This window comes from Myiozetetes cayanensis, unplaced genomic scaffold, assembly GCF_022539395.1.
Source record: "Myiozetetes cayanensis isolate MyiCay16 unplaced genomic scaffold, myiCay2020 scf4, whole genome shotgun sequence".
Taxonomy (NCBI): Eukaryota; Metazoa; Chordata; class Aves; order Passeriformes; family Tyrannidae; genus Myiozetetes; species Myiozetetes cayanensis.
Genome location: NW_026087631.1, coordinates 48712645 through 48841779, shown reverse-complemented (window position 1 = coordinate 48841779; position 129135 = coordinate 48712645). Strand labels below are relative to the sequence as shown.

Below are 129135 nucleotides of genomic sequence, written 5' to 3'. Positions count from 1 at the left end.
AAAGGGTTTAATACTTCAGACAGTTTGCAAGACTTTCCATACCCCAAACCTGAACTGAGAAGGGACTGAAGTGTTTTTGGGGTTATCGGGTCTGAAAACATTCTGCAAATTTATGATACTTCCCTGAGCAAGTAGGTCAGTTGTTACAGAATGTCCACAGATAAGTCTGGGTAGTGTTTCTTTTATTCAGAGATTTATGTTAAAATGCCTGTGAATATATTTAAGGTAGGACTTATTTCAAAATTATAACTGGTGCACTCATATTCTTCAATTAAATCCATGATCAAACAGTAAAAGATTTAAAATCTAAGTTAAATCCTTTCAGCCGTTCTGGTAGTGTAATAAGTAGTAGTAGTTAAATTTACTCATCAAATTAGTAGCTTACTCATTAAACTGTAGTGCATGTTATATTCTTATATATATATGTCATTATAATCACTGTTCTGTTACGGGTAAGAAACTGTAAGTTGTAGAATGGTTCATTATCAGCATTGTAAGCTGAAAAAGCATGAAGTTTGCAGTTCTAAAGCTAGAAAGACAAACCATTGTGCCTTGTTAAGTAAATATTTTTGTATTTTATTTTTCTAAAAAGCTTATTGTCTTACAACACGCCTAAAGTAACGAAAGAAAGGACAAGGATTGAAGAGTCAGGAACTGAAACGATACAGAATATCCAAGATGGACATCTGGAGATGCCTGCACGCTAGGCCTCAAGGTCTAGGGACTGATTGGAACTATGGGAGGAGAAAGCATCTGGCAACCGAAGCGAGAATGCAGAGAGGCCAACCAGAATCAGACCTGCAAAGCTCTCAGATCCAAAAGAAAAACAACAAGTGACAATGGGAGGGAAACCAATAAGGGAATGAAAGTTACTGTTTTTGTTCATTGCGCTTGCGTGCCGTGAGTGGAGCAGGAGACTCCCCGGCCGCCCAGCATGCTGTTTTGCTTATTTGCATTTTCCATAAATTTTCAATAGATTTTTATTACTATATTTCAACTCAGTTTCATTTTACTTATAACAGGTAGCTTTTAATTAGCCCAAATTGAGAGAAGCTTAACTGGAGAATTCCAGATCTTTTGTTATATATTGTGCAAAATCAGACTCTGGTATGATTATTCTGTGTCGTTTTCTTATGTTTTCACTAACCCATCTCTTTCAAAGATGGTTAGCAGAGGTAGAGAAGCAATTACTGCTTTGAACATTCTTAAGCTTTCTCTTTGCATCTCTCAGTGAAGGGTACCAAAATAATTAGCTCTAAAATTCACAAAGAAAAGATCTGTGATGTCCGAACTGTCTGAGATACCATTCTTCAGGTCAAGCCCTTAATACTACATAGGACATTCTGAGCTCCTGGTCTGCTTTTTGAAAGCAAAACAAGCAAAATGCTGTTTAAATTTTGTACTTGTCAGTCCCCAAATGTAAAATGGTGAAGTCTTAAAATAAGAGCAACTACTAATCTTCTAAAATTGTATTTCATGATCTTCCCACCAGGATTAAAAAGCATTTACTAGGAAATGTTAATTGCAAGTACCAGTTGAATACTGGCAATTCAGAAGGAAGTTGGAGTAAAATCTGTTTTAGATGATCACGAGGAAAGTCTTTTTCCTTATAAGTCACCTTTAGAGCAGACAGTGGGCGGTCTGATAGAGGTAGACACCTGTGTGGAACTTGCTGCACTTCCGGGGGAAGAGAATGGAAATCATATGAGGTAAAATAAAGATGTAAGCATTAGAAAGCTTTCTTTAAATGGAACCTTAAAGACTTTAAAAAAAGCTAACAATTTTTTGATAAAAATAAAATAGTTCTAAGTAATTTATGAGAAGTAAAGTTTAACTAATCCTGGAGTATTGGTAAAATTTGCCTGTGGAAATCCAAAGTCCTTGAGGCTACTGAGAAAGTCTGGAGCAAGGAAGAGGTCCCCATGGTCAAGGAGAATCAGGTTAAAGGAACTGTTCACAAGGAAAACCACTAGACCTGATGGGATGTTCTGTGAGTGTTGAGGAATCCAGTGAACATTACTGTGAGAGCACCCCTAATTAACTTTGAAAGGTCATAGTTTTTGAGGAGGTGAATGTCACGTCTAGATTCTAGACAGGCAAGAAGGAGCACTGGTAAAACTACAGGCCAGGCACTTCAATCCTTGGAAAAGTGATGGAGCAAATCATCCAGCCAGCCATTTTCAAACATGTTAAGGACAAGGAGGAGACTGGGAGTTGTGAGCATGGATTTATGTAGAGAAAATTGTGCTACTAGCTGGTAGCCTTCTGCAGTGAAATGACTGGCTCCACAAATTAGGGTAGAGCAGCTAATACTGTTTATCTTGACTTTAGCAAGGCTTTTGTGACTCTGTCCCATGCCATGACATCCCATAAAGCATTTTTCTTTGCTCTTTCAGAAGCAGTACTAGAATGCCACTAAAAGCCAATATATTTGTATAGCCTGTGTAAGTTTACTTCCATACACAGTAACTTTACACCACCTGCCCTAACATACAACCGAAATTCCCAGTATTTTGCATAGATGAGTGATGCAGAACACAGGAAACAAGTATCTCTTTTACAACATGAATGTTCTTTCTCTTGTGAATTAGTCAAGAAATCTTCAAATGCCAGTCTCCTCCTACTACTCACAATAGACTGACTGTTTAAATTGACTGCTGATTATTTTCTTCAGTTTTGCCCAGAAATGTGTTCCAGGTTGGGATACTCTTCTACCTCTTGACTCATAGTCAAGAACTTTACTCCATGTGTAAATTCATGCACAGATGCTTGCTAAGTTCTGCTCAAGGCCAAATCGTCAGTTCTGATAGTATGAACTGATTGTTAGTAGCCAGAGCAGACAGTTAACGTGAAATGTGAAATCAAGAGCATGTGTTTTACCTATAGTTATTTCAACACATTTTATTCTGCAATAAAACTGCATGTGAAAGTAGGATTTTTGAAATATCTAATGCAAGTCAGATTCACACCTCAGTTTAAATTTGCTCTCACTTTCAAATACAGACAAATTGGAAAATGTTAACTTCGTAGCATTTCACAGACAATAGCTTTTACTCTAAACTCCAGCAGATCTACAGTGCTTCCCAAATGCTAGAAGTTGCTTTCACCCCCTTTCCATTGTTATACCATTCAGGTTTATCAGGTAGCTGCTTTCTTTTTTGTATACACCTTAGTATAATTTGTGGGTTTTCTTCAAGAAGACTGCTGTGTACAACTGAGAAAACATCTTACAGAAAACAAACTCTTAATTCTGCAAAGTAATCTCCAATCCACCATAGCTCAAAAACTATATAAAATGCATTTAAAAAGAACTATTTTTCACAAAATATAAGACCAAATTTATACACCTTCAGAGAAAAAAAATATAAAAATATTTTTTCCCAGATAATTTTTCCTCAGGGAGTAGTTGTTTACCCCAGATGACAGTTGATCTAGAAATCTTAAAATCCTACCTATATTGAGATTAACAGATGAACTATACATAGTCAGTGTAAGCAGGTGAAACCCTTGCAAACCTCCTGCCTCTGGATGACAGTCGGCAGTACAAACTGGCATTGGTAAACTGAGATTTCTACATCTGCTTTTTATCTGGTTTACAGCAAACACATGTAAAAAAATTAGTATTATATTTAGCACAGCAGTATCTGTTAGAAGAGTTGCATTAGCAGGTATATGAGTGTGTTTTACAATGAAATTCTTCTTCCCATAAAATTGCTTAATTAAAAAATGGAGTAGCTTTTCTCATCTTACAATTATTTTTAAACTTACTTCAAAGTAAAATGAGGGACTTAGCTCACAACCTGAGATAGTATTGTTATCTCTGAATCTCCAAGGACACATTAATAGAGGAAGAGCATCGCCACTATGTGGAGACTGGGAAAATGCACTGAAGTGGGTAAAATTTGAGAATCTTAACCTGAGAACAGATTCTGCATCTAATTACTGTTTCAGGGCAGCATTTCTTCAGTCATTTATAAAATCTAGTATTTGTTTTCCAGATAACACTACTTGGATTATAGAAGCATTTCATTTTTCAGAAAACCCTGTTTTAAGCTGTATCTAAGCCTATGTATCAGTAGATGAACTATAAGTTTTATGATACACTTTTAAAATCAGAATCTGTGAATACGTATGTGTAGGGAAAGGAAAAGATGATGGAAAAATTCAGCTTTTAATTTATTTATTTTTTCAATTAAGTTGAGTGTCTGCTGAGAAATTTGGTACTTGCTGTTTTTCTGGCAGGACATGCTATTGCAACTGTTTGGATAGGTGCCCACTCCTTCTGGAGGAAAAAAAGCATCTTTTTCTTTGCTGTAGGAGATGCAGCATGTATTCTATGTAAGGGGAAGATTGCTTTAAACCTCAGAAATCCCTGTCTGAACAAGATTATTCAAAGGAGTTGGATAAAAAATTCTGGAATTAACTGGGAAGAACTTCCTCTCCTTCCCAGACAGTGTACGAGCAGGACAAAAAGTTTTCTTTGTGGCATAAAAATATAGTAGAACCTTTATAATTGTGAAAATTAAAAACATACCTGAGTATAACTCTGTGAAGATAAACACTAATGCTTTATTTACAATTTCTATTTGAAAGTGGCATAAAATAGGCATGATTCAAGTTCAGTAAGTACTACAGATGAAGAAAATTTTTGGTGTCTTAAGATAACTTAAAATATAAGCACATCATGATTAATTCTATAATAGATTAATTACAATCTACAGTTAAAAGAACACCACACGTTGCTTACTGCAGAGCCAGAAAATCACTCAGTGTATTTTCATTGCTTTGAAAATTAAAATGCAGCAGAAAAAAAAAGTTGTTCTGAAGTTTTATCTGTTGGAGGCTTTTCAGCATGGTTTCTAACCCTTGCATGCATCAACTCCAACCTCATCAGTCATTTCTCATTACAGTTAGCAAATGAGACAATTTTACATAATTACTGCATTTTTCCCAGGACTTAGCTAACCAGCTGTTACAATCTATTTCAGTATTTATTAGTAAAGCTCAGTTTCTCTGTGGCAAAGCCATGGCTTTCAATTGAAGTAGTTTTTAGCAGCAACATTCTCAGCAAAAGTACCTTTTCCATATTCAAAACCAGTTTTTGATTATTCTACTGTGAGTGGAAGTTCTTGCAGACAAAAATTAAATGAGAAATTCTCTGCAGAGCATCTGCTTTGTCTGCTACTGTTTCTCTATTAAGACAGTCCTTGAAAAGTTTGTTCAAAGAGGTATTTTCATATCTGGCAAACAAGAGTGAATATTCTGCCACAGGTTTTTTCATTAATTTGGACAAGCCTGAAGCATAAACAGTTCAGCCATTTGCAGGTCCAGCCATGCCTCACGAGATGGATGCAGTGCAGAGCCATATTGCCCTCTGTATTATGCAGCTGCAAAAATAGATGTTACAGGCTACTGATCACAAATTCAATTCCCAGTGCTCTGAGGTTCAGGCCACGCAGAAAAGCTTTGTCATTTCAGCAACATGACCTTTTAAGGAGAATTGTTCTCGGCCATCTCAGGAACCTTGCTAGCACAGCCACATGTTCTCTTGCATGCTCTTACTGCCTCTCTAAAACTTTTAATCAGGTACTTATATAAATATGAGGGGCTGAAAAAAAATCCCATGCAGAGTATTTCTGACGTAGTCTAAAATATTGGTTGTAGTGCTTATTTTATGTTTTCCTTGAGGCCAAACAGCTGCTACTTTTTCCATGCTTAATGCTTTATCCTTAATACAAAACAGTAGTTCAAACTGCAGTATGGAAATACAGTCACATTCTCACAGACAGTATCAGGAAAAGCCAATACAAGAAATCAAAGAGCTGAAAATCAGGGAGTGCAACAGTGAAGAAGGTCTGAAGTACCAGGAGGGGTGATGCTGCCTGTACTTGAAATGAGTTCCTTAGAAAGCGGTAGAAGAGGGGCTGGAAACCCTCCAAGAAACTTCAGGGTACCTGCTGCAGCCAGAGCTGTGGGCCTGGGACAGTTCTGTCAGCTTCTAGTGGGTGTGGTCAGCAGCCCTTGACACAGGGTACCTGGAGCCTTTGCTGCAGCTGCCCCTGGCTTGGGGGAGAGGGTGATGCTGCCAGCCTTTAGCTGGTGCTACGGAGGCCTATGTCAGAGCTTGCTGGATCAGAGGAAGTACCTGTGGCCTCTCCTGGACCTTTCCTGCAGGAACTGTGTTGCTAAGCAGAGGAGTTATGGAACTCAGCAACTTGGGCAGCTCAGGGAGAGACAGGATCTCCTCAGACCCTAGAGCTTCAAGAGGCCTGGACCCCCATCACGATGCAGACCAGGGCAGTCTGTCACTAGCAGAACCATGAGTCCAATACCAGTGGAAGGCAACAGCTGGAAACTGGTGGCTTCCAGCACCACATGTATGGCTCCTGCTTAATAGTGCACTGGTAACATTTGGTGTAGCAGAGCCCGTTTCAAGGTAGTCTCATAGATGCTGCAATAGAATCTTCTGCACACATTCCATAACTGAATTTAATCTGACGCAACAGAAATACAACAATAAAAATACACTTTGTCTTTGAAAAAGTGCCTTCAGTCATATAAAAGTTGGATCCAGCATTCTCAGGTGCTTGATGAAAAAATAAACTGTTGAGTTATGAGATAACGTCCAAGTAATGAGTAGATGTAGAAAACCTACATAAGGAGGGGCCTAATACTCCAGGGTCAGCAGGGCTATAACCTGTTATAGTTAAAATCAGTTTTCTGCATAGAGAAGTAGGAAGTCAAGTATGATAGTGGTATGCCAGATCCACATATACACAGAAAAAAGACTAAACAATTTGTGTTACTACATTGTTGTGTGGTTTCCAAGAAGACTGGGATGTAAAGCTGAATTTAGCTCTCCTGTGAAATTTCGCCTAGCTCTTCAATTTCTTTACCCCATAACCCTTGTACACCTCTTCAGGACACTCCTAATTTTAACCCTACTCACTAACCTAAGCACTGCTCTCTGCTGTCAAAACTATTTAGCTTGCGACTGAAGTCCTCGCTCTGCCCTATCTGACAGAAGCCACTCTCTGCCCTATCTGATTTCATTGCAAGACTGGGGTGTATTAGCTCTGGATGATCTGGAGTTCATTTCCCCACAGCAGGCCTCATAGTGCTGTGCTTTGCATTGCTAGCTAAAAAGGTGTTGATAACACACCAGTATTTTGGCTACTGCTGAGCAGTGCTGGCACAGCATCAGCACTGTCTCTCCAACATTCCCCCATCAGTAGACTGGGGGTGGGCAAGATCCTGGGAGGAGGGCAGCTGACCCAAAATGACCTAGGAGTATTCCAGACCATATCATGTCAGCTCAAATATAAGGCCTAAGAAAAGGAGGAGGAAGGGGGGACACTTAATATTTGCAGTATTTGCCTTCCAGAGAAAACACTACGTGTGCTGAAGCCTTGCTTCCCAGAAGTGTTCAGACATCACTTGTTGATGGGAAGTACAGAATAAAATTATTATTTTCTCTTCGTCTGTATGTCCACAAACTTTTACTTCTGTTTTAATAAAACTGCCTTAATCTCAACCTATGAGTCACTTTCCATCTTCTTTTCTCTCCTGTGCACCTGGGGAAGGGGGAGTGATAGAACAGCTTGGCAGGAACCTGGTGTCCAGCCACGGTCAATTCCACCAAATGATATTATTCAGAAAGTCTTTCTTTGTTGTGAATAACCCAGTCTTGCAATGAAACCACTTAGAACAGAGGTGTGGGCACTGAGATGCACAGAGCCAGGAACGCAAGTAAGACTTTACTAATGTATATTGATAGAGTATATCTACAGACACTGTAGAAGAATAAAACAGTGTTATGGAGAATTTCCTAGAACTTAAATAAGTCAATTTCACACAGCTTTAAAGAGCATTAGTTTATTATCTATTCTCCATGTGTTACCTCAGAAACAGTCTAATTATATACAAAAATTTGGAATGTTGAATAAATGCTGATCAATAGAAACATTACATAGCTGTTGACAAGGGAATAGTTCTAAACAAAACCAAAATAATCATAAATGTTTGATTCTGTGTGTTGCTTATTGCTATGTTTGTGTTCATAGAATGCTTTCAAGTATATACACACTTTTTTAACTCCAGTCGAAAAAAGAAACTAAAAAATATTTACATAATAAATACGTGGGAGAGAGACTTCATTTTTTCATTACATCAGTTGAACTGATTCTTTAACGAACTATTAGGAATAGAAAGAATTAACTGAGTTTGCATGAACTTGTTGCCTTGCTGAGTAACTTAGGCTGCTGATGGATTTTATTCTATCCAAAATTTAGTTTATGATGCATTCAAAATGAAAAGTTTTGATACTGTCTCTCCTCCTGCTGAATCCTGGCTGGACTAGTTCAGGAGACATTTTTGTCCCACTTTCTGTAAAATCACTTAGTTTGACATGTTTACCTTCACACATTGACATTGACAAAAACACATTTCAATCCAGTGAAAACTCAAACATTTACTGAGTAAAATCAGCAAAATTCATGTTTTATTAGACGGTTATTTGCTAACTGATGGAAGACAAGCTTTGGCCAAGTATTTTCACAGGAAGTACTAAACCTCTTGATATAAATCTCTACTTACATAGTTCTACCACAGTGAAACAGCTTTTGGTAGAATTTTCCTGTGATACATAAACCTGAAAATTAAGTGACACAACAACATTTAAAACTTCTGTTACCATTAAAGCAAAATACAATACTGTATAATTTCTCAGTGGTATATTTAAATGTACTGCAAAATGTATACAAAGTCAGTCCAAGATCAGTAAAGAATCAGTTCTGCTTTTTGGACTTTTCCCTTCTCAAAGATACAGGTTTTGTAGAAGACCAAAGTAATTTAGGACTTGTCCGTATGTATCCCCATTAAAAGGCAGTGTGTGATAAAATAACATGATTAAAAATAATGAACATGTGATGCAAACATTTTGCATTTTCAATAAAAAAATAGAAACTAAACAACAACTAAACACATCTTAGAAGCAGAACACTGAAACATGCCATTATATAGCTATGTTTCTCATTCTTTTCTTTGAAGATTACCAGCACACAGAAAATAAGTGAATTTTATCAAAATACAGCACATTTCTACTAATATATCCAAAAATCATTTTCTATGTAAATATTACTGAAAATCAAATAAAAAGAATTAAAATATACAAAGAGTTGTTAAAGGGTTTCAATTAAAATTATTAGAACTATACACAGTACAATAAGCAATAGTTAACATCTTTGAAAGAAGTGCAATAATATTGAACTTATTAAAAAAGTACTGCCTGTTTATTACCACTAGCTATGTATACTTTCTCTCTTCCAGCTCATTGTTCCAAAAGTAAAGGAAGCTGGTGTTTTTGCTAGCTTTATTAAAAGCATTTACTTTTTGGGTTGAAAAAAGCGATTATACCTGTCTCAAACTAACAACTTTTATGTAATTAAAAAGGAACTGCAATAACTTAATATTGCTCTAATGATGGCTAATCATTAGCCCTGGTTAAAAACAGTTATCGGTCTTCTATGGCACTTTTCCCTGGTCCATAACAACCGTATGAATTATCACTGCAGGTTATGCAGTCTCTATTCAATTACAAAGGAGAAAGATAATGTTTCTAGTAAACAAAATTAATAGAAGCATAATTGAAGATTTTATACAGTAATAAGGAACAAAGGCAGCCTGTGGTAAATCACTATTACATTAATGTAGTTAGAAACCCTTTAATGACTCTGAAGTGTCTAGTTCACATTTAATGTTACCTGTAGGAACAGCCCTTTAAGAAACCTCATTACCAGCTGGTGGGTTTTAAGTACACCCTCCCTTTGCTTTCCATTTCACCACAGCAATTCACCACCACTGCTCAAAGTTTCACAAACTTGCTTTGGTTGCCTAGCTCCATGCGTATGGTTTCCTTTTCGATTAACAAAGCAATGCAAAGGCCAAACAAAATCAAGATGTCTTTCATAATCCTTCCTGCACCATTTGCTTTTGTGTTTGTTTAAATATATATTACAAGCAACAACCTTAAAAACTGGCCATTTCAGTTTCATTTTTAAAATCTGTACGCTTAAAATGGAGTCCTGTTTATAAAGATAAAAGTATCACCATTTCCACAAAATTCAGGATTTCTATGGCAGAGAAAAATCTCTGGGCACATTTCCACAGTACTGTTGAAAAAATTATGTATGCAAGAAAACCCAACTAAACATAAATCACATGTGGCAAATGAGTATTTTATGACTACATTAAGAACAAATCCTGTATAATATCACAAATTTGTAGTTATAGTCTTCCTAAAAAAAACACCATAAGCTCTTATTGCATTTTCTATTGGTAGATGTACACTCCAGAACTAAACACTTTTTCTTCTTTCCTGATTCCAGATTTAGATAGCAGATAATTATTCCACCTGACCTTTATTCTGTCCAATCAGCACCACCTTCCATCTACCCATTCATCTATACAATGTGCACATAGCAAAGCCTACACTTCATATCCCCATTCATATCTACAGAAGTGGTTCAGCGTAACACATTAATATCTGGTGAATAAAAATAAACAGCTACAGGACAGACAGCCCTGCCATCTGTTCATTGGCTACAACTGAGGCTTCGCAAGGCCTTGCACAAAGTTTACTAATGTGTATGAATTATCCAAAAATAAACCTACCATCTGTACAAAAAAACAACACAGGTTTGTTCTTGGAGGAGTGATCCTTAGATTGCTATAATGCTTAAAAACAAGTTTATTCACCGTACGCATTTCTAAAATTATTTCTTTTACGTTCTATACAGTGGTTTTTCCCTCTTTAACCACGAGCTCAGTATTCCTGTACAAATTTTGATCATAATTAGAGTTCTTTTAATGTATAAAAATAGGCAAAATATTGTTTCTCATAAGTCCTTCAATGAATCCTGTTGGCTTATCCCCACAATCAAACGTACTTATGAAGAAACTTCTCGTACAATGATGAGTTCCACTGCATTCTGAAAAGTCTTTAGCAAAGATACAGCTTGTCCATGATCAATATTGATGAAGCTGTAGCCATTAGCCTAAAAAGAAATATTTAAAACTCAAAATGACAGTCTCATATGCCATGTTAGTGAAACAAAACTCATACTTTGTGTTAGTTTATTTAAGCTTTAAGGTTTAAAATAACCAAATTCTATAGAAATGCAGAGAATAAAACATTGCAAATTTGCAGATTAGTTGAATATGTACCTGTATGCTACAAAAAACCTGAACTACTGTGTCAGCCTTGGAAGAATTTTGCAAATTACCAAAGGAAAACAAAGCTTTGAACCATTAACATCACAGATCTAATTTATCAGTCTTACCACAGCCACACCAAAAAACCCCTAAACCTAGTACAAATGACACATCCCATTTTAAATATCAGAATATTAGAAATGGCATTTATGATAAATTAAAACTATTGAAGCCCATAACAAAAAACATCAATAGCACTGGGAGCCATTTTAGGGTGTGAGACCCTTGGAGGTCATCGCCAACTTGAATGTGCCTATGACCCTCTAAACAACATTGTTATTGTTGGACAAGTTTGTCTTGGCAAACACAGGCAGGCCTAAGTGGCCTTAAAAAAAGATGGAAAACACAGCTATGGCTCAACTTCTCAGAGTACTACTACAAGTTCATGTTCAGATTGGGCAGCAAAATCTGACAGAAGGACACATTTATCCAGTTTAAATTGTTATTGCTTCCAGCTGTGCATCCCACCTTTTTCCCTGCGCTGCTTATGTGGTGACAGAGTGAACTTGCAATGTCCTATGTGCCTTAAGCTGTGCCACTTTGAAAGCTGCAGTTCCTTATCCCATCACTGAACACTTGCTGTTGTTACCAGCTGAATCCTTGGTTATAAAACCAGTGGTTTACAAATCTTTAGGATTGCAGAGGAAGATTTAGATAGACTGTTCAGAAAGCAAAAGCGGCAACAACTGTTCCAAATCCTCATCTGTACAGAATGTCCTAGCCCTAGTCTTAAGTCTTACCTGCCAATTATGTAGTCACTAGTCATATAGAATATTTTTATTAGAAATGGATTAGACATGCATTGTAATATGCATGCCCATTGGATCAGAATCAGGGGGAAGGCTGACATCCTAATGGGAGTCTGTTATAGACCACCCAACCAGGATGATGAAAGCGATGAATTATTCTACAAGCAGCTGGCAGATATCTCAAAATCGCCAGCCCTTGTTCTTGTGGGTGACTTCAACCTGCTGGATATCTGCTGGGAGCTCAATATGGCAGAGAAGAGGCAGTCTAAGAGATTCCCGGAGCGTATAGAGGATAATTTCCTGCTCCAGCTGATAAATGAACCTACCAGAGGTGGGGCCCCACTAGACCTGTTGTTTACAAACAGAGAGGGGTTGGTGGGAGATGTAGTGGTTGGAGGCCGCCTGGGGCACAGTGACCATGAAATAATAGAGTTTGCAATACTCAGGGATACAAGGAAGGCCAGCAATAAAACCTCCACACTGGACTTCCAGAGGGCAGATTTTGGCCTGTTCAGAAGACTGGTCCAGAGCATACCCTGGGAAAAAACCCTTGAAAACAAGGGGGTGCAGGAGGGATGGACGTGCTTCAAGAAGGAAGACTTGAGTGCACAGGAACAGGCTGTGCCAGTGTACCAAAAGGCAAGCCAGCGAGGTAGATGACCAGCTTTGTTGAACAGGGAGATTCTGAAGGAAATCAGGGATAAAAAGAGAGCTTACAGACTATGGAAAATAGGGCTGGCTACCCAGGATGAGTTTAGGAGTGTAAGTAGGTCGTGCAGAAAGAAAATTAGAGAGACAAAAGCACAATTTTAAGTCAATTTGGCTACTTCTGTTAAGGATAACAAAAAGCGCTTCTATAAATACATTAATAACAAAAGGAGAGGCAAGGAAAACCTCCATTCCTTGTTGGACTTGGGGGGGAAGCATAGTTAACAGGGATGAGGAGAAGGCTGAGGTACTTAACACCTACTTTGCTTCAGTATTCACCAGTAGGACAGGTGGCCCTTGGGACAACTGTCCTCTGGAGCTGGTAGACAGGGACAGGAAACAGCCTCCCTGTATTCCAGGAGGAAACAGTCAGTGACTTACTGAGCCACATGGATCCACACAAGTCCATGGGACCAGATGGGATCCATCCTAGGGTGATGAGGGAGCTGGCAGAAGAGCTTGCCAAGCTGCTCTCCATGATTTACCAACAGTCCCGGCTCTCTAGGGAGGTCCCAGACGATTGGAAGTTGGCAAATGTCATGCCGATCTATAAAAAGGGCTGCAAGGAGGACCCGGGAAACTCCAGGCCTGTCAGCCTGACCTCAGTGCCTGGCAAGGTTATGGAGCAGATCATCCTGAGTGCAATCACACAGCACCTATAGGATGGACAAGGGATCAGACCCAGCCGGCACGGGTTTAGGAGGGGCAGGTCCTGTTTGACCAACCCGATCTCCTTTTATGATCAGGTGACCCGCCTGGTGGATGAGGGGAAGGCTGTGGATGTGTCTGTCTGGACTTCAGCAAAGCCTTTTACACTGTCTCCCATAATATACTCCTGGAAAAGCTGCAGCCCATGGCTTGGACAGGTGCACTCTGTGCTGGGTTAGGAACTGGCTGGAGGGCCGGGCCCAGAGAGTGCTGGTGAACGGGGCTGCATCCAACTGGCAGCCGGTCACTAGTGGTGATCCTCAGGGATCAGTGCTGGGCCCAGTCCTGTTTAACATCTTTATCGATGATTTAGATGAGGGGATTGAGTCCATCATTAGCAAATTTGCAGACGACACCAAGTTGGGAGGGAGTGTCGACCTGCTGAAAGGCAGGAGGGCTCTGCAGAGGGATCTGGATAGGCTGGAGAGTTGGGCTGATTCCAATGGGATGAAGTTCAACAAGGCCAAGTGCCGGATCCTGCACTTTGGCCACAACAACCCCCTGCAGTGCTACAGGCTGGGCACAGAGTGGCTGGAGAGCAGCCAGGTGGAAAGGGATCTGGGAGTTTGGATTGACAGGAAGCTGAACATGAGCCAGCAGTGTGCCCAGGTGGCCAAGAAGGCCAATGGCATCCTGGCCTGCATCAAGAACAGTGTGGCCAGCAGGAGCAGGGAAGTGATCCTTCCCCTGTACTCAGAGCTGGTGAGGCCACACCTTGAGTATTGTGTTCAGCTCTGGGCCCCTCAGTTCAAGAAAGACATTGAGGTGCTGGAGCACGTCCAGAGAAGAGTAACCAGGCTGGTGAAGGGACTTGAGCACAAGTCCTGTGAGGAGAGGCTGAGGGAGCTGGGGTTGTTTAGTCTGGAGAAGAGGAGGCTCAGGGGTGACCTCATCACTCTCTACAACTCCCTGAGAGGAGGTTGTAGCCAGGTGGGGGTCGGTCTCTTCTCCCAGGCAATCAGCAATAGGACAAGAGGGCATGGGCTTAAGCTCTGTCAGGGGAGGTTTAGGTTGGATATTAGAAAGAAGTTCTTTACAGAGAGAGTGATCAGGCATTGGAATGGCCTGCCCAGAGAGGTGGTGGATTCACCATCCCTGGAGGCTTTTAAGACGAGGCTGGATGTGGCACTGAGTGCCATGATCTAGTAATCACAGTGGGGTTGGAGCAAGGGTTGGACTTTGATGATCTCAGAGGTCTCTTCCAACCCAGTTAATTCTATGATTCTATGATTCCATGTTTTACAGAGAACATTGCCAAATCAAGCATAGCAAAGGCATTTTGGAAGAAATTATACTCAGCAAAGAACCCCACAAATTGTCTGAGTGGTAACAAGACAGAGTGGAGCTGTCATTATATCATCGCAGGTATAAAGAACATGCTGTTACACAAAAAAATACTCTTAGTTATGAGAAAGGAAGCAGCCTCTAATTGTCTAAGCATGAAAATGCAACTTCATCTTTAGTTCTTCTTTAAACTATGAATTCCTCATTAAACAAAAATCTGAAGAATTAGACTAAGTTCTCAATTTGGCTTTGCTTTAGAAAACTGTTCACAGGATGTTGTAGTTTCATCAAGATACTAGTGGTGTTTGGTTTGGGGTTTTTTGTTCGCTCTGTTTTTAGAAAACTGAAATGCATCAGGGTTGACTCCACCAACATTCTCAAATCACTAATGTGGTGAATAATTATTTTGAACAAGCTTTGCAACTTTAAGGGTCGCTACAACAATGTTTAAATGTCCCCTTAGCCCATTTCCTTAAGAAACTGTTCATTTCTCTGATCCCTCCCTGAATAGCTTAATGAGTTCACTAGACAAATTCAAACAAATCTAATACAGGAGAGGTCTGAAAGGTAGAGACACAGACTAAAGAACAACACAGCTTGCAGCCCAGAAGCCATGACTCCTGAATGGCCAACCTGCTTTGCTGGCAGCAGACGGGCAGCCAGGAGATCCCTGCTGGGACCAGCCAGCTGAGAGGCAGCTCCAGCATGTCCAGACTGCCAGCTGGGGAGAGGCAGCAAGGTCTGGCAGGAACTGCAGGATGGAGAGGGATTAACAGCAAGGTGCAGCTCTGGAGAGGGGCTGTGAGGGACAACTGCTGGTGTTCAGACAACACATTATTCAGAACACTGCATGTGAATGACCACAAAATGAATAACTGAATGACAGTAAAGCTTAATGAAGTGCTCATGTTCCACCTCAAATGACGTTTTGTCTTTTTTTTGTTGTTGTTTTGTTTTTAGAAGTATAAAAAATGATAAACTAAAAATTAAACATTCTGCTCTTAGCTGCAAATTAAGAATAAACTGGTGTATTACATAGGCTAGTTAATTAGGTGATTACAGTACCTGAATTATTTTATCCCCAGGCTGCAGGAACTTAGATGCCGGTCCATCTGGCTGCACTCTCGTTACAAATATTCCCTTGAAAAACAGAGGTGGAAAACATTTTGACAATTTATTTATGAATAGCAGGACAGTGTCAAACAGATGTAATTCAAAACATTTTTTCAATTTTTCACCCTAAACAGGAGAGAATGCAATTTTATTCTACAGGTCTTTTGATATTCTACTGTCTTTTGATACTGCCTTCCTTTTCTGATTTTAAATCCAGAAGAATTATCTTTAAAGGAGTTCTGACTTGCCTTGGCTTAATTTGGCAGATGTATATGTCAAAATGTATACGGTAGATGTATATTTCAAAATTAATTATCAACCACCAGAAATACAGCTGTAGGCTGTGGTCTCTTAATAGGATTCATAATTGTACCCTCCATAATTCCCTATCACAAATTTGTTGAGTGATTACTAGAACTGTGCAAGAACCACTCTGCTAGAATAATCCTCTGTGCTGTCATGTGACCACTGTAGTAACCTTACAACCTTGAATTTCCATATCATTTGTCCTCAGTTTTCTCCCTTCCAATCCAGGAGGTTAGTGGTTTGAGAAATACATATACTTTCTTTTCTCCCTTTGCTAAACATAAGAAACACTATAAATCAGAATGCTCTTAAAAAGCATTAGTATAAAATACTTACATCATCTTCTGGTCTGAATGGATTCCCTCTACCACCAACTCCTCCTGATATACTAAATCCAAGTTCTGGATCCTTGTCAATTCTCACTCGAATCTAAGTAGTTATAACTACAGTCAGATAAACTGGTTTAAAATACGCATTTGAAGCTACTATCATGAAATTATTACGAAGGAATTCAGGTGAACAAAAGCTTTACCAAGGAAAAAACCAAACCAAACCAACAAATAAACAAAAAAAGAACCCACCACTTCAAGAGAGTATTATATCTCGTTATTTTACTGCAGAATGAGATTACAATACAACAGCATCATGTGCCTAAGTTTTACTCCAATATCGCTATTATAATAATCATAATTCACTTGGGCTTTAAATTCAAATATATTTTGATATTATGTAAATTATTTTAATGCCCCTAGCAAATATATATGCTCCTATGAAAGAACCTATTCCTCCTATTTTTTTGCTACCTTAGCTGAATTTTAAAAATCAAATATCATTCCTACTTTCACTCTAAGTTCTAAGTAACCAACACTGTCTTCTTTCTCTTGCTAAAAGAGTTGACTAGAAAACTTAGTTTACACAGTAAGTGGACATTCTCATTCTAGCAAAGAATTTAAATGTAGTTCTCAGTGTTTTCTCAGAAAACCCACACAATACAGAAAGAAGGTTGCCACAATAAAAGAGCTGTTAAATGGTATAAGAATTTATTATATGTACTACCTCTGTCTATTATAAATAAAACTGATAATTATCAGACACTCATAAGATTGCTCACACTTTTTTTTTTAGGGACTTCTATTTGTGAATGTACAGTCCTACATTTACAGGATTTTGAACCATTCCAGATGCAAAGTGCTCCAAGTTGTACAGCTTTGTATTTTTTTCAGTTACTAGCTAAATAATGAATTAGGGAACAATAAATATAGTTGAGAAATAAATTTCTAGCTCAGTAAAATGATGTAAGTTTAAGTTTCTGGTATATTCTGTTAAAAATCTACCACATTTCTCTCAAAATGGGAAGGAACATGTGATTTGAGTAGAATTGCACTAAGATAACATTGTCTTCTGCTGGAGATAAATCCCTGTGTGATTTCTGTCACCATTTACAGAGAAAGTGTAATAAATGAAAACAATGTAACTATTCACTGCCATTTACTGACAGATGTCATATCATATTAGATTTTATTCTTACCTCTTGCTTTGCCAACTCATGGCTTTGTCTGGGAGAACACTGGGACTGGGTAAAGGGAGGTTGATGGGCAACTTTCAACATCAGATAATCAATTAATTGCTCTCTAGATGGATGTCTCATTACTGATGATTGAGGAGGGAGATGATGGACTTGGCTGTAGTTTGCCTGAAGTCTCTGAGGCTGGCACATTTGTCCATTTGTCAAAGGCATCTGAATAAAATATGAATACTCAGTGTCATACATTTTGTAAGCAGCAATCCTCAATTCCTCTTTTATTATTTCAATACTTCTCACACTTGACTGTTCTTAGTTTTTAGTAAAATTCTTCTGGATAACATACAATTATACTCCATCTTCTTCAAAGTTATCAGCTCTGACATACTGAGAACAAATATGAAAAACAAAAACTTTCTTTGAGTGCTAATCTACCAGAACAGACTAGACAGCCTTTGCTTTTAGCACTTGTTTCACTGAGTTTTCCCAAACATTATTTTCTAGCAGTGCAACTAACAATATTGACACTTGGTTGGTATCATTATAGTTTACAATTTCCTTGCATAAAATTCAGAGATTTTGTAATGATTTCCAGTAGATCATACAAAAATAAAAATCCTTCCTAGCTACCAGACAGAAACTATGTGCTCTCCAAGCATCCTAAGGTGACCACTTCACAAGAAAACCTTCTGAGCAAGTTTGTATCCAAGCTCAGGATTTTACTATCAAAATTGCAGTATTTCCAACAGATCTTATTCCTGTGTTAACATATGTCACTGATTTGATAACGCATCACCAAGCAGCAGTAAGGTACACAACTGTCAAGACATACAGTGCATTCAAACTATGTCACTAGGAATGATGTTGGAAGTGACAATGAAGTCTCAGAGTTACTGCTCAGCTCTGCAGCTCCTTACCCATATGCCTCAAGCTCTTAGTCTAATTAGTCACTCATTTGTCTGTATGAGTGCAAATATTAAAAAGTTTAATCAGATTCAGATTGCTTTTCTGAAATCATCTGCCATATTCCAATTTCCACTTGCAAGTACTTGTTTGGCTGCAGATTTCTTCTTTCAAAGCACCTACTGAAGAAAACTAAGAACTGTCTCCCTTGATATAGTTAACTAAGTTTTTTCTTCAAAAAAAGGATGCTATTTCATTTATACCAGCTTTGAACCTTAGGTATTACATTTTAAAGAAGCCCTAGTTCCAACTGCTATCCCAACATAAATTTCTGCTATTAATAAAAAATACATCCATACAAAGAATAGCAAATAATATCCTATCCATGGGGACATGCACATAATTACCTGAACAGCTATTTTCTTCATGCTGTCTGAAGGACCATCTTTGAGACTAAGCGTAGCAGATGAGTAATTCTGCTGTCCTGAAACAAATACTTCATCCTGGCATTGGTCTCCTGGAGTAGATGCCTGGGGATGCTTTAAGCAGAATGGAGCAGTAAAGACAGCTGTCTTCATATGATTCAAATTAAAAAATTCTGATAAAATATATTAAGGGCTTTATCATTCTTCATCTTCTTTGATTAACTAGTACATTGTTTATGTAGAAAATCTCACTAGCCAAGCCTCCATAAACCCATAAAAAACATTGATGAACATTTACAAAAACTCTCAACTGCAGAGATGTCTTTAATCACCAGTAAGCTGATGAAAAAAGTCAACAAATTCTAGGGACTAACTTATTCAAGGATTAAACTTCTTCTGACTTTATCCTTTTCACTATGGATACCATAACATCACTCATGATGCTAAGAGTTAAAAACTAATTTCCTCCCATTTTCTTGGGATTTCTTACTATTAATTTTCTTGAATGCCCGCAGTATCTTAATGTACAGTTCATATAATCAGAATTTCATTTGAGGGAGGAAAAAGCATTGTAAGATTTTGTTCAAACCTTTATCAACCTAGATTAAATTCAGGATGGTAATCTCTTGTTCACAAAGGTACAAGAAAACCAGACAATTTTACATGTGTTCAGCCATCTACAAAAGCCAGTTAAAAAACTCAACTTCATGACATTAAATTGAAAAGCCTTGCAGTAAGTTTAAGGCATATAAAGTGAAGGCAAAGTATTTAATGCCTAAAAAAAAATTCCAGCATATAAATTATATCTTTTTTTTTCAGCATTGGGCATATGTGAAAGGATAACTCTATGAACTTAAGGACCCCCTCAATGTTTATTCTTTCCCCCTCTACATATTGCAATAACCTCCTATAGGTACTCACTCGAACAATGTGCACACCAGAACCTCTTCCGTCTGCAACACTCAAGGCAACACTACCCTGGCTGCCATGCAGATCCCTAGAGCTGCCATAGTGAAAGCTGCTAACTGCAGCATAATTGGAATTAAAGGACCGAGACAGCATGCTCTGAATAAAGAGGGGACAGATTTAACACAGAGATTAGTGCAGCATGCATAAACCACAAAGACATGTTATACATGTAATACAAACATATTCCATTGTCATGCAAGATAAAACCCATGCAAGAACAGTACACCTGTGATGTATAAAACACAACTCAGTGACCCTATTTACCTTTATTTACTGTAAATCAGCACGCAATCAGCAATTAACATGCAGAATTACATGTAAATAAAGTAATTCAAATATTCATGTGTCTGAAAAAAACAACAAAGGTGCTTATCAAAATTTTCAGGTTTTCCATAAATTTCAACATATGCAATATGTTGTAGGAAGGGAAGTTGGCAGTCAAGAAAAACACCTATAGAAAACTGTCTAATTACCAGTCATTATATTGTCTCATCTCCCCACATACACTACTGGTAAGTACAAATAAAAATTTACATAGAGATCTGACTGGATTTTCTTGCTATAGCCACCCTGTCAACATCAGCAATTCCAGTAATACTTCATTCAAGAATGTGAACAAGCCTCATTTAAAGGAGAAGAGGCTTGAAGGAAACTGAGACCACCCCTGTGCTTCTGTGGGCAGTCAAACAGGTAACATGACCTCAAGGACAGAAGTGATAGTGGTTTGGTTTTGAGCTTCATTATCCTGCAAACTGACCCTTGCAATATTGTCAAGGCAAGCTAAAAAAGCAGGAGACATTACCATCTTGCCACTGTGGACTTTTGTAACTGTAAGAACAAAACAGACTATGCAAGGGAAGAAATAAAAATTCCTCCATATTCCACCTGATAAATGAAACAAACCTATCTTGAAAATGTGACAAACCCATGAAAAAATATGATCCTAGGAAAAGATACACCACAAAGCATCAAACCTCAACAAATTCGAAGTTGTCTAATTTTTCCAAGTTAAAGAAAGAAATATTCAGAATAGGTATAATTTGACTAAGATACAGCAAACATTTATTACATGAATAAATATATTTTGGCATTTGCCTATGTATAGTAATGTGATTTTGAAAATAGTCACTAGTCCTCAGGCAGACACCTGCTCTTTCATACGAGCTTCATCTTGTGAAAAAACTGGTTTAATAATCAAAGTCATATGCCTCTACATACTCACATTCCCCAGATGCTCTGGTACCAGAGTCTTTGGAAACTCCCTTGGAAAACAGTATTTACTGACAATACTTGTTTTTTATTGGCCAAGGCTCTTGAATAATTTCAATGGCATAGTCAGCATTCTTTTGGGAACATTTTGGGAATTGAAGTGCCGTAATATATTTACTTAGGTAAATTTAGACAATAAATAGTGGAATTTATTTAGGAGAATTTCTATTAGATAATATTGTTATAATTTTAAGACTCACTGGAATCTGTCATGACAATCCATGAAATTTTGCTGCTGAAGAGAAACTAATAAAATTGAAGTATCTGCAGGAACAAGACTCTACATTCTACTTATCTTGGAATAGCCTTAACTGGTAACTTACCTGCTAAGCTTAAGTATTAGTCCTTTTAATTATCTGTTTACTTACTCATTTAACAATACTTATCACCAACTGCAGGCTAAAGGTGGGCATAAATTACCCTTTGAGATGATATTAAATGTTTAGAAATCTCTTCAGTTTTCATTCCAAATGACCATCTAAGACTTGTCAGAAAAAGTTTGCATAAGGTATTCTCGAAATGCCTAAAATTACTGGTCTAAGCCTTTTGGAGTAAAAGCCCACAAGCAGGGGAAAAAAAACATCTGACAGAATTTTAGCAAGATACCAGTTAATCTCAAAGAAAAGGTTAAACATTAGAAAACTGTTCCTCAGTCACAAGAGGAAAAAAGGCATGAATTTAGGTCTCTTCCATAAATAACAGCACTTCAGTCTACTGAAGAGTGGAAAATTACATGTAATTTAAATTCTACTGTCATAAAACATTTGCAGGGTCTGAACTTTCAGTGTTTACATACGAAATGCACAAGAATTTTAATCCTTTTAAAGTGTGATGGCTTGACTTCTGAATTCCACAAAATGTCACTCTAACACATTGATGGTTCAGTAGTTCATTCAAAATAAAGAATATACAAGTAAAATTGAAGTCAAAATTTAAAACTAACAACTACTGAATGGATAACATTCCTCTAATTTTAACAGTGTCAAAATATTCTTCAGGTTACGATCTTACAAACACTTAGGCACTTAATTTTATGTATTCACAGACCCACTGAAGTTACTGTCCTTGACACACTGAAGTAAGATTAATTTGGAGAAAATCTGAGACTGTATCAATTAAAATATTTTTGCATGAGAGGGATTCAGTGTAAAAAAATGTGTTCAAGAAAAACTTTGATTAAAACTGCGATTCTGTATCAAAACTAAAACATGTAGATGTTTTTCTGTACACTGACAACTCTGAGGAAAAAAACAGCTATTCTGATTTCCGAATTTGAAAGAAGGAATTTAACTTTATGATCTCTCCTCTGAAAGCTCTGCATTTTAAATAGTACATAAAGTAGACAAAAAACAGAGGATTTCATTGAAGATGAAAGATGAAGATGAAAGACAGGCAGGTTCACTAACTATTTTTGTACACTTAGCATGGAAATGTAATAGATATTTACAGATAACTGTTGCAGATTTTTTTTATTGCAGGTTATGGATAAGATATTCCTCCTCCACATCCTAGTGTGACACTAGTGCTTCTATACAGGCACTATTTTAGTTTAAAATCCTAAATAAAAACCAACAAGATGATTATAGGAGACTACTACAACATACCAGGTGGTAAAATTAGCATGTCACACTCAAAAAAAAAAATATGCTGAAAGATACTACTGTTTCTAAAACTCACGTGTGCACTACATTTATGAGGTTGGGGGTGGGGCAGAATTGCCTGCCTGCTTTCAAACAGCTTATAGATATAACCACTAGAGAGCAGCTTGACATGTAAGTAAGCTCTTTTCTCCCACAACAAAATAAGCTTTGCATCAGGTAAGCCAGCTGTTTCTTCTAATATATGCATGATTTCTATTTACAAATGGTCTCATGAACCATTTTCACCTTCATTCAACTAGATGGATAATTTCAGTTAGTCTCTGTGTTTCACAGAATCACAGAATATTCTGAGTTAGAAGGTACCCACAAGTATCATTGAGTCCAGCTCCTAAGTGAATGACCCATACTGGGATCACTGATCAGTGTATGCCCCTTAGAGCTTGTTAAAGGTATTACAAATGCTGGTTACTTGGTGGAAACCCACTGTCAATCATTTTTGGTAGACTCAAAACTACAGCAAAAATTACTGATTTTTTTTTTCAGACTTCAAAACTTTCAGAAGTCTTTTTATAGATCGAGAACCTCCACCACTCAGCTAATTTTTAATAACACACAGAAATACTGAAACCATTATTTTAAAAGAACAAAGAAATATCTAGCAAATTCCTAGAATTTTTACATTATCATATTTGCCAGTTGCCATTTAGGATCATATCTACATTTTTCATAGTTCAGATTCTTCTTTTTAAGTCAATTATATCCTGGAGAATATAACGCTGACAATTATATAGGCATTCACTTTTAAACCCATAAATATGTTTCAGATTGTTAGCAAAAGCTACTTTGAAACAATTCAAGGCCAGAACAAAAGAAACACACACATACAAAACAGACTTAAAAGATCTGTTAAATTAGATCCACAGCTAAGATCTTAATAGCACCTATTCCATTATCAGTTTAGTAGGAAAAATTAAAGTTTATATGTAAAGCATAATAGAAAGTATGGACAGATAAAAAGGGAATCAAGTCAGGCGATCAATGTCATTTCAGTAAAGGTGATTGCTCTTCTACAGACCTGAACAGATATCACTTCTGTATTAAACACTGTTCTTAGCATACAGATGAACAAGCAATAAACAAACTGCATAGCAGTGCACTGAGGTTTTGTTTCCATCTGTATTCAGCGAGTGCTGGGATCTTTGCTTCTCTTGTCATTTCATGTAAGATTTGATATAACTATCCAGAAGTATTGAAAATGAGGGAATGCACATTTTATTAGAGTTGGAACATGATGAGGCCTGTGACCCTCTTGTGGGGACAAAGGGTCGCCCACACTACAGTAGAGTTCTGTGAAAGCATTTTCTGTTGTAGGTGACAATCTGGACCAGAACAGGTGCAGCTGTTTTGCAGGCTTCTTTAAAAAACAAAACCTATCCCTTTCTGTCACCAGAAGTTATGCAACTTAAAAAAAAAGAAAAAAAAAATCCAAACCTAAAAAACAAAAGCAAACCTATGCCCCCAAATACTGGGATTTCTAAACAAAAATTATAGTTAAAAGTAATTTTTCCTACCATCTCCAATTAAATTTCTCTAGCTATCACAGATATTCAAGTATTTAGCATAATAATAAAACAAAGTATGTTCTTAGAAAAGAAACTAAAAAACAAAATCCATGTAGCTGGCATAATCAAAACGTATTTTGGCCGCTTTACTTACTTCCCTTCCAAACAAACAGGGTCAGGCTAATGACATTCTATCCATTTTTTAGTGATGATTTTTTTCAACTGGGCTAACTGGACAGCACAGATTACACTCTTCCAGGGTCTACTCAAATTCTTAATATATATAATTGTTCAGCTCTACATATCAGCTCAAATTCTTGATGGCATTTACAGTACATAAAGAATCCTCATCCTCATTTCTAGTTCTATCAAAACCTACTGTGATTTTCTGAAACGAGCAAGATTTTTAAGTGTTCTCATCTCACAGCAATAAATGTTCATTCAACAATCTGTCAGATACCCAACTTCAAAAGATAACTGGCTTGAAGGCAAATAACATGATAATTATGGCTATTGAATTCTTCAGCAACTAAAGTTGTAGACTATACTTCCAAATAGATTTCACTGATTTACTTTTCCTTGTTCTTAAAGAGAAGAAATAAGGGGAAAAAAGACAGAAAAGAAAGATCAAGAAGTGTAAGGGAATATTTTAGTACGTGAATACGATGCTATAATAATTACTTGGCTTTCAAGAGCTGGTCTTGCAGTCCAGCAGGTCAGTGTGACATATTTAATGTATTCAACAATAATTTGGCTAAACTGGTAAGTATGATGTAAAAACAACAGCACCTTTTTTAATTTGGGAGAAAAGTTCATTTACAGTCTACCATCTGAGTGTTTCTCAGATATTCATCACAAGCACGTTTATCCTTTTTACAGCAGGGTCAAAAGTAGATTTTCACTAGTAACTAAAAGAAGTTCAAAACACAGTATTTATCTTATTCCACACCCAGGTAACAGAGAAGTAGGAGAAAAAAATTATTATTTTTACCTTTTCTAGCTTCTTAGCCTCAATATGTCGCAGCACCTGTTCCCTCCAGTCATGAGGGACTTTACTTTTCCCTGCAGGGTCTAACAGTGAGTGCTCGGAGTTAACCCTTGGGTTTGACCTCTTCGAAGGGCTAGTCCGTGAGTAATTGAAGTCACTGACCGACATAGTTCTTTCTGGTATTTCGTTTACCGAGGGCCGAGCACTCTGTGGCCGGGTTACATTTGGGCCATCAATGCTGTATGTTCGGGCAGAAAGAGGTCTCTGCTGCCCTGACATTACTGGTGGACCTCTTCCCATTGAATGTAAATCTCTGTATGTTAAATAGTCCCCTTCAGTAACTTGGGCCTGCCTGGAAGGTCCACTATCCCCAGCATTTATGGAAGCTGTAGAAGATATACTGCTCTGCCTTTGGAGAGTGTGTCTGGTTGTTCCTGGGAGCAGTCTGTCATTAGCTGGGACAGCCCACATATCTGTATGTCTCCCAGCCATCCGCTGGTGAGTGTTGTACACAGCACTGGCTCGGACATTGTTATGATTGGAGAAATTCATGTTGGCAGAATGCTTTACGTAGCTGGGAGTTTCTGTACTGTCAGACTTAAGCGGACGTGAAGGAGGTAAGTTGCTTTGTTCTACTTGGGAGTTTTGTTTCTGGGGCCACAGGGCATCTTTTGCTGCTGCACTGCTGCTATACTGAATATTATACTGAGGAGGAGTGCAGAGCATCTGTGCACCACCTGTCGCTGATCCTCTCACTACATTAGCACCTTCAGGATTGTGATTTGAGTCAAACTTGAACACAGTTTTTGTAGAAGATACTAAATCAGATGATGACGATGACGCAGGAAAAACCTGCAAAGGCTGATCGTACAGAAGAGTAGCAGATTTACTTCGGACTATGTTTTTTCCATCTGCAGTATCAGATGGTGATCTTACCACTGAGTTTGACTGTTGAGATCCATTCTCATTTAAAATATCATAGATTTTCAGACTACCACTGTCCATACTGGTGATGCTGTGAGATTTCATCACAGGACCGCTTCTCTGTGGGGACAAATCTTCAGTGCTTCTTGAAACAGACAGCTCAGCAGCATCACCATCAACTGTAGTGCTTTTCACTAGCTTGTCTTTACTGGGAAACTCTGTTTCCTCAGGATGTCCGTTTACTTTATTTATAGGATATTTATTTCCATTTTCCAAGTGCTCACTTTCTTCTTTTGTGTTGTTATTCAAAAAGCCCATCACTGAAACCGTTTTCTGTGATTCTAACCTTTCTACAGGAACTGGAACTACCTCTTCACTAGCCAGTTTATTGATATTCATGTTTATTTGGTCTAATTTGCGAGACTCCTCCATAGGAGTGCTTAGATCAACAGCTTTTCCTATCAGGCCTAATCTTTCTCCAATGCTTAATTCATTTAGTTTTTCTTTTACTGTAATGCTCAATTCTCCTCCATTTTGCAAAAGATTCAAATTTTCATCTTCTTGTCTGAAAGAAAAAAAAAGAAGGCTCTTGAAAGAAATTCCAAACAGAACCAAGATATTTCTCTGAGAACTGTTTTAGAAAAAACTATCATTAACATGCAACACAGCCACACTGTGGATACAAAACAGGACCAAAAACTAGATTTACCATTTGCTATCTTACCATTGCAGAAATATGTTATATAGAGGACTCATTTCAGAAACGTTTGTGTCATCTGATTTCAGAAGTTCATTTAAATTCAACAGGAATTATTAAAAACAGCTTAGAAGTGTCAAGAAGTACAAAGTGACAAGAAGTCAGATTTTTTTATCAATTTCTTTTAATTTCCATGACAATACTGGACAATTTGCAATCTTTTAAGAATGGCATTTTCTGACCAAAACCTCTAGAAGAGTGACAACCTGCAATTACAGTCTTTAATAGTTACATTAGCAATCAAATTGATCTACAGAATTAAGCAGGTAAAATCAGAGAGCTTTTAAATGGTATATTGAAGTATTTTGCAGGGATAAAAAATTAAAAAGATAAGATTATTACACCCTATTATTAAAAAGATGGGAACCATTATTAAAAAGATGGGAACCATGTATTGTATACTAAGGTTAGTCTCTGAATTATTTTTTTAGGAGACCCTTAAAAACCTTACCATTATCAACCTTATTTTAAAACATTAAAATGTAAATTCCTTCATGAGTGATAAATGAATGAATTAAAGGAATGTACACATGATATGAAATATGAAACATTGAGTAACGATTTTCTATTGTATTTGGTTAGTGGTGTACAGTATCTTACAAACCTGATCTTGGATAAAACAGCAGCATGTGTTTCTTTGTCAGGAGAACAGAGAGAAATATCTTGGCTACTGTCAGTATTTAAGGAAACAGAATCTGACATTCGAGAAGGAGAGGAACAGTTGCTGTTATTCTGATTGCTATTGTGGGTAGCTTCATCTGATAAGGAATCAGTATCTTTTGAATCATCTGAAATAAAAATTTGCCAATTTAGTTAGACACATACATCTTATTAATAGCCATTTCATATGTGTATGTACGGTATTTAGAAATTGTCTCTTGTTCAGTAAGTCTTACTACCAGAAACTAAAATCTAAGCTATCACCTTTGCAAAGTTAATCTCAACTGTTGGCAATTGTTCCTATTTTTAAAATATTTGTCTCAATGTAAACAGCCCTTACCTGTTAATTAAATGTAAGTTGCTGCTTTATTCCCAGTTTCCTTGGCATAAGGTGGTGCTACATTATTGAATACTTCCTCAAAATATATATCAAATCACATTTCTGTTTTTACAATGATTTCAAAGTTCTGAATTACATAAGCCCCTAAGAAAATTAAATACACTGCCGAATTTTGAAAGTGTACACAGTTCCTGATTTTGAACATTGTATCATTGTCAAATTGCTATTTATTAGATCAAGTACTCTGGAACTCTTAGATCATCAGATAAGCTCTAAATTTCTTTAATTAATGTTAAAAACCAGGAATGGAAAATGTTCTTCTGCTGATTTGGAATCCAGTGCATCCCCAAGCTTTGCAGATCACTTAGGACAACATTTTCTGACTAATTTAACCCTGTTAACACTGATTCTTGCATAGGGTACGCATACTTACATATTACATCCATATAAAAATAATTCCTTTGGGGGAATTCAAGCCAGCCGTGATTCTGACACAAGTGCAGAAACAAGTAAGTTTAAATTTTTGCTTCAAGACACAGTTATAGGTGCCAAATGCATGAATTTTGCAGAACTAATGTCTATCTTCAGAGACAAGAAAGAAGTTTTGACCTCCTTCTGTAGTCAGACATAAAAACTCAAAGACAGCATTGATAAACATCAACCTTTTCATCATGTGTGATCCTCAGCAGAAAAGTCCTGCTATTTCCATGTGGTTTTTCTCACTAAATCTCACCTTTTTACATCTAATGGGCAGAAAACCTTTTCTCCTGGAAAGTACTGGATATCATACAAAGTAAAGTACTATTTGCTATACAATTTTTAAATCATGTTTTCTCTGAATCCTAGGCCATTCTTTAGTCTTAAACAAATGGCTACTCAGACCAAAATTATATTTCAGAGAATATAAAACTTAGTTAACGAAAGAAAATATTCTGAAGTTTCACATTAGAGGAACAAATTAAAATAAAAGAGTAAAATAACTCTGGAGAAAGAGTTGCCAAAAGAGAAGTTAAGAATAAACCTTAGGAAGAGAGCACAGTTTTTCTAAGAAATTTAAACAAGTACTGCTGCCTATAGCAGCAATTATAGCAGCTGTCTATAACAGCAACAATTCACAAAATCTGGGAGGAGCGGGAAATATAGAATATTTCCAATATAAATACCACTTTCTGCAATCTTTTCTTAAGCACTTCCAGATTGTGTTCAAGCTCATAGTCTCCCAAAACACATACATCTCCTCTTCCCCTCTGCTTTTAAACTGGTAACAAGAATCAAGAAAATCCGGATGTCAACACAGTTTTCTCTGTCGTGCACTTGAGCATAAGACATTGCAGATTTTTTTCCTGTTTTCACTGTTTAAATAGAGAATTAATCATCTTTCTTTTAAAATATATAAATTAAGCCTACATTTACATGATTTCATTGAAAAATAAGCCACTTTGAGTCAAGAAACTATCAGAAGCACACACCACTTACAGTGCTTTTTACAGTATTTTACCTTTTTTGTTATTGCTAAGAGCTACCACTTTTGGTTGGTTTATGGAGGTTTCTATCAGTGGTGGTCGCATTTCTGCCATTTTCATCTCTTCATCAGAGGAGAGTTCTTCTGACTCCTGATAAAGGAAAAAGAGCTTTATGCTATGCATTTTAAAGAGCAGCTCAAAGGTGAAGTAAATGGTATCTAAACTTATCTCCCAATGAACAATAAAGGGGAAAAAGATAAACATGCCACACAGCATAGGCATAACATAGGTTTGTAGTGCATCTGTAGTGCAAGTCAACTGAATTATCTTGAAGAGGTAGCACACGGAAACTTGCATTGTCACTGCTAAACTCCATGGGATGACAAACAGGTAACTTAAGCAGCAAAAACTACTTCGAGCAAGCAGATGCAGCCTTCATTCCACCACTAGAGAGAACTTCCAGTTGAGTCCAAGTCACAAAGTGATCACTGAACCAGCAAATAATGCAGACTGACTAGCTGGGTGTTGGTCTTGCAAAAAAGATCTCAAACTGAAACAGCTATAGAGTAGCGTGACCGAGACAATTTTAGGAATGAAGAGCTATGCTGTCAGAAAAGACAATGAGCTTGACTTGCCTAGTCTCGCAAAAAAAAGAGCCAGGGTAGCTTGCTAGGGGTAAATTCCAAAAGGAAAAAAGTTATTTAACTTCAAGAACAACAGCAGAGGAATAAAGCAATGCTGAGTACATGTAAGCTAGAAATCACTAGTTCTTAACCATAAGATGGAGTTCAGTGCACTTATGAAAGAGATTAACAGACAAAGCTGCCATAAAAGCAGTTGTGCAACTGGTTCAGTACCCTACTGCCAGCCCTGTATTTGATCACCCTCAAAAACCAACTGTTTCCAGTAACATTTTGAAGAAAAGCCCCAACAAACTTTCTTTCCCTAAAAGTGGAAATTTCTTTTTAGTAAACATGCTTCCTACTACAAACACTACAAAATCCATGCTACAAATTCCAGTCTGCCAATATTCACTTTTTCTTACTGTTTTATAACATTTAATGCATGGAACCCATTGGAGCACCACCTTCCTATGATACTAATTACCTGGCCAGTTCTTGGGACTTCAGGGAGGGCAAACCTGACTGAGATGTAGCAAATAAGCTATTGTAGTCTTCATTACTAAAAATCCATCTGCTTTTATCTGCAATCAGAACAATCAATCCTTCACTGCATCTACCACACTGCCCTTCCTCTTGGATGTAACATACAACAAGTGTAATCAATATTGAAATGGAAAACTTACACACATGCAAAGTTTAGATAACTGGATTCTGCAACAGAGTTACCAGCAGGTTAGTACAGGGAAATAAGGAATTCACTATCCCTGCCTCATTTACTTACTGGCATACAGTCATCTATAAAGAACTGCTGTCACTATCATTAGACAAACAACCTAATCTTCTGACATTATGTTTTTAAATTAAAGGAAAATGTCAAACCCAGTATTTTCAGAAAGTAAGTAGAAGCAGGAACATGCTAGTGCTGAAGCAGGCAGTAACAGCCACAACTGCCTGTCACCAAGTCTCTTCAGCAAAAGTATGACACATGCGTGTTCCACTGCTTACACAACACAGGCAAAAAAATAATCTGCTTATGAAACTATGAAAAGGTATTTTGCAGGCTGGGAACTGATTAAATGACAAGTTCCAAAATTTGTCATCAATCTCAAACTTTCTAAATAAATGAATACACGATGTTTGTGAGAGAGATGTACAGAATTTTTTAGGTTTAAATTTAAAATCTCTCACAATAAGAAGTAAATATATTCCAAGTAATATTCTTGTCAGCTCACTAATAAACACAGAGGAATAAGTACTTTTAAACCTACATTCCACTTGAAATGCATGTGCCTTGTCATTTGGATATAAAAGTTTTTTTATTGCTCCCCCTAATCAGGTATTTTCTCTTTTCAGGGACAATTAAAACTGATTATTTAATGAAGTACTGACAATCAAGCAATAACTGAAGAATTCTATCAAAGTATGAGTCTTTTCACAGTTTAGGTCAACCTTTAATTGAGTTTGCTTTCTTTTTCCTTTAAATTCATGTATCTTTCATTATGAACTTTTTTGAATGCTGTAATGCTCATTGCAATGCCATACCTCAAGCATGTCTTCATGGTTGACAACTGTTTTCGTGTTCTGCAAGGTTTTAACAAGTGCAGTTATCTGTGAATTTGCAGTGCTGTGATCAGTTTCTGGTTCACTAGGCTTCTGCACAGAGCTTCCTGCTGAATATTGTTTTCTCTCATCTACTTTGTTCTTTATTGAACCGATTTCTGAAGTCTACAGAATTAAGAACATTAGCAGAAGAAACATCCTGAAAGGTTTTCAGTAACATATACTTAGAATCAACATTACATGTTTTGGGAAAATATGAAAAAAACTGAGCTCTGAAATTATAAAGTATGGAATGCACCAGGTATGAAATGCTGAGAAATCTCCACTACCAAGGCAGTCTCCACAGACTACCCTACCCTTTGTCAATCAGTTTGAACTCTTCTCCTTACTTCTGTCCATTTGTACCATTAAATTTCCAGTTAAACAAGAAAATCCCAAAAGGCCAATATCTACAATTTTATGTCAGTACCAAACCGTAGTCCTATCACCTATCACACTGCATCAGCCTGTTACAGACACCTTTGCCACCTTACTGTTACTGCCTTCCTAACTTATTGTATAAAACCTTCAGTCATGAGAGCAGCAGAAAGATCCTTGGAGATTATCCCAAATTTCACTGTGAAGTCCAGTAGATGAAAGAGGATCAGAGAATGACAAAGATGCCATTCCTCCAGAAACTGATGAAGTCAACTCCTTATCATATCCATAGTTTGTATTTGCCTGAGAATCGAGTTGCTTTCCTTGTTCTTAGTGCAGGAGGAAAATTGCTACTGCAAACCAGACGTTTATTACAGACGTCCTTAGGTGGGGAAGAGGTAAATTGTGTTCTGTAATCTGACATTTTTTCTCGCTAAAGCATTAGAGGGGAGGGAGAAGAGGATTAAAAGGAATAAATAATATCTTTGGAAGTTCTTGCGAAACCAGAGAATAGTATTGTCTCTAACCTTTACTCCCACATCTTTTACAGAAACTGTGTGGACTTCTCGTTTTGACTCCTTGGCAATATCTTCAGTAGATTCTTCATCCTTTAGTCTGTGTACAATTGTCTGGACTGTTTTGACCATATTCTTCAGTTCATCAGGATATGGAGTTGGGTATCTCTTCAGATTGCCCTCCTGTGTAGCAAAAAGCAATAATGTTCCACATTTAATTAAATGCCATAACAAAGACATAAACTTATGACAAATAATTACCTAGGATGAACCACTGAAAAATCCAGGATCTCCACTTTGCTATTCGAGTCTACCTGCATTAGGCTTATAAAACCCAGCAAGATTATGAATTACTTTCACTCCCCCCCCCCTCAGTGTGTCCACTGCTTGCAAGCAAGGATTATAACAACTGTAATTCACTTTAAAAAAAATCAGGATTAATCACTGTCTCCCCATTGTGGTTCTCCACCGCACTCCTAATCAGGTAGCCTCCCAGTTAGGTCATACATTGCAGATATCAGGTGAGAGCTCTTCCCTTGTGCCCTGCTTAAAATGATCTGTCCAAAAAACACCCAAACTGAAAGCAAACAAAAAAAGCCCCAGAGTATGATGTTTCATCCTGCTAGGTACTCTTAACTTATAACTAATGATTTGACTGATTCAGCAGAGTGAAACCCACAGCCAAAGTAAGGAAAAGGGTGAGATTAAGGGGTGGAAATAAGAGGGAGGGAAGCAACAAGTACTCAAAAATAAATTTAATACTAACCCGGGGTGGTGCCTCTCTCTCGTCTTTGTCTTCATCACACTCAAATGCCACCTGAGCACGCTGTTTCCGCTGTTCCTCCCACAGAGATGGATTGAAACTTTCATTATCAGATATGAACATAACTAAAAAAAAAACCCAGAGAAGCTCTTATAAGAATAGGATATACTCTGCAAAATAAAGTTGCCTTTTCTTTCTCTTGGATGGATTGGTGTGTTTTTGCATGTATTCTTTAAAGACTAACTGCACTGCCACTGCTTTATGAACTGGGCTGCACTTTTACAGCAGTAAAATCCCTATCTGAAAAAAAAATCATATACCCAGCTGCATACCAGTCTTAACACTCACACTTTCAGAACTCTGCTGAAAAGTATTTTTATTCTATATAAAAATATGAAATTATGTGAGTGTATAGATCTAAAAATGTAAATTATACTTGTATAGATTTATATAGCCTACCTTCAGTGAACTGGTCTCATTAAGCACATGTAAGAACACTCACTTAATTTCATTTAATGAAAATTTTAAAATGAAGAGTAGGAACGACTCAGTGACAAAAACCTGCATTATTACTAATCCTGAAAAAAAAAAAAATCTAAGCATCTACGACTTAAGCTAAAGGCATGATTTTGCAGAAGTTATACAACAGCCAAGGTCTTTACAAAAAAGTATTTCTTGCTTAATTTTACAAGAGATTTAAAAAATTTTTTAGGTACCCACTGCCTCTTATTCTGGCGTGTCTCTGTGTTACATCAGTCACGTTCCACTATGGCATGCAAAAAGTCTAATAAATCTGCCACTACCACCCCAGCACATGTATATCCTTCAATAGCAATACCAAGACTGTTCATATTAATGATTTTATATCTTAAATAGAAAAATATTTAATTTTAGGGCTCAGTAAGTGCAATGGAATATTTGCTGTGCTGCATTTATTGGGCAAAGCTGCAATTTTAACACATCTGAAAATATTCTAATAGACTTCATTATCACTAAAGCTTCCTGATCAAAACAAAAGAAACTTTTGTAAAGAATTTTACAAAAACTGTATTTTTAAATTTTGAAAAACTGTCTAGTGAACTTTTAAACCTTCCATTTGGAACAACAACCTCAGAGGCAGATATTCTGTCAGCTTAAGCAAACAAGCAGCCCTTGTCTACAGAGAGAAACACTGGCACCTGAGGAAAAAAGGTTAAAATGGAGTGAATGCTTCCAAGAAAGATCTGAACTTCACTGAATCTCCAAATTTATAATTCTCACATTCTATCACAGATGCTGCACAAGCATTAGAAGGCACTAAGAAGGTATTTCTGAAATCCTTACCATCCTCAGTCCTTGGTTGCTGAGGGAACATGTAATTAGTAAGCACTGTTTTCTGTGTGTCAGGGTCAGCTTCTTTTTGAAGAGGGATAAGTGGTTTAGACTAGAAAGTAAAGGAAAGAAGGATATATTACCAGAATATATACAAAAGTAAATATGATCTACATATCACAGAGCATTCCTGTCTCGTGACTTTGAAGACTACTCTGCCTTCTATTAAACCATTTCTCCTCTTGAATAATTTTCACCAAACAAAGCTATTAACATGTCTGTCTTTCACTGATGACTGGCTTTGACTGAGGACTGAAACTCAGAAACAGCTTTAGAGAAAAGTAAACACTGGATATTCAAAACTAACCTAGTTTCTTGTTGGGACTTATTACTATCCCAAAGCCGGCAGAATGCACAGATATATTTGGCCATTTAAACCTGCAGACAATCATATAAAAAGAAAAATTTTGTACTTGTTTTTTCCTACTAATACTAGATGGAACATCTAGTTCCATCTCCCTTACAGAAAGGGGCAGAGGATTCCTGAAATTACCATATTTGTAAAAGTGTAGATCTGAGGTTGCAGATTTCTGACAGCCTTGTACACCTTGGCACCATTCAGAAAATCAGCATAGCACGGAGGGCTTTAATGCAAAGGAAGAATACAAGCAACAAGTGCATGCTCAGCAGCTTGAAACCTGGACAGCCACAGTGTTCAAAGGTGTGGCAAGAAACTTAACTCAATAAAGGCATGCTGAATTTACCCACTAGCATAGCTGTGAAAGCAACAGCACGTACACATTCAAGGATGAGCTTATAATCACTAACACTTCTGTGTAAACAAGCCTGAATTAAGAAAAACAAAAATGAACAAACTCTCCACACCTCTCCCCATCTGTTAAATTGCATTTCCTCACAGCACAGAACTTTGCCATGAGTCTCCAGAGATAGGTAGGCTCAGTGTTGTTTACTGCAGGAGAACCGACACAGCAATGCCAAGAAATTATTGATCCATATACACAGTACTAAGTCTCGTTATTTAACAGATGGCTCTGTACTTGTCAATTCCATTAGGAATGAAGTCAACAATCATCTATTTTTAATTTAAAAAAAATTTACCTGGTTGTCTGATAGCCACATAGCAGTGAGCTGCTGCAGTTTTGTAAAGGTAAATGGTAAATTCTTCAGTCTGTAAATTACAACCAGAATTTATGTAAGTACATTTAGCCATACTGTTAAGACTGTTAAACAATCCTGCATCAGTTTGCAAAATGTTTTAAAAAGACATTTACATATAAAGTTAAATTATTAACTATTGGGAGTTGAAAGGCTACAGCATGTAGTTTAGATTCAAAGCTATAACTGAAATTAAAAAAATTGCAAGCAAATGAGAAAAACTTATTTCTTCCCAGTTTAGAAAAAATAGGAAGCTTTTTTTTTAGCTTAAAAAAAAGCAACATGGTAACCTGAATTTAACTCAGCTAAGTGTCTTGAATACAACTTTGAAGACATTTAATGTGAATTAATAAATCTGAATCCTCAGCATTTTATCTGTCAGTATTCATGCATGCCAATGAAGGAAAGAAGTACTACAGCTGAAAATAAGTTTTTCTCCAAGGCACATGTGTTGGGAAGGGGCTGCCCTGCATAATGGAAGCTCTGGCATTAATGGACAATCAAGCTCCATATGGAGTACAGAGAAGCTGGGTTGCCAGAGCAGGTGCGAGAGCTCCCTGAGATTTCTCTCTCCCATATAAACTAGGAATTCCCTGAAGCTAAACATTTTGTCCATTTTTAATGATCAGCTCTAATAAAACACAACTCTTTTCCCCCTTCCCCAAAATAACAAAGTGTCTTGCGCTGTACTGTGATAGTGTTGTGTGTTCCATTTGCAATAGAGGAAGCTATTGAATTTTAAGAATCAAAAGCTTTACAAAAATAACCAAATTAATTCCCCAGAAAAACACATGCTAACAATCAGGAATGTATTGAACCTGCACTTCAATGCATATGCCAAGTCAATAAATAAAGACAGCTTAATACCCTGGAACTGCAAGATCCAGAACAGAACAATAATACATTAAATATCTAAACTGTGTGTGAGTTAAGGAAAGATAGCACAATGTATTTGTAACAATCCCTCTACATTACTACTGCATTTTAGATAAATTCCACTTGAATAAAAGCATTCGCAAACCTATTATCACTCAAATTAATGACTTTTAATTTCTGCATATCACCCATTTCTTCAGGGAGAAATTCAAGCTTATTAGAATGCAGAAACAACACTGTTACATGCTTCCAGTTTCCAATCTGAAAAAAAAAAAAAGAAGAATTAATTCCTCTTCACAGTATAAATTTTTACTGTTTTGAAACAATTAGTTTTAAAGGTATTTGGCCTGTAAGGTATAATTAATTTATTCTTACATATTAAACCTTTTCATTTAAATATACAAGCAAATAATTTCTGCTTGTTTAAGAAACAGAATCAGAATTTCATTATTTGAAAACTTGCACATTTGTATACATCCTCTTTTGAAAACATGCACAAAGAAAATCCACTCAAGAACTACTTTAACTTGTTTTCCACAAATTGTACAGACTATATAGTTTAAAATACATTAAAATAGTAATTTTACAGTTCTGTAATTACATACATACCTCTGATGGCAGCTGTGTTAAAAAGTTATGATCTGCAGCAAACGTTCTTATATTAGAGAGCTGCCCAACAGATGAAGGCAATGTTTCAATCTCATTGAAACTACAGTCCAGTTCTTCTACTGATATTAACCTAAAAAAAAATATTACTCTATACAGATTAATTAAACCAACATTAATTGAATTGAATGCTTAAAATTTACAGGAAGTTAACATCACTATTAATTATTAATCTCAAACGTAGTTAAAATAAACCCAAGGGAGTTAAAAATCTAAGAAAAATCCTTTACTGATTGACTAAAGTGTGTTTTAGGGTAGGTTTTTTTGTTTGTTGGTTGATTGTGGGTTTTTTGATTTCATTTTGGGCTTGACAAAATATTTTTTTTTTTAATCTCCTTTACACTGTCCTCAAAAGAGACCATTCAATGAAAACAGGAAGGTCAACAACATCAAATGTTTGTGTGCTACATGACAATGTACTGGTATAAGGCACCGAAACATTCAGAATAGGACAGACCATAGTCAGACTGGAGCTCAGTGCAGTTTCTGAACAAGTAAAGAATTTCAAGAATTAGAGACAGTGAACCTAATAATCTGGCAGTGATGCAATATTTTGTAAACTCTGGCAACAAAACCTACATTAATTATAATAGATGAAGAGGAATTGGAACAAATTGTACATTTGTACAGCACTTAATTCTGAACCAATTATTTCTGTCATTATTTGCAAGTTTTAAATTTCTGAACACTAAAATATATATTAAAAAAACTGCTGTTGACTGACAAGTGAAAATTCTCCTATGTGTTCAGACTTAACCTTTTACGAGATTTTTGACAGTGGTTTAATCATTTGCAGTATCTACTACAACCATGTTACTGTCAGCGAACAGTTTCAGGTAGCTGACTGCCTCTTTAGGTATCTTGTATTCCTTCACATTCAATTTTTCTTTTATAGATTGGTGGTTGCATTACATGAGGACCATATATCTTTTGGTATTAAATAATAAAAACATACATGCTTGAAAGTAGAACTAAGAAATGAAAAAACACTTGCCTTCAGTATTGTTAAGACATAATAGGTAGAAGATTTTAAAGCAAGTAGTCATAGAAAAAGAGGCGCCACTGTTACAGAAAAGTCTTAAGAAAGGCAATTCAACTTTTTATTTTGGTGAAATACCTACCCTCCTATGGAGTCTGGCAAATAAATCAACTGGTTTTCATCAATTTTAAGTGTTGTCACCTTCTTCAGGGAACCTGTTGTAATAGGAACAAATAAATTAAAAAGGACATTTGAGTTCATTAAACTGAGTTTTAATTATTACTTAATGAGGGAAAAAAAAGAACTATGGCCAAGTAACCACATCTTCTCTATTCCCTGGCATGCCTATAGTGTTGTACCTAAGGGAACAAGTGGATGAGCTTAGAGAACTAGTTTGCCACTTTACAGTGTGTTGGCCATTGGGCTGTGTGGGGAAGGAGGGGTGAGGGCTGGCAAGGGGAATAAGTATTGGTTTTCTTCTGATACAGACAGTAGTTTCTCATCCATTTACAAGCTACTGTATAAAGTCAAGAACACTCCAAAACAATTACAAGCTATTATTCAGCCACACATTACAGCTTTATCAAAAACTGGCACTTTTCATCATTTGAAACAGATCTAAAATGTCATTTTTCTAGTCTGAAATGTTCGTTCTGAACTATTAGCTTTTAAGAAGATGAATTAACCAAAAATACAAACCAATAGACTCTGGCAGTTGCTGAAGTGAATTACTGGATAACAGTAGGTCTTGCAGGCTTTCACAACCTGAAATACCTTCTTCAACTACTTCAATGTTGTTTTTAGAAACATCCAAGTAGGTCAATTGTTTCAAAGTGCCTATGAACTAAAACAAGAGAAAATAATGCATTCTACAAAGCGCACATTCAAAACAAAAAATCCATCAGATCTGACAAACTGTCTCTCCTGCCAGAGGAAAAAACTTATTTATAGTACTGAAATACAGTTTTATGCAAATATCCAAGATTTATAATGAAATACTTTATGCAGATAAGCACAGCTGTTTTTGCACACACACCACAGTAACACTGCTTGTCTGTAACATGAATCAACAGACTTCACAGACAGATAAGGTAAAGACATCATTATGCTCCAGTACAGACTCTTAATGTTTGTTTGTCTTTTGTGTAAAACTGCATCCTACTTAACCTCAAAACCAAAAATGATGAATCCCTAAGTGTACTAAATTGACAGAAACAAGCCAAAATATCAGCTTGTTTGAGATTCCATATGAACTGCGCATAAGCATAAAAGATCTGGGTACGCTACTCTACTAAAATATTCACGGGGAAGATGAAATCACTTTCAGAAATAGGGTTTTATTTTACCATAGAATACAAATGTTCACTTTGTGTTCTACAATCAAACAACTCAACTCTTCAAGAATGAGTTCGCTAAAGTAAGGAAATGCAATAGAGAAGACTACTGATCAGGCAACAAGGCTGCACATCTCAACACTGCTGGTGATCTCTGGGCTGAAAATAAGTCTCTTTCAAATACTCATTTACCAGTAGACTACACATAAGCAAAGGTTCTCAGTGGTACTGTAATGACAGGTCAGCCTGAACCACGTGTAATCCTCAGACACATCAGAAACCCAAAAAAAGTCAACAGAACATTTTCTCAGGAACTGGCAATGCTTCCTGTTTGCAGCACCAAAATTGGTGCTGCCTGCTTTAAACTCATGACCATTAAAAATTCACTCAACATATTTATCATGTAAATTCCTGATTGCTAACATCAAATATTCCTTTTTGGAAAGACCAGTTAACCCTAAATTTGATCTAAGATTTTTACCCTTTTCCTTAATTGGAACATAATTTTTAGATGGGAAGTATGTAACTTTCAATGAATTAAAAAAAAAAAAAAGCCAGGAAACCAGCCCCCATAATCAGTTATAATTTCTAAGTAGACTAAGTTAAGCATTTAAGTGTTATTTTGCCTTTTGGCTTTACATAACATTAAAATTGCACAGCATCTTCAACATATATGATAACTGGCAAAGCAAATATCACTGTAATTGGAAATAGTAAATATTTAATATAATAAAAGAACATACCCCTGGAATAAGTGTTAGTCTATTACCGTCCATCCAAAATTCCTTTAACCCACTCAGTTGTTCAAGTACTTCAGGCTGTAAAGGGAAGTAATTTTTTAAAAAAACTTACCAAAAAAATTGTGAACAGCAAAACCAACTCCAATAATTCATCTCTTGCAAGTTTAATAATGTCTTACTATAGCTATTATAAACACTCTTTTCAATGGGTCAAAGAAAACCCAGATAATGCACTTTTGAAATGCAAATACATACCAGATATACAAAAAACTCTGAAGAACTTAATCATAGTACTAAACAATCTTTACAGCAAGGGGTGATGTTGTGGGGGTTGTCTCCTTTTTTTTTTTTTGGCAGAAAGTATTATTTTTCAATAGAGACAATAATAAGTACATATTACATGTATCATTTTTTCCTTCGTGGAGGAGGTCTAAAACCCCTTAAGTTCCGTTATCTCAGAAAATTTGGGTTCAAAAATCCAGCAATTTTTTCGTTTTGGGAAAAATGGAAACAACTTTCATTTTTGTATCAAAAAAGGGTATATCTCCATGATACAAGCAAACCACTCCATTCATACAATTAAGTGCAGGATTGTGTTTCCATTACAACTGCGCCTTAGGAACTACAGTCAAGTTCAGCTAAATGCTAACTACATTTTGTTGTATGTTAAGTATACAAGATTCCTGCGTAAGTTGAGTCCTGACTCCTAATAATTCATTTTCCAAGAGAAATGCCTAACTAAAGACTACCATTCAGAGAGATGTTTATCCAAAACAACCCTAATGATTAGTTAAAACAGAAAAGGCCACTATTGAATCATAGTAACCAACAACCTTTCTGTGCTTTTACTTTAAGACCTTAGTGAAGTTAAGTTACCAGTAGTTGGCTCTTATAGCTAAAAGACTAGCAGATACAAAGCAAACATCCAAAAATATAGCCAAACAGGTAACTTTACAGCCTATGCTTAGTTCCTGGCTGTTATGGTTTAATGTGGGCCTTGTATGCATTAGTTTAAGTCTCCCACACAAATACCCACTCTGTGATGAGAATATGGCAGCAATGGTAACGGCTGGGAGTATAACAATACTAATGAACAAATCCTTAAACACACTCCCCTATCTGCCAGACCATACCACTAGGCAAGCGTTCAGCTTTGCATATTCTACTAGTGGCCCACAAAGACTTGACTTTATTGTATTGCAGATCAGCACGTTTCACAATACTTCTCTTTCAATTTCTTCACCCAGGGAAGTTGAAGCAGATGTTAAGTAACTCTAAACACAAGGTACATTTGTCTGTGAGATCAAGAATAGGAAACAAGTCAATCCATGCTGAAAGAAAAATCTAAGCACCTCAACTGTAAATCCTGCTTTGAACAATATTCAAACTTGAAATTAATACAGTGTCCCTTGGGCCTAAATAGTCTGTGCACAATAATAAAAGCAAGTTATGCACAGAACTTGTAACACTGAGTACATGATAACCAGTAAGTGTTTAGAACTCATTGTAAGGCAAACAATTATGTTTATACTTCAAACACATTAATTATTTATCAATACAGTAACCACACTATATGACAGACTCATTTTAAAATGGAAATGTGTATTCATATTTATAATTTTATCTAACAGGCTACATAAAGTAGCATAAGGTATACATAATATTTGCTCAGTAGCAGAACTCTTAAGTTGGTGTTTACATTTTCATATTTATTAAAAACAGATCAAAGGATAAAGAGATTTATAAAAGATGCAAAGCTCTGTTACTAATGAAAAACTCACCACTTCTGTGAATTCATTACTTCCTAAGTCCAGTCTCTCCAACTGAGTCAGTCTGGACATGGTTCTGCACAGGAAGGGATTAAAAAAGAATTAGATCTAACAAAATATCAGTTACATCAAGTCTTCCAGTATTCACAAAAATGTATTATTTTAATCAGTATTACATAGTGATGTTATTTTTTAACTGGAATGATACCTGAATAAGGTCTATTTTTCACACACTATTGAACCAGACACATACTAGTGACTGTGAAAACTTGATCGTCACATGAAGTGTTCACTGCAACTCACCTACAGATCAGTTCACAACAACTAAAGACAAACAGAGTAATCTTTATGACAGAGTAACACAGTGAAGCATCTCTTTTGAGTGGTCCAGCTTTTCGCCTACAGTCTCAATACGTCCTTTCAGCAGCCAAAGGCCGGTTAATGGTATGTTTCATCTCAAAGAAAGACTACTGCCTAATGATTAGTTAAAACATAAAAGGCCACTATTGAATCACAGTAACCAACAACACCCTTCTCCCTCTCCAAGCTGCTGACAGATTGCTTCCACATGGTCTAGAACCCTACTTATTTCTCTTGTCATACATTAAATCAAATTATGAAACTGAATTTTGTGACACATCAATACTCTTTAAGCTAACTGACAGGAGAGGTTAAATCAATGACTGAAATAAAAGTAAAATCCATTATTTCAGGCTGTGTTTTTGAAACATTTTTCCTCCATTTAAGCTTATTTTGGGGACCCCCAGAGATTATTGATCACTGCACATGGTGGACTACACAGCATACTTCACAGTCAACAGCAGTTCTACCTAAAAGTATTTTCAAAGGGGCTATGAATGCCTCATATGACATTATGTTCCATATTTATTTAATAACAGATTTCCATAGATTAGTATCTAAAACTTTTACATATAAACTGCAGTTGGGTAAATGCTATAAAATTCTGCCAAAATTAAACGAAAGAGCTTCTAAATGGTCTTTTATATTATCAGCATATAGCTACCAACACTAGTATCTATAAGAAACAACTGCATGAGCATAAGATGCTCTGTGCAGCTAGGTAGAGCTCCAGTTCTTCAAATACAGTAAGTTCTACAGCTGCTCTGAGTATATAATTCAAAAATATTATATTGAAAAATGCCTTATTTATTGAAATGAAGGTAATGTAATTATTAATACTACTTCTGAAATAACGTCCAAGAAGGAGACTCAACATTAGCCTATTAATTTGATTTTCATTACAATATAATAATTACACTGGGAACAAACTAGGAATTTAGCATAAGTAGGTAAACACATGACCAAGAGAAAAGCAGAAGCCATTTTTTATACATTTTTTGCATAGTACACACAGGCTTTAAAGGAAAGCCTTTAACTCACATTCCTACTGTCACAGAGAAGGAAAGAAAGAAAACATGAAAAGGCTCCTTCCAGAACAATCTGGGAAACAATTTTCCCATTTCTTGAAGCTAATGAATAGGATGAATGCTGTTAGCCAACTGCTAACACTCTTTTTCCAAATCTAACAAAAATTATATAAGCCCTCCGAAATACTGCATAAGCTGAATCTCTCAAAGCTTTATGAGCCCATGCCAATATCAATTTTACTACCATGTTCCTAACAAATTTGAGTCTTACAGAAGCACTGCTGAAGACTCCTTTAAAGTATTAAACACAACATTCTGCAGCTTTCAAAACTTTACAGACCACACCATGCAAAACGATGCTATGTAACACTGACAGGATAACAAATTATTGATTTAGGGTCCTTTTTTTCCTTGCCATAATGTCTGTAATCTGGTAAACACATCCCCTCATCTATAAAACATACAGAAATGTGTTTGCAGGGTGAAGGTCTCAGTAATATTCCTTCCTTTCCCCACTGCCTGCAGAATTTACAGCACTTTCAGCTATTCTTTGACTAGTATCTCCTTGCTTTTCTGTATTGTTTATAGACCAACTATGACTTCAGACAAAAGGCAAGCAAGGTTCCAAATAATGTTAAGGTAGCAGGAAAATTCCATATCAAAGGAAGTGGAAACAAACATCTACTACATCACTGAGTTATGACCATTTCTTTCTTTGACACAGCACCATGTAATCTCTCCCATAAACTGAAAGTCTTTCATAATTCATATTATTGAACTTGCTGTGAAAACAACCCAACATTAATGAATCTTGTACTCTAAATTATGCCCCAAATTTTGATGATGCATACAAACAGTTTCACTACGGTTAACACTATAGTTTACTTCAAGAGGCATACAATCCCAGAGGTATGTGTGATAGCAAGATTGGGCCCTGAATCATTGTAATTACACTCCCAAATAATTTCCTTCTTTCTAAAAAGCTTGCTCTTTTTATTCACAATTAGGCCACAGAAGCTTAAAAAAATGAAAGATAAACTTACTGTATTTCCATTGGACCATTTTTCCAATTTACCTACCAGAGAAATGCCTCTAAAATAGTCTTTGTGTGGTTTTGCTCTCCTTTCAGTAGAAATATTTTCATCTATCTGGTTAGCATTATAATGCTGCCAGTTTTGTAGTCTCTGGCTGTAGATCAGCTCCAAGTAAAATGATGCATTTGGCATAAAGCAAGGTTGATTTAGTATGTTGGCATTAATTACCCATTTTGATTAACATTTTTTCAAGTGCTTCATGCTTTAGTGCCAAAAATTATGTGCATGTTTTACTCAGCAAGATGACTACTCCGATTTTGTAGAAATTTATCCAAATACATTTCTCATTACAAATAAGAAAGAATTTTGCTGCAAGAATGAAAATATTAAAAAGTCATAGTAAAGTCATAGGAAAATATGAAAAGACAGTGGTATTCTGTAGCAAAAATATTAGCATGTATTGCTACATCTTATTAGACCAAAAAAATTCCTTTGGATTTTCTACACTGTATAAGGCTATATAGCATGTGCCACTAGAGTACCAGAACAGAATAATAAAGGTGACAGCTCGGCATGTACTGTAGATCATTATGGAGGTGAAGAAGAAGACATCTTCATGATAGCTGCTGGTTAGTTTTCCAGCAAGGATGGAACTTCGAAAACACTGAAGTCAACAAAAAAAAAAATCCCAGCAGCTTGAAAAGAAAGTGTGTTTGGCTTTTACAAGAGTAAACTACACTTTTTACATACTGTGTGTAATTCATGCTGTTAGTGTTAATTATGCCAGTTAATGTGATCATAGTGATCTTATAAACAAATCTGTATTAGCTGTAAGCTTTAATTGTAGCTACTGTTTCTCAACTGGGAGTAACTTCTTTTACAGAGCTACCACCCCAAATTACACATCCTCTAATTTTTTTCAACTGAAAATTAGTGATAGTAGAAAGAGCCAAAGAGGATTGAGAGTATGAATGAGCAGAATGCTTCATTCTTCAAAGACGTAAATTCACACTTTCTGATGCTGTACTGTACTGTACTATCTGATGTCATTTCAGATACAAGTTTTGGCATCTTTATATAGCAGACTCCACTCTATAGTATCTAGGCACACAAAAAGGGAATTCCAAGAGAACATACTCCTTGGTGACGTTTACACATATAATTAGCGTAAAAAAACTAGCTGTTACAGTTGAAGGGCTGGCAGTTCATAGTTCAGCCTACTGTATTCAAGTCTCTCCTAGCATATGAGTAGGAGAGAGTGTATATTCAATTGTTAGGTCCTCCTCTTCTCCACCAAAACTTATTACACCTACCAAAACCAACACCTCTCTACCAATTTCTGTTGCCAGAGGAAGACCCTTCTTCCAGTACACCACAACAAATTCATGATTCTACAGCTGCTTATTCACATCCTATCTTTGGGATCTGTTTCTCTTTTCATTGACCTTTTATATCTTTGTTAAACTGCACAAAGCTGCACAGTCACAGTTCAAAAATTCAGAGCATTGCTCTTTCTCACAGAAACAGCAGGAACGGCATCATCATCAGCCTGGGGTTGTTTGATGAAATAAGTGAGAACTGCAAGGCACAGATTAGAAAGATAACAGATTTTAAGAGAGAGGTACAGTTGGATTTAAAGTTAAAGCAAATGCTGTAAGATTTTCTAGAACAATACTATACTTACTTTGGCAATATTTTTAACTGGTTTTCTCTAAGTTCCAATATCTGGAGTTTAGTTAATCTGTAACAGAAAGACATAATGAATTATCATGATAATCTGTACTTTATGACAAAAGCAATCTCTGAACTTATTCATATTACTGAATTTAAAAAACCCTTGAATTTAAAAAAAAGTTTGATTTCTTTTTCTCTAACATTACACACACATATTGTGCAAAAATTTGCATGTTATTTGAAATTCACTTATTTGCTGGGGTTTGGTTTGGGTAAACAACAAACAAACTAGATCTTGCCTGCTTTTATGAACATATTTGAACACATTTGTTTTCCTTCATCCCAAAGATTTTGAAGCACCTCACTGGATTAATTATAGGTATATGTTATCGTATATAGAAGTACACAGGAAGCATGAGGAAGGTAGGATCACTCTGCACAATTTAGGTTTTCAATTTCTAATACTGGAAACATATCAAACACTTTAATATAAAAGACCTCATCAGAAGAATACCTGTGGTCTTCCACATGAATAAAAACAATCTTTACATTTATTTTGGATTTCCTTCCATATTCTCTTTCTGGTCAGCTTCTTAATCCATTTTGATACTTCTGTTAAAGATGGTTTGACCTTTCCTTCAGTAAATCCTTGACTGCAAGATAAATAATCTCTAAATCCCAAACTCAACTGCTTGGTCAAAGTAAGTTCAAAGCAGTCTTGACATACAAGCAATGTACAACTCCCAGTGAAATTTTTTGTATCAGGACAGCAGTGACAAGACTATACTTCTTAAACAAAACACAGAAACTGAGTTTGGTTTAAATACAGATAGCACTGTAATGACAACTGTAATGAGTTCCATGTGTGATCCAATGACAGCCCTCATACAAAACAAAATAGGGCATTAAGCTCCCTGACTCAGAAAGGAGCTTAGTGAACAGACCAGTCTTTCCTTAACTAGTGCATTGAAAGGACGGAGAAAAAACCCTTAATTTTTACTAAGTGGTAAGAACTATACCTAAAGTAGAAATAAAAAGCTAAGAACAGTATCTATTTTTCCTCATTCATTCATTTTTCTATTAGTTTGAAAGTAGCCATGCCCACAAATAACCTAAGATGTAAGAATCACCTTGGAACGGAGCAGAGGTCAGAGTATCCAAGCACTGCAAGCAGTACTTGGCATCTGGTAGAAACTGCTGGAGGGCAACTGCCTCCTTCCAACTTCTACAAAGAGCCCCCAACAACCATCCTAACAGTGTTGAAAGAATACCCTAATAAAAATCCCATTCATGGTAATATCATCACTGTTCATCTAGGATGTAAGTGGGATGGACTTCCTCGCCCTCTTACCTTACCTGCACCCTAAGATATCAATCTGGTACAAAACAGAAGAATCCCCAGATGTGAACGGTCATTTTTGGATCTGATTTCTGAACTAAACACTGCATTAGGCTGCAGATGGTGTTTTACTTGGATTACAGTGAAAACAGCTACAGAATTTATATTTTTTCTTCGCAACATTTGTATGCAGTCAAATTTCTCTTGAACGCCTTGGAAGCAAACCTCCATTCATATGTAAACTACAAATATTCACACCCACACTTTGCTGACTTTAACCAAAACTGACAGAATAGCAGAACTGACTGTACTACACTTGTAATAAGCTAATTCTGTGAAGTGAAAGACTGCCTTTGGTGATAAAAAAGTTCATAGCTTTGTCACCTTGTTTCATGTGCTAATCCTTCTTCAGCTAACCCTAAGAAACTGAAGATATAAATTGTGAATTTCTTACCTGTAGAACTACACAGAAGTTACTAGGGGAACATTCTCAATCTTTCCTGGCTCGGAGATACAGGCTGTGTCTAAACTAGTAATTTTCTTGCAGTAACTGATGAGAAATACTGGACTGAAGCAGTTTTCACTTCTTCCATTATGACTGGAAGGGCTAATTCAAGTTTAAAATAATAATGCACATCAAATACTCAGTCTACCCAGCCTTTATATTGCTGGTGCTAAGCATTCAACATCAATCCACGCTAAACACCTAAACTACGATAACAGACTTGAAAAATTGCAGATTAATTTGGAAAAGAAATACAGAGAACCAGTTCACCTTACTAAAGGAAAAATTGAAGTCATAATAGCAGAATATATACTATATGTGCCATTCTGTCACAAAGATTTATCATACTTCTACAGAAATATTTAACTTCTGAACTTGGAAAACTCATCACCACAGAAATATTTGCACCTAAGCACAAAGCTGCAACAGGTATTACTTTTAGTAACTAAAAATATACCTTCAGTAATGGTCTAAAGATTATTTTTTCAGTATTGTTCTTTAATTGTAACCAACTGTAACTCACAAATTGCAGCTCAAGTTTTCAAAAAAATTAAATCTCTATGTGAACAGGTTGCCAGAAGACCAATATTCTCTCTAAATCTGATCTCTTAGAACTATACTACCTGTAAAACATATAAAAGAAACATATAGCAGATAAACTCAGAAACTTGCTGTTCAACAAGCAGTCATTCCTTGGAAAGCTAAAAATATTTCATAGAGAGATATTCCTTATTTTTCATCTCCTTTGCAGTTCTCCTAAAGCGGAATATTTTTATTTTAAATTGTAAATAAAATATAAAGGCAAGAGGACTGAAACATAGTGATCCTGTAGCAGGTTGCATGTCCAAAACTTTCAGCAAAAGATCTACTTACATATATGTAACTAAATTAAGTCCCTAATTTGATTATCACTGTACATTTATGATTTATGTAAAAAATATCTCAAAGTAGATACTACTAAAAACATCTACTACTGCAAGCAAATACTACTAGCAAGTTGTTGAGAAAGAAGATTTAAAGAAAATTAATTGCAACATCACAGTCAAAAGTCTCTGGAAGCAATATCCCATTATAGACAACATTCTCAGAGTTTTTAGAATGACACTGAAGATAAAATCCTTCCTTATCTTAAACACTCGGCAGTAAATAATGTTTCCCTTTTAAAAGCCTGTCTCAAAAATGAGAATGCAGTGAGTTTCAAGTTTATAATGCTCTGCTTATTTATTTGTGTATTTAAATGTAAATATACATGATGTATTTTGAGACAACAGGTTTGGTTTTCTTAGGTAAGCATAATCATTCTCACATTTCTGTGCACTGGTAAAAAGGTGGATGTGATCTGTGCCAATACCAATGCATTCTAATAAGAATTTGGGAGTGGAAGAAAAAAACCCACTTTATTACCTGAGAAATCCAAAGGAATAGGCACATTTAATCAAAAGTCTGATGATTTTTAGTAACTCTAAGAGGCTGGACCAGTACAACATCACTGAAGGACAGCAAGTATGCAATACTCATAGAAAGGGGGAAAAAAAATTGGATAATATTGACTTTAAAAGTATGCAAAGCTTTAGCACCACTTTTGAAGGTGAGAATAAAACGTAAAGATAAATGTAATAAAATGTAATAACATGTTGCACAGATACATAGTTTGCATTATAAAGTTTTCTTTCCCAAGCATCAGGCTGAATGTTACCAATAGAGGTGTTCAATACTTGTAATAGCAATCTTATAGGATTGGAAAAATGTTTGAGTTGCCTGATGTCACAGATTATACAAGTGATATAACAGGACACTGTAGGGAAAAAAAACCATACAACCTTAAGTACTAAACCAAAATAGAAAAAGGACAAAATGACATAGCACCAAGTCAAGTATTTAGGATTTCCTTGTAGGCATCAGCCATTTCTAGCTGAACTGCCCAATACATCAGTCAATCATGTGGGAAATGATATTAGGTAGCTGCAAAAAAGGATAATTGGAACACTAGAGCATAACCACAGACATTTCCATGAGAAACAAGAAGATAATCATGACACCATACAAGCCATGAAGAGATCTCAATTTGAATTCTAAATATAGCTATATAGGTCATCATTCTATGTCAAAAATAAGAAGAATTAAAACTGAAACTTATTCCAAGATTTATCAGACACACAGGAAAACCTACCACACCAGAGGCTAACAGGATTCTGTTTAGTCTAACAAACTGAAGGATATGAGAACACTAGAATAAAAAGCAGGTGAGAGAATGGGGGACGTATGAGAAATAACAACAAACTGTCAAATCAATGAACAGTCAGAGAGAAAGCAACATGGAAACCAGGTTTCTAACCTGAAACAGAGCATAAAAACTTTGTTAGTTGTATTGTGTGTATGTATTGGCTTAGTTTTTCAGAGACATTATTACTGCCAATAGTTGTCAGCAAGAGTGGGCAACATAACTCAGTTACTTCACATTCCCAAATAATGCAAAGTAATAGCTATAAGGCCATATATAAAAAAATTAATGCACCAAACCAGAAGCTGAAGGTTTGTCCATTATGGGAATAAATATCCCAAAAACTTCTACCAGAGTGTTGTTTTTTTTTATTTGTTTTTAAAGGAAGTATTCCCATATTTTAAAGTACAAGTTAAAAGACAGCACTAGAAAGTGTTTATACCTAGTTGTAAAGCTGTGGGGTGGCTGAGCAGCCTCATCACTTACAGAAGACAAGTACTCAATGTCAAAGGGATCTGAACTTCACTTTGAAATGGTATTTTACTGATTCATTGTTTTGTAATTTATTGAATCTAAACATTTATTTTCTTATAGAATAGTATGTATTCTGTACAATACCATTATTAGCAGGTAAACTTACATACATCCATAGTCTGAATTCCTTTAAAACAGATTATGAGAGAAGTCTTAATTTTAGATTCATTCTCCTAGTTACAAGCTAGGATGCTACAAGTCACTGGATTTTAATAAACAAGGTAGAATTCTTCATAACTCTGAAGAGAAACACTATATTGGAGAATTGGCTTTCAAATTGTCTTCAGTAACCAATTTATTCTTAAACTGTTACTACTTAACTTCACCATTTCACTAACCATTAAGCATTACAGAAGCTGACAGTCGTGAAGAAAAAATTATAATGATTTTTTTTCAGTTTATGTAAGATTAACTACTTAAAGGATCAACTGTGTCAACCTGAAGTCTCAAATTTCATCTTAGTTCCTGTTTTTTACTAAGAAAATATTGCAATTTGGATAACTATTAAAAACACAACAGAAAGAAGTAGAGGCAACCACGTTTATGTACATTCAAGATATTTGTTCTTCAATCTTAATGAGGACTTTTGAAATGCAAACTTTGTGTACTAGAAACAAGCACAATAATTAATCCTGCATAATAAACCAGTTTGTTAGCTCAGTGTGTAACAGATCTAGTGTTTTTAATCATTTATGAGGGAATGACTAATAACTGGATAGAGAAGAGCAGGCCAACAGCTCTGATTACAGATGACTAATAAACTAATAATGGTCACTAGTGGAGAGCCCCTCTGCTCATCCTCCATAGTACATCTCTGACAAATTGCAGCACTGTGTCTTGCGGCTTTGCCAGTCTTTTGTAAATTGTGCTGACCCAAATATAACAGCCTAAGGTAAATGTTTTCACTCAGCACTATGACTGCTTAACTAACAGATGCTTGCTGGACATGGAGAGGGGCAGGAGATGACAATCTAGGAAAAGAGAGCAAAAAATAAGAGCAAAGAGGGGGAAACAGCAGAAATTGCTAAAAAGCATGAGAAGAACATGAACTATGCTCATCTAGGAGTTTTCCTTTAAAGAGCATTATGCTTTCACTTTTGCTTCCAAGATTTAATCTGTTTTCAGAGGTAGGCGTTTAGTATTTATCTTTTTATTCAAGCTGTACATACAATAGTTTTGCACAGTCAGCACACCATAAATATGCCAAGTTTTTCAGAAATGTTCCTTACAATAAGGGACTTGAAAATTATAGTGGCGCATGAGATAATTTGTGCACCCAGTACAGGACAAGTAGAATAACAGTTGTCATTACTTGCTTTGCTCCAATTATTACATGATAAACAACCCAAATTTCAAAAATACTAAGTTTCTCATGCTTATCAGACTTGTGTTGTAAAAGAAGCAAATATGTGAATGAGTTTTATTTCTTGACTCTTCATAAGCATTCTGTCTGTCCTTCAGAAGGCAAATTAAAAACTGCTAATACAGATTCAGAGGATTTTTTTTCTGTAACTATTATGTGGCATAAATGGATTCAAAATGTACACGTTTTGCTTCAGAAACAGTAGAAACTGCTCTGCAAAAATTTAAAACTAAATGCAGATATTAAGTTTCATATTCCACCCACCTGCCAAAATTGGCTGGCAAAAACTCAAGGAAAGCATCATTCAGGTACAGCTGTGTTAGGTTTAACAGTTGAGAAAATCCATCTGGAAGCCTATATAGAAGTAAAAAAATGTAGTACCTTAGTTTCAATTACAATCAAGGCATTAAGTCATATTTTCTTAAGCAACGGTAAAGTACTGAAGTCCTACATATTGATAACACTAAAATTAAGGGGGTGAATTTCTACGAAATCATGCTAGACACCTGTTCTCTGTAAGTGTAGTTTCATAATTATTTAAGTATTGAGAACAACGTCAACAGGCAATAAAAACTAGAAATAAATGTAGTCTTGCTATGTATTTGTGACATCCTCACACTTCATGTGGAGAAGTCATTCATTAGAGACAACAGGATAGATTAAAACATACACAAACACATTTTCTCCCCAGAACAGTTACACTGGGCAAGGTTTGTATCTCTGGCAGTGCTACTTCTGGACAATTAATTTTGTCACTATATAAAGAGACAAGGAAACTTACTCATACAAGCGAAGTTCTAAAAACAGTGGTACAAGCTTTAAGGCAAAATTAATTTTTGCTACTAGGAAAGAAAACTCTTCAGATATTTCTCTACATTCACAGAGAAGTGACTGATTTTAACCACCTGAGAAAGCTACATGGTACAATGCAGCATTGTCCACATAGCCAATTAACTTGGGCAAAATACTTTAATGAGGTAGTCATAATGGATCACAGTGCAAGATATTAATGAAGGTGCTTCTCAGATAACTCTGTCCCTTGCCTCCAAGGGCTGGGATAAGTTTGAGACTCAGCAGTATTTGCACAAAATATAAAATATCAAAAAAATTTACAAACTTACTTTGAAATGGGATTTACACTTGCCTCAACAACCGTCAAGACTTTACAGTTTTTTATATTTTCTGGAAACTCCTGTATGCCTGCAAGATACAGAAAGAGGTAGAAAAACAGTCTGAAATTATTAGACTCCATTACACGCATAAAAATTATATACATAAAACCACTAGCCATAAAAACTTTGATTCGTTTAGCAACCGGTGGACTGGTTCTCTGATATTTCATTTTACATACAGTTTTCATTAAAGAAATACTCTTGTGCAATATCAATTCTTTTATTATTCTATTCCTAAAGCTTTTCATGTTGCAGTTTAGCAGGCCAGAGACACACAGGACACTAATAATTCTCGCTGCTCACCGAAACGTACTTAAGATCCAAACCTCAGTCCCACTATTATTTATTAAAGAAAAGGCATTTATACACATGGTAGAATGAAGTTTCCAAGACGATGTGTTTATCAAGTGCATGGCTTGTTTCCCATGAAATGGTAAGGCTTCAAATCTTCAAGTATATTTACAGTTTCATGGTTCTGAACAGATATCCCAAAACATGACACGTTTACTGTCAGCCTCTAGACTACTTGAAGGGAAAGACAAAAAAACGCTGCAGATGCACTTATGTCTGAAAATTGAAATAATAAGGAACCTCCTCTTTTTCCAAGGTTATCTCCAGAAATGCCAGAGTGGAATTGTAATCCCCAGATCTGCCTAATTTATATTTATCAGAAAGTGATAAAGTAGGCTTTGAATACAGAAGACAGGTATCCACCATGTCAGAAGGAAATCAGTATTAAATCATTCTACTATTCCAGACTTTCACCTCCATCTTACTACACCACAAAAAAAAAAACAAACAAAAAAACACAACAAACAAAAAAAAAAACCAACAAATGAAACCACTGTTGCCACAACTGCAGTTCCTTTTCCAATGTACAACTGCATTGCTCTTATATGCTGGGACAGGTGTTTTTGTTTGAAATAAATTTGTCATAAGTGCAATAACCATTCATAATGACATCCTTCCACTGGGATTAAGAATACACTGTTGTTTCCAAGAAAAACCCATATGTTAAAGTTTAAAACAACTTTTTTTTCAGGTAACAAATCTTAGGTCTTCATCTTTCCGTTAATACGTGTGATTGTGTTTATGAGTGCTTTATCAGGTATGTGGGAAGGGCAACCCGAACCCAGAGAACAAGACCACCGAGAAGGAACTATACTCTGTGGATGTTTGCGTTTGGACTAATGAGAGGATGAAATTTCATGCTGCTTTAAGTGATAAATGCAGTCCAGCTGCAGAGAGAAAGACAAGGGCAGTGTCACGTCTCACTCAGATTGGGAGGTGGGAGTTGGTTATGACTCTCCATGTATCTGTTTTGAGAATGTGGTGAAGCATCAACTGCTAAGTAATATTTTCACTTACATAAAAAACTACAAGATTATCTGATGCTAGCTTAGAGTTTGGTTCTTTCTGTTTGTGCAGAAACAAGATTGACCTGGTGTATTAGGACTTAAGAGATGGCAATACCCCCACCAAGAAAAACAGTGACAAAACACATACTTTAACCAAATAAATCAATTGGTGATGCTGAGTGGCAAAGTCACCATGCTGACTCTTCCATAAATTCTACCAAAGCAGTAATACCATTTCTTTTAAAGTAGACTTTTGGGTCTCTCTTGACAGGAACTTGTTCATCATACCAACTAATTGAAACTACTATTTTTGACTCATAGCAGTATTGCACTCTGTCACTGAGAGGTGAAAGGCATGAAAAGTACACTAAGTTAATCCAGGTATTTAAGCACATCTAAGTATCATGGATCTTTTTGAGAAATAGCTTTCTTGACTCAATAACAATAAAATACAGAAGCAGAGGAAACCAGGAAGAACTGAGCTATCAATGGTAATATAGGCAATTCCTGACAATTCTGGTTTATAACCACACATCTTCATGCATATGCACATATGTGTAAATACAAATCTAGCTTTATGTGTGTTTGCATACACACACACACATGAGTTCAGTGATGTGAAGTTTACTGGGGCTGCAAGCGGAGTCAAAGCAGAAGATGGCAACAGTGGATACTGATTCAATTCACTTCATTACTCAATACAAAACCAAAACCAAAATGCAATATTCATAATGTAATAAAAGTTTCATTTCTGGAAAGAAGTAATGATATTTTAAAGTCCAAAAAAGATTAGGAAACTACCACAGAAAGGCCACAACTGTATCTTACCTATTGCTGTCATATAGTCTTTGTACTAAGAGAAACACAATTTCAAGAAAATTAACTCAATTCCGCTTGCAGCAAGAAACCTCTTCCAGTAACAGATGGAAAACATTTAACATGATACAATATCTTGAGTCTGCAGAGATGAAGTTATGGATGATTTGTATGAAGGGGCCTTCTAGTGTCTAAGAATTACATCAGGACCTCTTTATTGCTGATGATGCCACTTCACCTTCTTAAAATAAGAATCTACGTTAATCAGAGTAAACCACTGCTAAGGTCTTCCTTGGAGGCAGACTTGTGTCTCAGACTCACTCTGAGCCTTTAGTTTTGCTATTTGAATCATGGTGAGAGATTCTCTAAGTTTAGTTTTTCTGAAAGATTGTCACACTACTGGCCTTGGCTTGGTTCTTGGATGAAAGACACCTCTAGTTCAACACGTTAAACCTTATGTTTTTAATATTAATACTAGTTTCCACTGCCTGTGTCAAGAACTCATAGAAGCACACAAGGCTTAAATTTGTGAAAACTACCTAGAAAACAAAACACAGCACATCTGGTAGAGAGGAGAACGTCAATGTAAACATATTCTCAAAAGAACAGCCAAATAAAATATTAGCTATCCAAATACAGACATGTTAAATCAGCAAGCTTTTCTACACCGTTGGTGGACTCTGCAGTAGTCTCATGTTTGACTATGCCTTGGGCAAGAGGCAGCAACAGTTTTAACAACAAATTAACAACAGAAATTCAACTGACATAAGAAACCTAACAATGAAGGAGACTGGAAATTTAATTTTGCTTCCTCTTCGAGCCAGGATTATTAAGGTACACATGATCTTAACCAGCCTCACTCAATAGTTTGGTATGGATACATGGCCATCATTCAGAGGAGCAGTCTAATGACAATGACAGCATGAAATATGCCTAATATTTGTAATACACACTCAGAAGACAGGGGGGGAAAAAAATCAGTAGACTGCTACTCTCTACAATGTGATAAGAACTTGCATTTACTAACCAGCTATATGACAGCCTTCTGACAACTTGTCCTCAGCTATACTCCTGCATGCTAGAAACATGCAGTTACTGTTGGATCAGTATTCTTTTGTTTCTCCCACAAAGAAAGTAAACTGAAAAAAACAAGTGAGAAAGAAGAGCAAGTAAGAAGGCAAAGAGACACTAGAAAAATATATGAGGGAAGAAAAAAGGGTTGTAGAAAACCCCTTATAAGAGGATCTGTTCCTCATTACTCTTGCTTTCCATCTATCCTCAGTGTTCTGAATATTGTTCCCCCCTAAGAAAGGTGAGCAGATCTCAAGGAACTCTGTGACCACAGCTTTCTGCAATCCTTTTGTAATGCTGTGCTAATTTATCTATTTGACAGCCACCTCAATCCTTCCATGAGCATCTGATTAAATGAGTATTCTTTTTTAAATCCCATTTTTCTTCTGTTTTCTTACTGCTTTCTTTATACACTGATACTCACAGATTTTAGAAGACAATGCAAAAGATCAACTAGTCCGTTGAATCGTTATCCCACTTTCATCAAAAGCAGCATATGGACAGGTTCTTCATCCTATTATTTCCTACTTTACATGATAACCACTGCCCCCAACGCATTTCAGTGCTCCAACTGATTTACAGATCATGCTTACTGTTTTCCAAAAAGAGTACACTTGTGGACTATGACTATTTGCAGAGCACAATAGCAGAAAACACAAAATTTGCTCATTATCTTTAACCACCAAATCCAAACTGAATGGGCAGCAAAGTACTTTTTGTAGCATGGTTTCCCCATAGAAGTTAGATTTCTGTAATAGCTTTAAATATTTACTTGTTTGTTCCTTTCTCCCTCTCTTTGCAAATTTCAGGCACTTTTAAACTCACTGGCCAGTTTCGACCAAAACCAACACTTTAAAAAAATTAAAAAAAAAAAAAAAATTAAAACAAAAATTAAAAAAAAAAAAGGAGGGAGGCAAGAACTGGAAGATAGTTAAAGAAAATCTGGTAGTAAGGTAAGGGAGAATAATTTAAAACTCTTGTCTGGACAAAGCCAAAAGCAGAAAGCACTCATCATTCAGAACTCCATTTGGCAAACACTCGCCAGCTAACCAGCCTAACCTAGGAAATAGTATTCAATCATGATCCAAGACCAGCTATGGCACATGCCCAAAGGACATACCAAAAAGGTCACAAAAGGATTTCAGGTCGATGGCCACAAATTTGGAAGTAATCAGCCTCAGTTCTGGATCACGTAACATGGCTGAAATATGGAATTTCACCTGATTCCTAACTCCCTGCAGAACAATGATTGTTTTAGAAGAGCCTGTCAGAGCAAGTGTGCACAAATGTCGTTCTGCCTGGATTAACGCAGTTCTAAGCATAATTGGGGTCCCCCCACCATCTGGAGTTATACACATCTCCTCCCCTACATGGCACAATCCTATCACGAGGGTCAGTGTAACTTGCAGAGTAGAAGAGAAAATGGGGACAATTTTTTCTCTCCATCAGATAAGATTTTTCCACTCAATTCTGTATTTATAGAAAATTGTGCAAGTCACATCCCCTGTTGGGAGAATCCTTTACTGCAATGGATCCCAGAGCTGACAGCCCCGTATACTACTGTTTCAGCCCTACTGCAAATGGGGGCTTACTCTGGTGCTCATACTATACTTATGTAGTCATATTTTTCTTCAGAAACAAATGCTAAAACTAGTATGCCCAGACTTCAGTTATAGAAACTACTACTGCTATAAAGAAGTAGCAGTGCCTACGAATCAAGTTACACCTCTTTTCACAGAGAAATGCTTTAAACAGGCTTGAAAAAGAAAATAATATTCGTTCAATTCCTAGAAAAGCACAAAGAAAATCACTAATACATGAGATACCTGTGGAAGCCATATGGCTGATATCCCCAAAGGATCAGCAGCTTGATCTCAGTTTGTGGGCAATGTGAGGAAAAAAAAAATTCTCTTCAAATAACAGCACACTAAAAAGGTTCTCTCTGGCAAAATAAATGAAACTACAGTGTGCTGCACATCCATTCCGCTTTGTAAGTGGAAATATACTTACACGTATAGAGGACACAGAGTCAGACATATAGGCTCATTTTGCGTGAATAAAAATGTAAACTCAATTACCTACTTCCTTCTCTCAGCTAGTGTCTATTCATCCTGGTTCCAACTTCTGGACAATCAGCTCCACCACAAAAAGAGGAGCTTTTGTTTTTCTTCTCCTCAGGCCCCTGCTACAACTGTCCTTCCAGACAATATGGATCAAAACAGCATTCAAAACATTTTCAAGAATACATGCCACAACTCTCCCAAAGATTATGAAAAATCTGTGTGCAAGACCTGAAATTTTAAAGCGAAAACTTAAAGTACCATTCACGGTCTATATTCTTCTATATTTACGTAATTTACTTTAATTTGGAATTTCTGCTTAACTTCTAAACTGAAACCAGCACTTTTCATTATTCAAAGTAAGCAGTGTATTAGAGCCCAAACAATTCAATGCACATCTTTCCTTTTGAACATTCACTCCTCTTCCCAAAATTCTTAAGAGGATTCCATGAAGTAGCTGGTTTCAGATCAATCAGCATCTCAGGTCCACAAGATACAAGGCTCACCTGTGGGACAGCACTAATACCTTTCTGCTTAGACTTTCTGGTTTTGGGCTTCTTATTGCTTTTATATACGTATACTGGCACAGCTAAGATAGTGCAGCAAACCCACAAGAGTCTTCCAAGCATTTGTCCTCGAACCTTTCGGAAGCTTTGGTTTTTAGACTAAGGTATCTCTAGGTCTGTTCTAGCCTTTATACAGTGTAAAGGCAAAGGAGTGTGAGCAGCAAGACAGGTTCCTGAATGCCTTTTCTGTGGAAAAAAAAAAGAATTGCCAATAATTCTGCTTCTTGAAGGCATGCCTAACACACCAATTTACATAAAAATAACATGCCAGGGTAGGGTAGAATTGCAAAATGTGGAACACTAGAAGGGTTGTGGGCAGCAGTTGTGTTCATAACGCTGTCTTGGACAATTACCAAGGTTCATGTGGATTTCACTATGCCGAATTCACGGATGGAGCACTGTTGAGTACCCAGAGTAGCACAAAACTGAAGTGTAACATAAATATTTAAAGCTGCTTTGCACATCTCTGGCCCTTACCCTGGGCTGCAAATTCAGTACTGTCTGTCCAGTCACTTTTAGTTGCTAGATGAGGACTGTCACTTAGTTTTTGTAACAGGCTGTGCTTTAAGATACAAGCTTCTCCTTTGTTCAGCTGGTAGGTAAGGTGACTGGCGACAGCAGTGACAGCACCAGTTGCTATGCTAAGTTCAGGGTGGGCTAAGCACTCGTTTGAGGTGGGCAGGGGGGTCCTGGAATCAGGGGGAGAATGAGTAACAGCTGACTTGTCAGGAACCAGACAGGTCCCAGCAGCTCTTGCAAGTGAAGTTGACAGGGAGAGAGGCATAGGCAGGGGCAGAGGAGATTTAAATGGCTCCAGCGAGTGCGAGTGACTAGGAGCCTGACACCAGGGTGCAGCAGAAGGATATGGCATGCCGTTCACAAGGAAGGGCATGGAGCAGCACCCTTGTTTTGGCATCAAAATAGGTTTTACAACTACGGGGTTGGGGGTGAAACCCAGACAGAGAGACCACAGCCTCCCCAGGTAGATGCCTACACCCCAACAGACCTCCCAAAAGCTCAGAGAGCTACCCAGACCCTGAGCTGCAGGGAACTCCAGAATCTCCAAGTCCTCCTGGAGCCCGCAGGCAGAAATGAGTGCTACAGGTCCAAGTGTGCCCAGACAGACAACCTTTCCAGGAGGTTCCACATTGCATGAAGAGCTCACCAGGCAACATACTATCTGGGAATCTGAGCAGGAGATTGATGCCTCATGTTATGCTCTCACAGAGGCACGGTGATAGCCCTGCTTTAAGTCCTGGAAAGCTGAAGGTCAGTTAGCATCCAACCCTGAGCCAGTAGGCTCAGCTAATTCACAAGAGAAGGTAGACTGGACTCTCAGCTCAGCTCAGAGCAGGAGAGTGTTCCCTGGGCTACTAATGTGCTCCTAAAAAGGAGATACAATGCTCTGGAGCTGGAAGAAGAATCTGTGATAGGTAGTCAAGATCAAGAAGAAAATTCAAAGTTTGTACAATCAGCTTCGGGGTGACCTAAGACTGCAGTACCTGAAGGAGCCTACAAGAAAGGTGAAGAGGGACATTTTACAAGAAAGTGTAGTGACAGGATGATGGGGAATGGCTTCAAATAGAGAGTAAATTTAGATAAGATGTTAGGAAGAAATTCTTTACTCTGAGGGTGGTGAAATAGTGGCTGCCCAAGGAAGTTGTGGATGCCCCATCCCTGAGAGCATTCAAGGTCAGGCTGGACAGGGCTATGAGCAACCTGGTCCACTGGAAGGTGTCCCTGTCCACAGTGGCGACTTGAAACTAGAAGATCTTCATGGTCCCTTCCAACACAAATCAGTCTATTCTATGATCCTATTCTACACTGTCATTACAAGTAAATCCACACCCAAAAAGCCCCTAATTACTTCTACAATATCTTTTCTGTGTTACAAAAATTTCTTTTGAATGCAGGAAGAGATTTTTTATTAAACTTTTTTCAGAGTTTCAGATATGTACACTCAAATTTCATATTTAAAACCTTAACTGCACTGAAATTCCATTTTATTAGCATCCTGTTTTACACAGAGATCTTTTTATTCTGAACAGACAGATCCTTTTCAGTACTTCAAGACAATATGTTTAAGAAAAAATACTAAAAACACTTGAATAAAAAACTTCAAATAGAATGGCTGCCTACATTTGGGATAAAATTTATAACCTCTATATAATGATACACTATAGTAGAGCTACAGGCTCAGAAGTTTGCAGGAAACCAATTATCTTTTATTTCACTTTCATGGTTGATATAAACCCCCTGTTTCTGTTTGTCCCTTTCACCTTCCAACAACATAAGCAGAGAAACAGCAAATTTACAGGAAGCTATTTCTGTATTCAGGATCTTCCCCTCTTATTTGCTTACAGAAAGTAAAACTTGGATCTGTATCCCTCTAGTAACTATGAATAATTCTCAATTCCTTAAAAAAACATATTCCTAAGTATACCGACATAACACTAGATAGTTTCCTGAATTCTCATTCTCCAGTTTCTCAACTTCTGGCACTCAGTGTGCTAAAGATAGTTTGCCAAATCAACAGATTATTTTAGAACAGTGAAGAAAACATATTTGATCTACATTTGCATCTGTTAACAAAATTCTTTAAAATTACTGCCTGAAGGTAGGGGGGTGAGGGGAGGGGAGTGTTTTCTTGGGTTTAGTTTGTGTATTTTTCCATGAAGAGTCCTTGCAATACAGATTGACAAACTGACATGTTTACATTTGCTGTAACATCAATATGAAAGAAAACACACCTTAGTATCTAAGAGACTTTTGAAGGTACCATTATTTCCAAAGCCCCATGTTACTTTTGGTCTTGCTAATTATTTTCTGATTGTGCTGTTTAATCCTCCAAAGACCTGAATAATGTGGAACTTAAAAATTCAATCTTCTTCTTTCACCACCAGCATGTATGTAGGGAAAAGCAGATCATCTCACTGTTTCCCACTAGACTAACTCCACAGTCACAAGCAATTTCAAGTGCATTTCCCAGGCTTCCAGGAAAGCCTGCTTTTCCTGGCAGTCACCTCATCCTAGTTTCAGTCCCTCAAATCACTTGATTCTCAGAAGTTAACTGTTCTGTACATTTACATACACCATCATACACTGTATATAAATGCTTTCCCCTTCTGCACAGATAGTCAGAACTATTTCCTCAGCAGTCTTCCAACAGTCCTCCAGTCTTCTAAGGCTGGCATTCCAGAGTCACAAGGAAAGGATGGTCCCCTGAAGGCTAACAAACCCTGAAAGAGACTGATTTATGGATAAAGAGTGGGTTGCAGGGTTTTTTTCATGGGTGGTGGGTTTTTCTCCTGTACAGATGTCAATATATAAATAAGTTGGCTATCATGGCTAGGCTTCACGAACAAAGATTTGAGAGGGGCTCTACCCACGCTTGCTACAAGCGCGCTGATGGCTAAAAAGGCCAATGCGAGATAGACAAGTCCGGTTGCAGAAGGCACAGCAGAAAGACTCCCCAGGTGATATCGACAAGATGTGATTGTTTCTGTGTTGTCTTTTCTCCTCGAGAGTGATCCTGCGTGTGTTCTCAAAAGCAGCAGCAGCGTTATAGATGGTGTGTCTCCAGGCCTCTCAATTGGAGGCCAGGGTAGACCAATGGTGGTGATCAATATGGCCAAGGCTGAGGGATTGTTCCAGGCAGTCCTTGTATCTCCTCTTCAGGGCTCCTCTCTTGCGGCAGCCAGTGGCAAGTTCCCCATATAGCACGATCTTAGGGAGGCAGCAGTCCTGCATCCTGGAGACGTGCCCTGCCCAACGCAGCTGTGTTCTCAGCAGCATGGCCTCAATGCTCGTGACTGCTGCCTGTTCAAGGACAGATGTGTTGGTCACATAGTCAGACCAATGAACGTTTAGGATTGTACGGAGGCAGCGCTGATGGAAGTGTTCTAAGAGACGCAAGTGGTGGCGGTAAATGGCCCATGAAAGTTGGCTATGCAGAATTAGAAATATTTTGATTTTACTTTAGCTTCATAAATAAAACACTCATTTTTTTTTTTATGCTGGTCTTATATTCTATGCTGCAACTTCTCTTTAGGATGTAAGACATCAGGTTCCAGTACTGGCAGAAAAGGGCATCTCTTGATGCTTTCTACAAGGATGGATGTAATTTCTGGTATAGGAACATATGTTACTACTTATTGTACCATTTGTTCAAGTACCATTTCATCTTCATGACTATAACAGCATTAAGCTTTAGCTAAAAATTTCAACGCTGAAGTATACCTGGAAAGAAGCAGTGGCATACCTTTGATATTAAGAGTTCACAATAGCCTTGGGAATTAGGTTAAAATGCCATAAAAAGACAGCAGAAACACTCACTACCAAAACCTACAGCATTTATTGACTAATACCAATAAATTACAAAGGCAGAGTTAAAACTAACTCTAGTCTATGCTTGCTGCACATATAGCAGCAATTTGGTATTTTTAGGCTACACTTGTGCCATGACCGCTTCAGAAGCCATGAAAAATACATTCCAAACCACACTCTTGTACAAAGATTTCTGTGTGCTCCACAACACACAACCATTAGAGACTTGTACTCCATAACTTGGCATGTCTTGAAACATACATCACTAAACTGGCAGAGTAGTCAAATGAAGACTACTAAATAAAAACCCCATCTGTCTGGCCAAATAAGAGAAGGTGCAGGGCACTGGGAGCATACAGGGAAACATGCATGTCTCCTGGCTTCCTGTATTTTACTAAATTTTCCCTAGGCCTCTGCGTTTGGTCACTGTTGGAGTCAGGACACTAGACTAGATGAATCTTTGGTCTCATTAAATATTATTAGATATTCTTAAGTATCCACATGTGCATATCTGCTATGTCTCTGTTACAAAGTTTTATATATTGTGTGTACAAAACCAGGTAAATTTAAATCAGAAATTAAAAGGGCAAGATTTTTCATGAGCTATTAAAGCACATAAGGATTGCTTTCATGGACTAATACCTTTTATGTAACAAATGTGGTACCTTGAAAAATCTCTGCAATTCTGATCTTTCATCTAAACATCAAATATTATGCACACACACATATATATGCATGTAGTTCTACCTAGAAAACTGGATACTCTCCTGTGCAACAGGTATCACTCCGAGCCAGACTGCAATTCATGAGGTAATCTGAAACCATTTTAAAACTGAAGCTTAGTTTTTCATTTTTCAATCAGCTCCTTAAAAATATAAATACTTTGGTCAACACATTTGATTAGGCCTATGCCACAAATGGTTCAAATATCTTACATGAAAATCCTATTATATTTCATGTATGCTAGTATTTGAAAACCAAAGCCTAAATAACTACCCTTCTAAAACTATAACCTTTAAAACTAAATGCATTTTTGATCTAAAGGCATCTGCACTTAAATTTAGCTCCATCCATATTAGAAGAAAATACTTAATGGTATATCAATACTGCAAGAACAATAGAGGAACCTTTCACTTGCCACAACCGCAGGAATCTGAAAAACATAATGAATTATTTTTGAATTTGGCATCTCTCATCACCCTGCATTACTGAAGACTAATCTCCATTAAATGGGTTTTTTTATAAATTACAGGAAAGCAGTCCCTGTGCTTCCCACAAAGGCTACACTCTATATTCTTTTGATATGCAACAAATAAAAAGGAAGAAGTGGAGACTTTGATAAATTTTGTTACTCTCAGAAAACTAGTAAAACCCCTTCTATTAGGCTCTACTACAGACATATATCAGAACAATCATGGACATTGGGAACTTGAGTAGTAAATTCTTACAAAGAGAAAAGGAGACATAAAGGAGGAGAATAAGCTTGCAGTTGTCAAGAGAAAAATATTCTGTGGTTGCAACAGTGGAGAGGAATAGAGAAAGGGAAAGGCATTGGAGCCAACAAACTGAAGTCTCAAATAATACCAAATTTATTACAATAAACAGCACTATTTCTTAGTTCACCCAACAGGAACAAACAGGGACCCTGATTTGGTTGGTTTGAGTTTTACAGAGGTTTCAGGACTACTGGGAGACAACATGTCTCCCAGTAAACAAGCCGGTGACCTCAGGACTATTTTCTATGTGCAAGACTGGTCAGAGAAGCTATCCAAAGTGTGGTAAGACTTAAAACAGGCACATGATAATAGTTTAAATAAGCTTGTACCCTGTCATTTCTCTAAAGGGTGTTAAAAAAATTCCAAACCTCTAGTTAACAGAGCTTCACAGTTTACTGGGATACTGTGTCACACGCCTCAGAGAACAAGTGCTCTTTCAGCAACTCTCTGAAGGTTTAGCTAAAGGCCATTCCATTTTGGACAGATAAGTAGCTCCCTAGCTCCAGCTGCTTATTTAAGTACATGAGCTGTGGAATTTGCCAGCACTAGTACTCAAATCCCCCTTTGCTGCTTTTAGGTCTTCTGCACTGAGAACTTGTGTTGCCAACAGTTAATACTTTCAACGTTTAGTCTAGGACAAAAAGATGATTCTTTCTCTGTTGTGTGTTACTATGACAATTTAAGGCCAGTGTTCTTTAAGAAAGACTATCTATCGATCAATTTATCACACTAAATGCTGTGTTCACTAGGTAGAAATAATAAAGTAACAGTTTAAGTACAGATTGGGCTACAACAGACAACCAAGGAGAATGCCAACTCTTCAACAACTGGAATGTTTTCTTAATAAAGCAGAATTTATTTCACTTTGTGGAGTCATTATTAGCTAGCAGCCCAAACAAAACAATGAATTGAATACGAGAAAACCTTTGGAATATTTATGTAATTATTTTCAAATGTTATTTCAGTGAGAGGTCCTCTTCTTTCACATTGAATTAGTAAGAGACTACTATCTCATCCTCTTCAATTAGCATGGCAACTTTTCTCTCAAATAAGTCTCACCTAAGTCTGATGACAATATAAACTACTTCAATTTCCTCATAGTTGCATACATCTGCCAGCTAGCCAAAGCAGCACAATCCGTAAAACTCCACGTATAATGTTGGCTGATGACATTTAATTTATAAAAGGCCGACTCACACAGAATGATAGATTTTTAACAGACAGATAAGTGTACCAACTCATGTCCGTGGACACAAATACTTTTCCTCGCACAACAACGATTACCATCCCCAGAGCACAACAGCAAAGCAGCCAAGCCCTACTACAGTTTTTTGACAGCTTTTAAAAAGAAAAAAAAAATCAATTTCTATATGAAAAAAATACAGTAGAATTCAGCAAAATTTTACAAACTCTTGTGCAACTGCTCTTCAACATAGCGACAAATAGCAAAAGTTACTAACAGCAATATTTGAGCTTATGCACTTTGAGAGAAAAACTACTTGACAGTATTGTTTTTCAGTAATGAATCTCAAAGTACAAACCAACCAGTTTGAGAGATACAATTAAGTATCACAATCAGATCACAAAAAGCATCATTTATTGTAAGCAGGGATTTAGAGCAGTAATTTAAAAATTACTAGCTGTGTAGCTTAGAGAAATTATACTTTCACTGGTGTCTTTGTACAGTTAATGGTGATTTGCCTTTTAGTTACCCCAATATAATAAGCAAAGTGACTTACCATTCTTGCTGACATCCAGTTCCCTGAGATTAATGAGATTTGCAATGGATGCTGGCAATGTGGTTAGATCATTGTCTGGCAAACTCAGCTTGTGTAGAGACTGACAGTTAAAAAGTTGCTATTGAAACAAAGAAAAAAGTGCATGTGACTTTCTCTCAGTTTTCTCTACATAGCTTTTTTTTTTTAATCCCTTTAAACTTCTGACCTCACGGCCTGAAGGTCAGATTATTTAGGGTTTTTTACTACAAAAATTTTACTTAACTAGTTTCATTGAAAATTGACTAAGTTCACAATGCTTAGGAGAGCAAAAAACTGCAAATGGTCACAAGCCTGCAGCTACGCTTAACCCTTCCTACAAACTCCTTCCAGTATCAGAAATTGTGACCTGTAGTTACACACAGACCTGCAAATATTGCAAAATATTTTCCATAATAGACATGCAATGTAAGACTCCAGAGGTAAACAGAGTTTACTGAAAGAAGAAATTTAAAAAATTGATAGACACATCTTTTAAAGTCAAATAGTTCTGAAACACAGAATTTCAGTAGGTATTGATCTCCTCTAAAAGTTCAAATTTCATTATATCTTACAATATTTTCTCCCTTCATGCTTCCTACTTCACGTACAAAAAATTCCAACAAAATTATCATGAAAACTAGTGAAAGTTTGAGATACGGATATAGAAAACTATTTAATCTCTTCTATATACATGCATTACCACCTTTATCAAATACTTGCTCAGAGCCAGATCTCTTCTTATATGCAAGGTACCTAGAGATTCTTACCCAAAAGCTTTAGAAACTGACAAAATAGGGCAAGTAAGATTAATGTAATGGAAGAAAAATCTTCAAATAATATGTAGGAAACTTACAGATAGTACAAAACAAATAACTCTAAGGAAGCTGTTGAAAAGATTCATCTAAACAATTTATGAATATTCCTTTCCTGACAATTTTTGAATAAGGTTATTAATAAATACCCTGACTTAGTATTCTTCTCTTCTGGAATTCTGAGAAAAGATCATAAAAAACCAGGAAGTGTTCAGTGACTAAAAATTTATCCCAATCACCATCACAGCAATAGGCTTAGTTGGACCAAAGTTTTTTCTCTCTCTCTCAGCTACGAGGCCATTATTTCAACAAGAAACTGTTGAACAAGCTCCATTCATGTAACATTGGCATATACCACCTCAGAACAAAAGCAAACATAAATTAGCAAGATGGACAGTTAAAGGAATGAGCTTTAACTTCTCTACTGCTGTTTCCAATTCCTCATAAATGCATCTCTGTTAGAACTAGTTAATATCATTAAGGTTTTGAAGAGTTACAAGTTACTTAGGATATATATGGGAAGGACAACTTTGATGAGCTCGTATTTCAGAGTCACTCCTTTATTTCAGGAATATATTAAAGCCCTTTTCTGAAAACAATAATCCAGACTCTTGGAATCATTAGAACTTTCCCTGATTAATCAGGTCAAAGCACATGCAGCACAAGGAATTGCAAGATCCCTAAAGGAAAATGAGAGGGAAGGGAGCTTTGAATGGTGTTGACTTCGTAGTTGTTACTTTTGTTGTTGTTCTTTTTTAGTGTTTACATATCCATAATGACTGCTAGTAAACCATGGAAGTCATATAATTAAAGACTATTTTACTGCAGAATTTCAATTTCTTCCAAACAGCAGAGTGAGGGAAAAGTAAAACTGTTACAGTTTCACCTTTTTAGCTCAAATGCACACTACAGCACTTGGCATAAACAGGGTACCTTTTCAGACATTTCAGATGCCCAGTCAGTTTTGGAACTGAGACTGTGCACCACCCTTTCGTGTGAAGTCAACTCCTCCTCTCTCCACTGCAGTTTGCTCATGCTGTGCCCTCAGGCAGTCAGCTAAATGAAGGAGCTATACTGTAAGAACTGAGATTTGAAGTAAGGTGGAATTCTGAAAAGATTCAGGGCAATTAAAAAAATCCAAAAGCCACACACACTGATGGGTCATTTCAGTGATCAGGCTGACAAGTAGCCCCAAGCCAGCTGTGCTGTCGCATACAAAAGCCAGCAGATGACAAAGCACCACTAGGGGCAAAGAGAAAACATGAGTGGGAATGTCTTAACCAGGTTTCCGAAAGCTAGGGCTTCAGAAAGAGAGTGTCTGATAAGCACTGCACCCTTCATATTTGAAAGGGCTTAATTAAAAGCCTTTTTCAGAGTTAAAAGACTAAGTAAAAGGGAAAACAAATAACAGCTTGAAACTCTGGCTCTAAATTGGCTAGGATCATTTCAAATATTACAGGCCTTCCCTTAGTTCCTCTATGGATAGTTTTAATATCAGAATTTCTGTCAAATTAATAAATAAAACATTTCTACTATGTCTTCACTATCCCTTAATCTCTCTGCTTGTATTCTTTACAGTATTTGAATTAATATGTGGGAGTGTTTTCTTCTGAAAATTGAAAGGTAGCAAAACACAATGCCCAAAATTACTTTAAAACTGAAAAAAAAAAAAAAAAAATGTTTAGCTTCTCAGAAATAAGCCTGTAAGTATGACTTGTTTAATGTACAAACACATTAACCTGAAGCAAGTATAGGCTATTACATGTCCCTGCAGTTAAGATAACAGAACAAAGAGGAACCAAACATAAATGTTCAAGCAGTCTTTCTAATCGTGGGGATAATTAAACCTTGGACTAGACCAAGGTAAGCAGTAAACTACCCATTTCTCAATGCACAAGCTGACACTACCACAGAAATAAATTTATCAGCCAGTATCTTCTGCTATGTACCTCTCTTGATCTAGTTTAGTTACTTAAGCAGTTTCATTCCAACTCAAGCAGCAAAGCAATCAGGATGGAATGCATAAACTTTCAGTCTACCAGGGCTGCTTCACAGCAGTCTACAGCCTAAAAGCTGAAGTGGGAAGCTAGACACTCGCTATCAGCTTCTACAATGCTGGTGAAGTAAAGAGTAAGTGTATCTAAAAGGAAAACCACCCAACATACCTTTGGAAGCTCTTCAATCTGATTAGCATCTAAATACAGTTCTTCCAAGGTCTTTTCAAAAGTAAAAATCTCCTTAGGCACCTGTTCCAGGCTGCAGTGAGAATAATCAAGGGTAGTCACAGTTTCCTCCTCTCCACGGAGACAGCGGCATGGCACCAGCCGCAAAAACAAATTCCGCTTCGTTGTCATTTTCAGGCACTGTAAAACAGAAATTGGTTGATTTAAAAACCAAGACAATTAAACATTTTCATATGTGCAGTTTCTCAAACTTCAACTGCCTGCTAATTTAAAAATAATAAAAAAAAAAAAAGGAAGTTTTGTGTGAGTCCATGTATGAGACACTGTGGGGAGAGTGTGTTATTTTTTTTAAATACCACAGATTAGTAATGACATTACACCGGGTTAAACACATTTAAAACCAGATGAAGTAAAAATTTAGCCTGTGACTTCTCACCTTCTAATACAGCCTTACATTGCAGAGAATCCGAGAACTTCGAGGTAGCATTTCTGAACTCTCAGTTTTGTCTTTGCAACAGAGCTTATCCTTACCTTTACAAAGGTCAATGGGATATTTTTGTTCAGTATAATAAAACCCACCCTCTACAGATAATTAAAATATAGTTGTAGGAAATCTAATGGTTTTTTTTCTGCATGTAAACTCATGTACCTTAATTTCAAATCCCTCATGTAACAACACAACACAATAAAAAGAACCAGCATGGTCACTACCAACTCTTCTATCTATAGCTTAAAGGGAAGGTTTCCAAATGCACAGACAACAAAGCAATCTCTTTTTGCAATTTTATTCCCTTTGGAAAACTTCAAGACATCTTGCTGTGCATAGTGAAATTAAGGAAACTTCACCTTGCTATGGAAATGTATCTTTCTTCCTTTAAACTCAGTCTCCATTACAACAGTACCTTCTACTCCCGTGAGATGGCAAACCTAAATGGTGCTGACTAGCTGATGACTGACAGCACACACCAGCCATGCTCCTACCTCTTTTCTCCTCAACAAGAGCCCAAGTTTAGGTCTTTTTTCTCTAATTAGCAATGGATTTTCACAAAATCTTCAGAATGTCACCCCTCAAGCTTAAAGCTTGTCTGAAATTAGATAACAGACTCAAATCTCCAGGAAGGACCAACATATGCAGACCAACAACATAATCATGTAAGCTTCATTTCCTCAGGAAATTGGCCTAAAAATACATACTTCTCCAAAATGGCACTGAGTATTTATTTTCTCAATCAACTGCCAACACTCCAAATGAAAATATGCTTTTTTTATCTCCTTTTTTTTTTCTTTTTTTTTTAGAATTGGAGAAATTATATTTCAATTTCTGGACTGGTGACAGGAAACTTTCTTCTCCAAGCATCAAAAAAGTCTTTCAGACACATTTAGCAGACTGCACTTCAACATTCAGATGGCATATTAGTAATACTGTGAGAAAATAAAGTACCATGACCACCGCACTATGTAAAGTCACAGGCTGCAAGCCCCCTTTTCTTACAAAGACACAAAAAAAAGTAATTCTCTTGGATTTTCCTCTACATGCAGCTTAGTTTGCCAAGTACTTCACAGTATGTTTAATTCACAGGACAACAGATCAAGGGACTGCAATACTTTAGTGTTTTCATTAACTAGAACTTATCACTTGGGCTGTGAACAGTCAGATTCTACATCCATCCACCAAAAAGATGGACGAAACCTCTTCATTAGAGTAGTGGGATATCAAAACTTTTTTTTTAACAATGCTTCAATGTTGCCAGGATTTAGCTAAAGTGTTGATTATCATGAGAAGACAACACTTCCCATAAAATTCACACCACCTTATTTAAATAAAGAGTGATCTAAAAAGAAAATTATAAAACCGTATTGCTACACAAAGAGTTTGGAGACTGCAAATACCATAGTGGGGATTTCCACAGAATGGAAAAGTCAGCAAAAGAGACAGCATAACCTCCTCCTACTTCTTCCAGAGGCTCAAGCATGACATCCTCCAGCCACCCACAGACAGATGCCAGTGATGTTATGGAAGTTTGTGTGCTCAACTTAGTCCCAGGTACCCATGCCTTCTCCAAGCCTCTGATGCCATACATGAAGACACAAGTTGAACTGGAAACAAGTACTGGAAGCAGAGATAGTATTTATGAATTGATCAACAGATTCTGGCAGGGGAAGGCACACCTGTATCACACCAGCTGCAACCATCTACAAGTTGACTTTGTCCGGTCATTTCAACTTCTAAGTTTTGGAAACAGAATCATGGTTAGGCTTCATGAATGAAGATTAGAGAAGGGCTCTACCCACGCTTGCTACAAGCGCGGTGATGACTAAAAAGGTCAATGAGAGATAGACAAGTCCGGTTGCAGAAGGCACAGCAGAAAGACTCCCCAGGTGATATCGACAAGATGCGATTCTTTCTCTGTCTTTTCTCCTCAAGAGTGATCCCGTGTGTGTTCTCAAAACATCTCTCAGCCTTGGCCATATTGATCATCACCACTGGTCTACTCTCACTTTCAATCAGGAGGCTTGGAGACACACTATCTATAACACTGCTGCTTCCTTTGAGAACACATGCTGGAAACAGAATATTAAGAAGTTTACTACATGCTTCATATAAATAACAAAATAAGATACCATTTTTCATTCAAATCCCTCAAAATCAGCATACATTACACTGTTTGCCCTCTCTTCTTCAGTGGCTGTTCTCTTCCCATGTAATCTTACTTGCCCATGTCTCAGAAGTTTCTGAACCAACAAAACTCATAAGGCCTAACAATGCAAAACACACATATCTAGTTTTTCTAACTTAAATCTTTATTTTCTAAGAGAAATCTTGAGCTTTTGGAAGGGCTCAGGACTAAGGATTTTTTTAAAGATCACATGCATCCACAGCAATGTAAACATGGATTTGTAAACAAATTCCTGTACAATATCACAGTGCTAGGTCATCTCCAATCAGTTAAAGTACCTCAACTCACATCTTAAACCAAAATAGCCAAACCTCATATTTAAGTATCAAATAAACAACAGTCCCCCCAAAGCACTGATTTGACCAACCTGAGCGTATATCTAACTCTTCAAAACCCGGAATGATCAAGAAAGCTGTATTTCAGTAAATGCAGGAAACTATGTAATTGATTTATTTCATATTTATGTTTGTTTCTACACATACATGAAGATTTATGTTATACAGCAGATGGCTGATAATACTATGAAATCAGCATGTCAGGATAGTCACAGGAAGTATTCCACACCACCTCTCTTCTGCAACACATATTTTATAAACCAACAGTCAGACAAATACCCCCTCCCTATCTGTCTCCATCTACCTATCTTATGATCAGCTGCTCAAGTAGAAAAACAGTAATGGATGCAAGGAATCACAAACTACAGAAGAGAATCCACTGGTAGAAGTACAGAAGACAGGAAAATGTCATTTCACACAGAACATATGCTTTACTTACACTGCTCCAAATATTAACTTCTCCATGGACAGTCTGGGTAAATACAGAAGGGAACACAAAGTATAGCATTTTTTTTCTTCCCACAAAACAGGCAAATTTAGTAGGCAGAAAAATCTTTACTACCTAATATACCACAATGTCAGACCACCTGAAGGCACCAAATCCAACAATGTACAATTGTTCTGCAAATATACAACACTGTGATGGCTTATTTACCTCCACCATTACCAACTCTAAATTTTTATGAGGCGCATATAATAAAGAACTCAAAGGAGGGGGAAAAAACAAAACCAAACTAAAACTCCCTTGTTCCCTAAACCATTAGAGCCTTCACACAAGTTTACTTGAGATTCAGTGTTCATACCAACAAGAAAAATTAGGATCTTCATAGAGTTTTTGAGGTTTTTTTAACTTCTTGAAGGAATAGGAAGGGAAAACCACCACTCTAAAATCAGAAGCTTTTCTTGAGAATTATTAAAATCCCAAAAGCTGGAAGGCATAAGGGAGAAAGGCTGTATTCTGCTTGTGAAGACTTAATCTACCAGCCCCCCAAAAAACGTTAAAAAACCCACCCTAACTTAAATAGGTATGTTAACTATGATAAATTCTTGGATTTTTCTTTTTTTCCTCATCATTTTTAGCATTTATTTCACACCTCCTCTTTCAATCTCTGATTTGAGGATCAGAGATGCTGTATTATCAGCAGAAAACTAAAAAATCGGTAGTTTAAACTACAGAGATATATGTGCATTCAGTGAAGTATAGTCTTCACTCGTTCTTATACATTAACTGTGATGGTAATAGAAAGCAAATTCCACAATAACTACACCAAATGGAACAAAGGAAAATGTTATTGACCTGCCTATATTGTGACGAGAGTAATAATTACGCAAACAAGTTTTCCTTTAGGGGTTCAGTAGTAGTTAATTATTTGGCAAAGTCTCAAATTCAAGAGAAAAATTGAAGTGTTTTCTGATTTAAGTATGGAGTGTATATAAGTCTGGTATAAAAGTGGTGCTTAAGCAGTATGATCAAAAAGAGAGAGAGGGAAGAATTTACAACTGAAAGATGTTTTGCTGTGAAACTCTATAGATCAGAAACACATTTTTCTGCCTTTTACCTATATAACTAGATAGGTAGATATTAGTTGATAAAGTCCATCCCATTTGACTCCATGAATGACTTTGAGCACTTCAGAGTTTTAGAACTGATAAAAAAGGCCAAATTGGCCAAGAGGTGTTAGGGTACTTGTTCACAATATTCAATGGGAAAAAAGTTACAAATAAATTCCTCCCTTTTGAAATTGAGGTTTCTCTACTTTCAGATATGATTTCACCTTCCCAGATGATTAAACAGCAAAGAATCTACTGCCAGCCTCAGATTTTACTATGGGTATCAGCCCTCCACTGTAACAAGCAGTGGTTGACACTCACTAAAAACCAGTAACATAACAAGTACAAAATACTGTGTAATTAATCAACATCCAGAAAAAAATTATGTGGCAAGACAAATACTGTAATACTATCAGATCTACTGTAACAACAGTGGATGGTATCTGTGTGGTGGGTTGACCTTGACTGGCTGCCAAGTGCCTGCCAAGCCTCTCTAACATGTTGTCTCTGCTCCCTCCTCCTCTCATTCCTCCCCTGTTCCAGTGTGGGGTCTTTCCCACAGAAGACTGTCCATCATGGGCTACAGTTCTTTACGAACTGCTCCAGTGTGGGTCCCTACCACTGGGTGCAGCCCTTCAGGCACAGGCTGCTTCAGCATGGGTTCCCCCATGGGGTCACAAGTCTTGCCAGCAAACCTTCTCCAGCATAGACTCCTCTCTCCACGGGGCCACAGGTCCTACCAGAGGCCTGCTGCACCACAAGCTTCCCACACAGTCACAGCCTCCTTTGGACATCCACCTCCTCCAGCATGGGGTTCTCCAACTCTGCTCTGGTGCCTGGAGCACCTTTTCCCCGTCTTTGACTGACCTTGGTGACTGCAGGGTTATCTCACACATATTGTCACCTTTCTTCCCTGGCTGCTGTGTAGGTGATTTTTATGGTTCCTTATATATGTTATCACAGAGGGACTACCAAGACTGCTGACTGACTCCACTTTGGCCAGTATTGGGTCCATCTTGGAGCCAGCTAGAATTAGTTACATCCAGCATGGCAGCAGCTTTAGGAAGCTTCTGCATTTGGTGCAGTCACATCTGCAGTCCCCTTGTAGAAGTGTAGCAGACAGGGGGCTAATGTGTCTGTCTCAAACACCAATAGCAGGATAGCCATGGAGCCAACTAAAGACTATTGGTAAGAACAGCCAAGGACTGTGGGCAGTGACACGCTGTGAGAAAGAACAAGATGTGGCTGGAGAAGAGGGCCATTTGGAGGTAGGACAGTGCTTTTCTGGGACAAATCTCCTTGTTCTAGTTCCTGGAGGTAAGCACAAAACCATACAGCACAGGCACAGAAATGAGGTGGAGAACTGGGCATGGTCTGTAGGGGGAAGAAATCAACACCACCGAAGACCCCCAAAGCCCTCTGACACATTTCCAGAAAGGTCTAGAAGAACACGCTGTGCATGATAACTAATTAGCATAGAAAGTGGGACACTTATCTCCAGGACAGGGAAAGCTTATCTATAAAAAGGTACCACCCTCAGGCCCAGGTGCATGGGTGCTCCCAGGACCCTGGACACTCCATCAGCTGGATCAATGCTGGAACCAGGACTGATGATCTCTCTTCCTTCCTCTCTCTCTCCATCTTTAATTCATCTCTCTCTTCCCCTTCACTCTACCTCTTCATCCCAAACCCACTGCCATGTACTTATACTAGAAGATCAGGGACTAACATACCATTTTCCACACTGTGTAATTTACCAATAAAACTTTATAAGTTTTCATGGACCTTCTGACTTTAGTCATTTCTTTTGTCTGCAAGCGTCTACAAATCTTGGGTGCTCCCTCCCTCTTAAGGGTGGGATGCTACACCCTCACTACTAAAACCTTGCCACATACCCCCAACACAAACTACAAACAGTGAAACTGAATAGACTAAAATCAATGAAGCAGAAAAGTGAAGCATTGGTGAGAAGACCAATGAAGCAAAGAAAGATACACAACAAGCCTGGATACACACTAGTTTTTAATCCAGAGGAGACACCATCATTCAGTGAAGCATCACTCTTCCCTGGAACTCTTTGATGATTCCCTGTACACCCCATCAGCCAAGAAATTAGCAGCCCAACAGCACATCCAAACAAAAGAAAAGTAACAAACAAACAAAAAATCAAACAACAAAAACAAACAAAAAACACCAACCAAAAACCCCCACACAGCCTCCAGTTATTACAGTTCTTCAGAAGCTCTGAACTCAGGCTGGTTACAAGTAGAATTTAGGCTCACAGTAATTTTGTTCCCAATCTCTGTTAATTTGTTCTAAAAAGCACCAGTTTCACCATTAGTCCCTTAAACTTCCCGTGTGATGCTAACGGGATGTGATCACTCATGTTCTAGGCTGGTAAAAGCTCTTCTCCCCACTTTCAAGTGTTTTAAAATGGTGTTATATCAGCAGCAGAGCTGAAAACGAAACCAGCTATCACATGTTTATACAGTAAGGCAAGATGATCTAGGCACAAAAATACACAGTCGGGTTCTTCTTAGCCCAGTCCACTACCTACAAAATAGTTCAGAATTATGGAGCTGAGTACATGTACACAAAGAAAAGGGAAGAATTGTGTTGGTGAGGATGTAACCTAACATGTTGCCCAACAAACACAAGAAGGCTTAATTGGCCAACTGCCAAAAGTCCAAACATACTCAATGTCAAAGCAAAGAATTACAAAAAAACCCCCTTATTTATTACGAAACTTACTTAATCCACTAAAAAATGAACCATACACCAAAACAATTTACTACTTACTTCTTCTACATTAAATTAAAAAAAAAAAAATGAACGCTGGGCATAAAAAAATTAACCATTCTGTCCTTAGAGACGTTAAGGGTTTTTCTCTTTCTAAAGCAGCTACAAACACCACAGAAAACACTAAGACGCAGCCATTCATCTTGCTAATCTGAGATGCTATATTGTGAAAAGTCACAGTACAACTTATGTGAACCTATTCCAACTATGGACAACATTAATCCTTATGAATTTGGGAAAAAAGTAAGCATCTTAGTACTTCCAAAAGGAACACAAAACCTTTTCAGTTTTTACAGTAAATGAAGCACACAATTATTCATTCTTTGAACTCAGGAAAGACTTGGCATTTCTCACTCATCAGTAAAAAAAAAAAAAAAAAAAAGGCGGGGGGATGTAGAAGGTGCTAAGATTTGGTACAAGACTTCCCCTAAAATCAATCCAGTCCACTTGGACAGGAATGGTGAAGTCTTAAGCTAACAAACTGCAACCACCATCTTGCAATCCTCGCTTGAAAATGTGTTTCTCTGCAATCCTTTTTCTTGTCCTCTTCGGGAGAGAAAAGGATGGCTCAAACCTGATGGCCACTGACAAGGACCCAAACCATGAAAAGACAGCCTGTACTGTGAATAAACTGTCTCTCTACAAGCAGCACTGGCTGAGGTGGCAAAGCCTCATTTGATGACAATGCCAGCTTAAGGTATTTTTACCTCTTCCTCCCTTCTCATCCAAGCTATTTCTCTGTGTCTCTTCTAGGAAAAAAAAGGTCTCAAAACTGGATTGGTTATGTCATTCATTTGAATGAGACTGGCAAAAACTCAGGTGAGGGTAAACAAATGAACCACAGTGCTGTACTCTGGTGGGAGAACACACGATTGGAAATAAAATGGATTTTGGAACCATGTCACCATTTTGATATGAAGCCTCCCCACTTCTGGTATGAAAACAATGCTCAACTGCATGTCCTCATGCAGGCAAGGAACACCAAAAAACACAGTACGCTCGCTCACAGACAGTGTTCAGAGAAAAAGAAATAAAAGGCATTACTCTTGAAAAAATAGTGAATGGTAACAACAGGAGGGAGAACATGGTAGTAAATACATTAAATAATAGCCAATTGTTAAATGCAAAAATATTAAGGATATTTGTTACCTTTTTTGAGAAAACTAAGGAAACAGAGAGGACAGAAATCAGGGTTTTTTAACTGATTCAGCATATCAGAAGATAACCAAAAACAGCCATACTCTACTCTTAGCTTCCAGAAGTATCAAGTTGCAAGCTTCTCTTGGGGTTAACCAATTTGCAAGCTCTCAATGCCTCTACATATTAAAACAAACAAACTGAAAACATCCATCCATCTCCAAGGGCAGTAAGATAATTTTAGGTAACTCCCAGAAAAGCAGTGTCAGGCCTCAATTCTGGAAATATTTGCTTAAATTATCTCTTTCTTGTATTCTAAAAGTAAATTCTAAACAGATTTCAATTTATTATTTCTATCTTGTTTTCTTTAAAATACTCAGAAACCCCTTACACAATTAGAATGTGATTTTTTTTAAATCAAACTATTTTAGAAAACCTCTTTACTTAGTTGATAACATTATCCTGCTTCAACAAGAGCATTCTCTGGCTTTATTGAAACTAGAGGATCTATAACCGAATATTTGTTGTAACAGTTATTTTTCAGCTGAAAAATTTATCTAAACTGACTATGCTGAAACAAATATAAAGAGTTAATTTTGACAAGTATAAGAGTATAATTTTGATCCTAAATATATCAAAAGAACTCTTTAACAATTTCTGGTTTTTTTCTGCAATTGTAACAAAGCAACAATACAACAAAGCAGTCAGTACTTGGCCTTATCATGGCAAAAGCTTAAAAATGGCAAAACCAGAATGACTGCCGAAAAAGAACAAAAGTATTATGCTTAAACTGAAAAGACGGGGGAAACTCTGGCCTACAAAACAAAACCGACACAACATTCTATTTCCAGGGCAGTCTTTAACTGAAACGCAGCAATTATTCAATATCCTTACAAGCCTAGACCAACACATCAATAAGGCAATATGAGAGTACAGATTTGTAATTCAACCACCCTGATACATCCTCAAGAGAAAAATGGTAGCGCTTTAAGGCAAGACATATTATGGAAACATCCTCAGCAAAAATTAAAAAAGCTGAGAAAAATTACAGAGTAAGTTTACAGTAAAAACTAAATTTTAAAATATTTGGATATCCAAGCAATTTTAACTTTTTAAAAATATTTACACTGGCTTTTCATATTAACACTACACAGTACTACACAGTAATACACACACACTGTCACAACACAATTGCAGCCCAGACAGTTGCAAGTATATTCTCACACATTTTCATTTGCTTTTTTCCTGAGACGGTTCTAGAAACTAACTTCCATCTGGACAGCCAATCTATCCAATTAAGTGCCTCTACAACATTTCCTCTGAAGAATGGTTTCTAATTGGATACCATTAACAATGATGTGATTAGCACTAGATCTGAGCTTCATTTTTGATATTTGACTTGATTGCGTATTCTTTGTGTGCATATTTGTTGTGTTACTAAGAAAACCTTAAGAGGAATAAATTGATTTTTAAAAGCACTGTGCTTGAGTCTCACTCACTTCTCCACACAAAAAAAAACCAAAAACAAACCACATATAAATGTAAGGATTTTTACTATGGCAAACTGAAGTTTGAAGGAAACTGGAGTCCCACAAACCTTCATAGAACATACAAAAAAAAAACCAAAAAACCAAGCTTTTTTAAAAGCTGTGACATTGATATTTCAGTATTTCAACACTGATGTTTTCAAATGGCTAAAGAATTCCTTTACATTATGGAACTAACAAGGTTCAGATGTAATGTTTCTCATTTTTAAGTTAATATATATAGCCAGGAACATGAAATATTTATCCCAACGGGATATTGAAGTGCACTCCATTCCTGCTAGCCACCATATCCCTTTTTTTTTTTTTTAAATATGCAGTAGAAAAAAATCACAGCTACTATACAGCTAGTAATCACAGCTATTTGGTACAGCTAGCTGTAACCAAGCTACTTCAGAACTGCTTTGCTTTCAGAATCCACTAATTTCTACAGTAAATAAATCCATTTTCTGTTATTGTTACTGTGAAAAAAGATCCATGGAAACAAATGGGACAAGTTCCTGACTTTCTATACCAAGAAAACAATGAAAACTAAATACACAGAGCAACCAGACTAGGAGTTGGTAAGCTTCTGAAAGAGTTATAAAACCATATTAAACTGCTTATATTTCAGGTTTAGTCATTTGAGGGATTACATCTGTATCTGCCCTACGAGTAAATACTGTGTATCACACTGTCCACATCTATTGAAGCAGAAAGGAAGAGATAATGTCTTAACTCCTCCAGTTATACCAACATAGTCAAAAGAGATGAGTCAGCATAGGGGAAGTGAAGGAAAGAGGCATTGCTAGTCATTTGCCCATAGGAAGCAACAAACGTTACAGAGCAGTAACCACAGCTGAGGCAATGCAGCAACAGCATGGATTATTTGCTCAGTGGAGAATGCCAAAGCACACAAAGCCTACAGTGTGTAGGGTACACAAAAGGCTGGAAAACACAAGCCTGTGCTACATGATTCTATCTACTGAAGAATACACTGTTCGTAGCAATACCAAATAAAATATGCACAAGATTTTGTATCCTTTAAACTGATATTTTATAGTCTCAAAATTACAGTCATTGAAGAGTCAATGTTTATTAGCATTTCCACAATATGAGCACTATTAATAAAATCAGAGCAGATGGAAGCTGCTCTCATGTTGTTGGGATTTTTTTTTCTGGGGTAGGAGAAGTACTAGGCAATAATGATTCCTCCACAGGAATTCATAGAGAGATTCTAAAGAAAAAATATTCTATTGGGAATTCTTTTTATTCACAAAAAATACTTGTCTCTACAAATCCTTACAATATAAGGCAAAAGCAACTTAGTGCCATCTGCACTGACATAATTTAATAAAGAAAAAAGCTGACTCTAAACAAGTGTTGCTTTTTCATAGAGCTTTGAACAGCAAACTGAACTTTGTCTTGTATAATTGTTAATACTTTTCATGTTCTTACATATGCTTTCTAGATAAAAAATGTTAACCCACCAGTAAGAAAGAAATTATATGATGTGATGTACGCCTGGGCTTCAGATCAGCAAAACAGAAAGGAAAATAAGAAGCCTAACAGGCATTTTAAGCATTTTTTCAAGCATCTTTCATCCAAGTTTTAAAAAAAAAAAAAATTCTCAAGTCAAAACACTTAATGATGCCCACTGAGATTTAAAACAGAATTATTTTCCTTTTCTATATATTCTCCTTTCTATATATACACACTAATACATAAAAGTGGATATAATTCACTTGGGTCTTCAGCAGATATTCAGAACGAAAAAAAATTGCCTTTGAAATAACATGAGAGAGGATGCAGAATAAAATTCAAGTGTTCTGAACGTGCTTATAACAAAATAGGAATAAATAAGAGGATTTCTGTTTTAATATATTGTGCAGTTGGTCCAGAGAAAATAAAAATAATGTACTTACCACTGTATTACTTTTTTCTCCCTGCTGCTTCTTCTTCCCTGAGCTTTCAAAGTCAACATTCTGTTTAAGAGAAAGGTAAAACAATTTTACTCAACCCTATCACTACCAGCTAAGAACAAAGTGATGTTATATTGTATTGGATATGTATTTTTCTTTTTTTGCAGCAGCAGCAGCAGTGGTAACAGATACTTCAGATGACCAGTGATAAGTGACCCTCAATGTAACAATACCTAACGAAATCCTATTGAACTGTACTCTAGCACATATGCAACCACATCAGACTGAGTCTCAGTATCTTGCAGGATTCTCCCACCAAAAAGACACAATGAAAAGCCCTAGCACTCAGTTTAAAGGATAGGGAGAGTACTTGGGGGAACTGTCATGTATTCCTCCTGTTTCTACTATTTTTTTAAGTATAACCTAACTGCTGCTAGAAAATGCTTACCAGATGGACTGCTGGTCTGCCCCAGCACAGCCATTCCAACCACTGTACCCTGAGGGTTGCTTACATTTAAGTGAACAAGCATTTCTTGTACCAACTATGTATTTCAGTTTCAACTTACCACTGGCTTTAGCCTGTGGAGGGTGGAAGCAAGGACAGGAAGCCTGGGAGAAACAGAGAATGTCCAAGACAACAAGGATCATGTTAGGAAAGTTAAAGTGCCAATAAAATTAAATCTGGCATGGGGCATCAAGGGCAACAAGAAAAGCTTCTATAAGGTGGTTTCTTTGCCACCAATACGGAGCTAGACAAACTTGAGAAGCGGGTCCATGTGAACTTCATGAAGCTCAAAAAGGCAAAGTGCAAGGTGCTGCACTTAGTGTAATCGCACACATGAATAAAGACGGAGAGAAGAACTCAGTGAGAGCAGCCCTATCGAGAAAGACTTAGGGGTTCTTGTAACAAAACCTGGACGTGAGCCAAGAGTGTGCACTTAGAGCCCACAAAGCCAAATGCATCCTGAGCTGTATTTGAAGAATCATGGCCAGCAGGTCAATGGAGGTGATTCTGCCCCTCTTCTCTGCCCTTGTGCCACCCCACTAATAGTACTGCATCTAGAACAAGAAGAAATTCTTTACTATGAAGGTGATGAGGCAGTGGAAGAGACTGCCCAGAGAACCTGTGGATATCCCATCCCTGGAAGTGTTCAAGGCCTGGTTGGAACTGAACTACCTGAACTAGCTCCTGGCATCCCCATCCATGGAATGGGGTTGGAACCTGATGATCTTTAAGGTCCATTCTAGCCCAAGTCTTTCTATAACTTCTATGATTTCTATAGGTATGTGGGTGATAAAAGCAAGACTAGGAAAACGTGGGCCCTCTCCAGAGGAAACGGGCGACCTTGTTACCTGGGACATTGAGACAATGGAGAACTACCTGCTGTAGGTAAAAATCAGGTTAGAGACCATCCAAGGAACCTGAAGGTGCCCAAGTTCAAGGGACCTGATGAGGTCCTGAGGAAAGTGGCAAAGGAAACAGCTAAGCCACTATACTTGAGAAGTTGTGGAAGTTCCCAGTAATTAGAAAAGGGTTACAACCACCATTTCTAGAAAGGGAAATGAAGACCCAGGAACTACAGGTCAACCACTTGCACCTAAATGCCCAGCAAGATCATGAAGTAGATCCTTCCAGAAGCAATGTTAAGACACACAGAAAGTAAGGAGATGATTTGTGATAGCCAACATGGCTTCACTAAGTGCAAATCATGCTTGACAAATTTGGTGGACTTCTACAATGGGATTACATTTCACCTCCTCCTCATTTTTCCAATTGGTTTGAAGGACTCTGAATACATACTGATGTACCCAGAACATTAGTGGCAAAGTTTAACACAACAGATCAGGAAGTAGGGTTATACTTCAGCACACTGAATGACAGTGAGTAACACTGACGCAGTTTTTACTTTCTCCCAAATTTTTAAGGAAAAAAAAGATGAAAAAAAAGAAGGGCAGGTAAACCATAACAAGCTCTTCATTTCAGGAAGGGCTGCAAATAAGTATCTTAAACATTCCTTGTTTCAGAAACATTTCAGGCAGCCTTCAGCCCAGGAAAACCATCCTCCGTTCTGAATACTGAAAACAGTAAAAACTGCAAATTATTTCTTTAAATAATTCCAGAAGAGCATTGCAGAATCCAGATTATCTGTGCTTGTCCTTAAACATCCACTACTGCACCACTAAAATCTGTCTTGTAAACCAAGAACAATTTTAGGGCAAGGATACCAGTTATATTTTTTCCTTTTGGAACTGGGATCAGGAAGAGGAGGCGTTCTGAAGTCAACTGAGGAAGTGCAACTGTGTGCACAATCAGTATCACTGCTCTCACTGAAGCAGGATTTGCCTGCACTAGGATACCCATAATCAGAATTTTGTATTAAGTATCAGGGGAGTATACACAGATGTGCATAATCATCTCATACACAATGATAAGAAATAAATTTTACTGTCAGTGGTTACTGGTAAGATTCTGATTCAGTCACAACCTGCTACATTGGTAAGAAATGTATGGCTTACGGTGAGCTAGATTTGAGCAAACAAAATAACATGATTTTGACTGAGGAAACAAAAGATAAACATAGCTGGGGAAATATTTATCTCTAGATAGCATACCTTTTGAAATTAAACAGATATTTTGAACAAAGTAGAAAGGTCTGCAGACCACAATTTAGTTAATCTCGGATTCCCAGACTGTGGAACAGGGAGGAGTGAGAAGGGAGGACCAAGGAGTCACAAAGAATTCTCAAGAAAAAATGAATCTTGCTTTTCCTGGAAGCAGATGCTGTCATCAAGTCTCACTGTTTATAGTGTCTGACCAAAGCCAGACATTTAGAGTGAAGCAAGGAAGCAATGTCTCATTGACAAAAAACCTGACAAGTTTCAGGAGCATCACTATTTTCTTACTGACCTTAGGTAGACAAATCTAAGATGTTAATAATGAAGCATTATTTTAAGTGGCATCAGACTGACATACTTGAGGATTTATAAACTCCTAGGACCAATGCTGTCACAGCTACTGACCACCAGAATCCTTTAATGCAGGAACAGGACAGCTGCTGGTGCATTCTAAGCAAGCACACCAAGATCCACATTTGCTTCCAGCATGCCCCAAAATAACCTGCTGGCATACCACAGAAGACACGCAGTTGAGAAGTGTTCTGCCAAGGGATACAGGTATGCTTACCAACATATGGAACGGAAAAGGCACTTTGATAGGTTCTTGGACTAACTAACTTCCTCTATTAATTATATTTTAAGAGTTATACTGTTCTGCCAAAATATCTACAGTTCTACTACAGGTATTTTTATGTATCTTAAAACTGAATGGAATGCCTAGAGTGTGACAAAATGAAACTTTGTTTACTATTTACAATACCATAACAACACTTTTGTACAAAACAATTAAGGAAACACATTCATACTTGCACATGTACAGATAAAAGAGATCTGGTGGATTTTATGGTTGATTACTTTCCTTTGGGAAGCTGGTCAAAGAAGAGTCTGGTCTCCAAGGCATAAAGAAGACTGCACCTGTGACCTCAATTTTTTTAAGAAGGTATTTCCAAATTATTTACCTCACCTGTGTGGATATAGCTTCAAAAACTCTTACTGTCTAAGCATTCTGAGAGCAAATTGTGATTTTGCAACAAAATAGACATACCTAGACTTGAAAAAATTCTTGAGATTCAAAACTCCATTTTACAGTAGTGAAACTAGTGCAGAAATGATCAGTATGTCTGCATTTGATCTCACCAGTGAAAAACTGCTAAAATGCACATGCACCAAACTGGACAAGTGTCAGGACTCAAATTGCAAGGAATCATTTATGAATCAGAATGCCTGTTTCCAAAGCACAAGCCTCAGCATATATGCTCTGAAGAGTTATTCTATAAGAACAAAATACCATTTTGCTACTAAGCATAAACAATTATATCTACAATACCATCAGAAGGCCTAGGTGTTGCAGATAAGAATCCCATTGTGATTTTTAATTACCTTTAAACCCCATATTCTCCACACAACCAGTAAGATACAGTACTATTTTACTTCATTTCCCCAAGTATTCAGAACTGCAGAATGATGGAGGTTGTTGGGGCCTCTCCAGGTCATGTGGTCCAACCCCCCCCCCCGCCCACTACCACACTAGAGCAAACTTCAACACTAAATTAAACAAAGCAAAACTCTGCTTTCCAGTTCAGGTCAAAGTCAGCTTGTCAGAGGAAGCAGATCAGTTGGCTTATTCAGAAACATTTCCAGGGGAGAAAGGTGAGACTCAGTGTTTTTTGTAAACCATGGGGATACATTTTCATGTGCCTCAACTCTAACAAAATTGTCTAGTCCATGCAATTACTTTTAGGTACTCATTTTCCAAGTAAAAAAAAGCAACAGAATAAAGACACATTGATTCAATAATTCATTAATTCATAATATACAATGCTCCATCTCACATTAAAGTTTTCAGAAAAATCTCTTTACAGAATCAAGATGGTTTTTATCAATATATTCTACTTTACAGAAAATAACATATATTCACCAAAGTAGATTCAGAGTTCACAGACTTGCAATTTATTAAATTCTATAAAGTGGGGTTTCTTTCCAGAATGGTAGATATGATTAAATTATTGTTGTATGCTGTTGCTCATCATTCTGCTTACGGTTTTACTGATATTTACTGTCTCTGTTACTCTGATGTCATTGCATTAGCTCAAATAACCAGAAACCAAGCAAGGAATAAAAACAGAGTCACAACACTGATTTTCCACTCCCAACTTAATGCTATAAATCAAGAATTTTAGGAAGGTTTTAAAATATTAACATTCCTGGCATCCTTAAATGTTGTGTGCATTTAATAAACACTTTTTACAACACAAAAATAAGCAGGTTTAGTGATTTCTTTTCAAAACAACTTGATTCTTGTCTTTGAAGTACACAATATAGCCGCACCTGAACGTAATAAAAGACAAGAAACAAAACAAGCATAACAGAAGACTATCCAGGGTCTTCAGTCAAGATGACATAGCTTGCTAGACCACTTATCTTGGCCTCACAGATCATTTTTAGGGACCACCAAACCAAAACATTTCAGAATAGCATGTACCCCTTGCAATATCACAATTCTTTGCCAAGCTGTTTCTCCAAGTGACACTTGCGCCAACTCACTAAAACTGAGTAGCCGTGCCAAGTTACACACTGAGGTCTGGTTAACCCTGAGAAACTTTGTTGTTAGTGGTAACACACAGAATCCAACTTGATTCAATCTACGAATTAAAAAGTTAAAAAAAAAATCAATTCATCCTTTGTAAGTTATGACAACTTTCACTGAAGCTTTAGCCATTCCAAAGATTTCCACTGCTGCTACAGAACTGACAGCAACTTTTGCAAGAACTGACCATACCTTTGTCACATGAGGAGGTCAATTAGCACCACAAACAGTGTGACATGAGACCTCAGGATAACAAGAGTGACTACAAATCCAAGAGAGAACTATTTAGATCTGGTGTATTCACCCTTTGTTTTCATGTGACACTCTTCACCCTTTCCCCCCTCAGTTTTCTAGTTTTCCTTCAGCACATGGATCCCAGACAGTGACTACACCAAAAGGTCAGAACTGTTTTAGTCCTATTGTTGTTAGCTGTAGCAAATGTGCTCAGACCTCAGCCTTCTTTCACAGCAGCACAAGAGAGACTGATGATGAGAAAGCAGAAGAATGTGGAAAATTCAGAAAACAAATGACAAAGAGAGTAAGAATATTTAAGAGACAGAATATACCAAGAGAATCAGTAGTAAGATTAATAACTAAAAACATGAAACTGAGTCATACACACATTAAACACCAGAATGTACACCACTGTTTCTAGAAAGCCCACATTTGATCTAATTAAATAGCATAACACAAGTTTAACCACCTATTATCATGACCCTTATTTCTTTTTGCCTACTGCCATTCATCAGATAAACCCTTTCATCTCCTTTACTTCATCAAGCCCACACCCTTTATCAAATATTGAAATCCTTTATTTGTGCAGTACTTCAGAAATACGACGACCATGGGCATATATAAAATACTGGTGGCAGCCGACACCCACACTTCTGTGCGCAAGGAATGCATGTCTAAACATTGCATTAAGTAGGTGATGACTCACTAATAGATAATACATTAAGTACTTAATATGAGGAAAAGGGAAGTGATTTAGAAACTCAAATTGATATGACTACCAAGCACAAGAGAAAGCACACAGAATAAGAATCTTTGGCAAAAATTTTGGGCACAACATTTAACTGCCTACTAAATTCTCCAATAGCAAACTTAAATAAATCCCAGGATGAGTCATTCATTTGAATTACCAAGATTGTCATAGACTGTGTATTCCTGTCTTTAACCATGAGTGATCTAAGGTTCAAGTCCTCTCGGACAACATTTAAGTACAGGCATCCAACACCCCAGCTGAACAATCTACTGCTTACACACCAAGAAGACTAACAAAGGTGGCACATTTCTCTCCATTTAAAACCTAAGCAGGTAGACATACTCTCAATACACTTGATAGATCAGGTAGATACTTTGCCAGTTATGCCACAGCTTTGTGTGACACAGCACAAAATCAGACCTTGGAGCTGTTTCAGACTATCAAAATACAAAAGGTTGTGACAGAATTCAGCCTACAAGTTTTACCAATTCTGCCAATGTTTGTGGCCCTACATGTATGAATTTATCTTGTGCCTGTGGCCTTTTATTGCTAGTGGCTAGTCCAGGCAATTCTGCAACACAGTTTGGGCTCTAAATCAGCTGAGATTTTATATTTGAATTTATCAATGACGAATTAAACATTAAAATGTTAGAACCCATAACCACCTAGTAGTTGTCTGAAATACGTTATAAAATAGGTACTATTCCTATATCCACAGGAACTGGATGAATCTTCTACATTTCACATATTTTAGAAACACAATTTTATAGCATAAGTGATATTTCAAATTTAAATTGTTTCAAAAAGAGATGAAATTAACAGCAAACAGTTGCTGTAATTGTATACTTAATAATAGATCTCACATTACCAGCCAAGTCATTGTTAGGGTATGTAAACTCCTGAGTTCTCTTTCCTTCCAGGGCAGAGGTGAGCAGTGCTAGTCAAGCAACATTTAAATCTATTTTTAGACATCATTTCCCCACACACACATGTGTAAAAGCATAACTTTCCAATTACAATTGCTATTATGAACCATTTACTTCCTTCTGCATTTATTTAGTTTCTCACTGCCTTACAAAATTGAATTAGGAGACATTGCTGACCAGTTTGATTACAAATACAATTAGCAATCTGAGAATGTGCTTTCAAAATTGTTAAATATTCACAGTCACAAAGGAAATTAACCTCAGCTGTGATCTTAACATACAAAGTGATACAAAAATACTTGGGTGTTAATACTTGTCTGAGTGGGTTTAAATAAAAAAAGAACTATCAGATACACAGCTTCAACTGTCAATTATTGTGCACACCAACTCACTGTCATGACAGTGTATTGTTAACTCACCCTACACACACATTATGAAAAGCAATTCTTGAATGTCAGTGTCTCTATAAACCAAGGAAGACGAGAAATAATACACTTCCATGTTCAAAACAGGAATTAGACAGTGGAGTCAGAACAATGCAGAATCAGAGATATGAATTTTTAAAAACATACTGATCTGAAGAAGGGCATATTTCCAAGGCAAATGTCTGATATTAAAACTTTTTTTGTAAGTTGTGGACAATTGAACAGGTGTCTGACTGGAAGCTGATGCTTCCTGTTCGAATTGATATTAAATTTGTAACTAACTGCAACAGCTACTGGTTGTGACTAAACATATAAAACATGTAACCAAAAAGTATTTTTACCCTACTACACTTTACACAGGCATGGACCATCTGTCACCGAGGTATGATCTGTTACTCTGCGACATTATCACATTACTCTTGAAAAGACTAATGCTGCTGCTTATTCTCATGGTTTGAGCCAATTTCTAAACACTAAGCCTTGGCTTGCTGTCAGATCTCCTCACTACCTGCCTGAGAATCAATGATGGAACACAACTGTCAGTTTTTACCATATAATTTAAAGCCACTAAAACCTCATGTTGCAAGCTAATTTATATTCTACAAATACTATTCTAGAAGTGATTGGTTTTGTGGATGAAAAGGAGCTATAAATTCCTCCTGGACTTTTACTATGTAACAGCATAACAATCCTCCCCTAACACACAAAATAACCCAGGACCACAAGCCACCTGAACTAAAACACAAACAGCTTATTAAGGTAGTAAAGAATTCCTGTCATTTGAAATTGCAGAGTTGCAAGGTAATTAATCCTCAGCTCACAGGAAATTTTAGGAAATCAATATACTAAATTCAACTGATAGGAAAATAGTTTTAGTTTTTCCTGTCTAAAAAAAAATCAAACCTCTGCTGATTGAACTTGCAGTAACCAATGCAGAGACAGCTTCTGAATCTGAAATAAACAAAACCACAATTGTTATTTAAAACTCTGCGTCGATGGCAGTGTATGGAAAAAGTGCAGGATACAAGTTTGTGATGAGGTTACAGTGAGGGTTGTTTTACCTCAATTCTTAAAGGTTTTTTCCTAAACTTAATCTAAACCAACACAGCATAATACACAGAAATGGCAGTTTGTGTGTAATCTGCAAATCACCAGTAGGTTTATCCTCATTCCCCATTTCTCAGTCTTTGAAGGGTCATCTTGGAAAGATATATTGCCTGGAGGAATGTGCCCTTCACATAAAGAAGCACTACAAAACTGCATGCCCTAAAATGCATTTTGAAGATATATCCATGTATCTTCCAACAATTCTTTTTATAGTAGTTGCCCATTACAGTTCATAGTGTCTTCCAGTAATAACTGAATTGCATTATTAGATTTGAAAGCCAAATAGCAGAGGTTTACAGGGGTTTCTGGATACAGTTCCATTCTCACTCCTGAGTAAAGACAAATGCAATTAGATGTTTGCTCTAAAAACAACCTGACATCTGTTTGATCTAATCTAAAAAATCAATTTTTCTGGATCTTTCATATCTTTTCCAACAAGCTAATACAAGATCTGGACAAAACAATTAAGTATGTATTTAAAGCTTTCCTAGTAATAAAGCACGTCACTTGTATACCTGCAGATTACTGGATTCTAATTTCTTAGAGAAAAAAACTGTGTTAGATGACACTCTATGCAATATTCTGTCTAGCACAAAGACACTAACTAAAAAAGAAAATAAAAATCAGTCTTTTCCAATAAGTTTATTATTAACATGCCAGTTATCTTTGTTAACTGCTGAAAAAACACTAGAAATTTTTTCTAGTATGGAAAAAAAATCTCAGTTGTAAAGATCATTAGTGAGATGAATGAACTAAATCCATTCTAGATACCAGCTTTCATTTTAATACCATTAAGGGATCAGAACTAAGGCAGATTTAAAATGATGGATAAAATCATTCAACACAGTTTTAATGCACGCGCTTTCTGAAACACACAGAGTCCGGCTTTCCCATAGAACTATACAAACCTAAAAAATACCTTTCAAGTTCACAGTTGTCTGGTGTCTACCTCAGTAGGAAACTGAGCTGAGAATAAATGCTAACACCATGACATATAAAAATAGAGACCAGAATGAGCGCTAGCAGTCAGATGGCAGTAGTGCTATTAGCAACTCATTTAAAAAGAAAGAAACGTTCTGAACAGCTTTGATTAGATCGGCAGGCCAGTATCCAAACCCGAATTAGCAAACACTGAGACAGAGCTTAACCAATTTATCTAACACCCACTCACTAGGTTTAAGACTAATGAGTCTTAAACTTAGATCTTGCTAAATGTAAAAATGTCTGGGTAATCACTCCCTACAGAAACCACATCTTTATCTTATCTCAGTTATTGTTTGCTTTAAATGCACATATAAAGAAAACGACAGTTGACATGCTTCAAAATCAGGGAAATTTAAAAGAGGAGTCTTGACTATTAGTCAAAATTTGACTCTTTATGAGGTATGGGAATAAAAAGGAAAACAAGGAAAAATAGAAATATCAAAATATAGAAACAGGAAAAGAAAAACTTGGTTGGGTTGTTAACAGCTCCTATCAGTCCAAGCTTTCTCATAGACCTAGTATGCTCTACAGGTGATCCTTGCAACACCAAAGTCCTCAATAATGTGAGAGTCCCTGAAGAGTCATCTCTCTTGCTTCCTCATCTACTCCATTGTGAGTTCTTGTTGGTTAGCCCATTCCTCTCCACTATTGTACTGTTTCTTCTTTTACAACATTTTTTTTTCACACCCCAATTTTTCTTTTTTACACCCCAAGTTCCTTCCTCTGCCTCTCAGTGTCCCTGACATGTTCCCATCTCAGAGGAATGCTCCACATCATAAGCATGTCTGGGATTGCCTACTTAAATTCAATGCAGAACATAATCTCAACCACAAGCAAAAATGTCTTACCATATGCTTTGATTACTGACCCACAATGATCCTTGTTTCTTTATCCCTTGAGTTCCTATAGTCACACTTGTCCCCTGCCCCAAACACCCAAACCAAAATCTTACGCCCACAAATTTGCACCATTTATTACAAAAATCATTTCTAGGATGCTGCTTGACTGTAACACTGGTTGAAGTACCTCTATTATCCCTCTATTATCCCCCTTTCCTATTAAAGAGAAGGAGCCCCTGGTGGTCTAGTGGTTAAGGGCACAGCGCTGTCACCGACGAGGCCCCGGGTTCGATTCCCAGTCAGGGCCACTCCCGGGCAGGTGGAGCTCGTTAACCCTGTAAAGGCAATCCATCTACGTCCTGAGGACCTCACTGCCACTGTCCAAGCTTGCTTGGCCCCAGCAGATGAACCTTAGGATTAAAGGGTGGGCTCAGTTCCGCGCACACTGTGTCTCACCTAAAAAATCCAATGCGCAGGCTGGAAGGTGGAAAGACCTTCCCCGGATCTTCGCTCGCGAAGACTGGTCATTATTATTGTTATTATTTATTAAAGAGACAAGCTTATTTTCACTTATTTTTTCAAACTATTTCCTCACTCAAAATCAAAAGGAAGACTTGTTCTTAGTCAATACAGTGAGCTCTATCTTCTTGACCGATTCTTCAGAGCAACATCTGACAGTTTCCCCACACGTAATATATAAAATGATTTTGCCATGTATTCTTTCTTGTTTTCCTTCTCTCTCACATTCACAACACTTAAAAATAAAATTCTGACAATTACTAGGCTGCTGTTGTGCATATACTGCTGCTCATCACACTAACCAGTGTCTGCCACCACCACCCCTCATATCACATGCTCCTCTATCCCGCCAAGTCACCCTAACCTATCCTAAAGGACATACAACCTGTCTATCCTACACTTGTGTTGACTTATGACAGGCAATTCCACTTTGTTTACTAAAACTCCTTTAGGTTACACAGAGGGTGACCATAATGCTTAGGAAAAGAATGGATTTTACCCATTCTGCATGAAAATGCACCACGCATGTTACACCTATAAAAATATACACATAAAACACAGAAGAGCAGCTATGCTGGTACAAGCATTTAGGTTTTCTAAGAAGAAAACTTAAAAGCTGACATATCTATCTGGGCTGTTTCTTACTGTCCCAAATACCTGCAAGCAAAAATACAAATGAATTTTAATAAAACACAAAATTCAAGAGATAAAAAATACACTGCGACCTGATTGTTTTTTTCAGGGAAAAAAATGAGTCCGCAATTCTACCTTGACAGGCAGCAGTCAAGCAACTTCCTTGATATCTGAAAGAAGGTGGTTTTTCTCCCCCTTGTGCTCCAGTTAGCTCAGCTACAGCTGTAGAAACTACCTTCATGCTTTCATAGAATCATGAAATGGTTTGGGTTGGAAGCAACCTTAAAGATCATCCAGTTCCAATGCCACTGCTGTGGGTAGCCACATCTTCCACTAGATCAGGTTGCTCAAAGCGCAGTCCAGTCTGGGATGGAGCATTCACAGCTTCCCTGAGCAGCCTTTTTCAGTGCCTCACAATCCTCACAAGTAAACAATTTCTTCATAATATGTAATCTAAACCTTCCCTCTTTCAGTTTAAAGCCATTCCCTCTTGTCCTTTCATTATATGCCCTTGTAAAAAGCCCCTCTCTGGATTTTTGGTAGGCTCTCTTTAGGTACTAGAAGGTGTTATAAGGCCCTCCCAGAGCATTCTCTTCCCCAGGTTGACCACCACCAACTCTCAGCCTTTCTTCACAGAAGAGGTGTTCCAGTCTTCCAGTCATTTTCATGGCCCTCCTCTGGACTTACTATTACAGGTACAAACTTTCAGAAAGTTTTTCCTCTGGATTAGACAGGAGGTATTTCAGCTCCAAAATAAATTACAATATTTGTAACTGGGAATAGAGATTTAGAGTAAGTCTGGAATACTTTTTACTTGAAGTCTGCATTTTAACACAAAGGGTAAGGAAGGACTGAAGGATCAGCAGCAGCCATATAAGCATCTAAAGTGAGCACGAGCATTCTCTTCCTTGAGTTCTACATGGCTTGGTATTAGCAAGCAGATCACATAGGCTTTGCATCCTCAAACAGCAGTAGTTACATGCAAAAGATAAGCAGTGCTTGGTTCTCATGCAAACTAGTTCAAGGGGAACAGAAATGGAACACAAAACATTATTTCATATGGTATACTTGTGAAAATACTAATCATGTAACCTAAAACCAGATTGAACAAAATCAACTGTAGGACTACAATCCAAATATTTTCTGACAAATAAATCAAAAAATTTAAAAAGTGAACCATTTGTTTGTTGAACAAGCCTAAAAAGGAATCAGCTTGATCATCAAGTTCTTCTCAGTTTCTCCTATTTTGCCAAGCAAATGAAACATATTTGTTACATTTATAAAAAGCAAAGCACTGGCATATTTTAAATCAAGTCTCACTTCAGTGGTCCTAATATTAGCATCCTGTATATTTCGGTGGACTCCCTTTATCCTTCACTTTCTGAAGTCTTCATCTTCATACCCAAAATTCATTGCTACAGCTTTTTTCTCTTCATTTAATTAACAGATGGACACATCTCCCTACTATGACATTAGCCCTTCTTAGATTTGATGTTTTCTAAGCATCTACTAAAACATCCTCTAACTGATTTCCCTTTAAAACTGAGTAGAAAAGGAGTTTATATACAGATGATTTGGCTGAATGGTTTTGAAGTGCTCTTTATAAAAAGGAACAAATAAATGCTGGTGATTAAACTTTGTATTTATTATGTACAATCAAAATCAATTCATAGTAATTTATAATTTACAAAAAACAAGGAGGTTTTAAATATGCAATTGTTACTTGTTGCCTTTCAATGACAGGTGTGACTACAAATCCTTTTATAATGACTTCTAAGAGTATTGCATCCATCATCTCTTTTTAACGAACATGTTAGTGTTAGTAGTACAAGACCACCTACACATAAAAATTAAGTTTCTTGCACTTAAGGAGTTATTCATCCTGTACATAACTGCAGTTTGATGGTCCATAGCAAGCTATTTCTGCTTACCAGAGTGGCTTTTTTTTTTTTTTCAGTTCTCAAAAGTCAAAAAGAGGTAAAGCTAACAATCAAAACAGCACAGTCCTTTTCCTTCACTTCATTGTTTCTAAATTGAAGGTAGCTGGTTTAACCATCAAACCCATCACTCATCCTACCAAGGGCCAGCAATTACACAGATCAATCATAAGCTTTCTCCTTTTCCTCCATACTGAGTACCCAATGCTTCTTTCTTTATAAAGATTCTTAGAATTATTCTTCACTCTTTGGTGAGTAGTATTTCCAATATCTTGTTTTTGTATTAGAATAAAGCTATGTTTTTTTCTTTCTGCATGTTTTTTGATAGTTATTCTATTTGCCTCTTCCCTGTAACTGATGGTCACTTCAAGTCATTCCTTTTTGGGAAAATCTATCATCTCTCTTTACCCTAAAACCAAGCTACTGCTTCACAACAGGAAAACCGGCTCCTTTTGCACCACTTAACTAGCTAGCTCTCTTTTATCATCATCTGCCTTTGTCCTTATTGGCTTATCAGCAGGAGAAACGTCACAAGACCACCTGGACCTCCAGAAACACAGCATCCAAGTCTGTCTGTCTTGGATGGCTAAAAATCTTGAAGGACACGAAAGCTGCAGCATAACCACTTCATGGTAACAGGACACTACAAAATACACAGCACTTCCCATGCTACTTCCTTCTCTACAAATAAAAACCAACTCATTATGTTTGCTTTCTATGTACAAGGCTTCTTTGAACTGAACTTGATGCAGACTGGGTAGCTTCAAAGTTCTCTGGTCCATTTCTGTTCATATTTAGTGACAGCCAAATTCCATATTTCTCAATACTGATGAGGAGTCTTTTAGCACGTCAATCTGTACAGCTCTCCACACCATTGCTGCATGATCCTCCAGACATAGCAGCAGTACAGGATATAAACCTGTGCAATTAAATTTGTAAACACTTTTAATTTGTACTTCATATAAAAGTGTATTTTGTCAGAAGAGTAAACTACAGCACATCCATTACAGCTCCCCACAGCTGCTTAAGAGAACACTGAAAGTAAAGCATTTTATGAGGCATTTCTGTCTCACCATCATTTGTTCCCACTAGCAGGAAAATATACTTTCATATTGTCACAGATTCAACTGCATCGTTAACAAACAAAACAAATCAGGAGGCCAGGGGGAGGCAACAAACCAAAGGGTCAGAGAAAACTGTCAGCAAGGTCTGTGAATGGTACAGAAGCCATACAGCCATATCTTAACTGAAGAAATAGGCACTGACATTCAAAGACAATTGTCTGAAGGAAACCTACTTGCATACATTAGCTAGCACTTGATTCCATCTCCACAGAGCAACACAGATGGAAAAGAAGAGAGGGGAGAGGAAGCCAGAATGCGCCATGCTATTTAAATACATTACAACAAGTCTCTGCATACTTATCCTCTGACATCCCCACACACGTTTATGGCACTGTATATGAAGTTTTTATTTGCTAGTTGCTAATCGACAAATAAGATTCAAGAACTGCTCATGTAATGTAAGCATGAGTTTCTCGACATCTAGTCTTTGCATACAATTAAACAAATTTGCCTAGATGGAGACAGGATGTTTTCCTTAGAATACCCATTTCAGGCCATGTGACAGCTTATCACTCAAGCCAACCCTCTGATAACCTCATCCCTGTTAGCAATGCACATATTTTAAGGGACAAAGTAACTACCATTTTTGCGAGTCCTTAAACTAAAATAACCATTCAACAAAGTAGTGTAAAATATGTTAATGTTGAAATGCCCATGGGCCCAAGAATTATTTCACATATTGAGACAACCTGTCCCTACCTCTTCTGCACTACAGGGAACACCAGGATAACAGCACAACGAGTTCCCCAAGTGCACTGCCAAGATAAAACACATCTCAAGCTAACTCATAGCTGAACCACCTGAGATGTTTTAGCAGATGATTCATGCCAGAACTCATCAAACAGAACTAGGAGGGGGCAGATTTGGGGCAGCATTTATTGCTCCAAGGAAAAGTGAATCAGCAAGTCAGGAAGGCTTATAGATTAAATATGCAAACCACAGCTTATATAAGAATCTTGGAACATGTCCAAAACCTAATGAAATAAAGAAGCCACAAGAATACTGAAGGGATGGGATACAGGGGGTCTTCTTTAGTCAATACTGCTTTCCTTACTCAAGTGAAAATCTTGATGGCAAGACAATGAAATACTGCTTTTCTTAATTAACTGTAATTACTTATAGCTTCAAAACTGTGTCCAGACATAAAGCATTGTCAAAAGATCAAATATAGTCTGTGTAAGTGAAGATTTCCAGGTCCTGTCAAATTTACCGACCAGGCAGCAGGCAGGGTACAGATTACAGAAAGTAAAAACCAAACAAACAAAAACAAACAAACCAACTCCCCGCCACTCTGACAGATTATAGTTTTTGATGTTTGGTCTTAAGTTTCTTTCCTGTACTTTGGCTATACACAAGAAGAAACTTACTTATGGTCTGTACTGTAAACACACTTTTATACATTACCTTCACATTGCACCTAAGCATTTAGCATTGTGCTCACTGGGAATTCAGCAGCTTGACAAATTGTAGCAACTTTACCAGAAATCACTACAAAAAACTTCAAGAAGCTGGAGAACACGAACACGACCAGCATTAAGAAGCCTCTATCCAAGATGATCACAAAACACCTGGAACACTTACTAGGTACCTTGTAATGCCCACAGTAAATATTGCGTAACACCGTGCTTTACAATTCAACTATTAAAGATATGCGTGAAGCCACAAGCCTGATGCAAAGCCAGCATTTGCTTCCCAATCCTGTTCTTTCTACCCAGTAGAAATTTTTTCCCCCAATAAAGGCTCATTAATCAAGTCTGCTAATGAATCAACAGTTAGGAGTGAAAAGAGGACTATATTTAAGAGTAAACTATGCAAAGCAAAAAGAAATAAACTCTAGATTAACCTTAGCATTTGAATTACTCCAATAAGACTTAAGAGTTTCAAAGTGAAAACAAGCAGATGCATAATGAGACTTGGGTTATAAAACAATATTCTACTTTAACATAAAATTATTAGCAACATTCAAATATTGGCAGATTATCTTATACATTCAATACATTCAATAACATTCAATGTTATTGAACAATATTAGTAGCATAACAAAGGAAAGAACCTCCTCTAAATCCAAGCTGTGCACGGCTGCCTGTTCTCTCCACTTTGTTATTGTTAGCTTGGCAGTAAACTGAACAGTAATGGCTTGTTAGAAGACTCAGCCTATCTAAATGATAAAACTGTTTCTCTTTTATGACAGTTTTTTCACAGCATCACTCACTAGTCAGGAACTGTGAAAGAAACATCAAAAGTTTAACAGAAAAAAAAGGCTCTTTATCCAATTCTCTGTAAACAAGATCTACAGAAACAATAATTCCAAAGCCCTCACACGATATATCAAGTGCTTTTAATAGATATAATTAGGATTTTCCTCTCAAAAAATATGCTTCTCAAAATAAAAATTCTTCCCTTTCTTTATTCCTAATCTTTATTCCTATTCTTTATTAAAACACACTCTTTCCCCACAAACCCATTTTCAAGCAAAAGTTCTAACCTGTACTATCTTTTCATAATTTTTCCTAATTTAAATATCATGAGACTCCTGTATTTACGAGCACACCATTTCTACAATACTATTAAGCATTTTAAAAAGTATTTTTGCCATTAAAATATTTCCCCTCTAAAAGTCAAACATTTTCTGTGGCTGGTTTGTGGGTGTATTCTTACTACATTCTTGAATCAGAGCAAGAGATGGCAAGAACAGAATAAAAAAATGTGTTTGCTAAATGGACCTTATTCGGACTAGGACAGTACATTATCCTGCTCCAGTATAATGTGATCAGAATATACTGTGATCTACTAAAAATTTTTGTGGCACTTCAATTAGGCATACACATTAATAAGAAAAGCCACATCATTCAAGTTGTTTTGTCCCTGTTCCCCTATGTCTCCTTTCTGAGAAGCTACATGTATCTGTGATCAAATTATTCAGTGAAAAAAAAGTTTAAAAAAAATCCCCTTATTACATTACTAACAGTGTAACAAGTATACAGAACCAAAACAGTATATGTATGTAACTGGAAAAAATAAAAACAAGCCAACCCCCCTCCAAAACAAAACCAGCCCAAATCCTTACTCTAGATAGGAAAATAGCATCTAAATTAGCTTATCCAGGGCAGAAACATTTGTTTGAAACTGCTTTGATTTTTTGCACACCTGATTACCACATGAATTATTAAGTTGCACATACTATGTTGCATTCAAGGTAAACAAATAATGCAGAAAAATATACCAGAAGCACTGGAATTCAGGTTGCCTCTACATAAGTACTCTCACAGAGCCACATCAACTGTAAAACACAGACACATGGACCACGTTCTGTGCCCCAAGTGCAACAGACTGTGCCACTCTAGTGAATACCCCCAGCACCTCTTGAGAGAAAGCAATCACAATTCACAGTTCTTTCACACTGGCCCTACAAGCTACTGACACGCAAATTCAGCAGTTAAAAGTCTGTCATTCTTACCTGAGAAGCAAGGCAAGACATTATTAGCACCCTTATAGTGTAGGAAACAGTCAGTGTGCCCAAAACATTTCTCTCCCTTTATCTCCTTCAATGCATCTGGACAGTCACCTACCCAAATCACTCCAACACTGCCAATTTACACCATAGGAGCCTGAATCAGTTTCTCAGCTGGGACCACAGATTCACCAGGACGTCGAACAGTTTATTAAACCATCCACATGGATCTGTGAAAGAGAATTAAGAAGTGTTTTCAAGATCATGGTGTAAGGGGCCTTGCACAAAAACCAAGACAGTTTCAAATCCACATATTTACTTACACCAGAACCAAACACAAGACAACAAAGAAGTGGTAATGTGTAGCTTACCACCACAACCATCATCCTACCAACATTCATTTTTGTCTCTTGTCACATCTGAAGGTAATGCAAACAGAGAAAGTGGTGTGCCAAAACACAGAAAAGGCAGAAACAATTATCGTCTCCTCCTTCTACGGCAGCCAAAACTGAAACGTATGCATTGCTAGCAAGCTAGAGACCAAAACAGTTCCTTTTCTGTTACTTCTATGAATGGAGTTCTAATGGAATTATCAGGTCAACAAAACGTGACCAAAAACAGCAAGAAGTTATGTTCAGGACCTCAACTGAATTACTCCCTCTTAAAGCACTACTGTTCTGGTGACTCTCAAGTACATTCTCTGAAAGAAAATCCATACCATGCAAACTGTCACAAATACTCCCACAGCCCTCATGGGGAAATACAACTTCTTGTAACAGATGAGCTTTTAAAAATAGCTGCAATTATTTTAATTGGACCTTACAGCTGCCTTTCATTTAGTTTAAAATAAGGTTTTCTTGAAAGTCTGGAGCCACAACTATTGGCAAGAGTGGAGACTGTTGCTTACAAGTAGTTGGATCTGTTTCTGAGAAGCTTACTGGTTAGCTTTTGTGGAGTACTGCCATACACTCTGTATGCTGAGGATACAAAGTTTTAAAATGTGGTCCTGGTTAGTACATCGGAATAATGCAGTAAGTGTAAGATGCATGCGGAACACACCCATAGCCTCATCTTGATGACATCTGTTGAAGCCAGTTCAAATAAAGTTCCAAAATATAGAAGAGAGTATAATAAATTACAGAAGAATAGTTTTGTCATCTGTTTTTAAAACATCCCACCCAAAAGAAAAAAGATCTAATAAATCTACATTTCTAAGTTGATAAATGGAATCTTTACCGAAAGGAATTATTCTTCGGGAGATCAGATCCTGATTAGCATTCAATATACAGCAATAAAAATAAGTTTCATAATTCCTGGAAATTTTGATTCCTAAAGTTTCTAAGCCAAACAGAAGCAACAGAATTATCATTAAAATAACTGTTTATGCCACTTCCAGAACACTCTGATTTAACAAGCCCTAAACCCTCCATACTAATACAACTGTTAACACATCTTAGATACCTTTTCCAAAACACTGCTGGTATCAGCTACCCATGGTGCCAGGGCCAGCACAGCTAGAAACTATAAAGAATGACAGAGTTGATGACTATACTACTAGTTTCCTAGCTTGCTCAGGAATAAAAAAAAATTGGGTCATTGTCCCTTATAGCTCTGGAACTTTCCTTCTACAATTTTCCTAGTGCTTTCCCACTTACAGCCAAATTGCTGGATGACTGAAAATACTAACACAAATATCCTATTACGTCAAGTTTACATCTAGCCAGCACGTCCCCTCATATACATACTGCTGGCCTATGATGTAAAGCCTGGAACACCCTTCTTAGCTCTTAACTAAGGAGAGCTGACTAACCTTCCTCTCTTGTCTTACAGTCCTCCACAGAAGGTTAAAATTCCTGTTCAATGTAAGATATATGGCATAAACAGTGGACTGTCAAACATGATGACTCTTCTAGATTACCTGTTCAAGTTTGTGACCTATAAGTTAAGGGCTGAGGTGGGGTAGGAAAGTAAGAATTTTACACATCTATAGAAGAAAGACCTTTTTACTCTGACACTTCTTAACCAAAACCTGATAACTTAGAAAGTAAGTAGAACTAAGGCTACAGTCTACTTCTAGCTTTTTCATTATCACAGACTCATAATTTTTAATTAAAACATACTGCCTAATTAATAGCAACAATCCATTCCAACTCAAACCCCTGACAGGCAGGTCATTATATGAAAAAGCACTCACAGAACATTTGAGTTATAAACTTATTTCAAGAGAGTTATGAGTAACCAGGACTTTTCAGAACTAGGTGGATTTTTGATGTTGAATATACAAAATTATTCCATGCAGACAATATCTTACAGCTTTCGTGGCTGCAAAGACAGAGAATAATCAGCTTGAATTTTACTCCATTACCACACTTGTGAAAACCATGCTGCATTTCAAAAAAAGCTACAAATAAAAAAGAGAGATTATTTTTTTCCATTGTACTGTTTCTATTCCTGTGTTACTCAATTTTTTTCAATAGCTCTACGATATGAAATATCAGGGTCTGCTTAGCTATAGGAAATTTAATTTCAGTATTGTGAAAAATTAGGTGTTGTTAGTACTGCTACCAAGGACTTCAGACTCTGAAAAAAACATGTCCCAGAGCCCATGCTTAAATGACAGTAATATCACATTATAAACCTAGGCCATCTATTACTTTAACTAGGCTTACCAGAGAAGGTGCCAGATGGAACATTGCAATGGATGCTGCTCTCATTTCCACCCAGAGCCAAGAAGCATCTATCTCAGCAATGTAAGTACAACTACTGATAGCAGTGAGAAATAGAAAAGATCACTTAGAGCAGTAAGATTAATTTGGAAAAATTTTATTAACCAAGTTCTAACAATGTCAAAAGACTATTTGAGGTATTTGTTAGTCAGTTCGATTGTTGTTCAATCAGTAGTAGGTAACATTTTGCTTTCACAATGAACAGAAACAAAAATCATTTAGTACTACAAGATTCTTCTCTTTCCATTTTCTTCATCTACCAGAACGAAGTAAAAAGGCTATTTAGCCTTTTTTCAAGCACAGTTTAGCTGAATCGAAAGTCTCAAATAAGAGAAACATAAGAACCTATAAATTCATGAGCATAATTACTAGGAGTTTGCACACAAAATCAATAATTTAGCAGCTACATTAATGCAGAATAATGTAGGGTACAAGCAATAAAAAAACTAAATGCTCTCCACAACTACTTTCTGAAAGCAAGTAAATGTTTTGTATATCTGATTCTTTTCCATTAAGTGGGACAGAGGATGCATATCTTTACAGATAACACACAAAAATAATTAGCTTATATTACAAGAAGTTGTTTCGATACATATTTATTCTGCTATTAAAAAAACAGTAGTAAGTGCTTAAACACTCTTGACTACTATCCTTCAAAGTGTTAATAGATAATATGGTTATTGGAAGCTAGGTGACTGGCAGGAGATGGTATCAACCTACAGGTACTTTGTGAGCTTAAGTACTTGATGATGAGTAGCTGGACTGATCTGTACACAACTTAAACATGTAAATTTGACTCTGGATCCTAAATTCTTCTCTAGATGAATGACTCAAGTGGAAGGGAGGAAAGGAACCCTCTTCAGCAGTGTGTGTTAATCTCACTAAGCTCTGCTTCACTACTGGCCCTTACTCCAGCATACAAGACTCATAGTTCATATCCAAGTATAAGGACTGATACCAGAAAATGCATGATCTTAGAGAGAGTCAACTTTATTTTGGATCTTAAAATACCCATTTTCCCCTCTTATTTCAAGACACCATGATACAAACATATGCACATACACCCAAAAAGCACTGTCCAACTTGTATTCTAATCACGCAACAGAATAAACATAAATATATACACAGTTGTCTTTCGCAGACCTTTTCTGCCCAGCACTTTAAGACATGGCAGCTGCACTGAAACTAGACTCCAGTCCCTCAGTCTCTGACTCCTCTCCCAAACCCCCAAAACTACAGCACCAAAAAACCCCTTCAAAAACCACTTAGTGTTTTAAGTTGAAAAATCCAGCAAAGAGATAACTTAAAAAGTAGAAACAGTGAATACAGTTGATAATGTTTCAGTCACGTATTCACTTGGAGGGGGAGGAATTAGTACAAACATGAAATTGTACCAAAAGACTGTCGTGGTTTTGCCCTGGGTCAATTTGCTTTCATACCCCCCTCCCAATTATTATTATTTGAGAGAAGGTTTATGCGGACAAAAGAGACCTGATTTGGGGAAAATAGTATGAATATTTATTACTAGCAAAATAAAAACTACTAAAGAACTATAACAATTTCTACTTAAGTAAAAGTGCTAAGTATTTACAGAAATACTCCTCCCTCCTTTTATATTAGTCCAAGGAGAAGCAGCAGTCCTTTTCTCCATTCTCGGAGTTCCAGCTCTCTCTCCAGTAACTCTGCAGCACCCTCGTCGCAATTGAAACTCTTTTTCCTTCTCTGTGTCGGCCTCCAGGGCTGGGCCTACCCCCCTCCTGGGCTAAGACCGAAGGCGGGGGGTTACCCAGGTCCTGAAGGTTTTTCCTTGCATAGGCTTGCAAGGGGACACTTGCTTACTATGGATCTTCTTTCACGGAGTTACAGGGGATAATGGCTTTTAAGTCCACCCCTGTTCCCTATGGAGGTCCCTCCCAAGGGAGAACAGTCCTCGATAGAGTTCTCAGCATGGGTCTAGCATGGATCCCACACTCGGATCCCAACATCCCATCTGGGCCGTCTCGCTCCAGCATAGGTTTCTCTTAGGGTCACAAATCTTCAGCACCAGTAGCATGGATCTCTCACTGAGATCCCAAGCTTATCCGAGCCGTCCTTGCTCCGGCATAAGCATCATCCCCTTCAAGGGTCACAAAGTCTTCAACAGGACTCTGCCTCACCTCAGGTCTTTCATGAAGTCTCGTTTCTCTTCGGTACATCCACAAGCTCCTCTGTGAGCTGCATGGGGGGTGTCCTCACCCCAACAAACTTCTATAGGTGGCAGGGATTTATTTTTCAGTCTTTACTCTGCTGAAGGGAGAGAGCGAAAGCGGAAAGAAGTAAGCCCCCCTCCCCCTTTGCACTTCTCTCTCCTGTTGCAGCTTCAGCTGCCAGCTTCAATCTTGGACACTCCGTTATCTCTTTGCTGGAATTTCTTCCACAGCAGTTTCTTCATCCAAACAATTAGTCTTTTAAACTTTTTTTTCTTCACTCTCTTACAAGAGAGAAGGGAGGTTTCAGTACCACACCTGCCCCCCCCCCGCCCAAGCTGAGGGAGGAGGGGGCCTTGGCTCTCCTCGGGCCCGCTGCCTTTCTCTTACATGGCTGCTGCCCCTAATTTCAACTGCAACACCAGCCTTCTCTTCCGTTTTCTTAAATATGTAATTAGCAAAGGCGTTACTGAGAGTTTTAATTGGCTTCTTGTCCGGAAATTCACCTGGACAAAACCATTCTCAGCCCCAGGGGCTGACCGACTGGGCAAAACCACGACAGACTGACTTGCCCTCAGGTTCAAAATCAATTCCAGATTATCACATTCTAGATTCTTATTAGATAGACTCTCCCAAATGAAGAAGACAAACGAAGGGAACATGAAAAAATGTGCAGTTGTTTCATGTTCATTTGCAATGCGAACAGACACTTCAAGTTTTTTAATTTTTAATGAGACTGTGAATGCATTTAAGAAAAAATCACAGTATATTTTCAGTCTGGGGCTTGGGGAAGGAAAATAAATCCTCTGCACCACATTTGCAAAATTTCAGTCCGATACAACTTAATATCATTACAGTAGTTCCTCTCAAGCATACAGAAAATCATAACTTGGAAATTACCTTCAGGAAAGAATTCACTATCTCTAAATCCTCCATAGCTTAAGCCTTGTACTACATAATTTGAAAGAAAAGTCCTAGTACAAAAGTTATCATCTCGAATATAATATTCAAGATAATTTGGGACATAATATATTCTGCTGAACTTTTTTTCCATCTTTGAACCCCAGGAAGATAAATTATCTTCCAGCAATCACTATTTCTCCTCATGTGCCATATCAAATACTTCTCAAACAAGAAGATAAGCAGTTACTTTGCAGATTAGAGAGCAGAACATACAAATAGACAACTACTGTCATGAGAAATAGTGTAAATGCTTAAGAATGTGTTCAGAACTATCCACTTGACACCTTGCTATTCCAGTAAGCAGGCAATGTCCAGCTAAGCTCTCTTGCAGAAGTAATTGATGCTAAAACACTGATGTGCCTGAAGAAGGAAAGAGTCTACACAACTCAACTTAAAGGTTTTTCATGCAATGGCTCTAAAAAATGCCATGCAGAGAGCAATTTAAACTCAGATAACAAGAAATAAATTATAAACTCACTAGTGCTTTTATAGATCACTGCACTCTAGTCTCCTCAGAGAAGCAGAGATAAAAACAGTATCAGAGAGTCTTAAAAAACAGGTAACACCATAGGCATCAGCTATTGCTGTTTACCTCATCAGTGTCAGCTCCTCTGCACTGCATGGGCTTGGCCCTTCCAGAAAGGGGAGGGAAAGATCAAAAGTTTTGCCACCTGCACTTCATTAGGGTAGTCCAGCCAAGCAAGGCTACCATGCATGGCCCCACAATAGAGCCACAAAGCACCTCCATGTCCAAGGGGCAAATTTCCCAGAAGATTTTAGAATACTGAAGCTAAATGTCTTTTATTCTTCCATTCCCTGCCCCTAAATTACAATGCACTTTTAATCTCTCCCATGAATGAAGGTGATTCTACACTGCCCATCTGAAATATAAGAGCAAAATACTGATATGGCATCCCACACTTACAGACATTTGTGAGTCCATTATTCTACTTGTGATAATACATAACTTATTTACTAACCTATACCAACTGCTAGTTCACCATTTACAACAGCCTTAAGGTCTAATCTGAAGCCAGAGCATGCCACATTCGAACACTCCTGTCCTTACACATTTCAGTCAAAAGATCCCTCCAGACAATTAAAAATACAAAGCCACCAGAAATCCCTAGGAACTAAAGAGACTAGGTACCTAAGTCTCAAAAGCAAGTGTTCTGCAAGAGAGCTTCTAAGGGAAAATGACCTCATTGTATTGCCTCCTTATCCAACTTGAGTTCTTATAACAGTTATTTCCCACTCCTATAGCAACTAAAAAACATTTTACAGATAGACATGAGATTCCCAGCCTACTGCCTCAAGTCTAGAAGTCAACCTGCCTATGGCAAGAAAAAGTAGGAAAGAGGGGAAGTGGTACAATTTAGATCTGCCCAAAAAGAGATACAGCTGAGTAAGTATCCCAGGTTTTAACTGCACTTTTGACTTTTGCATTATCAAGGATCAAATCATTGATGATGAACAGCAACATTCACATCTACGTGACTAAATGAAAGACTATTCCAAACCAGCAACTGTTGGAACTCAAAAGGTAAGTCACTCTCCACTATGCTAAATTCAAACTAGAGCCTGCTGAAGAAAGAGTACTCCCTGCTTTTCACTCACACCTGCCTTTTATTAAATCTAGGGTTTGCACAACCACACTACAGGTCCAACCAGTAACTGATCCAAAACCCTAACCTTGCAAGACATCAGGGGAGAACTTTTTTTTATTTAGATCAGTTTGATAGTTTTGGTGGAGGTTCCAAGGATGAGTAATTAAAACAAACAAACAAACAAAAAATATTAACTATGCTAAATATCTACAGGCAACCAAGAAGAAGCAAAGATGCTAAGTCAGTTCAGTAAACAGTTATGCTCCAGACACTGACTGTATCAGCAGGTTGTGTTCTACAGAACTGAAAAAAATATTTACAGGATGTGGTCTTAACTGCAAGACAACCTTGCTCAGAAAGTGCTGTGTGTGTTCTTGCAACAAAAAGTCAATTACTTTCCTACACAGCAATGCTTTGAATTTATAAAAGGCTTGAGAGAATGAGACTGAAGTGCAATTAAAGTATACAGAGCATCATCCCCAACACAGAAAGTTCAAAAACCTACATGCACTTCCTTTTAATGAAAAAAAAAGCCTTCTAAATTCCAAAGTGACCAATACAAGAAGGTGCCCTGTCAAGAAATACTGACGATAAAAAGTGTCAATTGTTCACTTTGACCTAATTGTAATATTAAGGTTAAAAAAATTTAGAAAAATAGTCAATGAATATCAACCATATCAATGAATTCAAACCATTAAGAGATATACTGAATAGATTTGTAAAAAGAAAAATTTATATACATAACAGTGCCACTGACCTAGATGCGTATGTCCCACTGCTCTTAAAATCTAAGTGAAGATGCACAAAATGCACCCCAAGGTTCTCAGAGCATCAGAAACTGCCACTTTATTGAAAAAAATATGCCACTTTATTTAAAAGATGCCCATTACCTACAGCAGAATGCAGCCTACTTTCAATCTTAATGATAAAGGTGATTTTTCCTGTAAGAAACCCTTAAGACAATTCCTGTTAACCTTTAGGTGTTTGGATGTAAAGCAAAACTTTTAATTGCTACGGATCAGACAAGTCTCTACAGGGCACCCAAGTTTCTTATCCATTCATCAACTAAGAGTCACCCATATCACCCACCTGAAAAACACACTGAACAGTAAACCCTGATAGGAAGAAATAGAAAAACAGCTTCTTTTTAATTAAGAAAAAATAATAATTCTTCCAGGATGTTGTCTTTTGGTCTGCCCCCATGTCAACATTATCAAGGTCTTGGAGAGCCTAAGAAGGGACACACTCAGGAAGAAAGAATGAAACAAAGTATAACATTCAATATGTTTTTAAAAGTCACAACAATTATATGTTGCGGTTAATTAAATCCCAATAAAATTAAAAGTACCTTAAAAAACACCAACCAAAAAATAAAATAACACACCTGTTTAATGGAGAGGTATAAAAGAGATATTTACAATGCCATCAACAGCACAGAAAGATCTTAGAAAAAAAAATTAGAACAAGTGCCAAGGAGGGAAAAAACCCCTCTAGATACATGTCTATAAAAACTAGAAATGACAAGCGCTTTGATGAGAGTTTAGGTTGGTCAAAGAGTGAGAAAAGACAACATATTACAATTATTGCAAATATACATCAATTTGCAACATTTACAGGTTCCAAACAGCAAAAAACAAATTTGTGTTAAAATTAGGCATTATGGAATTGCATTAACACTAAGATAGCAGCAAGTGCAACTTAAACACAGATGCATGAACTAATTTCCAAGTCTGCTTGAAAATTAATTCCAAGGGCTGAAGTGCTAGTAAGTTTTTAACTTGATATTTCATACTGAAAACATCAGCAAACCAGGCCAGACTCAACAGAAAGAACAGTCAGACCTAAGGTGTGGGGAGGGTGGGGACACGCACAGGTACTTGACATGGTACACTGGAAGTACATTTCAGATACACAAAAGGACAGAAAGAAAACACAGGCTTGACAGAACATTTCTTTGTGGTACTACTGCTAGTACTTCTTACAATTCAGTAGCTACAGAACACTGCTGCAGCCATTGACACCTGTGTGACAAGCAGAAAAACTGGAATTAATTGTGCTTGACCGGGTCAGGCTTCTCTCTGGTTAGCAGGACCACTACTCCTTTAAGAAACACAAAACTTGGTGACTGCAAGGAAGATAAACACCACACTTCAGAGGAGAATGAAGGCTGAGGAGGAGGAAACTTCTTGTATACCTGGACGCGTTCCTATAGATCTTCTCATAACTATCCCAAAGAAGGCTGAGACTAGTCAAACTAACACAGATCACAATGACAGAAGACAGGTGGACTGCCAGGACCAAATACAAAAGCATATGATAATTCAGCTGACTCAAAGAGGCAATCCAGAAATTGCTTCATCTCTCAGCAGAGTAGCACATCTTTAAATGGTGGTACTATTTCCATGGGACAGCCAAAAATCTCAGGGAGTAGAATTTAAAATTAAAAAAAAAACAAACCACCAGCATGTCCCCTTTTAATCCAGGACACAGGAGCATACCAAGCTTCCAATCATGGTTCACAACTAAGCGCTTAAGATCACCCAAAAAAAGAACAGAAATTATAGTTAATCATGGCCTCTGCTTCACATGAAGCTACTTTATTATTAAATGTTTGATTTCAATAAATCCATGCCTTCCACAGTTATGGAAATAAAACACTTGCCCTCACTCTCTTCTCTTTCAGGGACCTCTCACTTCTTACACAAGGCAGAACAAGAATAAGGACATGATGCAAGTTAATTCACTGAAGTTAATTTTTAACTCTATGTCTAACCATAGTGATTGAAAAGAAAGAACGAGAAAACATTCAGAAAGGCCAAGCAAAAATTGCTTTAAAAAGATACATATGTCATTCCTGTAGGTTTTAGACTGCTATAAAATTATTTCAGATATGAAAAATGTACACAAAATATTAGTTCAAAACTGATCAGATTAATTACAGCTTCTAGAGACAAATGTATTTTTCTGTCAATACAATTTGTAATATCTTTGCCTTCCAAACAGGAGAAATCAGTGCGACTACCACCTCCTTTGCAAACAAGGAACAATATGCAGCAAAATGCTTGGCATTGGGCTTGTTTCTTTATAATAATAAAATCCTGCAATATTTGCAGCTATTAGTTGTAAATGTTCTTACTCCCTTCTTGAGAATTTGTGGGAATTAGATATTGGACAAAAGCAAAATTCTTTACTGCTTTTTTTTTTATTTTCATCAACCCTGGTTTACCTGCAGTATCAAGCAGTTACATACATCTCTCATGGTGCCCTAAGAGGGGGAAAAAAAAAAAAAAAAACAAAAAAACAACAAACCACTCTTCAACCAACCAAAAAAAAACCAAACCACCTGCAAAACTGTATGCTGTGCACAGGCCTAGATATCCAAGAAGGAATACATAATTCTCTTTTTCCTATACATCACCCCTATTGATAGACTGCTTATTTCAATTTCCATCTATGGTATATGTTAATCAAAAGTAAAAATAGGGGATGGGGAAACAAACAGTAGCAAAATTGCTGAAAGTCAGCAATTCAATACTAGCCTAAATACAAGAAGTCCTTTTTAACTGCTTAATTCAGGAAATAAAATAGGTTTCAAAAACATAACTACCATATTCTGTTTCACATGAGTATGATATTTTTATTCCTTTGACATATGTTGCTTCCTGAATGGATTTAACCTAATTTGGCATTCCAGAACAAAACTGCTCTCAGCATTTGGCACTTCATGTACAATGCAGCCAGGAAGCCACTCCTTAAGACTATGCAGCCACCTGCAGCAGCCACCAAACTTTTTGATAAGCAAGCTGCACTGCTGTACATTTGAATTATTTCAATACATAAGAAAAGTTCTCAGCTGTTAACTAAACCCTCCACATAACTGCCTGCAGATAACTTCAGACAATCTGCAACAGATACCAGTTCAACACAAAAAAAAAAAAAGGGGGGGAAAAATTAATAAAAAAGGAGACCACTTCTTGCCATAAAATTTCCAATTACTTAATTTTCCATTTTGCTTGCTAAACTGTGTAGTCTACATACAAAAACAAAACGGCCCCTCATGCCCTGCCTTACATGCACTTCCCCCCCAAAAAGTAATTGCCAGAATTCGTACCTAAAGCTAGGATGGATCAAACAACAGAGCTCAGAAGAACACAGCAGGCCCCAAACAATATAATACCTGGAGATACAAAGTAAACAGATGTTGGGTACACAGGAGGGGAAGAAGGAACCACAGTCAAAACCCTCTAGTGATCAGAAACACTACTGCACCAAATCCATACTGGTTATACAGACTGGAAGCACATTCATAGATCAGAGTGCAAAAGAGGATAAGGACATGCAGATATGTATATTCCCCAATCTGAATTTCGCAGATTGCAAAAAAATGCATCCTACCAAAAAACACAAATACATATATACTCTGACACTTAAAAGACTATGCAGTGCTCTAATGGAAATTACTACTTTAGAGAAATAGTATATAGAACCTCCCTCTTTGTTTAAACATTTTTGTCTCTGTCCTCTAAGTGTCATTTACCTCAAGCCAGTTTGTTTTTTGTTTACACATTATTCTCAGCAGTTCTAAGACGTCCTGGACATATAAAGGAACGCCTGAACTGTACCTCTGCCTATTATTTCTTCTCTGCATTAATTTTACAACTGATACAGAGATCCTGATACATTCCAGTAAGTTGTTCACAACTGTGAAGCACCAGAATTACTCCTCTCTGTACTAGCTGTGGTTTGAACTACTACACCCTTCATATTTCCATGTGGCTTAGCATCGTTATTCTTGTCCTCTATTTACTCAGCTTTTCTTTCACAATGCACATTTGATTTTTGCCAATTTATAATCTCTTTTCACTCCCAACACAGTGATGAAACATTTAAGCTAGTATTTTTGTACTAAATTATTTTTCTCTTTACTTGGTGCTGTGTTCCCCTACGTCAATGGATGATGATTAAAGGAAAAAGAGCTGCTATTTTTATTTTACTACAGCAGGCATTCTGGAGATCAGATAAGCAACTGATAAAACCAAACTAACAGAAGGCTATTCTTGAATGGTTTCCAAAGTATTTTTGCCTCTTTAGACAGGGAAGAACAATAGTTTACTACTTACAATAAAAATTTTAAGAATAACTTGGAATTTAGATAATTATAACATTTTCTATGTAAGTGCTGCTTTCAACATAATTCAAGACAATAATTCACTATCTGAAGTCAAAACCAAGTTTTTCACCTGACAGGGGATTTAAGTAGAACTAAGAGTCTTCCTTCTCATCACAATGCTAATTATAGCCTCAAAACTGCATTCAAAGTTGATTTAATAATAACTCAAAGTGTTACTTAATTTCTGACATCCTGTGCTCTGCAGCAAGAGAAAAAAAGAGAGGTACAATACTCCTTTGACGCTACTGAAGCAAAAAGTGGGACACTGCCATGCTGATTTGCTATTAACATGTCACCCTCTTTTCCTCAGAATATGAAAAAGTGACTGAAGAGCACAATGTAGGAATTTCAGAGAATTTCATAGCTGAGATTTCAAAAAATGTGAATTGTCCAGTGTGTACTTCTCTTCAGACTTCTCAAAGATTAAAACCGAGTTAATACAAGATTGGGGAAACATTCTGATTTTGAGAGAAGGTTATTTCTCTTCAGATATTTCATACTCGGAAGCTGAAACTTAAAACTTGGTCAAGATTTAACACCAATGGAATGATGGGTGAAGTATGGACCTAAAATGAGAAATATATATTTAAGTTTGTGGAAATAAGCAGGGACTTGCTCCACAGATGATAGAAAGCACTGTGTTTAAAAGTTAAAGTAATAATTTGTTGGTTCTTCATTGGTTGGTTTATGTAAAGGGAGAAGCAAAGTAAGCGAGAGGATGAGGAAAAAAATACTGATTAGAGACATGTTTCTCTCCCATTCCATAACATTTTCTTCTAACCTGCTCCATTGACAAGGCCATAACCTTTCCCTTGATGTCTCACCATATACTGCTGTAAAACCAATTCAGTAACACCGATGTCATGGAAGACTACCAGGACATTCAAAATCTTTACAACACCTCTCCCACAGATCTCACAGATTTCCCACAGGAAAATTCCACAGATATGTTTGCCTGCTCTACAGTCTTTCCCTAGTAAGAGCAGCACTGCAAATGCATACAGTAATGCCTTGATCCTCAGTATTTCCTTTGCTTTGTTTCAGTAAAGCAAGACAAAATAAATGCTTCCTGAAAAACTGACAAACTCACACAAATAAATACAAGGAAAAGAATAAATTATTCCCATTTCAGCCTACTTAAATCCATTTTAAGTACATCTTGCTTTTCTAGTACTTGTATTGTTTATATTTTCACCTACTTGGATGAAATTTCTTGTACCAGACCCAAAGCCTTAACATGCAGTTTAAGGATAACACAATGGAAGAACAGGATTGTCTAACAACTACAGAAAGCTAAGTCCCTCACAAAACATTGCTCAGGGGAAAAAAAAAAAATCTCTCCTAAGATACACTATAGTGAAGCAATAGTATAGTAAAATAATAAAGCTCTGGGCATTTTTCCTTCCCCCATATCAATTATTCTAATCTTATCCACCAGGACCACAGCCAGATGGATTGACAAATTATAGGTTCCATTTGATTTTTCCTTTCTGTCACATTAGGAGAAAGGATGGAAACAGACATGCTTAACCATCTTTCTCACCTCCTCTTACTTAAGAGTTGAATCCCTAATACTTGGTACCTTGTTTTTAATAGTTTTCCAACACCCATATGTTAACGAACAAAAGTGACCTGACAGAAGTCACAAGTAAAATGTAGGTTTGTTTCAGATATCATTTTCTAGCACTCTACAAACAATTCTCTCTATTTGTAACTCCAAGAAAATCTACTAAATAACTAACTAATTACATAAAATAAATCACCTCGTGTAAGTTTACTAAAGCATAACAGAAATAAATGTTATAAAGACTGAATAGCAAAGAATCAGAAAGACGGGAACTTTTCAATTTTCTCCCTCAGTGATAAACTTTATTGCTAATCCCCCACAAATATATAGCACCTCAGAAATTAAATGACCCGCAGCTTCAGGGTTAGCACCACATATGTTTATGTGACCAGAAGAAACCCAAAATGAGTATGTTCTCCTAAAAGGAGCTAACTACCAAGCTCACATTCCAGGTCACCACAGACTAACATGCCACAGCAAGCAAGCATACCAGCAGCAGGGCATCAGCGAACATTATCTGCTGCAAGCACATTCACCTCCTCCTTCAGGTACACCTAGCTCACAGGCCAAAAGAGGAAACTAAGTAAATTCAAAACCTACATATTATACTCAATAGCGTGAGCATGGAAAGTGAACATTTACAAAGCATTTAAGTCACAAAACATTTAGACTGTTATGCTGACATACTTTTCAGTTCAGTTTCACTAAAAATACAGGCCTCAACCTTGTAAATACTACCTTGTTTTAACCTCGAGTGTGCACAAGCATTTACAGATTATTAAGCATAACGTTTCCACAGTGGAAAAAAAATCAAAACAAAAAACCCTAAATAAACTGCAATTTGCATTAGTAAATGTTCTCCAATATCCAGTTTCAAATATAAAAATCCATCCTATCTTCAGGGTTACCTGTAAGTAAAAGACAGTAGACCTGCAGTAATTTGACCAAATTGTTGGCCATAAAGTTGATCTTCTAAACTATCATTCCTTCCCTCTGAGAGAGTAATGCCAGGAAGACCACAGTCACATGTTGGGGAAAAATCAGCAGCTCTCAAAATTTAGCAGTCTACCAGAAGTCTTCAAGACAAGCTTGGAAACACTTTCCACCATTCAAACGCTTACAATGACATCCATAGTCATTTTGGATGACCAAAACTGGGACTGGCATTCACAGGCATCTGGTATTCAATTTCAGATGTTTGTGTAGAGCACTGATATAGTTCAAAGCATCTATGCCCTCTCCTTAAAGCTTGGAAGTTTTGGAAGATATGTGGTGAAAAACTCCAAGATTAAGGAGCGCAAAGAAGACCGAAGAAATAAATTCTGCAAATCACAGATCTTACATTATTTGAGAGAACAGTACGGAAGAAAAGAAAACTCTTCCAGAACTGTCTGAGAAGATGAAGCCTCTTACGCAGCTGCTACAGGAAGTTCTCATGCCAACCAGAGCTGAAAAACTGGTGAGAAGGCTCCAAAGGCAGCAGTAAAACTCAAAGCACAGTACTTTAAAAACCAAGACCACCCTTCTGCAGCTACCTTTAACATACTAACAGAACTTTGAATATTTTGAGTTTATTTACTACCACTGGAGCTTTCCCCAGCAAAGAGAATAGGGCCTTGGCCATTTCACAGGAAAATACCATCCATTCCAAATTAAGACATAAATTCTATGCTTTTCAAGTATTTGTATCTTTTACTAACACTTCAAATCACTGCAAAGCTTCTTCTATTCATCAAGCTAGCCCCAGACAATTGCCACAAGCAACAGCCATTGAGCACTAGGAGCTCCCCACTATACTCCAGCCATCTATTTCAGAAGTGTAATTTTAAATTCAAGAGAACTCAACGCTCCTAAACCAACTTTTTCTGTCTTACCTGTTTCTTCCTAGAAAGGAAATTCTACTCAAAACAGTCACAGTTTCTACCACTGGAAGCATGTGATAGTCTGGAATAGACCACGTATTCACCACTTGGACCGTGTCTACATACATCTGTTCATTCCACCCCAGCCAACTTCATGACAGGGCCTACAAGACATGAATCACAGCACTGTACATACTGAACTACACAAACTCAGAGAATTCAGTGTGCTTAGAAGACTTTGTTTGGAAAGAAGCTCATGCATCCAGTGAATTTCCAACTGACCACTATGAAGATACTGATCTACAGTTTCTTCCAGTTGTTACTCTTACAATGTGCATCTAAGTAAGGAAACATTAAAGAACATGTGCTTTTAGCAGTTGTTTTACTTTGTACATATAATATAGCCTTATGCTTGTAGAATTAAATCATTCAAAAAAGTGAAACAAAAGTTTGAGAAACCATAGTCTATTTACAAAAGAGGCAACATTGTTTAATAATGGATATTTAAGAGTGAGTAACTATGAAAAAAAGCCGTGCATTTTGGAATGACCATCTTTCCAGTAACTGTGCTCTTCCAGGGACAGTAGTTGTCCCTACTGTCATAAATAATCTTTAGTCTGTGCCTAATCACTGAAGAGATACAGAACAGAGGATGGCATAAGGCATTCCTCCGTAATCGAAGCTGCATAAGAGACTTGTTACCTAATGTTTTCTTGGCCATGCCAAAAATACAACAGAAGAATTTGGCCATCCCATTCACTATCTACTGAAGTGGATAAAGATGGAAGGAGAGTACAAAGCATCTTATCTAACAAGACTGAGACTTCAAAGGCTTGGTTACCTTCTGATATTATTACAACTACCAGGACAGCCACAGCTGTCAAGATTGTTCACATTGTCCTCAGACTCCACTTAATCATCACTGCTTGTTTCTACATATAATGATCGCTTAGTATCAAGTACCTACAAATTAGTTTCAGTTACAGAAAGAACTAAGCTACTTTTCAACTTAAACTACCCTAGGGAAGACAGTTGCAATGTTGATGTTGTCCAACATTAAGTACACTTCAGTTTGGTTTCATTTAGATCAAATTAAGAGATTTGTTGGGCTTTATTTTTCCCAATTATGGAAAGTCACAGTGTATTTTTAAGGCTGGAAGGTGCAACCTAGTGTTGAAATATCATGCTTCTGTATTCCCTCTAGGGAATGCGAAGAGAGTAATAATTCAAATACCTGTACTGAAATTTAAGCACAAGAGAAACAAGTATACCTTTAAAAGCCCTGGTAACTAGTGACAGTAAACAGCAGAAAAGTCTAGTTATCCTGAGATTACTGTGTAAGAAAAATACTATTCCACCTTAGCAATAATCACTTTTTCCATTTTTTTTTAGGCGGAAGATGTGATACATAAATCTCCCCTAAATCAGTGTCCTTACTTTCTAACCTTAACATTTTACTCACAATACCTGAACATTGTATTCCTTGTTCAACATGAAAGCTGTATTTTAGTAATCTTTTTACAACAAAGAAATCCTTTAAAAAAGCCCATACACATAGTTATCTGTGGACTATTTACTACTCAAACTGATATATGTTACCTTCAATGTTTTCATTCTGATATGAAAACTGCTGTCTGACACATTGTTTTACTTACTTAGAAGCTGACAAGGTAAAACAGTAATGTTTATAAATCTTTATTTTCCAGGTAATTGTCATTTAAGTATCTACTTCAACAATCACCACCAACATCTGCACACTCACATAGGAATACAGCCTATTATTTTCATATCCCTAAGAGTAGCTCTTCCATCAACTCAACTAGTTACTCATACGGAAAAGGTTAGATTTCTAATTCCTCCCTCCATGTGGATTAAATGTCAGGTACTCCTTCAGTAGATCAGGTTACTCCATAGGGAGAATCTGCTGAAGATGTGATATATCAACAATTTGATCTTTACATAACATTATCCCTAAAAGATTTTCCTTTTTGCTTCAGAGCAGGAAAGAAAAAAACAAAACAAGAATGCAAAGCAGACAGTCAATGACTCATTACACCGCTACAGGAAAGCCAAGTTGAGGAATTTGCTCCCATTCCCTTCTATTTCCAGAACCTACTGCTAACACACTACATATAATGTACGTTACATATGATCACGCCTTTCCTTAGCTTTGATCCTCCAAGCTCTTTATGCCTGGGACTATAGACTCTGAACAAATTCCACTAAGAACAAGTCATAACAGTGTTTTCTTAGATCACCAGCTTAATACGCTAAGCAACTATCAATCATTAATATTTTCTCCATGGAGCACCCTTATCAACTCTATATGAATATGATGTGCAAATTGATATCCTACAGAGCTCTATGTTTACACTCAACATTATCTACTACGCAGCTTATCCGTAAGACAGATCTATTCATATTTTTACTAATATGATAATCATACTAATGATAATCACATTCCATGGTATGCCACATGCGATAACTTCCAGCTCTATGATTGCAAGCATACCTTCTTAAAATTAGCAATGTTCACTTGAGCTTAATTTGATTCTTGAGCAAGAACCTCCAGGTCAAAAGAACATCTCCCCAAGCCATTGACACGTAGCAATAAAAGTGCTGTTTCAAGCACATGAGCTAACACGTGTAATCTTAAATAATTTTGTTCATAAAATGAATATCAAGATCAGACTGATTTTTAGTTGAGATCGTTGATCTCAAGAAAGAATACATCCCTTCATAACTTTTAAACTATGTTAATGACATGATGGCATTCTATGATATAACTATTAGCTGTAAGCAGTACTGAATTACACTTTCAACATTAAAAAGGGCCTTATGCATAGCTACCATGGTGACAAAACACTAGCATAGAAAGTTGTGCCTCCACTACAAGGAACTATTCTTCTCCATGGCATTGAAAAATATCAACTGCATCATGAGAAACACAAAAGGTCTGAAAAGAAACAAAATTGCCTTCATTACTAACATAGTGGTTTACAACTAAATTTGTCATGCACTGCTACAATTCCTCACCCTCCCCTCAAGAATCTCAAGTCATTATTGGGACTGAAATACTGCTCTGGAAAGGGATCATTCTTCGTAAAAGGATTACTCTATTTAGACTGTATTGCTTTTCTGCCAAGCATCAGCCATATAAGGAAATCAAAGTTCCCTACCATTTATTTTGTGCAGACCTTTCTGAAGCCTAAGAATAACCCTTATTGTTGCCTGGAAAGGTAAGTCTATTATTGCTGCCTGGAAAGGTAAGTCTATAAACTGGAAGTCAAATTATTTATTTGTTATCAGCCATTGAAACCACTTTTGGCAATTCAATGTTAACATTTTTCCTCACAGTATACCAAACAGATGGAGTTGGATTACAAATTTTTTCTTCAAACACTAAATTACCCTATGCTGTTAAAGAACTACATATGTAAGAGCGTTAAAATTTTGTAGAGAAATTACTTTGTCAAAGCCTCAAAAATACCAATATACTCACAAGACCAAAGCACACACATCCTATCTCACAACATGTTGCTTTTAAGTTTGACTAACAGGAACAAACATTCAAGCAAACTACCACAGAGCTATGGCTTCTAGCTCATTTTGAACGTTCACAGTATGAGAAATTCCTTGCCTTCATGAAAACTAATCGATTATTGGCTCTTTGAGGCATGGGAAATAAACCTTCGGTGAGTAATACTTCCTTCACTAAATGCAACTATCTAGTCGGCATAAAAAGCACCACCAGTACAATACCCTACACCAAAACTTCATATTTAGTTTCCCCTTCAACAGCTTCAAAACGAAGTTCTTTCGAGAATTATGAAGGGGACAGTGGTCATCAAAACCAGACAAGGCTACATTAACTCGCAAGTTCAACTGCATGTACTAAGGAAGTCAGACAACTAGCTAGCTGTTTTGGTTTTGTTTTGTATTTTGTTTTAGATCAAGGTTCTTAAGATACACTTTTCCAGATCAAAATGCAGTACAGACCTCTGCTAGATAAGCTTAAAAATATGCAGTCCGTCACCTTGAGACCAGAGAGGGGGCAAACAGGAAAAAGTGGTGGCAACGGGCAAAGGGAAAAACTGTGACATTTACAGAGGACCGGGGAGGGGGGGCATATTTTTATAAAGAAACTTAGCAACAATCTTGAAGAAGTCCGGCCAGACACTCAGCAATATTCCAGAAAACAAGGTAGACACAGGGAGCACGAAGGCTCAAGATCATTCGATTAAATAAAAGATACCACTTCCTGCTTTAGGACTTTCTCATTTCCCGATAAGTTAATTATATTTGCAGTGTTACCAAACGTTTTGGAAGGCAAAGAGCTGAAGCAGCAGTCATGGAGTGCAGCAGTTTCAGCTCCGTACCTTCTCGGACCGAACAAAGGAACTTCTGTGTCCTAAGAGATTAAAAACTTTCGGTCTCCCCAAACTCCTTCCTAAGCCTCCATGAAACCATGGACTATGTTCATAAAGGCAGCGTTTCGACGAGAAGGGGAGAAACAAAAAGGGTAGCTAAACTATGGAAGGCAGAAAACAGAGAAAAATAAAGGCCATAAACAGGATATCAAAACGAAGCGTGAACTCCTTCCTTTTTCCCCACCCCCTTCGCAGAGGAAGGATTTTTCTGTTGTTTCTGTTGCTGCTGCTCCCCGAGTCTTCCCTATTTAATTTACCTTTTCTGCCGGGGCGTCTAAACCAGATCCAGCAGGCAGGAGTTTCTTCCGACCCCACGGAAATGCATTACACCCAATCGAGTTTTCTTCTCATAAAGGAGGAATGCGGCGTGGGGGCGAGGGGGGGAAGGAATGTTACAGTTTTCGGCGAGGACGAGGGAGTTCGCGGAGGGTGTGCGAGGGCAGCAGCGCAGCCGGGCTCCTCCCGGCCCCGGCCGGGGTCGGCCCCGCGTCGCGCCGGCCCCGCCCGGCCCCGAAACCGACCGGCGGCGACACCGCAGCGCCCCCCGTCCCCAGTGCGGCCCAACCCGGCTCCACTGCCCTCCCACTCCCCCGGCGCGACGGGCACCGCCGCTCCACCCGGCGCCGCAGCCCGAGCGCGGCCGCCGCCCCGCACACCCGCGCCCGCCGCCGCGGCCGGGGGCGGAAGGGGAACGTAAGGCCGCCTTCCTCACCTGCCCGCCGCCGCCACCCTCGCTCCCCGCCTTCTCTCGCACACCTCCCCCTTCTCCCGTCGCTTCAGCCTCCCGCCCCCCTTCCCGGCCGCGGCAGCGGGGGCGCGGGGAGGCGGCGGAGCTGTGGCGAGGGGAAGCGAGCGCCCTGAGGCAGACACGCGGCGGGGGGAAGGGGAGGTGGCCGCGGGAGAATCCGCCGCGCCCCTGCTACTGTAGGCGCCCCGCACCGCTGGCCAGGCCGGGAGAGGCACTGCAGCGGCGGCGGGGGAGGGGGACAGGGCGGGGGCGGGAGCGCGGCCCGGGCTGGGACCTGGCGGCGGCGGAGGCGGGCGCGGGATCAGGCAGGCGCAGCTGGCGCGCCCGCACTGGCTCCGCCGGGCGGGAGGAGGAGACGGCCGGCCACTCCAAGCCCCGCCGCGCTCCCACTCCGCCACCCCGCCCGCACCGCCGCGGGGCCGGGCGCGGGGCCGCGCCGCAGCCACTCACGAGCGGGGCGGCCGTGAGGGACAGGCCTCGTGGCCAATGGGGCCGGGCGGGGGGCGCTGGCGCGGGGCTGGCGGGGGGCGGGAGCGGCGCCGTCAGGGGCCGGGTCCCGCCGCCTGGAATGGCTCTTCCTGCCCCTGCCTGGGTTGGGCTCCGCAGGGGCATCGCTACGGGCCTGTCTTAGTCTGTCTTCAGAAGGGGCGCAGGCTGATTTAGTACTGAGTGATAAAAGTTTTATCTTAAGCAGCTCATCTCCCTAATGTAATGGTTGCACACCCTCTGTGCAAGCCGCTGAGGCGATGGCTCATGTCATCAGGTGCTACTCGTCGCGTCGTCCTGGCCATCCCACCCTTGCTCCATCACACCTCATGCTGCCTGTCTTGGAGTCCCTCAGGGTCTGAGGGAACGAACACACCCAAGGGAAAAACTGACGGCCTCCACCCACGGTATGCCACAGTGAACTTGGATGCAAATAACAACAATTAAAAGAATGCTGCGTATATAGTCACACTGTTTCACATAAACCTTGGAACACTGCCATGTGTTTTCTCTTCCAAGTATTTCAACACTACCAGTGCAACACAATAGTACTGAAAACGCTTGTTGACAGAGTCACGTACAAATATGTGCAGCCGGTGTGTACCCCAGGGTCACACAGCTTCGGTATCAGTGTGGTTTGGATCACAATAGTGCATTGATGGAAGTGGGTTTCTGTTTAATTTCCTGGATTGTTTGAAATGGGTATTTGATAACCTATTGTGTGTGCAATATGCCATCTTAACAGTCCTGGAACCCGGAGTTCTGCTCAGCCACCACACAGCACACAAAGCTGACAGCAGGGTGGATTTGTACATGCTGCTTACCTTATGCTCCTTAATTGTGCTCTGCAGAGACCACATCTAAGGACAGAGGTAGTTTTGTTTCATGCTCGATTTAATCCCTGGCTTCTCTACTGAGACTGCCACCAAATGAGCTGGAATGGGGTTTTATTATGATAATTTGTTTACTGAGAAATCGACAAAATGCTGAAAAAATGCCATTTTAGATGAACCATTGAATAGCAAAGGAAAATCATATGTCATGTTAGTGTTAACATACCCCTGATTGTGGCATACAACTAGGTGTGGAAAGTCCTTTACACCCCCACCGGTCCTGAAAGTAACTCCAATTGGTAATTCCTGTTCAGGATCATGGGTTGGTTCATCCAGTTTCTTCCAGTGTTTTACATAAAGAAGGTTTAATCTTTAGCAACAAAACATGCAGTTGATCATATTTTTATAAAAGTCCACTATGTTTAACAATACTGTTACTTATTTGAAACTTCTCACCTGTGTATGAGAATTTTATGTTCAAGTATCCCATTTGTATCCAGATGCAGAAAATAAGCATGTATTTCTACTAGGATCATAATAGTCACTATTCCTTTATTTTTCTACAAATCCTCTCTCCATCATCACAGAGCATACTGCTCTGCCTTGGAGACTAGATTTAAGTAATTAACCTAAATTAAATACAGCCATCAGAGTCTGTAAAAAATAGAAGTATATGTGTGTACATATATCTTTTTCCCAAAACATTAAATCACACCCATTTCTTCTTGTTCAGATAAGCCATTTTCTTCAATGAATCAACTTTGGACTAAGGCCAAGCAAGAGAATTTCACCCCAACTCACAACAAATTTAGAATATCTCACTACAATGCACTACATTGGTGCTATAATAAAATTACTAATTTTTTAAATCTCTTGCAAACAATTGTTCATTCCTGTCCAATATCCAATAATGTATCCTTCTAATTAATGTGAACAGCTCTCTGTAACTGATGTCCTCCATCATGAACTCTCCAAGCTCTTTTATGAATTATCCTAATATTTTTAATGTGAAAATGTTCTTTGGCAATGTTTACTGCAAATTGCCCAATGCATTTATTAATACAGCAGAGTAAGAGACGGGTGTGGGAAATTTATAGTAACTGTTGCTCAGATGGTGAATCTCCCATAGTTGTTAATGTTAGTTTCGAAGTAAAATACTGTTTCACTTACAGTTTTAGCCATCAAAAATAAAAGCCTACCCAAAATTTGATGAAACTCTAGCTAGCTAGACTACAGCTCCTGAAGATGTTTTGTACAGACAAAATATACCTATACAAATTAAGAAAATACCAGGAATTATCCCAGGGACCTAAAAGTGCTATAAATATCAAGACAGTATTTAGATTACAGCTTCAGCAGAGTCCCCAGCAACATTTATTCCCAGAGTTGGTATCCCAGTTACCAAATAATTACAGATTAAGTGCACAAAGTACAAAATAGAGAGTTACATAATGAGTCTTTCAAGTGAGACACTGCAGCTGATCCCACTGAATGTTTAAACAAATCCTTTACGCACAATTTCATGCTGGACATCAAGCTCAAACTCTTCTCATTTTAATTTCTATTTCCATATTTGAACAGGAACACTAGTAAATACTGCAAGAACATGCAGGTAAACCAAAAGAACATTTGGTGAAAGAGCCACCTCTATGTTTGTCCTGTTCCAGAGTTCAGTGGTCTGAACAATGCACACATAGGTTTTCTGAGTAACAGGGTTTAATTGCTGCTTTTCCCTGTTCTTACTTACCACTGTTGTTCATTACGATCATGTGTTTCCACTTTTACAGGAAATAGATAGAACAGCCTCTGGAGTAAGAACTTCTGCTTATTAAATGCCCAGGTAGTGACTTGAACGGTGAATTTCAATTTGATTTGAATTGGAACTTCTGGACATCGTTGCAATATAAACATTAAATAATAATTAGTGAAAGTAATAACCACCTGAAAGACATAAAGAGAAAATAAGTAATCTCTTTTTTTTAACAAGTATATATTGAAGTTTATTTTAAATGCTCCATAATTTAAATTTGCCCATGGTCCAAAATGTCTTACTGTAATATTTTCTGAATTTATATGGTTTACAATTGGATCACACCACAATTATGCTGATGAAATCAACACAAAACTGGTATAATAAGTCTTAGAATTGTGTTCTTCTACTCCTAAATGCATAATGCATATCTACTATATTTAAAGAGAAGCTAAGTAAATAACCTCTGTCCAATTTACCTTTAATAAAATCCCAAATTTGTGCTGGTTACATACACCATACAAATAAGTTTTCTCTGTACTTGGTTGCATTGTTTTTCAAATAGTAAAATCAAACAAAGTGATGAACATAAATGTATTGTGTGACTAAGTTTTGGAGTATTATGCAAATACCAGTAGAAATCCTTTGTAACACCACAACCTATTTTGTATATGCTGTGTTCTAGAAATGGTTAGGAATGTTTTAGAGTTATTTTTAAACATTTTATTGTGACTTTTTGTTTGTATTTCTCTTCCTTGGTTACCATGGGAGAGGTGACGAATTCTGAGGAACGCTTGGCACAGTGTTTCACATGGAGGAGAAATTACAAGAAGGTGTTGTTAAGGTACTTTTACTCTTGCCTGATTTGGACTGCTTTGCTCCTGGACAGTCTCCTTAACACTGACTTTAAAACTATGCTGCAGCCTTTTAGCCTAAGAGTCTGGTTTGACAGCTGATGCCACCACATAAATCTTGCGCTGGTGAAAACATACAGAAAGGAATCAAAATGCAGCCATGCCATGTGAGGATACTGACATCTGCATATCATAACCACAAATCCTGTGCTCACAAGTTTAAGACAAAGAGTTAAACATGAAGTTGGCAGAAAGAGCCAACAGTGAAGTTGCCTAAAATAAGACATATGCTTGGTATTTTGCCTATGCATCGATGATGGTTTTGGACTGCCTTTGGTAAGTTCTTGGATCCTAAAAGGGTAACAGTTAATGCTGTTGAGATTTTTTTAATTGTAGGACGAATTGCATTTACTTTACATTTTATGACTTATCTCTATTCTGATGATTAATTTTTCTTAGAAAGGGTTAATGCTGACAATACAACTCTCTTAGTTTTTAGCAACATTGTACATGCACACACGACAAATTTTTTACTTTTTCCTTTCCATTTTCTGTAAATAATGTCAGTCATGTAAAAGTACTAACAATATGTGAATTCTTGGCTTCATTGTCGGCTCAGTGATATTTCAAGTTGAATTTCTTAGGGATTACCGAGTTTGGAACCACAAGTTAAATGCTTTTGAAACAAGGAGATGCAGACAATCCAGTGAGATGACTTATTCTGTCTCTAGACCTGTTAAACAGACAGATTGTACCTTAAGAATTTTCGATTTATAGAAGAGCTATCTTGGAGAGTTTTTTAGGAGAGTTCAAAAAACAATCCTTTTGATTGTTCTCCATTTCAAAATATGGTTCACCGAAAAAGATTATTTTAGTTTGTGAAAACTTTTCCTTAGATAACACTGGTGTAAGAGTACTTTTAAAAATCTGAAATAGATATTTTTTCAGTTATATCTGTCCTAAGTTCTAAGCCATGGTAGATGGAAACAATAAAATTAACATTTTGAATGTTTTAATTCACAGGTTTCATCTATTGGTTTCCTTCAGTAGGAGGAATATTGTTATACAAGCTTTACATGGCGGGTTTGAGTATTGTGTTACATCAGTAAGGAAAAGGTAACTTCCCAGGACACAAAGGTGAAAAAGTTGTCTATTAACTCATTTCCATGCCTGCAAACAAGTAAAAACTCTCAACAAAGACCTTCACTTTGCTAAGTACTTTGACGAGTGCACTTTAGTCTAGAGGTATAATTACTCTTTATTATGATTTCTAGAAATAAAATATTTTAAATATTTTCCTTCATTAAACTAAGGTGAAAATGCATAGATTCTGATTAACCATCCTATTAGCAACGTAGCAGAATTCCATCTGAGCATCATGACAGCATCAACTCAAGACATTTCCATGAACATATTTCTAAGTTATGTGATTAGACATTATACATTCAGATTGAAAAGAAATACAGTCCGGGTGAGAAAGACCCCCACTGAATTTTGACAGAAAAGATTTCTCAGAAAAAAAAACAGAGCCTTGCTCTTTACTGCTGATAAAACAAATCCACTTATATCTTAATGCAGGTAACACAGAAAACTATCAATTAATGCAAGAACATGTACTGTCAAATACACTTGCTGTTATGAGGCCTTCAGAGCACTGATCTCCAGACTTCATATAATGGTAATATAAATTAGACAAGGTTTCTAGGAGAGGTGATACCTTTAATTAGATCAACTGATAGAACTGGAGAAAACAAAGTTTAAGACTTGACAGACACCCATTAATGAGATCTGATGAGTAGCAAAATCCAAACTAAATACAAGTGGAATGTGATTGTTTTCAGTATAGTAAAAGTATTTAAATCAATTAAACCATTGGTGAGAAAACAACTCCTAATATAAATGCACAGGGATGAATCAGCAAGAAAACTGTAAGCTTTAAAAATAATGTTCCTACTGTCTCCAGATTTGTTTATCTACTCTTAAGAATTTAGTTCTCCACATTATTTTTTAAACATGATTTGTCGGTTCCCTGTTAGCCCCTGTACTGTGCAAGAGATGGACAACTTTCTTTATGAAAAATATATTCTCCTACCCTTTTCTGTGTTTTGTCCATAATCTGTTATCTGTGTCCGTTCATGATAATGAATAATGGTTCATTAGTTTCATGCACATAATTCTCACAAGGATATGTGATATGTTCAGTGTAATATATCACATCTTTAAAAATGTGTGAAGAAACACATGGAAATTATAGTTGTTTTTGGCACTGATATCAATTATGTTAAATACATACGTATTCGTGAATTTTGCTTTTTCTGTGCCAGCGAGGTTTGGTTCTAATGAGTGTTTGTTAGTACAGGGGAAGTCTGCTTTGGATTATGAATTGAATACTGGAATTGTTTTTGAAAAGAGACGTGGAAAAGGGCTTCAAAGAGAACTCTTCAAGGAAGTGTTTTAGTAGATGCTGTAATTATTTAACAATTCTTTCATATATATACCAGCATTGAGTAGTACATGACAGATAGGAAGATATTGTGATAAAGTGAGGGTTTCCATTTTGCATTATTAGATTAATAGATGATATTTGAGTGATTAATCTGAACACAAAGCCTGCTCCTTGCAAGACAGTTTGAAGACTTTTTTTCTAGTGTGTTTTGCATAATGGCTAATTTTCTGAAGAGTTTGTTGATTTGTGAATTCCTCTACAAGGTAATCTGTATTGTCACTTTTTGTCAGCCATGTTATCTAGAAAGGTGATGTTTATCTTCTAGTACCAAAAGGGCAGTAAATGCTTAATCGAACTGTGGAAATTTGTGGAGAATCTCAGATAATAAAGATGTGTACTTTTAAATACAGAGTAGGTTTTGTGGCACAGTTCTCTAAAACACCTTCCCATGAATAGTTCATGAACATGCTGCCATTACTGGTATGAGGAACATATTTTAAAATATGTATATGCTTTGGTTGCCCTGCTTTACTGATTTCCACAGGTTTTTATGAGTAGCAGCCACCTTCTTCTGAAAACCACTGATTCAGGTATATCAACATCATATTAAATGAGAGAAACAATTGTTCTGGTTTTAATTTCTTTCTTTAGCTTTGACAGAAAACATCTTGAATTAAGCCACAGTACAAACAAGAGACCTTTGGGAGAGAAATCCTCTAAGATGTGAATATTCATAAATTGCTTTTTAAGACATTCTTATGTAAATGGCACTGTCCTTGTCAGGCTGTTCAGCATTTTAGTTCTACACAGACATTTTCTTATGCCAACTCTGAAGAAACAGGAAATTGCCAGGGTATGGTTGTGTGTGTTTCCATCACATATCTATTTTTACTATATAAGCTATTTTACCTGCAGTTCAGCTGTGTATTTATGTGTCAGTACAATCATAAAGTAAATAGAGTTGTGTATAAATGTATATATACATATATACACACACACATATTAATCTACTAAAGCCTAAATCTGAAATATATGAGACATATATGTATATAAATCAATATGTGGCATGTACATCCATATATATATATATATATGCACACAAGTATCAAAGTGATAAGCATTCACCCTTATAGTGTAAAATTCCTATGTCATAAGTTTGATTACTCTTTAAGAGAGATAAATGTCAATAAAAATATGTGGACACGAAAGCTATGTGAATCACACAGAAGTCTGGGAAAAATGAGTGATGTCCCAGAAAGACATGTGATTTAACAGGTATGCTGTCACATGGATTTAAAATATAAAGAGCTGCCCTTTCAAATGCAGAGGTATTTTTCATATGAGTAAACTTATGGCCTTCACTGATATTGCTAATAGAAATAGGAGTGCTACACCTCTAGATCTGTGACCTAAGGGCTTGTTTACAACGAATCAGAGAGGTACACTAAATCTATGTACATTGAGGCACCTTAATTTCATGTGATAGTTCTACTACACACTCAC

General features: G+C 37.3%; 1 protein-coding gene across 6 annotated transcripts; it reads right to left on the bottom strand.

Moving 5' to 3' along the window:
• Positions 1–7859: 7859 nt before the first annotated feature.
• ERBIN (erbb2 interacting protein) lies at positions 7860–121036 on the bottom strand. 6 transcript variants are annotated; one of them, XM_050330041.1, is made up of 28 exons: positions 120773–121035; positions 100123–100234; positions 81875–81934; positions 69909–70106; positions 66914–67031; positions 53431–53509; positions 52574–52663; positions 46358–46414; positions 42264–42327; positions 40486–40560; positions 39108–39252; positions 38551–38623; positions 37373–37502; positions 36909–37024; positions 35831–35900; positions 34724–34823; positions 33404–33525; positions 32650–32820; positions 31688–31870; positions 29558–29672; positions 27664–27847; positions 25382–26867; positions 19911–20054; positions 18972–19103; positions 17668–17877; positions 16476–16568; positions 15786–15860; positions 7860–11054 (listed from the first exon to the last, which is right to left on the bottom strand). In XM_050330041.1, the coding sequence occupies exons 4-28, from the start codon at positions 70095–70097 to the stop codon at positions 10947–10949; spliced, it is 4329 nt and encodes a 1442-aa protein (XP_050185998.1). In that variant the 5' UTR covers positions 70098–70106; positions 81875–81934; positions 100123–100234; positions 120773–121035; the 3' UTR covers positions 7860–10946. The 6 variants fall into 6 exon arrangements, with proteins under 6 accessions (XP_050185998.1, XP_050186002.1, XP_050186003.1 ...); XM_050330045.1 differs by lacking the exon at positions 19911–20054 and having other exon boundaries at positions 120773–121036; XM_050330046.1 differs by lacking the exon at positions 31688–31870.
• Positions 121037–129135: the final 8099 nt, after the last annotated feature.

Coding starts and splice junctions, on each gene's coding strand:
- ERBIN (XM_050330041.1), bottom strand. CDS start 70,097: ATGACAACGAAGCGGAATTTGTTTTTGCGGCTGGTGCCATGCCGCTGT. Junction 42,328..46,357: donor CAGTTAAAAATATTGCCAAA/GTAAGTATAGTA, acceptor CTTCCTGTGCAG/AACCATGTCCAGACTGACTC. Junction 27,848..29,557: donor TCTTAGCAATAACAAAAAAG/GTAAAATACTGT, acceptor TTTTTATTTCAG/ATGATTCAAAAGATACTGAT.